This window comes from Sitophilus oryzae, unplaced genomic scaffold (assembly GCF_002938485.1).
Source record: "Sitophilus oryzae breed Bouriz unplaced genomic scaffold, Soryzae_2.0 scaffold_358_pilon_pilon, whole genome shotgun sequence".
In the NCBI taxonomy this organism is placed as follows: Eukaryota; Metazoa; Arthropoda; class Insecta; order Coleoptera; family Curculionidae; genus Sitophilus; species Sitophilus oryzae.
In genome coordinates this window covers 541640-660955 of record NW_022146927.1, presented here as the reverse complement: position 1 = coordinate 660955, position 119316 = coordinate 541640, and the positions used below count along the sequence as shown (strand labels likewise).

At 32.4% G+C, this 119316-nt stretch overlaps 2 protein-coding genes across 2 annotated transcripts; one reads left to right on the top strand and one right to left on the bottom strand.

Moving 5' to 3' along the window:
* Positions 1-5592: 5592 nt before the first annotated feature.
* LOC115884930 (beta-1,3-galactosyltransferase 5-like) lies at positions 5593-15020 on the bottom strand. Its single transcript, XM_030903651.1, has 4 exons — positions 14616-15020; positions 14025-14559; positions 9415-9566; positions 5593-7041 (listed from the first exon to the last, which is right to left on the bottom strand). Exons 1-4 carry the CDS (start codon positions 14713-14715, stop codon positions 6770-6772), a joined length of 1059 nt encoding a protein of 352 aa, XP_030759511.1. The 5' UTR covers positions 14716-15020; the 3' UTR covers positions 5593-6769.
* A 12817-nt stretch (positions 15021-27837) lies between these two features.
* Positions 27838-108576, top strand: LOC115884932 (homeobox protein invected-like). The gene is made up of 3 exons (XM_030903654.1): positions 27838-28758; positions 97995-98000; positions 107845-108576. Exons 1-3 carry the CDS (start codon positions 27906-27908, stop codon positions 108198-108200), a joined length of 1215 nt encoding a protein of 404 aa, XP_030759514.1. The 5' UTR covers positions 27838-27905; the 3' UTR covers positions 108201-108576.
* The last annotated feature ends 10740 nt before the right edge of the window (positions 108577-119316 follow it).

The window sequence follows — 119316 nt, the reverse complement described above, 5'->3', positions numbered from 1 at the left end:
CTGAAACTACCAAAATATATTTACTCATATCTTAGGATTATGTAAAATGATGGAAGAAAGGAAGCCAAAAATACAACAAACAAAATTCCTGAGTTTTTTTATTATTGCCGGACCCTGTATAATATGACGCACTATTGCCGGACCCTGTATAATATGTAATATAATACAGCGAATATCTGCTATTATTATCAACTTTAAAAATTTAGAAACACTTTAAATATAAAAAATGTTCATTTTTTAATTCCCCATCTTAAAAAAATAATAATATACAGGGTATAAAAAGTTTATCATTTTTAATGTTGCGGTGTTGCGTTGGCGACGCCATAAAAAATGCCCTGTATAAGATAATGTAAATTTTGAACCACAATGCGTCAATAATACCTGGTAGTAAGTACCTTGTTTTTGAATCTTTGGATAATACTAGTAGTCAGGAAAGGACAGTACCAAAAAAAGATATTAGTAAATAAAATCTAGAACGGCAACACCGCATAGTGCTTCAAATAAAAATAGTGTACTACATGCAGAATTTTATGCTGAATCCAATTCTTCAGAGAAAAATGGAGGCTTCAAATAAATTTTTAAGGTATTTTAATGAGAAAAAAAGACACAAAATAGTTTTGGCATTAAAGTACACCCTATATATTCCATTAATTTGAAAACAATACCTATTGTAATTCAAAAAGTTGAAATATTCCTGAACTATGACATTAAATCTACGTGAATATCCTTATTATCATATTAAATTATTTAATTTAATCATATTTAAATTAAAGTACAATCCACGTCATAAATATTCCATAATAAAAAAAATAACCTAGTTCTTAAAAAAATATTCGAATACGCCCCTGCCTTTAATAAGAACATTCTAATAGTACCCGCCTTAATTTTAAAGAAGCGGCAACGGCGTTATCGCAATAATCCTGCGGCACAAACCTGTCTAATGCGTTTGCCGCTCTCTATATTCTGTGAAACGAACTAGTCACCTGCTATCGACTTTCTACTACAAGAACCACCACAGTACCCGCGTATGTTAAGCCTGTGTTGGTGGTACCAATAAAAAAATGGTTTTAATTAAGTAATAAAAGGAATTCAATAAATTTTAATAAAACATTTTTTTATATTATAATTCATAATGAATTTACCCAGAAACAGTACTTCCCTTACAGCAAAAATATCTTTAAATAGTTGTATAATAACGATACCTAAAATTTGGGGAAATTTAACAAAGTCCGGCAACACTGCCCGATCGCTACACCGTTGCCAGTCTTCGTTATTTTCCCCCAAAACCGCCGTGTTCGATATTTTCAATATTTTCGTTCTTTTTTTCATTCTCAGGTATTCTAGTACGTCACTGGTACCACTGATTTTGAGTAATAGCAAAGGAATTCAGTAAAACACACTTTTCTTCAAATATTTTAATATACATAATAATCCATAATAAATTTACGCAGAAACAGTACTTTTCTTACAGCAAAAATATCTTTAAATAGTTATATAATAACGATACCTAAAATTTCGGGAAATCTAACCAAGTCCGGCAACAACGTTCGATGTGTGCAGTGTTGCCAGGCTTCGTTATTCTTCCCCAAAACGCAAAGGACAGCGTAGTTATTATCGTGCGATCTAGTCTATGAGTTAAGGCACTCTGAAACATCCTCAAATAGTATACAGTGGCGTACGTAAATTTCCAAAATATTATTATATACAATATTATTTTTTTATTTAAGAAAAAATACAACCACTTTTTTCGATATTTTTATTTTCGTTTTTTTCGTTCTCAGGTACGATCAGTACGCCACTGGTACCACTGATTTTGAGCAATAGCAACGAAAAAATTAGTAATTAACTACATCATCACAATCTTCGTATTTAAATCTATAATAAAAACGCACTGAACAAAAAAAGACTAAGAAAAGGACGTCATAGTAGCCAGTTTAAGACACACCTTTGTTGATAAACTCCTTTCCTAGACTTTTTGTTCGTTCAAATAACTTTTAAAATTGTGTTATATAGCTCTAATATATTATATTTATCTTAACTAAGTACTTAAAACCTAAAAAAGTCAACTTTTAAGTACAAATTTTTGTTCATACAATAATATATCAATTGTTTAATTTCTAACTACTTTTTTTGGCACGGATCATGCAATAATACGATTCGAGAAAAATATAAGCGGCAACATTGCAATTATTTAATTTATTCAGAAAAAGGTGTAACGCTAGAAAGAATGCTCTTCTAATTCAAAGGTAGGATTTTCCTAAGTAGTAGGAAAAAATCACAAAGTGGCAACGTTGAACAATTTTATTACCACCCCTAAAGTCTGATAAACATTTACTATAATCTAAAAAAAAATATGATATATTTAACAAATTTTAAATGTTGACTAAATAAAAATATCGTTATGGTAGGCAAAGAAATAACATTTTTGGAGTAAAATGGTATTTTTACACCTAATGTAATGTCATTTTTATTTAAGTTCCACTAAGTTGTAGGAAAAAAATCACAAACTGGCAACGCCGGAAATTTTTGATACTACCCCTAAAGTCTGATGAATATTTATTTTTATCTAAAAAAATCTTTTTAATACATTTTAAATGTTGAACAAATAAAAATCATGTCACAGTAGGCAAAGAAATAACATTTTTGAGTAAAATGGTATTTTTATACCTACTGTAATGTCATTTTTATTTAAGTACCACTAGAAGGCTCTAATTCAATGTTAAGATTTTCCTAAGTAGTAGGAAAAAATCACAAACTAGCAACGCCGGAAATTTTTGATACGTCCCCTAAAGTGTGATAAATATTTATTTTTATCTAAAAAATCTTTCTAACACATTTTAAATGCTGAACAAATAAAAATAAAGTCATAGTAGGCAAAGAAATAACAGTTTTGAGTAAAATGGTATTTTTATACCTACTGTAACGTCATTTTTATTTAAGTACCACTAGAAGGTTCTAATTCAATGTTAAGATTTTCCTAAGTTGTAGGAAAAAACCTAAAAAATCTGATAAATATTTATTTTAATCTAAAAAAAAATTTCTGATATTATTAACAAATTTTAAATGTCGACTTAATAAAAATAGTGTCTTAGTAGGCAAAGAAATAACATTTTTGGGTGAAATGGAATTTATACACCTACTATAATATTATTTTTACTTAATCTTACAGTAATAATTGTATACTCAATTGCAAACTTATTGCTGATAACCCAATAAATTAAAATATTTACATACCATTAAAAATTTACTAAAGTACAAATAATATTTTGAACTATACAGGGTGACCCAGTGTTGCGTAAAAGCTTGATTCAAGTTTCTTAATTCAGGTTAAAACTATTTTCGTACATATACAGGGTGATTACAATGTATTTTTACACTAAAGCTTTAGTTTCCCAAACAGGAAACTTAATATAAATGCTTTTTTAGCAATTTTGGATCACTCTGTATTCATTTTTGTGTCTCATAGTAACTTGTGCTTCAATAACATAATAAAATATAGGCCTAATCACAGTTATCTTATTATCAACCCCCCCCCCCAAAAAAAAAACTACTTTTACTACTAATACTATCAGTTTGATCATTATTAACTTTTGTTCTTTTCAATATTTAATTTATTAATATAAACAAATAAAACAATTTTAACATATTTAATTTTATTTGAAGTGTTTATGTTTTTGATAAAAAAAATTTTGTTGAGTATTAATTTCCTTGATCAATATAGCGAGAAAAAAACGCCGTCACAATGACCATTGTAATTAACTTAATAATAATTTAATTAAAATTAATAATTACCAAATTAGAAGAAAAAAAAGTAAGTAACCAAGTAAAACATATATCACAACTAAAAACAATACTTGAAGATATTGGACGTAATATTATACACCAGATCTGTATGATATATAGGGCGAGACAAATTTAAAATTTCTTCGATGTGCAAGTAAATAAAATGTGCCCCCACGTTATTTTATATATTATTTTAAAACTTTTATCTAAAATATCAATAATTTAACATACTTATCCAATAAATTTTATAATACAGATATAAAAAAATCTGTAAAAACAATAATGCATTGCTTTTGCTACATAACCTAAAATACTTCCAAATCGCAAATTTCTTCAAACATAACCTATGATTTTTTGCATTAAATTATTTTATATAAGTCCTTAGTCAGTCAGTCATTATTTTTTCCCTGTGAGTAGGAAAAAATCTTTACACAAAGAACACGTCATGAATGAAGAACACTCTACACCCCCCCTGTATGATTCTAAATTCTTACTTCATTAATTTGATCATGGTATAGTTTGTTCCAGTCTTTGAACAAAAAGATTCAGGAAGGAGACATCATGAATTTTTGACAGCTCTGTTTGACATTTCAATTGATACATTCAACAAATTCACACATAAGGGTGATGGATATCATATAAAAATTACATATATGATATCATATATAATTTATATATACAAGGTACGGCAATAGTGCGCGGTATAAATTTTGAAATACTTTAAATACAAAAAATGTCATCTTTTAATTACTCCATCTTACAAAGGAATAATATACAGGTTGTTGCATTAAAAAAAAACGAAGAAAAACTATTTTATATTGTAGAAAGTTTAGCATAGAATTTTGAACACCCTGTATGGTCTAAGATTACGATATTTATAGCAAAGTAAATATGAACTATAGTAAATACCTATTATAGTTTTGATTTCAGGATATTTCTTGTATTTTCAATAATTTTTTTAAAAAAGGCCGAAAAAAATATTTTTCTATTTATTAATTTCTCTTAAACTATCAAAACATATTTAATAATATTTTAGAATTACGTAAAGTGATCAGAAAGGAAGCCAAAAACGTAATAATATACAGGGTGTTCCATGTAAAAAAATCCCGATCCAGTCACACTTTTTTGAGCCACCCTGTAGAAGTTAAAATATTTTCCTGAAACACATCTTAGTATATACTTTAGGTCTGTACTTAAACAAAATTCCCAAGTTTTTTATTTTAGGAGCTACAGATGTCCGACGCACTATTGCCGGACCCTGTATATAATTTATATATGATCGTCATATATAAAAATATCAATTATATATGATATAGAGATACTTTGGTGTTTCCTAAATCTTTTTACTGAAATGTACCTATAAATGATGCGGTTCTGTCATCCTCTGGCAACACAACCTATATTTTTGATGGAAAAAATATCATTTAATTCGTTTTTCAAATATACAGGACGGTCCATTTTTCTGAAGGACTGATTCGCCCTGTATAATATTACAAAATCCCTAAAAAAACGGAGTTGTTTAGGGAATTATTGTAGTAATATAGAAAATAATATACTAAAAGCAAAAATCAATAAAACACTCCATAGGAGTATTTATAAAAATAAATACAATCGCAGTGTTATAGGTTTTGTATATACAGGGTGTCTCTGTATAGTAGTAACTTTCTTATTTTAAATATATTTTTTCCCATTTTTTTTCTTGTATATTTAAATTTTCTGTAAAATAAAGTTACTGATACGTGCAATAAATAATTTTGATTTACAGAAAAGACATACAATAACTATCTATTTCAAAAATAAATAATTTTCAAAAAATATTTTTCACTGTAAAAAATTGGTGGTAAAACTCTTACAAGGGACACCCTGTATACCCAGTGTTCGTTTTATAATAAAAACATATATAATATAAACAAAATAATTGAGCACAACATACGATTATAGATGAATATATCTAAGCATGTGAGAAAGTCTCTTTGATCCAAACTTAACTATAGTTGAGATATATACAGGGTGTTAAAATAAAGTAAATATTTTAGAGGACTGTTCCTTATATAATATTATGACGAAAAATTCATATAAACACGCTCGAAAATTTTCTGATAGAGAATGCTAAAATTATAGGAAGCCTTTAAAAATGAAGAAATACTCAAAAATGTATTACCTTACTTATGAAACCCCCCGTATAACTCACTAAGCTACACAGAAATAGCTGATTATAATTTATTTAGTTTAAAATCAAATTGCTAAATAAAAAACTTAATTTTTTTAATTTAATTTCACAGGGTAACTTAAAACTTTGTTATGTACCTTTGTAAAATCGGAAAAACAATTCTTTTGAACTACCCTGTACAAATAGTAATTGTAACTATTCAATATCTTTTTCACGCTCTAATCTATAGATACAGGGTGTCTATTAAATTAGTGCAAGTATTTTAATATCTAGCCCCGTGTTGCCACACGTACAAGAAAGTATACACTTCACTGAAAATACCGCAGGATTGAAAAAAAAGACGGCGTCAAAGACGGCTGGGAAATGACAATCGACGATATTTTTGGCGATGTCAATCTCTAGACGTCGTTTACTAAAAACTGACATAAAACTTTCTTAAGGCAGTACTCGGGCTTGACCTCGCCAAAATTATCATCGATTGTCATTTTCCAGCTGTCTTTGACGCTGTTTTTTTTTCGATCGTGTGGTGCTTAATGTTGAAAAAATAAAAAATTCAAAACACATTTTAACAATTTAAAAAAAAACTTATAGGCGTGTCTCGAGTAGAGGTAGAACTATTATTACTCAATTCTCGCACTTTATTAGGACATCCTGTATATACAGGACAAAATTTCATTAGCTGGATAACTGAAGTATATAATTTTACCATCATACAGACAGTAACAAAAAAATTCTATTCAAAAATTCTTCAAAACATTTTTTTTTCAAAAATCATTTTCCCTAACCTCAGACTTTCTGGGTACAAACCTGAGGGGTTCAATAACCACAAACCCGCCTTCTCCACGTCCTGTTACCAGCCACCACGTTCCTATTGAACCACTGGTGCACGTGGAACACCAGCTTTTCCTGCTGACACTTCCTGTCAACGTCAGCGTCCTTCATGGCGCGGTACAAACCTTTGATACTCGTAGGATCCTGATAATGAACCGTTATCAGGGATTTAAAAACGCAGTAGTCTGTGGGGTACATCCTGTATGTAAACAATCCGTTGTGGGTGAGATTCAACTTGATTTTCGAAGCGCATATGCCTAGAACGATAAGAAAAGCCTATATACAGGGTGATAGAGTTGCAAAAAGACTTCAGTATTAAGTCATTTCTAAAATCAAAATGATTTAAACCTTCTCAATCAATTTCAACATAAAGTTCAAATGATATAAGTCCTAAGTCTTTGACTTAAATCATTTTATTTCAAGTCAAGTCATTTTTGTAAAGACTTAAATCAATAATCAATATAACGTTATTTAAATTAGCGATCTATCGAATGAATTAGACTATCGAATGGTTAATGAATGAATGATTTCAACTATCGAATGGTTTTATTCGAATAAAATCATTCATTCATTTGTATAGTAAAGCATATGTGACAACCTCGCCGTGCGACTAAATGGTTATCGTTGAGCCACGACTATCGAATGCTTTTGATAAATGAAATTTAGTATTCGTTTGATTTTTTGTATGCGTCAGTGCATTATTAGTTCTTCCAAATTTTTATAACTTCACCGTATAAATACTGTGCTATTTTTGCGTTTACTAAAATAGTTAAAATACTAAAATAGTAGTTATTTTTTAATTTTATTTATTGACGATTGTGTGCATGTGCAGGTGGTCAAAATTTTTCCGAAAAGTTGTGTGGTTTTCCGTAGTCCGATCTTTCAATTATTTAATTTTATATGGTATATGGTCTATTTTTTAATGGGAAATTTTGAGAAGTAGCAATTTTTAAGAGAGATGAGATGAACTTAAATTAATTTTAAAAGTACATATTTGTATTTTAGATGTTTTAATAATATGAATTAGTTGAACTTAATAATCATATTAAAGTAATGTGGTTAAGTAAATGGTTATCGAACTCAAACTATGGGGTGAGAAAATTAAAATGAAAGTTTTACACGTGCCAATTTAAAAAAAAAGTTAACGATGTTTGTATTTTGTTTATGCTAATTCTCTTACATGTAGTTTTTGCGAAGAAATATTTCATTTATTTTTTAAAGTAAATGCCAGTAAAAGTAAATATAATTTTTAAATAGTAATATAAAGCACCTAATATAAATAATTTTGATTTCTAATTTTTTATTTATATTTTCCTTCCATTACACTGCATGCTTAGAAAATTAATAAATGTTTATATTTCATGATTTTAAAATTTGTTGTTAATATAACAAATTAGTTCTGTAATTATTATTATTTAATAAACCAACGTTGCCACACACAAACAATTTAGAGACTATATTATTTTTAAATAGGATCTAATATAAATAATTTTGACATCTAATTTGTTGTTTATATTTTGCTACTACTTAAAAAAAATATTTATATTAAATGATTTTAAATTTTGTTGTTAATAGGTATAACAAATTATTACTGTTATTATTATTCATTAAACCAGTCTTTGCTTCTTAAAAACATTAAAAATCATTTTCCTACATCCAAAATAACAAGTATTATTGCAGTGTAACAACAGAATATTAATAAAAAAAAATGCAGAATATATAGACATACTATCCCTAACTAACTAAAGCCAAACAATAATATTCTTTGCTAATATCAACTAATACCAAAATATGGCAACAGCGCCCTTCATAATATATTTTCTGTGTAAATACTAGCACCTCAATAAAAAAAATAATGTGTCCTTATCTATATCTGACTCCGCAAAAAATCAAAGATGCCGGCTTCTTTCATAGCATTGCCACCGACCGCTGTCGGGTTTCTCGGAAAGAAACCTACGTCGCCGGGCGAAAACTAAAATTCAGTTAATATTTTATTATAATCGATCCTGACGAATAAATGAATTTCATAAATGAATGAATTTTATAAATGAACGTTTTTGCTGCCGAATTACTAGAATACAATATTTCAAGGCAGATGACGGATCTATTCGATAATTTTTATTCGAATAGTTTTCAACGAATGTTTTCTTACTAACTATCGAATTATTCGAATGAATTGCAACTATCGAATGTTTCGATAGTGTTCATTCGATAGTTCCTACTACTAAATTTAAATCGTTTTTATGAAATAATCTGAAAAACAATTCTTTTGAACCACCCTGTACAAATAGTAATAGTAATTATTCAATATATTTTACGGTCTAATCTATAGATACAGGGTGTCTATTAAATTAGTGCAAGTGTTTGAATATTTAGTCCCGTGTTGTCACATGTACAAGAATGTATACACTTTACTGAAAATACTGTAGTATAGGAAAAAAAAACGGCGTAAATCGTAAATCATGATGATCTGCAAAATGAAGACTTTAACCCCTTGTAACCACGAAACAAAGCATAATTAGACCTATGTTGATATGAAAAATAAATCTTATTTTTACGTGAAGGATCTCCCCACGAGAGATGGCACGTGTTTCTTGAAATACCCTGTATAAAAATGCATACATTCATACCTGTTAAGTATACATCCTCTAAATGAAAAATTTCAGTATGTAGGGAAGTATTCAGCAGTTTTTCAGGAACATCATTCGACATACAGTAGCTAGTACCAGAGATATAGTTTGGGTAGGATTCACGTGAATACATATAACTAGGACCAGCATACCTAAAAAAATAAATTACACCGGTGCCATCATGCTTTTATTTATGTTGTGTTTTATTTATTCCTCTGCAATATTAAAAAATATTATACAGGGTCGCTTTTATATATGGAAACCTTTGAATAAGAAGACTAAGGAAGGAGCATAATGCTATCCATGTATTCATGCATGGTGGGCGGAAAAGCCACCATAAAAGCTCTCTAGGGTGGGGATCCTTGACAGTTCTGTTTGACGATTCATTTGACACATTTGAATTTGATTTGAAATTTTGTGGATTTGTCAGTCTTTACGGAGCTTATTTTATGTTATTTATTATTTATTCTACTACTGATAGTTGTATAAAGGTAGTAAATCTAGATGGAAATTGTGGCAGAACTTAAATTAACAGTGACACTATCGCGATTTATCGAAAAAGACTCTAAAATAGTTGGTTGTGTAGCGTGCGGTAGATCTCGGCAAAAATTGAGTGAAATAATGGAACAACTTTTCGCTAGTAAGTGACTATATAATATATGTACGTGTAGTAAACCGATCATTTATGAAATTCACTTAAATTAACTAAATTATATATTTTTCTTGCATTTTAGCTTTTATTTATTACTTGTCAAAGATTAGATGTCAAAGAATTTAGATACGTTAATTTGACTTACCAGCTTCAGTAGCGTATCGGATGTTTGTGTTAATAAATACTTATTATAACTTATCTATTTTTATTAGAATTATATATTTTTATAACAATTTTAATAACTACCAACATTTATTCACAACGTAAAATTATTGAGTCTACCCCACGTCTACTTTACATCATAGTTTTACCTTTTTTAAATAAAATTAGAACGACACTGATAAACCGAAATTTAAGTCGGCCATATTTGGGGCCCATCGCGGTGTACCTAAGATTTTTGATATGCTCCTTCCTTAGTCTTCTTATTCAAAGATGGAAACGGTCGATTATTAGGTAAAATCCTTAAAATATAGGAGGTACCGCAAAAAGTTAAATACAAAAGTTATAGAATTTTTAAATATCTATTAGCGAGTAATAAATTTAAGTATACAAGGTCGTTCATAAAGTCGTGGCACATCAAAGTTTCATTTTTTTAAATAGAACCCCCTGTATATTATTACATATTTCAATCCTCCCTTCAATTCTAAGCAAAAATCGAAATACACACAATGTACCTCAAAGCAACCGTTTCTGAGTTATTGACTTTTGAAAATATCACTTAAACAATTAGATTTAATTAATTTCGATGTGTTTGGTTTGATTTAATGATGCCATTCTGTCGAAACTGTGATATTGTTGTAATGGGTTGTTAAATTCCTATTAGCTACTAGTAAATTTAAGTATACAGGGTCGGTCATAAAGTTGTGTCTCATCAAACTTTATTTTTTTAAATGAAACCACCTGTATATTATTGCATATTTCAATTCTTCCTTTTTCCAAATTTTAAAAAATAATCGTAATACACAGTGTGGGTCACGGGTGGTTCAAATTTGACGCTTTTAAATGGAAACACCCTTTTCTATAGGAGATAGACAAAAACTAATATCGATGTCTGGAGCTCAATTTTTGTCAAAAACATTTTTGTCCAAACCAAACCGCAAATCGATATCTGTTACCGTTTCGGAGTTTTATTTTCTCAAATATTTAATTGTATCATATTCCACATAAACGAATCGATTCAAATTCTTCAAAGCTAAATACTTGAATATTACATGTTTATTATTTTAGTTTTTGGATGCACTTTCAAGATGGTATTATAAAGCTTATATAAAATATATAACTTAATATCTTTTTCCAAATTTTTCCGAACCGTTTTACATTATTCTTGACAAATAACAAAGATTCAACATCGGATTCTACAAACTAATTTGTCAAATAATTTATCTGTTTTTAAAAAAACAGATAAATTATTTGACAAATTGCTATCAGAAATATTTTGTTTAGAATATTGTTTATTTTTATTTATTCTGTTTATTTTATTGTTTTTTATTTTTTTAACAATAATAAATTTATTTTTTTACTCTTTTATAGTTTCCGTTTTATCGTTTTTATATTTCCTCTTTTCGTAGTTTTTAGTTTCTTTAATCTGCTGTATTCCTTGTTATTATTTTCTTGTTTTGTTTTTAAGTTTTTGTTTCTTATCAAAATTGAGTTTTGGATATTTTTATTCTAGGGTCGATGGAACATCATATCAAAATATATATTTTAAAAATACTTATATGGTTAATTGTACAGGGTGGGTCAAATTCGACGCTTTTAAATGGAAACACCCTTTTCTATAGGAGATAGACGAAAACTAATATCGGTATCTGGAGCTCAATTTTCATCAAAAACATGATGGTGAAAACCGTACATCAATATCTGTTACCGTTTCGGAGTTACGGGGTGTTTTTCAAAAAGACGCATTTTTAACAAATCGCTGTAACTTTTTTGCTATGAAAAATTTTGTATTTTTATGAAAACATTTCCAAAGCACCTTTTTATGTAGAACTTAATGGTTTAAGTATAATTTTTTTAAAATTAACAATTTAAGAATTATCAACAGAAAATTTGATTTTTTATATGAGACACCCTGTATATTTTTAATTTATTAAAAAGAATTTAAAATTACCTTTCCAAAAATATAACACACTTGATATTTTGCTCGATTCCTCTTCGAGATATAGAGTATATAAAAATTTGCCCGCTTTAAATAAGTAGGCTTTGAACGGCACCGGCTGTAATGCAAAAAAATTCTAGCTGTGAGTATCAATTAAAACGAAAATAATATTTGCTATGAGAGATGCAGAATTTTATAACAATTTAAATATATTTAACCCACATCAACACATTGAAACTATATCTAATAACAATAAAAATAAATAGCAAACCAAGACATGAGATTTTGCTACAGGTGTTCGACATATCGACAGTCTTCTGTTATGGACAGACGTGGCAGTATTTGAAAATTTCTCGCAGAATTCATAAACTCAGTGGGGGTGAAAGATACCCTCTTATAACTGCTAAGTATTTTTAATTCTTGTCTAGATTATACGGAAGAATAAGGAACCTTTATTCTTCTGCAAATATATCCATAGGATTAGATCCATGGGCACTTAAGGCCTCGACGGCCAACGGCTGAGATCTTAGCTATCCAATTATTCTTGAAATTGGCTGCAAAAATTTGCTGATAACTTCAACGTTCAAAGGCGGTGCGCCGTTTTGCTGGAAAAATATGTTTTCCAGTTCCATTAAGGGAATATCATCAATAAGCCTACTAGTTAAAAGTGGCGAACTTTTAAAAATTCTGTATTTCGAAGGCGATTATAACGAAAAATATCAAGTGTGCTATATTTTTGGAAAGGTAATTTTAAATTCTTTTCAGTTAATTAAAAATATAAAGGGGGTCCAAAATAAAAAACAATTTTTTCTGTTGATAACTCTTAAATTATTAATTTTAAAAAAATTATACTTAAACCATTAAATTCTACGTAAAAAGGTGCTTTGGAAATGTTTTCATAGAAATACCTACAAAATTTTCCATAGCAAAAAAGTTCAGCGATTTGTTAAAAATGCACATTTTTGAAAAACACCCGTAACTCCGAAACGGTAACAGATATTGACGTGCGGTTTTCACCATCATGTTTTTGATGAAAATTGAGCTCCAGACACCGATATTAGTTTTCGTCTATCTCCTATAGAAAAGGGTGTTTCCATTTAAAAGCGTCGAATTTGACCCACCCTGTACATAAATTGAAGAATTGAAATGTTAAACTAAAATTTTGTAATTTCCAGACTTGCTATACTCTCATTTTATACATCTATAAATGCTAACTTTAGAACTAATGTCAAATATTATTAAGTATTAGAGTTTCGGCAAAATGGCATCGTTAAATGAAACTGAACATATCAAAATTAATTAAATCAAATTGTTTAAGTGATATTTTCAAAAGTCAATAACTCGAAGGTATGAGGTACATTGTGTGTATTTCGATTTGCATAGAATTGAAGGAAGAACCGAACTATGCAATAATATACAGGCACTTCCATTTAAAAAAATAAAACTTTGATGTGCTACAACTTTATGACCGACCCTGTACACTTAAATTTATTACCCGCTAATAGGTATTTATAAACCCTATAACTTTTATATTTAACTTTTTGCCATACGTCCTATATTTTACCTATTAATCGACCGTTCCCATACATAAAAGTGACCCTGTATAAGGTGTATTGATAAATATAATAATAAATGCAGGAACTTTCTTGAAGTTTGAAAGTAGGAAATTGTTCTTTTTTTTAGTATTTTGAAATTAAAATAACAGGCGCATCTATCATTGTCAAGGATTTTGTCCTTGGACTGACTACAAAACCCACTTGAATTTATTTTGCACAAAAAACAAATCTAATCTAATCTCAAAAACATTATAATTACATCAAATTAAGTATTAATTTCTACTATAAAATAATCACTACTCACCACTTATTCTTAGAATCGGTTATAGGTTTCGCACCACATATCACAGACCCCATTAGTAGTTCAGTACTTTTATTTCTCTCCAGCAAATCCTCAATTAACTTGGGCAAATTCAAGTACATATCTTGATCAATCTTCAGCAAGAACCTAGCAGTGCTCTGGCACTTCATAGTGAACAGTTTCAGCATCATTGCCGACTTGAGAGTCAAATTATTGTAGCTATCGTGAAACCGTTCCTGAATAATATCGTTGTGCTTTTGAGATTCATTCTCTAGCTGGATTTGAATGCTTGTATTACTTGTTTCGCCTATTAGGAAATATAGGGATATATCCTGACCCATTACAGTCTTTTCTTTACCCCATGTTTCTCTTATGACTGATCTAGAGCTGAAACCCGAAGGATCTGATATGCACATTATAACCAAGAATTTTGGACTATCACAGAACTTTTCTGGTAGTATTCTAGACGTTATCCGGTCTATATAAATGTAATCTTGTAGTTTACGGCTTACATTATACTCCCAGCCTGATATCTCCACTAAAAACACGTAAAAATATTAATTTAAAAAAAATAAAGGGTGATTTTTGTGTTACCTTCACCTGAGTCCAGGAACATGAAAAAGAACAAAACTATGAGCCCGAAAGGGCATATCATTAGGAAATGTCTTAGAGAACGTATCGTTGGGGGCCTCATTGATGCAGTTTCCTAAATTGGGGCTTTGGATTAATTCCCGGTGCATAACAGACATAACCTCGAAACGGAAATGTATTTTTTCTCGCTGATTCTCCTAATAGTTTTAGTTTATTATTGAAGATATTATCTTAAACTGTTCATCGTGTTAGTTAGAAAGCTATTAAAGTGTTACGAATTCCTAGTAATTGTTTAAAATTAATATTTTACTAATAAATGGATATGGCCATCCATAGATAACAGAGCTAGATTTGTCAACAAAAAAAATGTGACATTCAATCTGACATTTTCTATTAGTGATGGTCAAAATTATAAAATCGATTTTTTTGTCTACTAATTCACAGTGAAATTTACTAATTTTTTACCATGAAATAAAAACCCGTATCTAAAAAAATTGAGAAAGAATCTCTTGAGACTTATCTAATCTTTATACTCTCATTTAAACAAAATTATGATTCATCCATTCGTCAGGAAATATGTATTAAACAAGACAAAAAGATAATAAATAAGTAGTTATCAATGATTGTCAATGAGGTTGTTGATATTATTAATACAAATAAGGAAATATGTGATTAACTGATAAGAACGAATATTAATCATTGATTTATTTATGTTATTTTTATAGAGATAAGACAAAAATAACTTTTAATGATTTATAACAGTCTTAAGTATGCGTCATGTAGCCAGTAAAGTACCCGATGATATACCAATCATTACGAAGTCAAAATAATAAATAAATAAAGCATAAATAAAGTACAAATATTTTTCTAAATTTAATTTGAATAACAACCCTATGCAACCAAACATACTAAGGTCGGTATGTCTAGTTGCATAACTCTATATCGATTTTTCGCGCCTCCAAAGCTTTATTACGTGTAAATTCGAAAATTATAGCTCATAAAAATAACGGATAACGCTTTTAGACGCCTAGTCCTGATCTAAAAGCGTAAGAAACGATAAAAATTCTTTCGCAGTTCGTGGGCAATTAAAAATAATGCGATATTTGAGTAAGGAAAGATCATAAAACAGAACAATGAGAAAGAATAATCGTAGGAAAAGAAAAAGAATGCTTCGAGGGTGTAATAAAAAAACGAAAGAGGCTTGCGTTAGAGTTAATTACATTGTAGGGGGCGTTACAGGAGCAATTAAGCATGCCTAATTAAAAGTTTCTTTTTTTAATTGAACATTCTTTAGAAAGGAGAGGGGTAGAATGTCGGAAAGGGCGAAGAATAATGGGGTGGGGGAAGCTCTTGATTAATTTGAGAATTAAATGAAAAAAAACACGGTCGGTGGAGAAAGAATTATTTAATTCTCAGTGTTTTATTTGGTTGATAAAAATTAATTTTGACTGACTTAGTGATCAGCACAGAAATTATATTACAGACATATTCTATCCGAATATGTTTTAGTTTGAGCTGAATTGTTAATAGTTCTGAGGGAGAGCCAGGGAGAGCCAGCGCTAGTTCCGCTTATTTTGTCTAACAGCTGAAAAAACAGGACTAGTATTTGTACCGTTGAAAAAAAATATTTAAAAAATTCTAAAGGAATCAAAACTATACTTGTCGTATACAGAATTTTATATTCTATCATCATATCATATATATATTATATTCATGTCTTAGTTAGATATATATATCTTAGTTAGACATATTATATCATATTCATGTCTTAGTTCGAGCTGAATTGTGAATAGTTCTGAGGGAGAGCCAGGGAGAGACATCGGTAGTTCCGCTTATTTTGTCTTAAAGCTGAAAAAATAGGACCAGGATTTAAACCGTTGAAAAAAATATAAATAAAATTCTAAAGGCATCAAAATTACACTTGTCGTATGCAGAATTTTAGATTCTATCAGAATATGTCTTAGTTTGAGCTGAAATGTTAATAGTGTTGAGGGAGAGTCCGGGAGAGACAGCGGTTGTTCCGCTTATTTTGTCTTAAAGCTGAAAAAACAGGACTAGTATTTGTACAGTTGAAAAAATATTTAAAAAATTCTAAAGGAATCAGTACTATACTTGTCGTATGCAGAATTTTATATTCTATCAGAATATGTCTTAGTTTGAGCTGAAATGTTAATAATGTTGAGGGAGAGCCAGGGAGAGACAGCGGTAGTCCCGCATACCTATTTGTTTTAAAGCTGAAAAAAATAGGACTAGTATTTGTACAGTTGAAAAAAAAAATTAAAAAAATTCTAAAGGAATCAGAATTATACTTGTCGTATGCAGAATTTTATATTCTATCAGAATATGTCTTATTTTGAGCTGAAATGTCAATAGTGTTGAGGGAGAGCCCGGGAGAGGAAGCGGTAGTCCCGCTCAATTTGTCTTAAAGCTGAAAAAACAGGACTAGTATTTGAGCCGTTGAGAAAAATATTAATAAAATTCTAATGGAATCCAAACTATACTTGTCGTATGCAGAATTTTATATTCTATCAGAATATGTCTTAGTTTGAGCTGAAATATTAATAGTGTTGAGGGAGAGTCCGGGAGAGACAGCGGTTGTTCCGCTTATTTTGTCTTAAAGCTGAAAAAACAGGACTAGTATTTGTACAGTTGAAAAAATATTTAAAAAATTCTAAAGGAATCAGTACTATACTTGTCGTATGCAGAATTTTATATTCTATCAGAATATGTCTTAGTTTGAGCTGAAATGTTAATAATGTTGAGGGAGAGCCAGGGAGAGACAGCGGTAATCCCGCATATTTGTTTTAAAGCTGAAAAAAATAGGACTAGTATTTGTACAGTTGAAAAAAAAATTAAAAAAATTCTAAAGGAATCAGAATTATACTTGTCGTATGCAGAATTTTATATTCTATCAGAATATGTCTTATTTTGAGCTGAAATGTCAATAGTGTTGAGGGAGAGCCCGGGAGAGGAAGCGGTAGTCCCGCTCAATTTGTCTTAAAGCTGAAAAAACAGGACTAGTATTTGAACCGTTGAAAAAAATATTAATAAAATTATAAAGGAATCAGAACTACACTTCTCGTATGCAGAATTTTATATTCTATCAGAATATGTCTCAGTTTGAGCTGAACTGTCAATAGTGTTGAGGTAGAACTAGGGAGAGACAGCGGTTGTTCCGCTTATTTTGTCTTAAAGCTGAAAAAATAGGACCAGTATTTGAACCGTTGAAAAAAATATTAATAAAATTGTAATGGAATCTAAACTATACTTGTCGTATGCAGAATTTTATATTCTATCATAATATGTCTTAGTTTGAGCTGAAATGTCAAATGTGTTGAGGGAGAGCCAGGGAGAGACAGCGGTTGTTCCGCTTATTTTGTCTCAAAGCTGGAAAAACAGGACCAGTATTTGAACCGTTGAAAAAAATATTAATAAATTTCTAAAGAAATCAATCCTATACTTGTCGTATGCGGAATTTTATATTCTATCAGAATATGTCTTAGTTTGAGCTGAAATGTCAATAGTGTTGAGGGAGGGCCAGGGAGAGACAGCGGTTGTTCCGCTTATTTTGTCTCAAAGCTGAAAAAACAGGACCAGTATTTGAACCGTTGAAAAAAATATTAATATAATTCTAAAGAAATCAACACCATACTTGTCGAATGCGGAATTTTATATTCTATCAGAATATGTCTTAGTTTGAGCTGAAATGTCAATAGTGTTGAGGGAGGGCCAGGGAGAGACAGCGGTTGTTCCGCTTATTTTGTCTCAAAGCTGAAAAAACAGGACCAGTATTTGAACCGTTGAAAAAAATATTAATAAAATTCTAAAGAAATCAATACTATACTTGTCGTATGCGGAATTTTATATTCTATCATAATATGTCTTAGTTTGAGCTGAAATGTCAAATGTGTTGAGGGAGAGCCAGGGAGAGTCAGCGGTTGTTCCGCTTATTTTGTCTCAAAGCTGAAAAAACAGGACCAGTATTTGAACCGTTGAAAAAAATATTAATAAATTTCTAAAGAAATCAAGCCTATACTTGTCGTATGCGGAATTTTATATTCTATCATAATATGTCTTAGTTTGAGCTGAAATGTCAAATGTGTTGAGGGAGAGCCAGGGAGAGACAGCGGTTGTTCCGCTTATTTTGTCTCAAAGCTGAAAAAACAGGACCAGTATTTGAACCGTTGAAAAAAATATTAATAAATTTCTAAAGAAATCAAGCCTATACTTGTCGTATGCGGAATTTTATATTCTATCATAATATGTCTTAGTTTGAGCTGAAATGTCAAATGTGTTGAGGGAGAGCCAGGGAGAGACAGCGGTTGTTCCGCTTATTTTGTCTCAAAGCTGAAAAAACAGGACCAGTATTTGAACCGTTGAAAAAAATATTAATATAATTCTAAAGAAATGAAAACTATACTTGTCGTATGCGGAATTTTATATTCTATCAGAATATGTCTTAGTTTGAGCTGAAATGTCAATAGTGTTGAGGGAGGGCCAGGGAGAGACAGCGGTTGTTCCGCTTATTTTGTCTCAAAGCTGAAAAAACAGGACCAGTATTTGAACCGTTGAAAAAATATTAATATAATTCTAAAGAAATCAAATACTTGTCGTATGCGGAATTTTATATTCTATCATAATATGTCTTAGTTTGAGCTGAAATGTCAAATGTGTTGAGGGAGAGCCAGGGAGAGACAGCGGTTGTTCCGCTTATTTTGTCTCAAAGCTGAAAAAACAGGACCAGTATTTGAACCGTTGAAAAAAATATTAATATAATTCTAAAGAAATGAAAACTATACTTGTCGTATGCGGAATTTTATATTCTATCAGAATATGTCTTAGTTTGAGCTGAAATGTCAATAGTGTTGAGGGAGGGCCAGGGAGAGACAGCGGTTGTTCCGCTTATTTTGTCTCAAAGCTGAAAAAACAGGACCAGTATTTGAACCGTTGAAAAAAATATTAATAAAATTCTAAAGAAATCAAAACTATACTTGTCGTATGCGGAATTTTATATTCTATCATAATATGTCTTAGTTTGAGCTGAAATGTCAAATGTGTTGAGGGAGAGCCAGGGAGAGACAGCGGTTGTTCCGCTTATTTTGTCTCAAAGCTGAAAAAACAGGACCAGTATTTGAACCGTTGAAAAAAATATTAATAAATTTCTAAAGAAATCAAGCCTATACTTGTCGTATGCGGAATTTTATATTCTATCAGAATATGTCTTAGTTTGAGCTGAAATGTCAATAGTGTTGAGGGAGGGCCAGGGAGAGACAGCGGTTGTTCCGCTTATTTTGTCTCAAAGCTGAAAAAACAGGACCAGTATTTGAACCGTTGAAAAAAATATTAATATAATTCTAAAGAAATCAACACCATAGTTGTCGAATGCGGAATTTTATATTCTATCAGAATATGTCTTAGTTTGAGCTGAAATGTCAATAGTGTTGAGGGAGGGGCAGGGAGAGACAGCGGTTGTTCCGCTTATTTTGTCTCAAAGCTGAAAAAACAGGACCAGTATTTGAACCGTTGAAAAAAATATTAATAAAATTCTAAAGAAATCAATACTATACTTGTCGTATGCGGAATTTTATATTCTATCAGAATATGTCTTAGTTTGAGCTGAAATGTCAATAGTGTTGAGGGAGAGCCAGGGAGAGACAGCGGTTGTTCCGCTTATCTTGTCTTAAAGCTGTAAAAACAGGACCTGTATTTGTACCGTCAAAAAAAGATTAATAACAATATATATTTATTAATAATCAATTTACATATTCCATAACGTAAAATACTTCTCATTCTATTGCTTTTAATCTCTATGACCGACTAAAACAAATAAAAATCGTCGATTTTGCGTCGCCCTATATAAAAGAGAAAACAGAATATTGTTTTTTTTTTGGTTATTTTTTCAGTAGCATCAGCTATATAGCGTTACCACCGCAGATAGCTTGGCGCCATCTATCATATCGACGCGAGTTAAGGGCGACAATTAGTCCACGCCTACCGGGATAAATCACGGCTGAAAACCAGGGATGTGCACGTAGTAAAATGGGTAATTTATTACGTAATTAATATTTTTTGCTATGTGTAGATAATAGCTGGTTAAGCGCGAAAATTAATTCACGATAACCAGGATAAATCAAAGTTAAGAAAAAGGGCTGGGTATGTAGTAAAATGGGTAATTTACTACGTAATAAGTATTTTTTGCTACATGTAAATAATAGCTGGGCTCTCGATAAAAGAAACATATTTTCTCTTTATCGTTTTTTCAAATAAGTCCAAAATAACCGAGTTATTCAAGATTGAAAATTTTAAAAAATTGATTTATTTTTAAAAAAATTGAGAGCCACCGATTTTTTTCTGTATTTGCATCCCTTTTAGTGCCGTAACCAAACACTGATAACATTTGTGGTAAATTTACATTATTTTTATACAGACAATCGAGAGTTTTTTACGGTACAAACAGAACTGTAAAGTTCTATGAAAAACTAGTGAGTATACCGTGTTATGTAAAAAACACTGTTACTTCCCAAGAATACTATAGAGATAAGGATAGTTCGATTCCTATCTTCCTGTACTGTCAGTTTTTTTACGTTTTCTACGGACCGAGTTGAAGTTCGCGCTAAAGATTTTAGACAGTGACAGTTATTTTTGCGTTTAACGGACGAGCGCACAGTGCGTTGGAAGATAAATTTAGCGGGACAAAACCGTTTGGTTAGAAATAAGCCAAAAATGTGTACTGATAAGAATAAATAGTAGACATTCCAATTGATATAAAAATGTTTTATTATTTTTTATTCTTTGTATTTCGATACGTACATTTTTATCAACCAAATTTGATCGTTTTCTGCTCAGCAAGGCAGAGGTCATACAAAAACAAAATATTTAAAAGTGCTTATACATTTTATTCCAAAGCCAAATTATGTTGAAGATTGTCAAAGGTATGTACTTTTCTACTGTAGGTATATTATTTGTTAAAATCCTTCGTGCCTTTATTCTGCAAATATCAAACTTTTACTTTTTTCAAATATTGATATATTGAATGATGTAGAGTTACTAATAGTTACCAACTTTTGAGTTACTAATAGTTGCCAACACAGGTAGTCAGTCACAAGGAGTTCAAGCTTAACAGGTGAATACCCAAAAGTTTAATTTCAATGGGATAGTATGAAAACGAAATAGAGACTCGTTAAAGGGTTAATTGAAGAGCATTCAAAAGAAGAATTGGGTTTTGCAAGTACTATAAGCCTGCAAGTACTATAAGCCTACAAGTACTATATTATTGGGTTTTGCAAGTACTATATGCTGCTGTAATTGTTGAAGCCTTAACTCCATCGAAAGGCACTGAGTTTAAAGAATTAATAGCTGCCCATACACCGGCCTTCGGACTTGGCCTTGAAGCCGAGGCTTTCACCCAAATTACCATAGCGGAAATATATCCGCGGACTTTGCCTTTAACGCAAACCTATGGTATTTTGGGTTAAAGGCCCGGACCCAAGGCCAAGTCCGTAGGCTAGGCCTTTCCGTGTATGGGCAGCTAATGAATGGCATCAATAGTCAGTTCGACAATTTTCCTCAAGACAAAACATCCAAATGATGTTCTAGTTAAATAAAGCATGACGATATGCTAAAGCCTTTTTTACTTTCTGATAATTTATAATAAAACTAAATGATTATATTATTATGATATGCTTAATGCAAGAAGTATGACGATTCATTTCTCTACCGGAAAAAAAAACAATGTTATAAACGTATAAAGACGATTACCTATCTTGAAATAGTAGGAAATTTGACTGGATCCATTTTAATTCTGATAACTCCATATATTAAGTTCTAAATCTCTCTTTTAATATAATCATTTCAATCCACACACATCCCTGTTCAAAAACCTTAAATCTCCGTCTCCCCTCCCACCACCCCTACATCGTACTAATCGCCTTAAACCGAAAGGATCCCTCAATCCCCCACCACATCATCAAAATCCCCTCTTTAAATACTCTACCCTCTAGCTCCGCCTATATTACTATAACCGAAGCCACCGACTCCGCCCACAAAGCTTTGAAAGGCCGCGTTCTGGGCGGAGCCGGCGACCAATAGGAGTGACGACGTGTGTGGTCCGCTGTTGCCCGTCTTTATTAACGCCGCGTTGCCGGCTCGTCCGCTTAATAAGGAAATAACGTCACGGTTTAAATGGATTTCTTTTTTATCAGCGCCTCCGTGGATAATTTATTCATTGAATTCTTTTTGTTTTTTGTTCTTTGGTTTTCAGAGTTAAGAAACGTATAAGTTTGTGTGATGAAATTATTCTAGCAGCGGTTTTTTTTGTTTGTTGTACGTGCTTTCTGTAATTTGTTCGGGTTTTGTCGGGGGTTTGATAAGTTTTTAGGCAAATAGAGAGTGGAAAGTGTTGTTTGAACGTTTTATAGGTCTGAATGGGTTTAAATTAGAGTTATGGGTTGGTTTTAAAGAGTAGAAATTATGAAAAATAATGTTTTAACAGGAAGAAAAGTCTTTTAAAATTTATAGTTTAACATTTGTGGGGCTAATGATTCAAAATCTCAATTTGCTTATACCTATCTTTTGTGTTCTTTTTACTGAAGAAAATTGTAGAGTTAGTTTCAACCATAAAAGTGTTCAATATCACAAAAAAAAACTTATTATATAGGGTGAGCTTTAAATAAGTGCAAATATTTTTAGGGGGAGTATATTTCGACCCCAGAAACACGTTTGTGAGGTTTCTTTTGCAAAAAAAATGAAACTTCGGAATTTTTTCAACACTTTTTTAGATATTTTTTTTTAATTTTTAGTAAAAAAACATAATATCGTTACCTATAACATGGCAACATAGGTCCATGATTAAACTTACAAGAATTCTTTCTTGTAACCCAGAAAAAAAACAGTAGTTCTTAAAATTTAAGAATTTTTTTTTAATTTTCAATGTAAAATATCTCAGTTATTTTGGACTTAAGTATTTAAAAAACGGTAAAAAGAAAATATGTTTATTTTATCGAAATCTATCAGCACTAAGTATAGATAAACCCAGTATAGATAAGTGGTAGATATATCCATATAGACAAAAGATGTTATCTTACTATAGTAAAAAAGAAGAATGAAATGATTGGGTAAACCCACAGTAAGATATGAAATATGACTAGAATACGACTGATGATACGAATAATATATCCATATACCTACATAGTTTTAATTTGATACAATATACACAGGGTGGTAATTCGGGATACTTCAGCAGCATATTCTGCAGATAAAAATAAGTAAAAAAGATACAAGGTGTAGAAATTTCACGTTTATTTTGTTTTTTTATAATATTTTTGGATGAAAATTTGTGCCTGGGTGTTTATTGACATGAGACATTAGATCTATGGGCTCCATTTCCATGTTTTTTAACTGTTTTAAAGAGTAGTAAATTTTTGTTCGTACCTTTACTACACTAGCGAAAGAAAAAATATACATTTCCGCCGTTTTTTACGCCCAAAAGGTCTCTTGGTGAAAATCAGTAGGAGTAACTTTTTTCAAGATATTTAGAATGGTTTGGAAAAAATAAACATGAAAACTGGATGGTTCAGTAGAGTGAAATAATAAATTTTGTAACGTTTTTGTGCCAAAGGTTCAACAGAAACTGTTTTACCATAATTTTTGTTCAAAAATTTATGGTTAATTTAAAAAAATTAAAAAGTTCCCAAATTTATATCTTTCAGTCAAATGAACTATTTAGTCAACATACAATCAGTCGGTAGTCCGATCAGTCGTATGTCGCATTTCATAGGTCGCACATCATAGTAGATACGTACGGATTTTGTTGCTTGGAATTTTGCATAATTTGCTTTTTAAGCGCATATCGTATAACAAATTAGTGATCGTTATTAACATGCATTTGTCATTTTTTATGGACAAATTTTAGGATATATGGATTCTTTAAAGGAGTTTCTGAAAAAAAGTGGAAATTAGTTTTATTTACTATATCTGAAGGTAAGACCTACCAAATGCACCTGTTTAGATAATGCATGCGTGACTATAGATAGAATAAGAATAATAAATAAGCAAATAGTTACAAAAATTTTAGATTTTCAAGTCGTCGTATTAAAAAATTCAAAATGTGACCAAAGCTTATAATTTTAATAATTTATTTGCTTTACTTTGATTAATCGTGATGTAACATTTTTTTGTAATTTGTAGAGTGATGAACCACCCCAAAAAATACCAAGGAGTGAAGAAGCAGAAATAACTACTATCGAGAAAATAATATCACTTTACTTACTACAGACCAGGAAAACCTACATTTATCAGAAAATAATATACCTCGTAATATGCCTGTATATGATGTAGTTCTCTTAGATCAAAATAAATTTTAGTTGGGTCAATAGTATTCGCTATTGGTTTAAGAAAAGTGTCTCTTTAATCAAGAAATGTCCCTTTTCAATCAAGAATTTTTGCATGAATCAAAGAAACTATTGTTCCTGTAGCAAGAACTTCTTTGCATATTCATTTTGGGTCAAGAGTGAAATACTTTGGACAGATAGATCCTTCTATTCTCTAAAGTAAATTTTTAAAGCTTATGAAAAGATAGTTAATGCTTTGGGCAAAGAAACGTCGTTCTTGGCCCTATTGAAAAGCGCCAATCTTTTGGGTCAAAGTCATATTCATTTCGACTGAGAGATCCTGTTTTTCAGTGCATGTTTAGTTCTTGTCAATGATGGCATGCATTGATTATTTCGATTTTAAACTTAAATTTTCAAGTTCTCTTAAAGGTCTGCGTATTCTGAATACACATGCCAAATTTGAACAATTTTGGATAAGACAATTTTAAGTAATTTAAGAAAGCTGCATCTATTTTTAAATATTAAACTGAACCGGTAGCAATACAAAACCATATGAGGCAAATATGATCAAAAATGTGACATCAGGTCTGCCATAATGGTAAATAAGCACACATGCCAAATATACATTAACGTGACTAGCAATTCATTCTGGGGGGGGTCTGGGGTTGAGCCCAGGGGGGCCTAGGTCTTTTGTTCTTTAAAAAATGAAGCATAATATTAAAAAACACATTTTTTGAATAAAACGTTTACATGAATTTCTCTATCAATAAATTTCAGACTTGGTTATCAAACCGTGTTCCTGTAGATTACTTAAATACCTACAAATTTTCTAAAAAAATAAAAACTAACACATTTTTTGAATACAACAAAATAATTTTAACTAAACAAAACTAGAAAACGTCATTTTTACTACATTACAATAAGCAAATAAAAATTAATACGTAGCCAAGAATCATAGTTCAAGATTTCTCTGGGGGGTGCCCAGCAGTATTTGGGGGGGGGCACCCCCGGGCGCCACTGTAGTTACGCCAATGGAAATATACCTTCTGTGTCTCTAAATATTTATTTAATTTCCTTTAATAATATTATCCCAGAATATTTCAAACGCTTTCGACAGATATCTATAGCTAGTTAAGTACTTCAGCAACTATCTTCACGTAGGTATATAGATATACGCTTCCACCAAGAGCGGTTCCTGGGAACTATTTTCCTTATAATCATTTCTTCGAACTGCTCGCTCTTCATTTCTCAGTCCGCCAAGACCGGGATAGCTCTAATTAAAATACTGAGTCGTTTTTTACCTCTTTGCGGTCGCATTCTAGCGCTACTTGTTTCCTTTGAAGTACTCCACCATCATTTTTCTCTAGAATTCGAACTGGGAACCTGTAGCATCATTATTAGAGTATCTAGATGAATGTGTCATTCTGTTCTACACTGTAAAATTTTTGATCATATTATTTATAGTCAGCAGTGGCGGATATAGGAATTTATTTTAGGGGGGTCCAAATAAAAGGTAACGTAGAATATGCTTTTTATAGAGCGCCATTTCATTTACATATTTTAGGGGGGCCTTGGCCATATGGCCCCCCTCTGTATCTGCCACTGATAGTCAGTGATGGGTAAGTATTCCGGTAGGTATATATTGAAATTTGAGTATTTAATTTATTATTAATTGGACTTTCTTCTTTCTTGTCACCGATTTTGTTAAAACTGCTGTTATTCACTAATTAAAAGGCGTAGAATAATAAAATATAGGCCATTGAAGTCTTACTGGAACAGTAATGGACGTAGGTGACGTTTTAACTATCGTCAAAAGTAGTTCAAAACCAGGGCCCAAAAAATTATTTTTTCCATAAAACCTAGATGCCTAAGCCTTTAAAGGTGTCTATATTCTGAATCTATTTAAAATTTTCTACAAATACTGAAAGTTTGATAATTTTATGGCTGTGATTACTATCTATCTAAGGCTTTGAATATGTATAAAAAATAGCCAAAAATAGTTTTTTTTGTCGGTCCTGAAAATTGGCAATTTTTGTCATGGCACCGATTTTGTTATAGCTGCTGTTATTTACTAATTAAAAGGCGTAGAATAAGAAAATATAGGCCCTTGTAGTCTTACGGGAACAGTAATGGATATAGGCGACGTTTTAAAAAACATCAAAAGTAGATCAAAACAAGGACCCAAAAAATTATGTTTTCCACAAAACTTAGATACCTAAGTCTTTAAAGGTGTATATATTCTGAATCTACATAAAATTTCCTACATATGCTGAAAGTTTGATATTTTTTTGGCTATGATGATTACTGTCTTTGAGATATAGTAATAAATTTTCATAAAAAAACATTTCGTTCCCTATTTTACTTCCTATAAAGGAATGCACTTCCTAAAATATATAAAATAGAAAAATATTCATTCATACCTATAGAAAAATATTTTATTCCCTATTTTACTTCCTATAAAGGGATGCATTTCCTAAAATCACTGTTATAAAAACTTAAAATTATTTAAAATAAGTCTACTACACTTTTGTAGCTTTATCTGAATTTTTACTAACCTAATTATTCAGATTTAAAAAACTTTATTTACTTATATATCGTAAACTATTTAAGAAACCTACACTCAAAACAGCAAATCAATACATCCAAACCTCTCAATCCCTCCCAACAACACTCTCCTAACACAATCACCAAAAACCAATCAATCCCAAAAAAATCCCCAAATTTCCTCCCTACACACCTCGATCCGACAACGCCGCTTCGTCCGCCGTGCATACCCGTTCGCTCCGCCCACCCGTCACACGTCACCCTCGCCACGCCCACATTCCGACCGCGCCCACTTGCTTGACTCCGCCCCGCAGCTCGTCACATACCAGCAGAAGTCTTCTGATGCTCTCGTGGTGTGTATCGATCGGTTTTTGAGCTTGCTAGTAACGAAAAACGCGTGTCGTGAGTAGAAAATGGTCCGATGGCTACCTTAGTGACCGGTTCTAGCCTACAGAGGGTTAATTTATTACCGTTAACCATGGCAGAAGACTGTAGTAGTTGTTCTAGTGATGATACAGTGCTCTCAGTCGGAAACGAAGCAGAAAACCAGCCCCCAGACGATTCAGAGTGCGTTAACGGAGGTAGTACTTTGAGTTTTAAGAATCTGGAAGATCATTTGAACGCTCTGAGTCAAGGACAGTCGTCTTCCAGGCTTAGTCCGTCGAACAGTAGTTCCAGATCGTGTTCGTCCCCGTTGTTCCGTGCAGAGAACTTGGTGAACTTCGGGTACCGTAGTGGCGAACAGTTAGGGTACCACGGAGGGTCTAGTTTGTGTTCTCCAACATCAGTACAAAGTGACGGGACGGACAGTCCAGGCAGCCCGTGTTCTAGATGGATCTCTTCTGCCAAAACACCTTCAAACACCTCTCCGGAATCATCCAGGCATCAAAACGAGGTTTTCTTCAGGCCAGGTACCGCCCAGGACCAGAAAACTGACCACCAAGCAACGTTAAAGTTCTCGATAGACAATATTTTGAAGGCTGACTTCGGTAGAAGTAGAATACTAGACCCTATAACGATAAGAAAGTCGAAACCTCCCCCTTGTAAGAAGCCTGTGGGTGATGGGGGCGGTTTCTCTGGAGAAGTACGAAGGCAGGGTACTTCAACTTGTGTGGATAACGAGAGAACGAGCGGGGGACCGGTAGATTTGAGTCCTAGGAGTGATAGGAGTGGTGATTCTTCGAAAAATGAGACTTCTGGGGGTAAGGGTGATCAACCAATGTTATGGCCAGCTTGGGTGTACTGTACCAGATATTCGGATCGTCCTAGTTCAGGTAGGTCTATAATATTTAATAGTCTTAGGTATATTAGAGATTATAAATTATGCGGATTCGGAGTTACATCAAATTTCATGGACCTACATCCAGGTTCCAGTTCTTCCAGATCTTTGTTCCAGATCTATATAATTCTAACCTTTAATTATTTTTTTTTCAGCTGATCTTAGTGTTCTATTTATTTGTTATAGAGATACCTTAAGGCCATATGAGGCAAAACATTATGAACCTTTGCATATAGTTTATATCAAATAAACTTTTAGTCACGTGATTAAGCTTGCCCGGCACAGCGTTGCCCACTTTTACATATTTTCTTTGAATCAAAATATTTTAGGAAACAAAAATAAATTAATTATAAATATATAAACAGTTATTATTTGCATCAACAAAACTCACCTATTTAACAACACTTAAGGGACATAAAGGACCATTACTACCGCTTTCCCGTTCAAAATATTCTAATAAATTTGCGACGATTTTTTACGGCTATTAAGCTACACTTCGCACTAAAAGAGGTTCTAAAAAGAACAATGCTCGACTGCAAAGTCTACTAGTAATTTTTTTAAGTTTAAAAGTTCACAACACTGTTTATTTTAACCAAAAACTCGTAGTATACAAAAATAAAGTGTTAAAACGAATGACAATGTCTGGAAATAAATCAATAAATGTGACAACTCGACATTTTTTACAGCAGAGCTACCACCTGAATCCCCAGCGCGAAATTTAAATTCCAGTTAGCCAGCCCGCCGCCGAGTATGTCCATGGTTGGCAACAATGAATTTAAAAATCGCGCCCTCGATTACGTAACTGAAAGTTTAATTGTTTCATGCTAGAAGAAAAATCATCGGCATTTTACAGATAATTTTTTAATAAATAAAATGGTATCTTTTTTTGACGGACCCTGTATAATCATAACATAATCCCATAAAAATTTTATTCCTCTGAAATCACTCTATACAGATTTTTACCGAATTATCTTGGAAAAAAATCGAATTAAAAAAAGCGACGTTGCCGATTTTTTCAAAATTTCCCGAAATCTCCCTATTTTTCTTAAAAAAATTAAAAAAAGCAAAACATAATTAAAAAAACCTCGTCAAAGCAGGCGTAGGCGATTTCACACAAGCACTATGTTATTAAATTCCTCTAATAATAGTATTGAATCGATTTAAATACGGTCTGTGAGTAACGATAATGATCTAGGCCTGTTAGTATGCAAATTGCCTTTAATAAATTCGCGTTAAGGTGTTGTTTAAACAAATAGTTACACGACCGTTAAATATTAATAATAATAGGCGGAATTTATTGGCTAGACATAATTTTTACCGTTTTTTTCCTATTGTTTTATTTTATCTGTGGGTTATTATGGTATGGTGGTTTGTTAGTCACTCAATAATAGGTGATTGTTTCAGAACTTTGAATAAAAAGATTTAGCAAGGAGCATAGTATCAATAAATTTTAGTGGAACACGATGGTGGATCAATATGGCGTAATAACAATTTCGAACATCTCCTTCAAATCCTTTAATTTAACAGCTGTTAGTAAGAAGTTTCAGCTACTTAGTGTACACACAATTTTTTTAATCCAATTTACATAAAACACACACTAAATTTCAAGTTTTTGAAGTATGTTTGACTCTTTTGAAGTACCCGAAGGCAGTCCCTAGGTGCACACTGCACAACCTTAGAAAAATAATAACATTATTTTTGGGCTATAAAATTTTAAAAGCTGCAAATTATTGGATCTTATTAAAAAAACTAAAAACACTATCTAGTAAAATTTATTATCTATGCTATAAGGTTCAAAATTTCCTATTTTCAATCAAGATATTTCCTTTTTTTTTAATCCACATTGTACAGTATGATCGAAAAAAAAACCCGCATTCACAATCGATGATAATTATGGCAAGGTCAATCTCTAGATGCCATTTACTAAAAATTGTAAAAATTAACGTAAAACTTTAAAATTATTAACACTAACTATAGAAAGAATAAATTACCATCTTTTTAAGGCCAACAGGCAGTAAGTACCATAAAAAAAGAAGAATACGGACAAATGACGTATAGAATAGAACAGAATAAGTGGGAGGGGGGTTAATCTCTGCGACCTTAGAGATCTATTGTGCCCCCCTTTCTTGAGTTATAACTCATCATACAGTCCCAGGATTTCCTACGGAGACCCGTGTCCCTCACAGTCGAGGAGCTACGACCCAGGCCGGGTAGACGAAACGGTAGCTTGTGTCGCCTGTTGGGTTTAGAGGTAGGAGGTAGGCTCCCGACCCTTGGAGGAGGTGGTAGCTTGTATGCCACTTGCGGAGGATGGTCTCACGCAAGTGTCAGCCACCTCTCCTGTAGTTCTCTTTGGGTTTGGCCCCTTGGAACTTTCATTGTTACTGTTCCCAGTGTCGCTAGAGGGTTTCCCCACAGCTTCACCGGTGATGTTTTTATTACTATTGTTACCAGATCTCATAGTATTCCCATGAGTCGCTAGGGACAGTCGGTCCACTTCTACAGAGCCCCGCATGTAGAAGTAAGGGGTAAAATACAATGGGGTGCCCCCCGATGCCCCAAGGTTGAGGCTGTCCGTAGCCCCGCCCGGTATCGTTATATGTCTTGGTGCAATTCCCTGGCCACGACACTACAGTCAGGGACAAGACGATGAGTGAGATGTTTCTTAGACCAAGCCAAGTGCTAGGGGGGATTCCCCCCAGCACCTGACCAGGAGCTTCCCCACCAACGACAAGGTCTTGCATCTCCTAGGGGAAGACAAATGACGTATAGGGCTTGACCTCACTAAAATTAACATCGATTGCCATTCCGCAGCCGTCTATGACGCCGTTTCTTTTTCCGACCGTACGGTATTAGGTACTTATCAATGTGTACCCACATTGTAGCTATTTTTTCTTCATTCATAAAATCAACCAAAGAATGAATAGTCAAATACAATCCAGTCATGATTATTAAGAAAAAACAAATGAGAAACATATTTTAAGGTGAGGAACATCCAACGTAATTTCGGGTGATACGCTCGTCAAAAACCGTTGACACGTGTCATATGTCAATGCAAATGACGTCTCGATCTCTTGAAGACCTCCCACGTGGGCGCGACACATATACAGGATCATATATACATATTGGATTACCCTCTGTGTTGGTACATGACTTGCAATAGATAAGGATATAGCTATTTCTTTAGGGAGTGTCTTGTGTCTATGAAGATGACATTCGACAACGCCTAAAATGTCACTTTAATTACCTTTGACACATACAGTGTGCTACAAATTCGAGGTACGAGCATTGGTATCTCGGTAACCGTAAAAGATACGGACATGGTTAAATTGGGACAAAGTTGCGCTTTGGGATGTTCACCAAGATGCCATCAAAAAAGATTTAAAAATTTCAAGGATTGCTGAGTTTTTTGGAAAAAACTGATTTTTTTGAAAATTAATTTTATTTTTTTTGTCGTTATTTTATAGAAAATCAAAAAACTAATTGCACTTTCTCATAGCCACTTTATTAGGGCTATCTGATAGTATTTTTAGATTTTCAAATTAGCTGACAATTTGTGAGATACAGAGACCAACTTAATTTTTTTAAATACGGACCTGCATTTTTTATTTCAGTTTTTGAAAGAACTCGCTTTCCAGAATACAATAATATGCCACACTTTATACTTTTTTTTGTTTTGGATACCTTAACAGCAACAAAACTATTTAATTATTATTTAAAATGATTTCAAGTCCGACTCTGGTTTCTATAGCATCTAATAATCCTAATTACTAATTCTTCCATAGCCCTAATAATGTGGCTATGAGAATGTGCAATTAGTTTTTTGATTTTCCAAAAAGTAACGACAGGAAAAAATAAATTTGATTTTCAAAAAAATCAGTTTTTTCCAAAAAACTCAGCAATCCTTGAAATTTTATTATAGGATCAAGTCATGATCTTGCTAAACATTTCTATTGGATTTCCTGCATCCAGTATATATCTGTTTGGAACTTGAAGACGATTTTCTTCTTCCACATGGTCCAAAATTTAACTCATCTAACATATTCAAAACTGTTTAATTAGACAAAACGGATTTACAAGGGATTCACTTTGTTTACAAAAAAAGTTGGGTTAAGAAACTATCCACAGATCACATAAACTATCCAAAATGACAATCTCCAAAATGAAAATCGCAATCTCCAAAATGAGGTTTGCTCGTGTATTCTGTCGATTCCGCTCTCAAGAGCCCAAGACCGTCTTGGCGTCTCGAGACGCAACTATAAATACGGGCCCTAGAATGCTTAGTTTCGGAGATACAGGGTGTAGAAGTTTCATATTTATTTCGATTTTTTCCAAATAATTTCTGAAATAACGTCAATATTTGGATGAAAATTGGTGTGTGGGAGTTTTTTGACATGAGAAATTTGATTTTGATGTCAATATGACTCCTATTTGTAGGGGGCGCCACCTACATGTGCTTAACTGTTTTGAAGAGTAATAACTTTTCGTCCGTTCCTATATAAAACTACTGAGTGAAAAAATATACATTTCCGTGACTTTTTACGTAAAAAATATCTCTTGGTAAAAACCATGGAGAACCATTACTCGTAGCGATTTTTACCAAGAGACCTTTTTTATTACGTAAAAAACATCGTGAATGTATATTTTTTTAATCGGTAGTTTTATACGGGTACGGACAAAAAGTTATTACGTTTCAAACAAGTTAAAAAATATAAAAAAGGAGTCATTTTGACATCAAAATCCTTTGGAAAAAATCGAAATAAAAATGAAATTTCTACACCCTGTATCTTCGCAACTAAGCATTTTGGAACATACATTTATACGAACTTTTTTTCTTATTTTCATCTGCAGAATATGCTGCCGAAGTTTCCTGAATACAGTTCGGTGCACCCTGTATACTAATTAAATACATTTTTATGAGCCTATAAACTACTATTAATATAAATATTAAATACTATACACTATATTAACAATAAAAACCATGTTATTACGTATATACTTTGCTAAGGAATTCCTTCATATATACGTCTCAGTTTTTTTTCTGCTTCATTCATACTCGCCAAGCCTGAGTCTACTTGGGTGGTCCCCACGTTGTTGGAGCAATGGGGGTCCCCGCAGGCTCCAAAGCTCACTCGATGCGAAATCTAGAAGAGGAGAGAGAGACAGAGACAGGCATAAAGTGGGGAAGAATAAGAGAAAGAGAGAGAGATAACTTATCAAGACGAAAAGGAGTAGAATTCGTGAAAGTATTTTTATTGGGCTTCATTAACACGAGAGATTATTATTGATTATTAGATTTTTATTATCGTGTATTTACATTAAAAAATGATAAAGAATATTTTTCTTAGGGACTCTAAAGTTTGTTCTTAAATAATTAAAAAAAAACAGTGTGTGCACTATGTGGGCATGTTTGAAATGAAACTTCTTACTGACAACTATTGAATTGAAGGATTTGAACGACATGTTTGAAAAAGTGACATATTAATACTGTTTTAATATAAATATTATTTTCAATTTATTTCTGTAATCTGTACAGGGTGGTTCAAATTCGACGCTTTTAAATGGAAACACCCTTTTCTATAGGAGATAGACGAAAACTAATATCAGTGTCTGGAGCTCAATTTTCATCAAAAACATGATGGTGAAAACCGCACATCGATATCTGTTACCCTTTCGGAGTTACGGGGTGTTTTTCAAAAATGTGCATTTTTAACAAATTGCTGTAACTTTTTTGCTATGAAAAATTTTGTATTTCTATGAAAACATTTCCAAAGCACCTTTTTACGTAGAATTTAATTGTTTAAGCATAATTTTTTTAAAATTAATAATTTAAGAGTTATCAACAGAAAAATTGATTTTTTATTTGGGACACCCTCTATATTTTTAATTAAATGAAAAGAATTTAAAATTACCTTTCCAAAAATATAGCACACTTGATATTTTGTTATAATCCCCTTCGAAATACAGAATTTTTTAAAGTTCGCCACTTTTAACTAGTAGGCTTTGGACCCCTTATTGATGATATGCCCTTAATGGAACTCGAAAACATTATATTTCCAGCAAGACGACGCAGCGCCTCTGAACGCTGAAGAGTTATCAGCAAATTTTTGCAGCCAATTTCAAGAATAATTGAATAGCTAACCAAGATCCCAGCCATTGGCCGTCGAGGCCGCTTAACTTAGCGCCCATGGATATAATCCTATGGATATATTTGCGGAAGAATAAAGGTTCCTTATTCTTCCATATATCTCATAGCATCATCGATCTAGACAAGAATTAAAAATACTTAGCAGTTATGAAGGGGTCTCTTTCACCCCCACCGAATTCCGCGAGAAATGTTCATAAACTGACCCGTCTGTCCATAACAGAAGACGGTCGATATCAAAGAATATACCTAGCTAGAAAAAGAATGGACTCTGCCATACTGAAAAATGGTTCTACAGAAGTGGCGCCATCTATTGAGTAGGGCTTGTTTTAAATGGATCGAAGCGCGGGCTTTTTAAATGAGCGTATTTATTAAATTTTACTCTAAAGTATATATAATTAAATTTGATTATTAAATATTATTTTTTACACAAATTCAACAATACTAATCACAAGTATCGTTGTGATGTGTAAAAAATAAGATTTAACAGTTTAATTTAACAATTATTAAATAAAATTAAAGCCAAACATGTGAAATATTATTCATTATTTAATGTTCTTATTTATAAGTCAAATATTTAAACATCGTTTATTATAATAAATCAAGACCAACGTAATTCGCCCAAAGTTTTGTAAATGGAGTAAATATAAATAGATACTTAAATGATGGCAAAAATAAAAGACTTACATTATATTTTTAGGGCCAGAAACAGCAAATATTATTTTCGTTTTAAATGATGCTCACAGCTAGATTTTTTTTGCATTACAGCCGGTGCTGTTCAAAGCCTACTTATTTAAAGAGGGCGAATTTTTATATACTCTATATCTCGAAGAGGAATTGAGCAAAATATCAAGTGTGTTATATTTTTTGAAAGCTAATTTTAAATTCATTTCAATAAATTAAAAATATACAGGGTGTCCCATATAAAAAATCAAATTTTCTGTTGATAACTCTTAAATTATTAATTTAAAAAAAATTATACCTAAACCATTAAATTCTACGTAAAAAGTTGCTTTGGAAATGTTTTCATAAAAAAACAAAATTTTCCATAGCAAAAAAGTTACAGCGATTTGTTAAAAATGCATATTTTTGAAAAACACCCCGTAACTCCGAAACGGTAACAGATATCGATATGCTGTTTTCACCATCATGTTTTTGACAAAAATTAAGCTCCAGACACCGATATTAGTTTTTGTCTATCTCCTATAAAAAAGGGTTTATTTAAAAGCGTCTTTTTTATTGTATTAGAATAACGCTTTTTACGTATAATTTGTAGTGGTAATTTTTTTTCACAACCGCGCGGTATCTGATTATCATTTTCTTTTTTCTGATGTTACACATATTTTTAGTTAGGATGTTTTTGAAGACATATTTATGTACAGAATATTTTTGACGTGTACAGAATATAATTATTTATTAATTTCTGTATTAACAACAATTCATAATAACACAGAATTAATTTTTTGCCTTTTGAAATTCAATTTCACAGTTATTTATTTAAAAGACTTTGGAGTTTTCGCTTCCTTACCATTTTTAAGTTGTCTTACATGTTTTTTTGGTAAAAAAAATCTGTCAAAAAGCATAACATTTCACAATTTGACAATCCTAATATTGTTCTTACTTAAATCAAGGAGAATCTTTGATTTTTCTCGGTCGTAAGTACTGAGAAATCTCTTAGAGTGTCTTAGACCGTTGGAGCATTCTCATTCTAGATTCTGAATTGAGTCTTCCAGGTTCTTGAGGTTTCCACTTGGCAAGCAGAACGGTTTTGGTTCAGTTAGTTGAGTGTTCGCTCCTTTTCTAGCTAGATCGTTTTTTTTTATTACCTTCTATCCCTTAGTGGACTGGTAGTGGAGTAGGAGGACTTTATTTTCTTTGTCTAATTTGATTATGATTTAATTTAAGTATTTTACTTACTTACTAACATTATTAATTATTGTTAGGGATCTGGCAACGTTGCATTCGTCGTCTAGTCGTGTAGGGAGCGGCACCCGGTTCGAATTTTTTATCTTTAAGGAAAAAATGACGCGAAATAATTAACTTGTTAGCATAAATTTTCATAATTTATTCTTGGAATATATTATACACGAATATTATGAATAATGAATTAGTTTGTTTAATATTAAATGTCTTTTATGTCTTTATTATTAACAACAATATGCTGATTTCTTTTGATATTTCCTTATTTGTATAATATAAAATCTTTTTTCTTTATGCATAATTAACTACAGTTCATACCAAAGAAACTTTTAGTCACGTGATTCAGTTTGACCGCCACAGCGTTGCCCACTTTAATATATTTTCTTTTAAGCAAAATATTTTGGGAAAAAAATAAGTTAATTATGAATATATAAACAGTTATTATTTACCTCAACAAAATTCACCTCCTTAACAGCACTTAAGGAATATAAAGGGCCATTTCTACCGTTTTCCCGTTCAAAACATTCTAGTAAGGTTGCGATGAGTTTTTTTACGGCTATTAAGCTATTTTTGTACACTTCGCACTAAAAGAGGTTCTAAAAAGAACAATGTTCGACTGCAAGGTCTGCTAGTAAACAATTTTAAGCTTAAAGTAAAGTAACACTATTTATTTAAACCAAAAACTCGTAATATAAAACTAATAAAGTGTCAAAACGAATGACAATGTCAGGAAATAAATAAATAAATGTGGCAACTTGACATTTTTTACAGCAGAGCTACCACCTGAATCTCTAGCGGGAAATTTAAATTACAGTTGGTCAGCTTGGCGCCGAATATGTATAAATTCATTGGGGTTGGCAAGAATGAATTTAAAAATCGCGCCCTCGATTACGTAACTAAAAGTTTCATTGATATCAAATATATGTAACTATCTAATACTAATTTGTACTTATTTAAGAGACATCCTGTAGATAAACTATAAAACACAATAACAAGGAAAATATTACGACGATTCTACAGGAATGTAGTGATTCTTCTACAAAAAATAACTCATTGTTTGTAATGGGATGAAATGTAATGGTTATACAGCCTTATTAGAGCATATTTTCTAGTAGCAGTTCTAGGAAATTAAGGCTGGACTCAGTCAGTTATCACGACCTATCATTCCAGCAACATAAATCATTGCTAATGAAACGGTTAGAACACGAATCGAGGCATTTTTAATCGGGCTAATTAAATAGGAAACGACTTAAACGTCTATTAAACAGACAGGAGATAGATTCTTATAGGATTTTATAGCACCTAGTTAGTAAATATGTTATTATAAATTAAAAAAATCAATTAAATATAAAGTTTTTGATTTTTCACGTATTAAAACTTCATATTTTACTTTTTACATCTATATCAGGTGTTTCTTTATTTTTTTTTGTAAAAACATGTAGATAAGAAAAGAAATACAAGAGTGTAATTATAGTTATTTTTTATACATAAACTGACCGAAAAGTCGACCGAAAAGATTAACTCAATTTCGGGAGGCGATAGATAATGTAATTTTATCGTCGTGTATAAAACAATATTTTTTTTTCCATGGCGAGTTACGTTTTAAAGAATATTCAAAAATTATTATTTCAAGGAATTTATTACCAGTAGAAAAAATGTTGTGCTGGGTTGGCGTTGGTTTCTAGGTAATTTGACAAATAAATAAAGCTGTCTAGCTCTTTAGTTGTCAGTTTTATGCCAGTATTTATTAATTCTCTTTCGTGTCGATTGCTGATTGAATTACAGCCAGAAATGTCTCAAAACGAAATAAGTAAATTACTAACAGATATTCAGGCTGAGGCGACAAACGCCATATCCAAACTCCTTCCATTTAAATCCCGAATAATTTATGAAAAGGAATACAAACATTTTCAAAAATGGAAGCAATTAAAAAACGTGCGAGAAGAAATAAAGTTTTTAACCTATCCTCGCTGTTAAACTATCATTTAATCTATCCTTGCTGTTAAAGTACAGGATGAGTCAACGATAGAGTAAAGTCCATTATCTCATTTGTTTCGAGATTTACAAAAAAATATTAAATATAAAAGTTATAGAGATGGCTAAGATACACATTTTAAAATTATTACACAGTATACAGGGTGCTTCAAAAAAGTGTGGCGAGTATAACATATGTTTTTTTAAATGCAACACCCTATTTTTTATTTTATTTTTAGATTCTGCGTAAAATTCCATAACTTTTTTATATATAATGTTATATACCTAAAATTAATAGTTTTTGTTATATTTAAATTTGTTTAAACAAATGTTAGATTGCAGTGGGTTAAAAAATTGTCAATGATGGCATTGATTCTGAAGTTGGACAACTAAAATTTGGTAGGAGAATTTTATAGAGATATAGAAAAAGACCTATGTAAAGATATTTTAGTTAGATGTTACAGGGTGTTCAAAATATATTTAGGAATTTCAACTATTTAAAATTAAGGAATTTCAATTTTTTAAATGGTACACCCTATATATTATCATTTTTTCTGATAGATTTTACCAAACTCTTCAACTTTTATTAAGAATGTCATATACCTATTTTTATTAGTTTGCGATTTATTCCAATTTTTTCTATTTTTACCCATATTTTTAATACAATTGCGCTATAACATCATAGTTACCATGACAAAAAGTAATAATTATCACAATTTCATGTCTGTTAGTTTAATTTGTTGTAATAAGTATAAATGGTAGAGATAATAGGTACAGATTTTCTTGAAATGAATTAGTCAATGTGATTGATATACACGGACAAGCTTAGAAAACCACATTTTTTGGTTCAGTACTATATATTATATAGTACTTTGCTAACTACTATAAGGATATAGATGTATATTATCTAGAAAACATCTTCAGTGTGTAATGGGACGGTTTCGCGACAGTAGTAATATTGGCTTTACCAAATGAATTATAAACCAGAATTACTACGAGAAAAAACTTTACTGTATGTCGAAGAAAATTCATATATTAGTAGTCTTCAGCAATTAGGTCATCTAGTATTACCCTAATCTGTGACTATTCGCACCGACGAAAAATCCCAAGTGTCATCTTTCATAATATAGAAATACACCAAGAAATTCACTACTGCGATTTAGTTTATTTGAGTAAAGTTAATTAATTTTAACTAATACCAGCAATTGTAACTAATTATGAAGCTATTTGTTAAAGGTAAGTAATAAATAGTTTTGTTTTGTTTTGGCAACTATGATTTTATAAGGTAATTGTATTAAAAATATAGGTAAAAATTGAAAAAAATGTGAATAAATCGCAAACTATTAAAAATAGGGATATGACATACTTAATAAAAATTGAAGAGTTTTGTCAAATCTATCAGAAAAAATGATAATATATAGGGTGTCCCATTTAAAAAATTTGAGATTTTTTAATTTTAACTAGTTGAAAGTAATAAATATATTTTGAACACCCTGTATCATTTAACTAAAATATCTTTACATATATCTTTTTTTTCATCTCTATAAAACTCTGCTACCAAATTTTGGTACTCCAACTTCAGAAACAACGGCACCACTGACAATTTTTTACCACACTGCAATTGAACATTTGTCTAAATAAATTGAATTATTACAAAAACTATTAATTTTAGGTATATAACATTATATATAAAAAAGTTATGGAATTTTGCGCAGAATCTAAAAATAAAATAAAAAATAGGGTGTTGTATTTAAAAAAACATATGTTATAGCCGCCAAACTTTTTTGAAGCACCTTGTATACTTTATAATAATTTTAGTATGTGTATCTTAACCATCCCTATAACTTTTATATTAAACATTTTTTGGTAAACCTTGAAACAAATGAGATAATGGACTTTACTCTATCGTTGACTCACCCTGTACTATTTTATCTACTATTTTTGATAGGTATAAGCACAGAATATCTAGCTACGCAACAGAAGCCTCGTTACATGTATAAAATTGTAGGTAGCAAAAGGAGACAGGCTTTAAAAGTCTGTCTCCAAATCAGATATTTTGATGTGCTAGTTTCGCTACTACATAATAGAGGGCAATAAATTTAAAAGAAAACAGTTTTCTACAAACAAAATTTAAAAGAATTTTGTGCAGTGTTGCCAGTGTGTAATTCATATCGTAATACTTACTGATAAAGCCTACCTTCAAATTTGCTACATCATTTAAACATATTAAAATAGATCAGAGCTGTTTTTTTCAGTTTCCATGTTAGTTGGTATTAAATCTTATGAGCTAAATTACAATCACTTCCTGACGTTTGATTGTATAATTGAATCCTGAATTTTCATTGTAATTCGGCGACAATATAATAAGTATTGTTCTACTATTATGATACCACTTCCTGACGTTCGATTGTGTTTATACCAAGTTCATATTGTATAATCGGGAAAAACGGCGTTAGCGATAGCTATGAAATTAATATCACTGTCATTTTATATGTACATTTATATGGGAAATGTCATCGATCGTCCTTTTCCAGCCAACTGGACACCGTTTTTTTCAGAAGCATATCAAGTGATACCATAATATATTACTATATTACGATACATGGCGTTCGATTGGGCTTAAACTTGGTATATTATATCTTCAGCACCATGGAGCATATAAAGTGGTACCTTCTATAGTACCATATTTGATGACATAGCAATATTAGGTACATGGTGGCAATAGGGCTTAAACTTGGTATACTACCTATTTTCGGTGACATTGTAATATGATGCATATCATCTCGTACCATATTATGTACATGGCGTTCGATTGGGCTTAAATTTGGGATACTACGTATCTTCGGTGATATTGTAATATTATGGTACCATGGAGCATAATAAGAGGTACCATAATATAGTACCATATTACGATACCATTTCCTGGCGTTCGATTGGACTTAATCTTGTTATACTACGTATCTTCGGTTACTTTGTAATATGATGGTACTATGATGCATATAAAGTGGTACCTTAATATAGTACCATATTTCAATACCATTTCCTGGCGTTCGATTGAGCTCATATTTGATATATACTTGCGTATTTTTGATGACATTGCATTATTATGGTACCATGAAGCATATCAACTGGTACCATAATATAGTACTATATTACGTACATGGCGTTCGATTGGGCTTAAACTTGGAATACTACGTATTTTCGGTGACATTGTAATATGATGGTACTATGATGCATATAAAGTGGTACCTTAATATAGTACCATATTACGATACCATTTCCGGCGTTCGATTGGGCTTAAACTTGGTATACTACGTATCTTCGGTTACATTGTAATATGATTGTACTATGATATATATAAAGTGGTACCTTAATATAGTACCATATTACGATACCATTTCATGGCGTTCGATTGTTCTTAAATTTGGTATATTACGGATCTTCTGTGACATTGCAATATTATGGTACCTTAAAGCATATCAAGTGGTACCATAATATAGTACACTATTATGATATAATTTCCTGGAGTTCGATTGGGCCCAAATTTGGTATACTTGCGTTTCTTTATAAAGATTTCTTTAATTAATAATTTTAATTTATTTTACGAATTTTAATTTATTGTTCGATGTCGTGACAGCAACTTTTATGCCGAACTAATATATTATTAATTGTACCTGTGTCACTTTTTAAAATCTACCTAGATCTATATAAATAACGTGGCAAACGGAAGAAATTTGTTATTATAGTATATTTTAGTGAGTTAACACTTTTTGTACTGCATTTCAATAAATTATTTCCATTATTATTAAACTTATATTTCATTACTAACGTTCCAGCATTAATAAATATCACTATCAATCGCCCTGTATATTATTAATTTTAAAAGTAATTAAAGGTATATTCTTAGTTAACATTATAAGGTATAGTGTATATTAAAAATGTATATGTTTTGTAATAATATACTTAAAACTATTTTAATATTATACACAATAAAATTATATTATTATACACAATAAAAAGAATGGGATGCCAATTCAAGTCTTTTTGAATCTGGCAACTGTGCATATTTAGCCGAGCTATAAGGCCGTCGACGAGCCCTCGATCCAAAACCGAAAGTTCAAAATTTCCAATTATATTGTGATTATGATATTGTCGCGCCATCTAGTATTCTATTTGTGCAATTTTAGCTCTTTCATTTCGAGTATTTTTCTGTTGCGTAGCTAGATATTCTGTGGTATAAGGCAATTTTAACAGTTGCTATGGAAAAATACAACCTAACTTAAAGAAAAATGCGGGCATCGGTGTAAAAGGATGAGACACAATAGGATAAACTAATTATAGGTTATTTTTATTTCTTTGTGCCACTTGATAAATCGGAGTGAGAAAATCCTTTACACTTTTCCAACGAATATACCGACGGACGTCTGGCGGTATTTTTAGAATTCTAGAGAGTTAAGCAGCCGATATAAATCGGCCATCATAACACTCGAGACGTGGTGTTTACGACTTGAGCATTGTTACAAATCGATTCGGGCAAACAATACAACTTGAACGGTGTCGTTTTGGAGAAGCAAAGAGTGATTTGAAGCGTTTGGAGTGTTCCTAAACCGCTAGAGTATCGCTAGAGTAAGAATTTTATCCAAATAACATTTCGTCCGTACCTGTAAAATACTACTGAGTGAAAAAAAAATATATTTCCGTGATCTAAGCGCCCTCTACAAATAAGAATCATATTGACATCAAAATCAAATTTCTCATGTCAAAAAACTGCCAGACACCAATTTTCATCCAAATATTGATGTTACTTCAGAAATTATTTGGAAGAAATCGACATAAAAATGAAAATTCTACACCCTGTATCTCCGAAACTAAGCATTTTTGGACAAACATTTATACGGACTTTTTTACTTATTTTTATTTTCAGAATATGCTGCCGAAGTTTCCGGAATACAGTTCGGACCACCCTATACAGGGTGTTTCAAAACAAATGCGAAAAACTTCAGGGAGTGATTCCTTGTTCAAAATAAAGGGTAGTTTGCTTCATAAACGTTGGGTCAAAAGTCAACCATTAGGGAGATATCGCGGTACAAAGATAGCGGAAAAATAATGTTCTTATTTTTTATCTTGAAAACGAAAAGAGATAGACTAATGAAATTTTACGGAAGCATTACTGTTATGAAAACAGACTTTCTGGTAATTTTTTCACTTTTTTAAAATGAGTGGAAGGGGTTGAAATAAACTACCCCTATCACTCTTGTTAATGAAATTTAAAGAAAAATCTTATCAAACACATGCAAAAAAAAACAATTTTGATAGTTTAGTTTATTTAGAAACTTTTTTATCTCTTATGTTTTTTTGATAAAACTTACCGATTTGAAATTAAAAAATAAAATGTAAAGCATTACATGTCAGGACTAAAAACATTTTTAGATAAAGAATCTAGTGGGCAGCTGTAATTTTTTTAGGAAAAAATCTAGTCGGCCGCTGTCACTTTTTAGGATGTTTCTAATATTGTTTTATTTGACATTACCCTACTGCAATACGTTATTATCTAGATTAGTATTAGTAGCTGCCCACTAGATTCTTTATCTAAAAATGTTTTTTGTCCTGACATGTAATGCTTTACATTTTATTTTTTAATTTCAAATCGGTAAGTTTTATCAAAAAAACATAAGAGATAAAAAAGTTTCTAAATAAACTAAACTATCAAAATTGTTTTTTTTTGCATGTGTTTGATAAGATTTTTCTTTAAATTTCATTAACAAGAGTGATAGGGGTAGTTTATTTCAACCCCTTCCACTCATTTTAAAAAAGTGAAAAAATTACCAGAAAGTCTGTTTTCATAACAGTAATGCTTCCGTAAAATTTTATTAGTCTATTTCTTTTCGTTTTCAAGATAAAAAATAAAAACATTATTTTTCCGCCATCTTTGTACCGCGATATCTCCCTAATGGTTGACTTTTGACCCAACGTTTATAAAGCAAACTACCCTTTATTTTGAACAAGGAATCACCCCCTGAAGTTTTTCACATTTGTTGTGAAACACCCTGTATATTGACAAGAGTTTTTATATAAAGCATGCTTATTTCTTATTTCGTTGATGCTTCTTTCGAAAGCCTTCTCGAACTCTATAAACGCTATGGCTAGTGGAAGTTCGTATTCTTTTGTTCTGCTAATAGTTTCTCTAGTGTATATACAGGGTGTCCCAGAAATAACTGCAAGTATTTTAAGGGGTGGTAGATCTCGTTAAAAGAAACATATTTTCTCTTTATCGTTTTTCGAATAAGTCCAAAATTACGGAGTTATTTTACTTTGAAAATTTCCAGAATTTTCGCTAAAATTTTGAGAACCACTGGATCTTTTCTGGATTTTCTTTCTTGTAAATTTAATCTAATACCTATGTTGCCATATTATCAAGAAATAATGTTTTTTAATTAAAAACTAAAAAAAAATCAAAAATTTTTTTTTCGCGAAAAAACCTCATAGGCGTGTTTCTGGGGTTGATTATTTGCATTTATTTCTGGGACACCCTGTATATATGACCAAAGTTTCTCTAGTGTATGTATGCGATCAATTGTGCTGATGCCTCTGCTAAAGCTTGCTTCTTCTCTTGGTTATGCAAAGTTGTCTAAAGCCGGATCCAGACCAAGCAGACAAAATAGCGACAAGACAGAAACCTTCATGTTTTACGGCAAAGTTGCAACAAATCCACTACATTTCTGCGACGCATTTTTGTCTCATATTTGTTTTATTTCCAAACTCGGAGACTTTTGACTGTCAAAGAGACTTTTGACTGTAAAGTTCAAAGAGTCTCTGTTTTGTCGTGTATTTTACGAAAAGTTGTCGGTGCAGTGTGGATGTGATGCGTTGCCAAAGTAAAAAACTGATGGAATCACACAAATTTAGTACTGTGGAGTGCTGGTACTACTAATATATGACATTAGTATATGGTGGATTGCTCCATCTTTATAAAAAAAATATGTCAGAAGAGAGAAAGTGGAACACGGAAAATGCCTGCAAACTAATAGAGCTTTATAGAGCGCATTTATTATAATGGGAGGGTAAAAACAAGGACTAGAAAAATTGTTACAAGAAAGCTGGTGCATTAGAGGAGATTTGTTTAGCATTAAATATAAACTCGGTTGATGATGTTAAGACGAAATTAAGAAATATTAATAGATATATAGTATACGAAAAGAAATAAAAACAAAAACATTATTTGGGGTTTCTTTTTGCAACATGGGATCGCGAATCAACGACAACACTGCTGGCTGCTAGTAATAGGTATATATTTATCTTCCTTCTGGTAGAAACAGTGGCGGATGCAGAGGGGGGGGGCCATGGGGCCCGGGCCCCTCCTAAAATGTATGAATTTGGTTAAAAATTAGGCTTTTGGATTAAAAATGGCTCCCTAAATAGCATATTCTACATTACTTTTTATTTGGGCCCCCCCCTAAAATAATTTCCAGTATCCGCCCCTGGGTAGAAAGGCCACATGATTAATAAAACCGATTCGCATATACTGAAATTTGTTGTACTTTTGTCCTCGCGGTTTAGACGCTTTGTCTAAAATTTGTCTTGTTTGGATTTCTTATTTTTGTCGCAGGTTTATCTTGTTTTTGTCCCAAAATCATGTTCACTTTCTGTCGCCTTCGTCTGGACCTGGCATAATATGTTTTAACTTTTGTTGTTTATTATTTTTGTTTTGCATATTTTATGCTACAGTAATAAATCAATTTTATACTATCTAAAACGTGGAAAAAATGACTTCCTCCTCCTCCGGCTTCCCAAATCAGTAAAATCGACGATTGCTGGTGCATAAATTCATGAAGAGGCCAGCAGAAAAATCGCTCTATAGCTAATGACTTCATATATAGGGATATGCACGGAACATATCGTGACTTATAATGGGAACAGGGGGTATAATTTGGGAGGTCGATAACGCTATTCCAGGTGCGTGTAGCGAACTACAGTTTGGAGGGGTCGATCCACTCAAGTCTGTGTAGGGATGGGTATATTTATAAGAAAATTATCGATATAATAATAATAATATAATAATAATACTTTATTTTGCATGAATATCATTTACAACAAATGTAATTTACATCTAAGAGAATCTCTAGAATACATCTAAGATTACAGAAAAGTGTTTTTCATCCAAAATGCCCGTACCATTTTTTTTCCACACAATTTATTGCAAAAAACAAAGTTCTGATTTAATCCGGTATAAACCCACCTAACCGAAACATGTAAGCCATTAAAATAATAAAAAATAATGCCAACAAATTGACCTACAAACTAATACTATAATCAAAAAAATCGGATCACAAATTAAAAAGTTATTAAAACATCAAACTTAATCAAAATTTTAGAGTGGCAGAATTTTGTGCTGGGGGAGTTTATATCGATACATTTAATACATTCCTAATTCCGAAGCTTGGGAGTTCCTATTTGTATCACTTAACGCTTATACGAAACGTGTTTTGAAAGCTATGAAAGGAAAATTTGAAAAATCATCGAAATTTAAACTACTTGGCTGCAGTTTTTAAATTATTTACTCTGAATTTGATTTATAATCATTTTTTAGGCCGTATAAAAAATACATGTCAGTATGTTAATATGATCGAAAAAAAAACGGCGTCAGCGATGGCTGTTATTTTATATGTAAAATTATATGGGGAATGTCATCGATGTTATGCCAACTAGACGTCGTTTTTTTTCGATCTTATGGTATATAAAAACAAGGTATTCTATAAATTGCCTAGTGATTTCAGGCAATGTATGAAATTTAAATGTTATTATACCGGGTGCGTTTCGAAAGTGGCTCACCCCAATAATTTTTTTATTTTTTCAGATAAAAAAACGAGATATGACATAAATTAGTATTGATTGACGTATCACACCCTCGGTATATTTCTACTTTATTCGATAGAAAATGACACTCTGAAAAGAATGACATTTCATATATGTCAACTTTTGACATTTTCGCTTAAAAAAAACGTATTTTAAATTTCAATCTTTTTTAAAAACACTAATTATTATCAAAGGAGCCTTGGAAAAATAGATTTGATTGTCTAATGTTTTTAGTGTCTTAAAAGGTTAAAAGATGCCCAAATCGTATTTTTAATCATATCTCAATTTTTTCAAATGGAACGAGGGTGGCTCATTAGCATATTTGGAAAAAGCATTTTTTTACGTATGATTTGGTACCACACACTTGGTATTTCGAGTCAAATTGTTGTTATGAACTGCATTTTACAATTTCAATTAAACCGTTTATGAAAATGTCAAAAGTGACCCACTTTTGAGACGCACCTGGTATATTTTACCTAGACTAATGTTCGGACCAAATTTGGTTGTAAAAAAAAACAAAAAATCACGAAAGAACAGGTTGAAACCAAGGTAATCAAGACTCATTTTTTTTCAAATTTCACTTGTTTGACTATCAAATGACGCTTTTTTGAGTGTTTTTTGGTAGTGTTACCGAGTGTTTGCACACCGAAACTACAAAAAAGGCCGAGATAAAGGCGACAAACACAAAACAAATTGCTTTTTGAAAGCCGTGGGCCAATTAGCGCCTTTAAAAGGCCCCACAAAAGATAAATAGCAACCGTTTCGGTACTTTCGGGTACCACCGAAGTTTACACACACCGGTACTACTCTCTATTTGATTTTTGGCGGCTTCCGTGTGCCAGTGTTGAAATAGTACGACCCAAACCGACGCGCCGGCATCGTAGTTTAACACCCAGTATCGGAGTAACACGTTTGATGACGGCCAGTAGCTTGATGGTTGTACCTGACGTCTCAATCGAACATCGCTACGGTTGCTATACAAGTTTTGGGAAATTCCGCACAAAATCCGGACTTCCTTGAAAAATAAATTATCAATATCTGGCAGTGACAGTTGTGTGTCATTTCAATTCAAAGGTAAATTGAATTTTCTGTCATCATTTGGATATCGTCTGACGATATTCTTCTCTAACTCACAACCTAAAGCTTCTAAGAATGGGAATTTGGAAAGGTATAAACAGGAATTACCATTTTAGAACAAGCAACATTTTTTATGAAGACAATCCGCGGACATACTGTAGATATAAATACGTTATTCATTGGCAGTGCCGTTTTTATGTAGGGACCCGACGCGCGACGGGCCTCGACCAGAGGATTAAGGGCCCCAGCTCCAAAAACGGACCGCCCCTTCCACCCCCCCCCTCCCCTTAGTCCGCCACTGAGTTAGTAGAAGAAGTTATCAAACTTTTATCTTTTCCACTAATCGTACTTCAAAATTTGCAAAAGAAATATCATTTTGGCCTTTGATTATCTTCCGCCAAGAGAAATTGTGGTTAGAAATCAAAATTTGATTGTTTTATAAGCTAAATATTAGGCTTTCTCTATGGATACAACCAAAGATTGAGTTTAAATATCTTTGGGTACAACTGACTAACGCAAGCCGTTGCTAGGATATTCTATTAATTTTAATTGTGTTTTTTTAAAGATTACGAATGATCGTAAATTAAAAAGTATAAAGTGTAATTGAAACCACTAATTTATCCCACTAATTGCGATGTTCTTAAATGGTGGAAAAACTAAGAGTTTGTTAACTTTTTCCACTAATTGAAAATTCCTACCACTAATTTTGACGTTCTGAAATTGATTACGCTAATTGAAACCACTAATTTATTCTACTAATTGCGAGGTCTGAATGAAGCTTAACTCCACACAAAAAAACTAACGAAAAAAAACCTAAAAACACTTACGACATACTGAACTATAACGGAACTAAGAGAAAACCTTGCTAAAAATAACAAACATAAATTAATAAGCGTCCATAACACAACTCAAAACAGTCAGCCAGTCTTCTTGGGTGGCCTCAACGACAATTAGAAGTCACACGGCCATGCCTCGGGCCTCGTATAGAAGAGGTAAGCGCGACCTAGAGTACACCAGGTGCGACAAAATTCAAACTCTTTCCGTTCGTTTTTTTTTGCGCCACCGCTAGTGCTTAAATATGACTCAAAACGCAGGCCGCGATAATCCGCTGTGTATCGCGGTGAAAAAACGTGAAAAATTCTAAAGATCCTCGCGATGTGAGCGCTCCACGTGGGTGGTCTTGCAATTAGGAATCGCTTAAATACATAATTCCCTGAAGAAGCTGATGCTCCAGGTCTTGTAAAATCGTCTGTATTAGTTTTCTTCGGGGCATTTTTATTCTAATATGTTTGTCTGATGGTAATTATCAAGAAACATATGTCGTTTTTTGCTAAAAGTGGTTTTTATTGAGTTTTATCTCTCATTTTCTTTATAGTATACGAAGCTGATGCACCAGGTCTTGTAAAATTGTTTCTATTACTTTTCTGCGTGGCATTTTTATTCTAATGTGTTTATCTGTTGTTAATTATCAAGAAACACTTGTCGTTTTTTGCTAAAAGTGGTTTTTATTGAGTTTTATCTCTAATTTTCTTTACAGTATACGAAGCTGATGCACCAGGTTTTGTAAAATTTTTTCTATTACTTTTCTTCGGGGCTTTTTGATTCTAATATGTTTATCTGATGTTAATTATCAAGAAACACGTGTCGTTTTTTGCTAAAAGTGGTTTTTATTGAGTTTTACCTCTAATTTTCTTTATAGTATACGAAGCTGATGCACCAGGTTTTGTAAAATTGTTTCTATTACTTTTTTTCGGGGCTTTTTGATTCTAATATGTTTATCTGATGTTAATTATCAAGAAACACGTGTCGTTTTTTGCTAAAAGTGGTTTTTATTGAGTTTTACCTCTAATTTTCTTTATAGTATACGAAGCTGATGCACCAGGTTTTGTAAAATTTTTTCTATTACTTTTCTTCGGGGCTTTTTGATTCTAATATGTTTATCTGATGTTAATTATCAAGAAACACGTATCGTTTTTTGCTAAAAGTGGTTTTTATTGAGTTTTACCTCTAATTTTCTTTATAGTATACGAAGCTGATGCACCAGGTTTTGTAAAGTTTTTTCTATTACTTTTCTTCGGGGCTTTTTGATTCTAATATGTTTATCTGATGTTAATTATCAAGAAACACGTGTCGTTTTTTGCTAAAAGTGGTTTTTATTGAGTTTTACCTCTAATTTTCTTTATAGTATACGAAGCTGATGCACCAGGTTTTGTAAAATTGTTTCTATTACTTTTCTGCGTAGCATTTTTATTCTAATTTGTTTATCTGATGTTAATTATCAAGAAACACGTGTAGTTTTTTGCTAAAAGTGGTTTTTATTGAGTTTTATCTCTAATTTTCTTTATAGTAGGTATACGAAGCTGATGCACCAGGTTTTGTAAAATTTTTTCTATTACTTTTCTTCGAGGCTTTTTGATTCTAATATGTTTATCTGATGTTAATTATCAAGAAACACGTGTTGTTTTTTGCTAAAAGCGGTTTTTATTGAGTTTTATCTCTAATTTTCCTTATAGTATACGAAGCTGATGCACCAAGTCTTGTAAAATTGTTTCTATTAGTTTTCTTCGGGCCATTTTTATTATAATATGCTTGTCTAATGTTAATTATCAAAGAGCACATGAATTATCTCTAATTTTGTTTGTAATATACACAAAAAATTGTAAATTGCTTAATTTAGCTACACTGGGATCTTTTGGACTCCCCTAATAAGCTCTGAACCAGAAAGGTACAAGTACTCTAATAGTAGTACTTGTGCTAGTTATCTACTACTCCTAGCTGTCGGTCTACTAGCTACTAAAACTCGAAATACCCCGCTGCGGGGTATTTTTATTCTTAAAAACTCATAAAAAATCCTTAACTCCGTCACTGTTTTAATAACCTATTAAGTCCCAAATTGAGACCAGGACGCATCTGATCAATTAAAAAGGTATTTCTCACCTGGACACACGAAAATATCGAGTTACTTTCTTAATTCGACCACAGAGGAATTTGTTTTAAACGACTTTGACATGTTTATGAACCTACAAGGTTCCCTAAAGAATCAAATTGACATGTGTTAATAATACAGCCCAAAAAAAATCTTTACATGCACAGGGTGTTGTAGTTTTCCTATTCCAAATTCCAAGTGAATGGTCTAGATGCAAGCAGTACCGAGGGCAAGAACAATTTTAGAAAAAAATAGGATTCGCATCTCTACTAATAGGTATATAAAATCCTTAAGTCACTGACTCACTGATTAATCACGATCCTGCTCAAACCACTCAACGTAAGAAGCTCAGTTTTGGCATACATGTTGATTCTAGGGTGTAGAGGTTCGATAAGAAGGGATTTTTCGAAATTCCACTTCCAAGGGGGTGAAACCACCCCTCAAATATTACAATATTTTTTATTTAAAAAACGGTCAAGTTTCCGAAAAAACGCTTAAACACGTCTATTTTATTTTGTTTTTTACATATTTTAAGATTTTTTTAAAATTTATACAGGGTGTTTCGAAAAACCTGGTCAATAATTAATCACAATCCTGCTTAAAGCGCTTGACGTAAAAAGCTGGTTTTTGGAAAACGGATTGACTTTAGGGTGTAGAGGTTCGATAAGAAGGGATTTTTCGAAACTCGAATTCTAAGGGGGTGAGACCACCCCTCAAGTATTAGAATATTTTCTATTTAAAAACCGGTGAGTTTTTCGGAAAAACTCTTAAACACGTATATTTTATTTTGTTGTTTCACATATTTTAAGGTTTTTTAAAAATTTATACAGGGTGTTTCATAAAATATGACCATTGAGTAATCACGATTCTACTTAAATTGCTTGACGTTTAAAGCTGATTTTTGGCAAACGGATTGACTGTGGGGTGTAGAGGTTCGATAAGGAGGGGTTTCTCGAATCTCAAATTCCAAGAGGGTGAAAACGCCCCTTGAATATTACAATATTTGTTATTTAAAAAATGGATAGTCTTTCGGGAAAACGCTTGGACACGCATAATTTATTTTGTTCTTTTACATATTTTGAAATTTCTTAAAAAATCATACAGGGTGTTCCAAAAAGTTGGGTAATTGATTAACCACGATTCTGCTTAAACTGCTTGACGTAAAAAGCTTATTTTTGGCAAACGGATTTTTCGAAAGTCAAATTCCAACGAGATGAAACTACCTCTCAAATATTACCAAGTTATGTAATAATATCGCCATATTGTTTTTTTTTGCTGACATAGGTAAATGTGAGAAAATTTTATCCAGTTTGTATGTTAATGGAAATTCTTGCTTTGCTTTATCATCATCATTACAAATGATTAATTCGACGCGAAAGAAGTCGCGGGTACACGCTAGTAAATACATAATTCCCTGAAGAAGCTGATGCTCCAGGTCTTGTAAAAAAATGTTTTACTGAGAGATTGTACTACGAGGCGGATTTTACTTCATGGGGAACGGCCACCAAACGATGGATACCTGTTAAATGCACGCAGTAAAGAATTATACAACCTAATGAAAGAAACATAAACAAGTATAATTAAATAAGAGTAATTAACAGGTCTATTCCAGGTAAATTCTGTAAATCTTGATCGAAATGTTTATCGCTAGATTCTATCTAGGCTAACGACTAAATAGGAATGTCCATACTATTTTTATTTATTTCTCTCTAATTGGGCCCAATTTATAGCTATAAAAGTTACCAATTCTGTAGCTATGGTACGCAGAAAACTTAAATCTATTAGATATGTTTTCCTTCTAATATACAATTGTAGATAGATTAATCAGAAAAAGTAAGAGAAATCCTGTCAAAGACATACATTGTAAAAAAAATGCCAAGTCTCCCATCGCAATTCTTCCTCTACAGGGTGGTCCGAACTGTATACCGGAAACTTCGGCAGCATATTCTGCATATAAAAATTAGTCAAAAAGTTCGTATAATGTATGTCCTAAAATGCTTAGTTTTGGAGATACAGGGTGTAGAAGTTTCATTTCTATTTCGTTTTTTTTTCAAATAATTTCTGAGGTAACGTCAATATTTGGATGAAAATTGGTGTCTTGGAGTTTTTTGGCATGGGAAATTTGATTTTGATGTCAATATGGTGCCCGGTGGCGTAGAGGTACAGGCTCTCGTCTACCAATCTCAAGGTAGTAGGTTCGATTCCCACACCCGGCATTTCATCAGCCGACTATTTTTAAAATAAAAATAGTTTGGGTACATAGGTCGACTCAGCCTTAAATGAGTACTTGGGATTCACAATCCTGAGGTAATAATAGACGGTTGAAGCGTAGTATTACACACCACATTACCTTCCTTGTATACCGAACGGCTCTAGTATGGCAAGCTGTACCTTGCTACTCCCAAGGCGTTAAACGCTATATACGGGAGCTATTATTATTATGTCAATATGACTCCTACTTGTAGAGGGCGTCACCTATATATTTTTTTACTGGTTTTAAGAGTAATAACTTTTCGTCCGTACCTGTATAAGACCACTGAGTAAAAAATGTACATTTACGACATTTTCCACGTAAAAAAGGTCTTTTGGTAAAAATCGCTACGAGTAATGGTTCTCGAGATATTTGGAATCGAAATTATCAATACCTGTCGTCATTGATAGTTATTAGCAAAATAAAACACTAAATCACCACAATACACCAAAACACTTTTACTTCTACACTGGACGCGCGTTTCGCTAACCATAGCATCATCAGCAGATGATTAAGACTAACTAAAAAGTACAATTTGAACGTTTATATACTCGCTCAGTGGGTACCGAGTGGGCGTGGCCAGATCTAGCCAACCGAGTCAGAGCCCACCGAGCCTAACAGTTAGATTTCCGCTACTAGAGTAATAGGAACAAAGAACTTGAAGGAATTGGACCGTTGTCTCTGTTCATACTATCTTTACATTTTACATTTATTAATTCTGATGCTTTCATATGCATCTAATCTAATTATCTAGTTATTAGACTGAAATGATTTTGTGTTAAATACTCAACAGAAACCATCATTTTTTTGGAAAAAAAATTATGATTAATTAAAAAAAAGTTCTCTAATTTTATTTATCATTTCAGTCAAATAACTATTTACTCAAAATGTTTATTTTTTTGTCAATATTGACATGTATTGACTAATTCCATTCTCAATATCTTGAGAACGGTTGCTAATAGCGATTTTTACAAGGGAACATTCTTTACGTAAAAAATCACGGAAATGTATATTTTTTCACTCAGTAGTTTTATACAGGTACGGACGAAAAGTTACTACTCTTCAAAACTGTTACAGGTTACAGCACATGTAGATGGCGCCCCCTACAAATAGGAGTCATATTGACATGAAAATTAAATTTCTCATGTCAAAAAACTCCCAGACACTAATTTTCATCTAAATATTGACGTTACTTCAGAAACGATTTGGAAAAAATCGAAATAAAAATAAAACTTCTACAGCCTGTATCTCTGAAACTAAGCATTTTAGGACATACATTTATACGAACTTTTTTACTTATTTTTATCTGCAGAATATGCTGCCTAAGGGTATGTTGGAGCTGCGATAAACGATAAAAGCAGTGAATTAGCTCTGCTCTTATCGTTGCTCAACTGCCAACCGTGTCTCGACGCGTTGCTCCAATATAAACACCTACATATAAATTAATATAATAATATTCTTTGCTTCGCTACGATCGCTGCTCTTATCGTTTATCGCCGCTCCTAACATAAACGCACCCGAAGTTTCCGGAATATAGTTCGGACCATCCTGTATCCTAATTAATAAACTGCAGCACTATGGGTTCAGGGGATCATCTCTCGAATGGTTTAAGTCGTATCTGAGCAACAGAAGTCAACTTGTGAGGGTGGATACCACGTTGTCTTCTAGCAAGCCAATAGAATGTGGAGTACCACAAGGCTCAGTACTAGGCCCTATTTTGTTTCTTCTTTTTATTAACGACATTGCTAACATAAACATCAGTGGCAAAATATGTCTTTTTGCGGACGACACTAGCTTCACTTGGAGCAACAAGGACATCGCGGCACTTCATAGGATTATATCAAATGACTTAATCACCATTAAATCTTGGTGCGATTCGAACCTCCTGAGTCTCAACATTTCTAAAACTAAGGCTTTGTCGTATAAAAACTCGTTGCAGCCTTTTGTACTTGACAACACCACCATTGACGTCGTAAAATCCGTAAAATTCTTAGGGCTTGTTGTGGACAATTCTCTGAAATGGGACATACATATCGAAGCTTTGTCGAAAAAATTGAGCTCTGCCTGTTTTGCATTAAGGTCTGTTTCTAAGGAGCTTAACTTGTCAGTGGCTAGAACTGTTTATTATGCACTTTTTGAGTCGCACCTCAGGTATGCCCTTCCATTCTGGGGTACGTGTTGTGCGGCTCAATTTGACCGCATTTTCAAGCTCCAGAAGAGAGCTGTTCGATATTCACTGGGACTAAACAGCAGAACTCATTGCCGGGGCTTTTTTAGAGAATTAAAAATATTGACTCTTCCTTCCTTATTTATATTTGAATCCGTTTGCCTAATACGTAAACATGTATCAGCTTCTCAAGAAAGGCCATCTCACACTTATCCACTCAGGAACGCGGAGCAAGATCTTTATCTACCTACCCCACGCTCAGAGTTAGTTAAAAGTTCAATATTATACAACTCGAAAAAAATGCACAATCACCTGCCATTTGAAATCAAATCCATAACATCATTTTTTTCATTTCGCAAAGCATTGAACTCTTATTTACTAGACAAGGCTTTCTACGCCGTTAATGAATTATATTTGAATTGAAAATCGAATTTGATCTTGAAAACACTGGTCTAATGTTTGCTATTGCTATATTTACTAATGACATCGAAATTAATTTATTTAGAGGTCATTGATATTTTGCTATAAACTGGCTAAATATTTTTGAATATTATTTTAATTTTTTTTGTTCTTTGACATTGTAAACATTTATATATGTTTATTTTAACAATAAGACTGACAATATTATTTGTATAATGTTTTGTATTATCTTTTGTTTGTTTGTTTGTGTACCTTGTTTTTTTTTACTATGTTTGTTAGTTTACCTTTGTCCACAAATTGAAAAATTTTTTGACAATAAAGGCATTTATTTTTATTTTATATTATTATCCCTTTGTGGGCTGACACTCAATGTAGGAGGACTTTATTTTCTTTGCCTAATTTGGTCAGCTCCATGCATCCCGTCCAGACATTCAAATTTTGTAATTTTTCTTTCATTATTCAGAAAAACCAAAATAAAGAAAATAAAGCATATTTTTCAGACAGATATATGAATTCGGAGGATATTTCACAAACTGGTCAACTTGATTGAGCAAGATAAAACATACATATCGCTTATTTTGACAGTTCTGATAAACATAACTTCTGAAATACGCAAGGAATACAATAGATTTCTAAATCTAAGTTAAATTTTTGCATGTTTTATATGTTTATACGACAAAAATATGTCAGAAATGCCTGCATCGATGTATGTAGGACAGAATAAAATGATTTACTTAACACATCTGTCATTTTGAGCGATTAATATCATATAAACCGCGATATATATGACGCACATTATAAATAAAACCGAAATTTTTGTTATAATAGTCAAAAATATACAGGGTGGTCCGAACTGTATTGATAAAAATAAGTAAAAAAGTTCGTATAAATGTATATCCTAAAATGGTTAATTTCGGAAATACAGGGTGTAGAAGTTTAATTTTTATTTCGATTTTTTCCAAATAATTTCTGAAGTAACGTCATTATTTTGATGAAAATAAGTGTCTAGAAGTTTTTCGGCATGATAAATTTGATTTTGATGTCAATATGACTCCTATTTGTAGGGGGCGCTACCTACATGTGTTTTAACTATTTTTAAGAGTAATAACTTTTCGTCCGTACCTGTATAAAACTACCGAGTAAAAAAATATACATTTACGACATTTTATACTGTTTTTTATGTAAAAAAGGTCTCTTGGTAAAAATCGCTACGAGTAATAGTTTTCAAGATATTTGGAATCGAAATTATCGATTACCTGTCATCATTGACATAAATTAAACATGCGGTGACTAAAATGTTTTTGTGCCAAAAATTTTATAGAAACTGTTTTATCATCATTTTTTGCAGAAAAAATTATCATTAATTAAAAAAAAAAATTCCAAATTTATTATTTTCAGTGAAATAACTAGATATCTACTCAACTTTTCGTCAATAATGACATGTATTGACTATTTCCATTGTAAATATCTTGAGAACGGTTGCTCGTAGCGATTTTTACAAAGAGATGTTTTTTGCGTGAAAAGTCATAAAGATGTATATTTTTTCCCCGGTAGTTTTATACAGGTACGGACAAAAAGTTATTTCATTTCAAAACAGTTAAAACACATGTAGGTGGCGCCCTCTACTAGTAGGAGTCATATTGACATCAAAATCAAATTTCTCATGTCAAAAAACTCCAAGACACCAATTTTCATCCAAATATTGACTTTACTTCAGAAGTTATTTAGAAAAAATCGAAATAAAAATGAAACTTCTACACCCTGTATCTCTGAAACTAAGCATTTTAGGGCATACATTTATACGAACTTTATTACTTATTTTAATCTGCCGAAGTTTTCGGAATACAGTTCGGACCACCCTGGATCCTTGGGTAATAAAAGTCCCCAGAAGCGTACAAGCTTAAACACAGCAACCTTATATAGTATGTTTGGAGAACAGTAATGAATGTAAGAAGCATCATCTAAATATCTCCAAACAGGGGACCAAATTTTTTGTTATAAAACTAAATTCTGAATGCACATAAAATGTTGAAATTTTCATAATTTTGTGACTAGGATACTACCTAATGTATATTTTTTAAATATCTAATTTTTATGTTCTTTGATAACTTCTGTCTGGTTGAACCAAGAAGAGGACATCAACAACGTTCCAACTGAATAAATCAATCAGTAGGTGATCAATTAAAAGGGATAGATCACTACATGCAGAACGTACGGCACACAAATGCAATAAATCAACTTGATTTATCGCTATTTATGGTCAGTAAGTCTCGATTTCGCAACGGGCGATGTTTTATTCATAAAAATGGATTTTTCTTGTGTGCCACCATGCTTCTTTGTTTTCTCGGTTCGATTTAAGAACGAACGAGTTATGCGTTGCTAATAATATGAACATTGTATAAATAGTAGAATTGTGTTGTGAAAATCGTTCTTCTTCTTTTACTTATTTAAGATCTAGTCGATCTGTTAATTTTAAGGTTGCCTCTGTAAGAGTTCTTGGGAGATGGACTGCCAACTATCTTTCCATCTTTTTGGAGGTCTTCCCGGCTGTCTCTTACCCATGGCACAAATTACCTATGATGCGAAAGAAGAATTAACAGATGCGAAAGAACACCGAATTACGCGTTCAGGTTTCTGTGACCTTCAGAAAGAGTTCATAGACAATCCGCATCAATGTATAGTTTGGGTTATTATTTGTTTGGGTGAAAATAATCTACACCAATATATTATCGAGGCATATAATCTCACAGTAATTTAATAGATTGCTCGTCATATTATATCAGTTCGTAGGAGATTAGGAAAAAAATGATATTTATAGTATAAAAAATTAATTTGTTTAACAAAATTTAATTAAAGATGTGACAAAATAGTTACTTTTCTATTGGTTCTATCGGACTTTTTTCGACTATATAAATCTTTATTTTTTGTAAACTTTAATGCATAAAATATTTTCAATCTAATAAATAATTTAATGATGTAAATAAGAGGAAATTTCTCACATGGGTGGTCAAATTCTATAGTTTTCATTTATCAAACAGCCTCTGAATGTTTTCTTCAGTGCAAAACTCATCAAAATTTAATATAAATAATTTTTCCAGCCTGTAAATAAAATGAACAAATTTTTCCACTTTCATGATCAAAGGCTTTTAAATGGGTAAATAATTTCGAGTTATCCAGAGATTCGGATTCTTTTGCAAATTTTAGACAAATATCACATTGATGTATTTGAAGACCCTTTTTAATGATGTAGTCAAACATAATTAAAGGCATTTTGAGTTGAAAACATTTCTCAGAGGCTGTTTGATATAATGAAAACTATAAAATTTGACCACCCATGTGAGAAATTTCCTCTTATTTACATCATTAAATGATTTATTAGATTGAAAATATTTGATGTATTAAAGTTTACAAATAAAGATTTATATAGTCGAAAAAAGTCCGATAGAACCAATAGAAAGGTAACTATTTTGTCACATTTTTAATTAAATTTTGTTAAACAAATTAATTTTTATACTATTAATATCTTTTTTTTCCTTATAAATAAACACATTTGTATCCCATTTTAAATAAGATATACAAATTACCAAAACTTAGAAATAACAGTTCAAAAGTTCAACAAAATCCTACACACCGTTTTTAAAAAAAGAAACATATAACCACGCACTATGTCATTCCAGCAAGCGAATACGAAACAGCATAGGTTTCCGGACTAAACGACTGGTGTATTTACACCACTCAATAGGCGTGTGGGGTTTGCCGAGCGGTTTCCGATGCAGTCGCTTTCTTTCGCATCTGTTATAGGTAATTTGTGCCCATGGGTTTCCCTTCAAAGGCTATGCGTGGTGAAAATAATATGCTAAAAAGAAAAAAAGAACAACGACGATCATTTTTTTATTACTCTGATCAAAGACTTAGAGGTTATTCTTGTTAATGAGACACACTGTATAAGTTCTATTATGCCCATTTTTCGGCCTGGGGTCCCCTACCTTTATTCCGTACCATCTAAAAACGTCAAAATAAAGCTTAAACCTCTCATAGTTCGAGGTATAAATGATTGCAGAAGTCAAAACAACAGAAAACGGTTACCATGGCCACTGGCCACGGTGCGACTGTGTATAGCGCGTCGCTTAGTGACTGAGGACGGTCCATCATTCACAACGTTTCGAATAATACACTGCTCGACGTAGAAAAGTAGGTTGTTTATTACACAGCGACCTGAGCTGCAACAAGTCAGTTTTAAAAAGACTTAAAGCCTCGCCTGAAGTCATATCTAAAATCAAAATGATTTAAGTCTTGAGTCTTGAGCCAAATCTATAAAATTCTTAAGTGACTGACTCACTGATAAATCACGATTCTGCTCAAACCACTCAACGTAAGAAGCTCAATTTTGGCATACAGGTTGATTCTAGGGTGTAGAGGTTCGATAAGAAGGGATTTTTCGAAATTCCAGTTCCAAGGGGGTGAAACCACCCCTCAAATATTACAATATTTTTTATTTCAAAAACGGTCAAGTTTCCGAAAAAACGCTTAAACACGTATATTTTATTTTGTTTTTTTACATATTTTAAGATTATTTAAAAATGTATACAGGGTGTTTCGAAAAATCTGGTCATTGGTTAATCACGATCCTGCTTAAAGCGCTTGACGTAAAAAGCTGATTTTTGGAAAACGGATTGATTTTAGGGTGTAGAGGTTCGATAAGAAGGGATTTTTCGAAATTCCAGTTCCAAGGGGGTGAAACCACCCCTAAATTATTACAATATTTTTTATTTAAAAAACGGTCAAGTTTCCGAAAAAACGCTTAAACACGTATATTTTATTTTGTTTTTTTTTACATATTTTAAGATTTTTAAGAATGTATACAGGGTGTTTCGAAAAATCTGGTCATTGATTAATCACAATCCTGCTTAAAGCGCTTGACGTAAAAAGCTGATTTTTGGAAAACGGATTGATTTTAGGGTGTAGAGGTTCGATAAGAAGGGATTTTTCGAAATTCCAGTTCCAAGGGGGTGAAACCACCCCTAAATTATTACAATATTTTTTATTTAAAAAACGGTCAAGTTTCCGAAAAAACGCTTAAACACGTATATTTTATTTTGTTTTTTTACATATTTTAAGATTTTTTAAAAATGTATACAGGGTGTTTCGAAAAATCAGGTCATGATTGATTAATCACGATCCTGCTTAAAGCGCTTGACGTAAAAAACTGATTTTTGGAAAATGGATTGACATTAGGGTGTATAGGTTAGATTAGAAGGGATTTTTCGAAACTCGAATTCTAAGGGGTTGAAACCACCCCTCAAACATTAGAATATTTTTTATTTTAAAACCGGTGAGTTTTTCGGAAAAACTCTTAAACACATATATTTTATTTTGTTGTTTTACATATTTTAAGATTTTTTATAAATTTATACAGGGTGTTTCATAAAATATGACCATTGAGTAATCACGATTCTGCTTAAACTGCTTTAAAGCTGATTTTTGGTAAACGGATTGACTGTGGGGTGTAGAGGTTCGATAAGGAGTGATTTCTTGAATCTCAAATTTCAAGAGGGTGAAAACGCCCCTCAAATATTACAATATTTGTTATTTAAAAAACGGTTAGTCTTTCGGGAAAACGCTTGGACAAGCATAATTTATTTGGTTTTTTTACATATTTTGAAATTTTTTAAAAAATCATACAGGGTGTTCCAAAATGTTGGGTAATTTCTTAACCATGATTCTGCTTAAATTGCTTGACGTTAAAAGCTTATTTTTGGCAAACGGATTTTTCGAAAGTCAAATTCCAACGAAATGAAACTACCCCTCAAATATTACCAGGTTATATAATAATATCGCCATATTGTTTTTTTCTCATGCTGACATAAATGTGAGAAAATTTTATCCAGTTTGTATGTTAGTGGAAATTCTTGCTTTGCTTTATCATCACCATTACAAATGATTAATTCGACGCGAACGAAGTCGCGGGTACACGCTAGTATTATTACATTACTATTTAAAATGCAATCTAATATTTTTTGGATTTCGGTGGATTTCTTTAGATTTTTTTGGATTTCTGTGTATTTCTGTGGATTTCCTTGGATTTCTTTAGATTTCTTTGGATTTCTGTGTATTTCTGTGGATTTCTATGGATTTCTTTAGATTTCTTTGGATTCCTGTGGATTTCCTTGGATTTATTTATCAAAAGTGGATTTCTGGTGTACACATTTTGGTCAGGTGTTTACCCCTCGCTCCTGTATTTATCAGAGAGGGAAAGTTTAAGAATTACCACCCATAATACGTTCTACATTTTTCTCTTTTTACAAGTGACAGTGGATTTTTTCATCTGCAAATATACTGTACTCTGTACTTGTATTTTTTGTTCCATAAAATTTTCTGTGGGACCTACGGTTCAGCCAGAAAATCGAATTCAGCACCCCCAAAAACATAATAAATAGAAGAAATCAGAACTACCGCAAAACATTCCTCCAAAAGGTTTTTGAGTACAAGGTGACTAGATTATTTGTCAATGCCCTGAGACTGTTTGACTAGTTAAAAATAACAAGAAAAAAGACAAAGTATCTCAACAACCTCTTCGGAGAGACCCACTTTATGACTATTGGCAATACTTCAGGACTATTGGCAATTAGGACTATGTCCTCAGCGAATCTGAGATGGTTGATAGTCTCCCTTATTTTTATTGGCTGTATCTTTTTCATATCATATTAAGACAAGCATCGAAATATCTCTGTCGGGCAGTGTAGGTGTTCCTCGACGGACCCCACACGGCGATCAGTGGTGACAAAAGTGACATGTGAGCAAGCCATTAAATGGCTTCATAGTCCGCCGAGTGTGACCCCCTCCGGGAGGGTGGTGCGCTCGCCGACAGGGTGGACAATCGACAGATTTATCCCCGGCATTGTTCACCGAAGCCACCGTGTAATGGATCAGGCTAAATAAATGAACGAGCTTTGTAGTGGGTAGATAGATAAATACCTAGAGGAAAGATGTATATTTATTAGACCCTTTCACGAGATTATAAAAAAATAACGCTTTATTGTACAAAGAGTCAAAACAGCTTCATCGACAAAGCATTCACAAAACAAAAAAGCACAAAAACAAATATACAAATAACAAAAAATGTCATACAATACAAATCAATTGCAGAACACAGGCGTTATATATCATAAAATCAAGAGTTATAAAATATAAAATACTAGACCTTTAACCAGTGTGTGAGATGATCAAAATTTTAAAATTCAAAATTGTTTATGATTAAACATCAACAATAGGACCTTTAATATCACCTTTAGGATAACTAATACATTGTTCTGCCTGCATCCAAGAAGACTGTACACATGGAGATCACCACAGGACGGAACGGAAAATGTTGTACGCAATCAGATTGATTTTATTTTGATAAATGCAAAATATCATTCGTTTGTGACAAGAGTGGCAACTTACCCTGGAGCAGATGTACCATCAGACCATGTTCCAGTAGTCATGAATTTGAAACTCAAACTTCAGACAATACGGAGAAAAATTGAAATAAATACCTTAGACCTAAATAAACTAGCTCAGGAAGAAATTAAAATCGAACTACAACGAGAACTGAATAAAAATGTCAAGAGCATAATAAACTCATCTCAATCACCCACAGAACTCTGGAAAGAAGCGGAAAAGAGTCTTCTAAGTACAACAACAGAAAAACTCGGTCATAAAAGAAAGGTGGGCAAAAAGAGATGGATGACAGAAGAAATCGTAGGGCTAATGGAGGAACGGCGCAAATATAAAAACAGAAACAACGAAGAATACAGAAGGCTACATTCACTCATAGACAAGAGATAAGAAAAGCTAAAAGAAAATGGATACAGAGTACAGAGAGAACGCGAGGAAATTGAAGCTCTACAACACATGACTCTCTAGGATAACATATATATATATATATATATATATATATATATATATATATATATATATATATATATATATATATATATATATATATAATATATATATATATATATATATATATATATATATATATATATATATATATATATATATATATATATATATATATATATATATATATATATATATATATATATATATATATATATATATATATATATATATATATATAAGGTTCAAGAGTTCAAGGTACATACGGTTCGGTTTTCAATTTTTAATTAAATTTAGTATATATAACGTCAACAAATTTGGTTCATTTATCATTCATTTTATTCATCCCTTAATTTTTTATCTTTCTAATATTTTTTTTATAACAAGTCTTGTTAGATTCCAAGAATATCTTGGGGGTTTTCTGGCTTATCCTGTACAAAGCCAGTGGCGCTTAAAAAACCCACCCCATCTCTTCGGCAGAGCTAGGGCCTATTTGCACGCACACTCCACAGTTTAATAAGACCTTGTTTTTTTATTTATTTTTTTTTCGGTTCTCTATAAATTTTTAATTTCATAATTTTTTCATATATTTCATCATTTTATCACTAAAAATTTTAACATCGGGTCTCTATAAATGATTGCGATCAAAAACAAACCATAAATAACGAAATAAAAAGTAAAAAATCATCGTCATTAGGCAACCCATAATTTCGTAACAAATAGCTGCTATTAACCTCGCTGGGGACCTAATTCAATCAACGTCATCCATTGACATAGTACCGTCGTACCATCATCATCAGGCTTTCTATTGTTTCCTCTCCTTTTCTTTCGGATCTTGAAGCTCTGCTTTTAGGGGAGGTGCGCTGCGAAATAGGACAGTGACCTAAAGAGGTCTCAGAAGCTTCACAGATATCGCAAAAGTTTGAATCGCCAAATACCGACCCCAGACTAAGACTGTTTTTTTTTATGAGGTGGTGGTAAAAAACCTTTGATATTGAGACGAACCTTAGGGCTCTAACTCACTGACGACCAGGTCGCAAATGCATTGCGTTTATAGCTGCGGCCAGATGAACGACCAGTTTCAACAGAGTTGTCAGATCTAACGATTTTTTACGTTTTACCAATTAGAAAATATTGTTTCAGAAATGTTAAAATATCCGAATTAACTAAAAAGCGAAGTTGCTGTTCATGAGCTTATTAAATGTTCTAATATTAAATAATGCATTTAAAATATTCTTGGATTTTTCGTTAATAAATACTGGTGTGGTAAATGGAGTAAGTAAAATATCCAACCCCGACTATACGATAACGTCTTTATTTCCATGTTTTTCAAATCAGTCGTTTCATAACAGAATATTCTACATACTTCTTCTATGTAATTTAATATGTGTAGAGTGAGACATGTAACTCGTGAGATTTTCAGCATTATATCAATAAAGGACAAACACTGTATTGTTCCTAAAGGTGCGTCCAGACTTGAGCATTTTAGCCCGAACGAACCGAGCGCGCACGAACAAGCAGAACAAATAGACCGAACAAAAAGCATTGTGTATGGGCGACCGACAAAAAGGAAGATATTCTGTTTCTTTTTTCTACTGATATGGACTTCTACTGACGGCCCTTATCGACTTTAGAAGTAAACATATTAGGGCCGTCGTAAAAAAAGGCCGTCAGTCACTGGCTCTAAATATAAGCAGGTAGAAAGTTTAGCTGCCAGTTATTTCAATGTTTACAATATAAATTCCTCTTTTTTATTGTTACTGAGAATCTACAACAGTAAATACTTATTTTATATGAATGTTTAAGTTACTTTTACTCTTAATTGTTTTTTAAAATAATTTACCTAGTAGAAATATAGTCTAATGGACCCTGTTTGAAAAACGTTAAATTAAATGTAATATTTAAAATACAGTTGTCCTCCTTGTACATGACTACAATACAACTAAAAAAACTAATTTAATAAAAAAAACAAGTGGTTGTAGAAAAACTTTAATTATGATTTTTTTTTATTTTTTAACATCGAAACTCGAAGATATAATAACAGGTATCATACCAACCATAAATAGAGTATGCACATATAAAAATGTTTTGAATTTTTACTAGAATCGACCCTTGATAAAAAAAGGGACTAGATTTAAGTTTCCCTTTGATCCAGTCTGTATACTATTTCTTTGGATTTTCTGCACGTGTGTAAAAACTACACTAAAACACTATATCTAATAGAAAATAAAATATTGTGCCTTGAATTTGAGGGATTTCATCTGAAAAATTATTAATTTGGAAGAAAACCGGCAACAAGCGGCAGAAAATAATAATATTTTAGTGCAGTTTTTCTGTAAAGTAACGTCATTATTTGGATGAAAATTAGTGTTTGGGAGTTTTTGACATGAAAAATTTGATTTTGACTGTTTCGAACAGTAATAACTTCTCGTCCGTACCTGTATAAAACCTACTGAGTGAAAAAATACACATTTCCGTAATTTTTACGTAAAAATTGTCTTTTATAAAAATCGCTACGTGCAACCGTTCTCAAAATATGTGGAATGGAAATAGTCAATACTTGTTATTAGTGACAAAAAATAAACATGTTGATTAGGTAGTTATATGACTGAAATGATAAATTTGGGACCATTTTATTTTTTAAAAATAATCATAAAATTTTCTTCGAAAAAATGGCGATAAAACATCAGTTTCTGCTGAACTTTTGGCACAAAAACATTTCAAATTTATGATTTCAGTCTTATAACTATTTAGTCAACGCATGTTTAATTTATGTCAATGATGACAGGTGGTGATAATTTCGATTCCAAATATCTCTAGAACAATTATTACTCGTAGCGATTTTTACCAAGAGTCCTTTTTTTACGTAGAAAACGTCGTAAATATATATTTTTTTACTCAGTAGTTTTATACAGGTACGGACGTAAAATTATTACTCTTCAAATCAGTTAAAAATATGTAGGTGGCCCCCTCTACAAGTTGGAGTCATATTGAAATCAAAATTAAATTTCTCATGTCAAAAAACTCCCAGACACCAATTTTCATCCATATATTGACGTTACTTCACAAATTATTTGGAAAAAATCGAAATAAAAATGAAACTTCTACACCCTGTATCTCCGAAACTAAGTATTTTAGGACATACATTTATACGAATTTTTTTACTTATTTTTATCTGTAGAATATGCTGCCAAAGTTTCCCGAACACAGTTCGGACCACCCTGTATATCACGCCTCTTCTAATTCTTTTTATTGCTCAAGGTAAAAAGAAATATTTTAAGTTACCCTGTATTTTTTTTTGGGCTACCTATATCTTAAATTTAATTTACCCACTGATCATATCAGGTCATGCAAGGTCTACAGGCAATATTTTACCCGAATTAACACTCAACGAGACCTCGAAACGGCACAAATTTTATCTCCAACATGGCACGCGTTCCCCTACAAACCCAGCTCCCCTAAAACGGTCCGCATTAGCACCGCTTTCCCCTGATTTCCAGTCCACACCCCTCGACAAGCTTTAGTGTTTATTTTATCTTAGGGAAATAGACTGATCCAGTCATGGTGTTGGCGGAGAAGTAGATTCTACAGGTCCTTAAATAATTCCTGTGTTCCTTCGGAAAAGATTTTACCAATGGTGACTCGTGAGGGGGGAAATATAAGAAAAAAAAACTTTACCTGCAAGAGATAAATATATCGATATGTAGGTATGTCGCAAGCGTATCGAATAACTCGGCATTTTGCAAATGGACTAGGCATATTATAAAACGTCTGCGTTTTTAACAAAAGAAGGATATTTTACAAAGAGCTTATCTGTTTTCAGTCGTTTTGCAAAATACCTAATAAAGATAAGTTAGATTGCACAAAACATTTTACGCGGGAGTGGTATAACTAACATAAATTTATCTAAAGACATTTCCTGAAAAAATAAAATATTGCGACTTTTTCCGACTTTACTGATAAAATGAGAAAAATATTCTTGGTTTCCTTTAATTTGCAAATCAGTCATATACTAATGCGAGGAGTAAACCGCGATGGCATTGTTGTGTGCAAAGCGATCGCATTAGTGCCGTTAGCAGTATAGCACAATTTGGCATTAGTAGCGGCTTTAGTGGTATGGGCATTGGTCGGGGATCAGTCGTAGCATTAGTAGTAGTAGTTGCGATATTACTACTGGCACTGACCGTGGAAACACTGGAACAGTGATTTTTCTTTCTTTTTTTAGAATCGACGAATTATCCTTTATTTTGTTTATATTATTTCCTCTTTAATTGAAAATAGCAATAATTTATATAAGGTCTACATAAAAAAAATTCGATCGATTATCGATGTCAAATACCCCACTGTGCGCCACTGCGTTTTAGGGGAAGGTGGTCCTCCAGAGGAAATTAATATCGGTTGTAAAGTGGCCGAGGGCAGATAAGAGCGAGTAGGGGAGACCGGGGACTGGAGTAATCGAGCGGAAAAGATGTCAGAACTCAATAAATTGAAAATAAAAGATATTTATAGGGATTTGGAGGGTAGTGTCCGTAGTGTAAACGGATAAAGGAACGGAATTTCTTTAAGGGATGACAAAGGGGGATGAAAACAATTCTTTTCGCTTGTAATCCTGTGTGAAATTGGACAAATAACTCGGGGCAAGAGTTTTTGAACTGAAACTTCTTTACGCGCGCTGGCGCTGGGAGTTAAAATTCAAGGCCGTGACACACGAGCTAGCGAGATGAAAAGTGGCAAATTTAAAAATATTTGACTACATCTTCGTGGCAGCGAATCGATCAATCTCATACAATCTTTACTGGAAATGGCCGCCCATTCAGTTTTTAGCACTTCCCATAATTCATTTTTATTTGAAATAGAATGGCTTCGAATTTTGCTATCCAAATGGTCCCATAAATTTTCTATGGGGTTAAGATCCGGAGACTGTGAGGGCCAATCCATTAGTGGAACATTATGTTCATTTAACCAATTTTGAACAAACTGAGATTTGTGCTTGGGATCATTGTCTTGCTGGAACAACCATCTGAGTGGCATTTCTTCATCAGCATGAGGCAGCATATTATTATCCAATATGTCTTTGTACAAAAAACGGTCCATTATCCAACCTGAGCGAGAGGACCAACACCTGAGCGAGAAAAACACCCCCACACCATTATACTCCCACCCCCATGTTTTACTGTGAGCATCTGGTACTTATGGCTGTACCGTGTACCTTTTGGTCTTCGGATATAACGTCTCCCGTCACCACCAAACAGTTGAAACTTGCTTTCGTCGCTAAACAGTACATTCCATTTCTGATAAGACCAGGTGAGATGATCTTGAGCAAATTTAAAGCGGGCCATCCTATTTTTCTTTGATATTAGTGGTTTCTTCACCGCGACTCTTCCAAAAAGTCCCATGTCATCCAACCTTCTTCTCACCATGCGTGCAGACACCGATATTCCCCTTTCACCCATTTCTCGAGAAATGTCTGTGGATGTTTTTCTTGGATCTCCCATTGATATTCTCTTCGTTACTTTCATTGTCCTGTTGCACAACTTTCTTGGTCTTCCTGACTTAAAAGCTGTTGAAACGTTCCCTGTTTTATTAAATTTACGAATTATTTTCGAAACGGTGCCTTTTAAAATGTTTAAATTTTTACTTATTTGAATTTGTTTATAACCACTCTTGTATAATTCAACTATTTTATTTTTTAAATCCGTAGAGAAATATTTAGACTTGGGCATGATGTTTAATTTATCTGAAGCAAATCAAAACCGTTTATCAGCTTAAACTAAATAATTTTAATGTATTTATTTATGGTTTCCATACTTTTGGCCACAAAGAAATCTATTGTTCTCCTACAAAAACTGCTAAACAGATTTTTTTCGCTGTGTAATTTTTGGAATACTTTTATTTGCTGATAAGCTGTTCATTTATATTCCTGAGAGTTTAAGCATAGCAATATTTTCTGTGATATTTTAAAAAGTAAAAAGTTTCCATACTTTTGGCCACCACTGTATATTTTCATTGATAGGTTTGTAGCTTCTGAATAACGGTCTAGGTAAAGCGTCTAGCTCATTTGCTAGCTCAGATTTAGAATTATTAGAGTTAAGCAACTCACATTTTCCTTGGAGGACATTGTCAAAGTTATTTCAAACCAATATAATCAACGAGAATATTCGTATAATTTAACAAAATTACTGGAAATTACTATAAAAAATGAACAAAACATGTAAACAAAAACAGACCACACGAATTGTTGGTTAGGTTCAAAATTTCTTCTTTTCTTATATAAATTCTAAGGGGCGTTAATATTATTAGGCATTTGCATAAAAGTGTGTATTTTGGGTGGTATTCCACAAAATTTGCGGGCTATTGAGGAGACTATTGAGATTACAGAAATGAATTGAAAATAATATTTATATTAAAACAGCATTATATGTCACTTATTCAAACAGGTCCTTCAAATCCTTCAATTTAATAGCTGTTTTAGTTCTTAGTCTAGAAACACGTTTTACTTCAATCTGATTTTCTTAAAAAGACTTAAAAACTTTGTCTAACTGTTCCTGGCCACCGTACAAACCAGATCTATAACCATCAATGTTAAACGCAAGGCGTTCCTATCTATCATCCTGATTCTGAGTCATTCATGTCCCGTCTCACTCGTACCGGGGTACTTCCAGGCAATGTCAGACAAGAACGGACGCAACCTGATACGCACGGTATGCCAGGGTTGGGTTGATTTAAGTTAAAACCAACACAGTACACTGAAAAAATTATAAGTAATTTTACAAAAAAAAATATAGATTTATTATAGTATCGTATGATCGAAAAAAAAACGGCGTCAGTTGGCTTGGAAATGACGATCGATGACGTTCCCAATATAATTTTACATATAAAATGACAGCAATCTTCATTTCATAGCCATCGCTGACGCCGTTTTTTTTTTCGATCATACGGTAATTTTAACAAAAAAAACTTTTAAAAATCATATATTTTTGCGTATTTTTACATAAAAATGTAATTTCGTAAAACGATTTATTCATATTTAACGATTATTACTAAAAATATTAAAAAAAAACACCAAACGATATTAAAAAAAAACAATTTATAAAATTCACAAAGCGTTAGTAAATATTAATAAATTTAATAAAAGACGTGTTTATAATTATTATTATAATATTTATTATAAAGGTTAATAAAAAGTCACAAAACAGAACTTATATATGTAAGATACTCATTGCCATCTCTTCTTGTCTAGAAGAACCTTACTGGAATTCTGAGCCTAACCAAAATAGGAACAAAATTGCTATTAGATACAAAATAAAAAAAAACATGCCAGAAAAAGGTATCTAATCAAAACAGTCAACTTACCAACTTAGAGACTATGAGGATGTATAGAGTCCTCTATTCCGGTCCTCTATTAAATTTGTCCTCCGAAACACAGTCTTCTTCTTCTTCTTTTAGAAGGCGTATCGCCTGTTTAGTTCCGGTTTCCTCCTCGTCTAAGCAACTCTTGCGAGGTTGACTGCCAACTGTCTTGCCAACGTTTAGGTGGTCGTCCAGTAGGTCTTCTGCCATGGGGTACGTTGTTGCGAATTATTATGGCCATTCTGTCGGGGCCCATTCTATTGACACGCTGGTTCCATTCTCTTCTTTTCTGCCTTATCCATCTGACAACGTCGTTTGTTTGGCACTTTTCTCTTATGTCTACATTTCTCTGTCTGTCCCTCAATGTGTATCCAGTTATCATTCTTAAGGTCTTCATTGCAGTAGTTCGTAGGATTCTTTTTATTACTGATGTTTCAGCTCTGGTTTCCGCACCATATGTCATCACTGATCGTATGCAGGTTTTGTATATTCTTGACTTACATTCTGTACTCAAATGTTTGTTTTTCCAATCTAGATGGAATTTAAGATGTCCTGATATTGCGGCAGCTTTATTGGCTTGTTTCCTTACTTCTTCTTCCAGGAATCCTGAGCTTGTAATTTTGCATCCGAGGTATTCGAATTACATTATCTGATCAATAGTTTTGTTTTTTATTACCAATTTGCACCGTAGAATAGGCTCCTTTGTAATGGTCATGCATTTGGTCTTATTTGTGGAAATTTGCATGTTAAGTTTTTCTGCCTGTCTGTTAAAAGCTTGTAGCATTCTTTGGAGGTCGTCCTCTGACTCTGCAATAAGTACTGCGTCATCGGCATAGCATAATATGTTAACTTTATGCATTCCAATTCGATATCCTAGTCCAGTATTCTTGACGGTTTTTATTACTTGATCCATGATTGTGTTGAATAACAGAGGGCTGAGGCAAATTTTTGAACTCTCGCCTTGGCGAATACCAGTTGTATTTCGAAGATGCTGCGTTAAGGTAAAGTTTGTTCTTATTTGGGTTGTTGTGTTTGTGTTTAAGTCCTTGATAAGTTCTGTGAGTTTTTTTCGAGACATTACTGCTTTCCAAGATGGTGATGATGTCTTTTAGTTGGACTCTATCAAAGGCCTTTGTTAAATCTATAAAACATAGATAGGCTGGAGAGTTATATTCTAAGGATTTTTCAACTAGTTGCCTGAGTATGAATAGTGCATCGGTAGTTGATCGGTTTCTTCGGAATCCTTGTTGTTCCTCGCTTATTGGCACTATTGAGGAGATTTTGTCCGCAATGATCTTAGTTAGAAGTTTTAGCGAGGTGCTCAGTAAAAAAAACAAGAAACACAGTCTGAAATAATAAATAATACTTGAGATATGTTTATATAGAGAGATCATGGAACAATTAAAATGCAAATAATTGTAATAAATGGAGAATGTGTTTTCTAAAAGGGCTGGGCTTTATGTTTACAGAAACTACATATAAACATAATTAATATAATATACTTAGCCTTAAATTATAAAAACACTGATCACCCACGCTCTGAGACTTTTTCCTGAACTGTTATTCGTCCTTCCTCCTAACTACCTTTTCAATCGAATACTTAATGCGCATCAGTTTTACAAGAAGTCACGTGACGTGGCGTCAATTTTAATAAATTTATTATGGTAAATTTACTTTGTGAATTATTTGTGATACGATTTGTGAATTTATTTATTTTGTGAATACAAGACTATATTTCTGATTTAAATCTAATTCTTAAACTCATAAAACTCATTGTGAAAATAATATTGTTTTGTAATAATCATTTAATATTAATAACCTGGTTTTGCAAAATTACATTTTTTTGTGAAACTATGTAAAAATATTAAATTTTACAAGTTTCTTATTAAAAATACTACAAGGTGACCCATCGAAAACGTTCCGCAAGGCATAACAGCCAGGGTATTTTTTTTTTCAAAAAATCCAAAAACACGTCAATTTTGTTTGTGAGGGGGACAACTTTTGGCCCAAAAATGATTGCAAAATCTTCAACCCTTTAAGCGGGGGTGTCATCCCCCAACTTTTTTCAAATGGGAAGGGGGGTCAAGTGGCGCCGCAATGAAAAGGGCTTTCTATTCTCTATATTTCCCCGCTTCGTTTTTAAAAATCGGTCGAGTCATTTTGAAAATATGAAGGATTGAAATTTGAAAAGTACTTTTTGCAAAAAAACGCATAAATTGAATTAATTAAAAAAAACTTAACTTATTAATGAAGCAAATGCTGAAAATGTTGCCCGTTAACCTCCATACAGTAATACAAATTATTTTCAAACCGTTCTCGAACATTCTGAAGAACTTGCGGGGTCACTTCGCGACAAACATCAATAATTCGTCTTCGCAGGTTTTCTAATGAGGCGGGTGGAGTGCTATATACTTTACTTTTTATGTCTCCTCATAGAAAAAAGTCTAAAGGAGTCAAGTCGGGTGACCGGGGAGGCTACTCAATTGCACCCCTTCGTCCTATCCACCGACCGGGAAAGTTATTGTTCAAAAATTACGCACATTTTGAGAGCAATGTGGAGGTGCACCGTCTTGTTGAAATATTAGTTCCGCTTCAACGTATCCAGGATTGTTCTCTATGATGTCAGTTAGGGCTGGGTCGATGGCATTTTCCAGTAAATCCAAGTACATATCATCTGTTGGATTTCCAGGAAGAACAAAAGGACCCACAATAGAATTTCCAGAAATACCAACCCACATGTTCAATTTCTGAGGGTTTTGTGTTTGCACCTCGTGAAAAACCCTGGGGTTGTCCTCAGCCCAGTACCGACAGTTGTGCCGATTAACTACACCGTTCAAAAAGAAAGTAAACTCATCCGAAAAACACACATTAAATAGGAAATTATTATCATTGGCCACTCGTTCACTCATAGTTTCACAAAATTGCAAGCGACGATCAAAATCGTTTTCGTTGAGTTCTTGTACCAACTGAATTTTGTACGGATGGAAGTTGTGGTTTTTTAATATCCTTTGGACACTTGTACGATTCACGCCGGTCTCATTGACTAATTTTCTTGTACTCAGCGTACTATCCATGACAACTTGGCCCAATATGAATACCTCCATAGCTTCATTTACTACAGGATTTTCCCTCTGCCTCTTTTTATTCATAACGAAACCAGTTTTTTGCTACTAACTCGCGCACAATTTTGCCATAAACCTGTTTGTCAGGATGGTGTTGATTGAATATCTGCGCAACCCGATTGCCACATTCATTATTTTTAAAATTTAGTTCGATTATTTCCACTTTTTCTGCAAGTGAGTACGCCATAATTGTTAAAAAGTTTAACGATATTGAGAAGAACTTCAACGCACAAATCACAGAACAGCTATCTAGCAACTACCCCACCTGATCGTTCAACCTTGTGGAAAGTGAAAAAATGCGTAAACATCTAGAAATAATAAGAAAAAATTGCAAATTGGTCGAAGGAATTTATCCTTATCATTTACTCTGATAAATGTTTAAATAAACTTTTCAAATTTCAATCCTTCATATTTTCACAATGACTCGACCGATTTTCAAAAACGAAGCGGGAAAGTATAGAGAATAGAAAGCCCTTTTCATTGCGGTACCACTTGATCCCTCTTTCCATTTGAAAAAAATTGAGGGATGACACCCCCGCTTAGAGGGTTGAAGATATTGCAATCATTTTTGGGGCAAAAGTTGTCCCCCTCACAAACAAAATTGACGTGTTTTTGAATTTTCTGAAAAAAGAATTACCCTGGCCGTTATGCTTTGCGGAACGTTTTCGATGGGCCACCCTGTATAATATATCAATATTTTTTTTTGTAAAATTACTTACATTTTTTTCAGTGCATTATTCTTGACACAGATTCCTGGGTTACATTTGATTTGTAGATTATAGAATGTAGAATGCATTGGATGAGGGTTAATCACTGCCAAATTTACAGATATTATACAGGGTGTCCCAGAAATAAGCGCAAGTTTTTAAGGGCTGGTAGATCTCCATAAAAGAAACATATTTTCTCTTTATCGTTTTTCAAATAAGTCCAAAATAACGGAGATATTTTACTCTGAATATTTCCAAAGAAAATGATTTTTTTGCTAAAATTTAGAGAACCACAGGATCTTTTTTGGATTTTCTTTCTTGTAAATTTAATCTACTACCTATGTTGCCATATTATCAAGAAATTGTTTTTTAACTAAAAAAACTTTCCAAAAATTTTTTCAAAAAATTGTTGCCTGTTTCTGGGGTTGAACTTATACTACCAGTTAAAATACTTGCACTTATTTCTGGGACGCCCTGTATATTGTGTGTCCGCCTTTCTTGAGTTTATAACTCATCATACAGTCTCAGGGCTTTGACCTTATAAAACAAAAACAAAATATTTATTACAATAATTACTTATTAATTGCGGAATTGTGGATACAACCCTGTGGACGATATGGTCGACCACACACGCTGCCGACTCGAGATGAGATGTCTTCATCAAACGAGCTTAAGCCATGACGTCACCGTGTAACGTTACGTGAAATTCAGATGAATAGCTTAGAGAGAGATGGGTGTTTTAGAGTTCAAGCCTACTAGAAGTTGTCTGTGTGTAAGAGAAAGAGAAAAAAACTCTTAGAAAAAAAAAAGATACTTTGTTTAAGTTTATCCGAGTTTGTCTTCATTTAAGTATTGACCAGTGATGAGCGAGTTAAAGATTTTAGGGGTCGTCATTTTCTTGACAACTTCTTGATCTTGTCTTGATTTCAAGACAAGATCAAGACAAGAAATGATTTTTGGTTTTCAAGACAAGACAAGAAATTACTTCTCAAGATCAAGATTTCTTGGCAAGAAATCAAGACAATCTTGAAATTTCTTGAAAATATAAAATAAAAAAGAAATACTCATTTACTTAGGTATTTGTATATTATACCGGGTGTTGCATCGTCGAGCGGGACATAGGAAATCCCATGTAAATTTTAATGGGGTCAATTATTGGCTTCCCTAATTATTTTAGAAAATAATTCTATTTAGGTTTATTGAATAGCACTAAAACCCACATTCAAAAGAATAACTTTAGATATTTTTGATTAGCCCGTTTACGAGTTATCGCCGATTTCTTTTTAAATATTTCTCCTTTCTTATGGCCCTGTATTTACTTATGAGCACCAGTCAAGGTAAAAGACAACTGTCAAATGAATGTCATTTCAGAAATTTATCTATTTAGTGCTTTATTATTATTATTAAAAACCATGAATTACACTACCGAAGAAAAAGTATTGATGATTAAATGATATTATCAAGGAAATAGTTATCAAAAGGTGTCGGACATGTTTGCTGCTCTGTATCCGAATAGACCGATACCTGGAAAATCTACAATTGCAAGGAATATCCAGAGATTTGAGACCAAAGGTACTCTAATAAATAACTGCAGATGTGAAGCAAGGCAGGAACAAAGAGAAGATGCAAGAAATGATACCGACTTGGAAGTTTTATTGTGCGTGGAAGGGAACGATGGAAAGATCAGCACAAGGAAACTTGAGGATGAAATAAGAATAGATCACACTACAGCGTTTCGAATTTTGAAACGATATAAATACTATTCCTTCAAATATGAAAAGCACCAAGAGCTACGAGATGGAGACGAAATACGGCGGCAGGCGTTTTGTTTTGATATGATGGAAAGAGCAAACACAGATAGGGAATTTTTAAAAAACATATATTTCACTGACGAATGCACGTTTACTTTAAATAATGAACCCAGTGTTCAAAATTATTATATACAACGATAAAAAATACCCAAATCAAGACGAGTTAAAAAATGCTATTTCTGCGGAATGCAATAAAATTTCAGTTTACCAACTAGCGAATGTAAGAAGAGAATTTTATGATCGCCTGGGTTATTGTCTAGCAGTCGATGGAGGAATATTTTAACATCTTCTTAAATCCTAAAGTTCTAACAATTTAATAGTTTAATAGTTTTACGCATAAACATCACATTAACCAATCTCACCGCGACTTTTAAACAGGGGGTTTCCCTTTAATAAACGAATTTTAAACGGGGGTTCCCCTTTTGTCAAGATATCAAGAAATTTCAAGATTTCTTGAGTCAAGACAAGAAATCAACTCTCAAGAAATGGTCGAGACAAGATTTTTTTTAATTCTTGAAAATATTTCAAAACAAGACAAGAAATTGCTTGTCAAGACAAGATTTCTTGTCTTGCCGATCCCCTTGGTACAGTGTATATTATTTTTGTTTGAAAATAAAATTGATAAATAAAAATGACGAAAATAATACATATGTATATTGTAGAGATCTGATGAGATTCAGATGGAGTCTTCCAGTCTTCCAGAGTCCTTGAGTTCCACTTTAAGTTGAAAAACTTATATTTTTTTTCGTCGTTTTCCACGAAATCCGCTTGGACTTGGCAACGGTGCTCGCGGTAGTACCGCGAGCCGGGGCATCGCGTGCGCCTCTCCTCGGACCACACACGCTGAAAGTTGTTAAATAAAACATAAAGCACGTTAGCGGCAGCAGCGACTGGGACGGTTTGTCCTTTTATTTTCGTCCGGCCTCGCGGTCGGTCGCCGGCTGCCGTTATACCCCGTTTTTGCCGTCGTCCCGTCCTCGGAAAAGACCGCCGCGGTAGTTACCGGCACAGACGATGCTCTTTTTCATTTCCGCCATCGAAAAATTCGCGTTTTATTGGAAATTTTATTTTTCAGAAGATTTAGGGAAATGCGAAATTTGGCAACACCGCATTTTTTCTGCGGGACAGTTAAAAAAAATCTAAATTTGGCAACGCCACAATTTTTTTCCTGGATATTTAAGTAAATAATCGATATGACAAATTATTAATAAGAAAAATTTTAGTGTGGTTCTTTAGGGTAGATTTCAAGCACTACGTTGTTACCTTGTCTGTCCCCGGAAAAGACTGCCGCGGTAGTTACTGGCACAGACGAAGTTCTCTTTTATTTCCGCTATCAAAAAAACCACGTATTTTATTAGAAATTTGATTTTTCAGAAGATGAAATTTGGCAAGACCGCATTATTTTTTTTCTGCGGGACAATTTAAGAAAAAAATCGAATTTTGAGAATGCCACAATTTTTTTCCCTGGATATTTAAGTAAATAATCGATATGACAACAATGTATTTATTTATTAATAGGGAAATGTTTAATGTGGTTCTTTGGGATAAATCTCAAACATTTTGTTATTACCTTGTCTGTCCTCGGAAAAGACTGCCGCGTAGTTACTGGCACAGACGATGTTCTTTTTCATTTCGGCCATCGAAAAATTCGCGTTTTATTAGAAATTTGATTCTTCAGAAGATTTAGGGAAAAGTTAAATTTGGCAAGACCGCATTATTTTTTTTCTGTGGGAGAATTTAAGAAAAAAATCGAAATTTGTCAACGCTACAATTTTTTTCCTGGATATTTAAGTAAATAATCGATATGACAACAATGTATTTATTGATTAATAGGAAAATTTTTAGTGTGGTTCTTTGAGATAGATCTCAAACACTTTGTTATTACCTTGTCTGTCCTCGGAAAAGACTGCCGAGTTTGGCAACAACGCACTATTTTTTCTGGGGAAGAATTTATGAAAAAAATCAAAATTTGACAAAGCCACAATTTTTTTTCTTGGGGTTTTCAGAAGATTTCGGGAAAAGTAAAATTTTGCAACAACGCATTAAGTATTTTTTTTTCGGGAGAAATGAAAAAAAAAATGAAATCTGGCAAAATCACATTTTTTTTCTGGGCGTTTAAGTAAGAAATCGATATGGCAATAATGCCTTGTAGGGTTCCTTGGGATAGATTTCATGCGTACCATTAAAAAATTCAGAGAAATAAGTAAATCTAGAGGAGTTTCAAAATACCTATTTGTTGAATTAGAGCCGTTACGGTTTTGTTTAAACTTTACCATGTTGTCTGATGATGCTAATCAGCTACGAAAATTAATTTTAATTATATTACTAGTATTACTAATAAACACTCTGTATTTATTTTTTAGCACACACTAATACGTTTTTAGAATTATTTTGAACTAAACTGATATAGTAAATCTTAATAATTATTGCAATTTTTACGAAGTATTTTTAATTACGTTAAGTATAATACTTTTTGTCTATGTGGCAACATCGGACGTTGAATAAGCTGATATCGGCTGTTCATAAAATTATAAGAATTGCATTTTGAGAACCACCGGTAAGGCACTCACTTAAAAGACACAAATGTTATAAACTACCGTAATTTTTTCAAGCCGTTTGATTTATATCAGCTGTTAGAACTCTAAGTAATCCCTTTCTGTCACTGTCAAACGCCGACACGTCATCGTCATTAAGATTTCCATTGTTTAAAGAAGGCCGTGGACGCGATAGGGGAACCCGGCGCCACGCAGGACAATGGGACCATTAAAATCGGGGATGTAGTCATTTTTATAAGGAACCGGATTTCAAGATCCTGTAAAAAATATTACAGGTGTCAAATTATTATCTATTTCTTTTTTTTAATGATATTCCTAATGGCCCACTGCAAATCAGTGATATACTGGACATCATAGTATGGAAATTAAATTGGGAAATAGCATATTTAAATCTATAGGGCCTGGCAACAGTGCGTCGAAAATCTGTAACTCCTAGAATAAAAAACTTAGGATTTTAGGATGTATTTCAGGAAAATATTTTAATTTCTATAGGGTAACTCAAAAAAGTGTGAGTGGATCGGGATATTTTTTTTTAAATGGAACACCCTGTGTATTATTGCATTTTTGGCTTCCCTTCAGATCACTTTACATAATCCTAATACAGGGTGAGTTTCCTACGATGTTCTCTATGGGTATCTCGGAAACTACTGGAGATAGAGAGTCGGTTAAATGGGGAAAGAATTGCAGTTTTGTGGGGTCATAAATATGCGCCTTTCGGATTTTTGAAAAAGTTCATGGCTTACTAGATATTTGGAAAAAAACACATTTCGGCTATTTTAAAAATTGTCACTAATTCCATTATAAGCTATTTTAGACAAAAAGTTTTCGGATAAAAGTTGTAGATAATCACATTCTTAATGAGATTGTGTCCTCCGTTTTTTTCTAAAGCCTGTCATTTTTGACAAATGACACAAACATATGTTTTTTAAATGGAAACCATAGTTGGCCATGACTTCATAAAAAGCGCCATTTCTTAAGCTTTTCAGGGATATAAGCTATAATAATATATGTTTTCTTCGAAAAATTACTGAGTTATAGCTAATTCTTATCATTTTTAAACAATTTTACTTAGTTAGCCATGGAAACAAGTTTAATCGTCTTTGCTCTCATAAATGTGAAGCTGTCACATCCAAACTTTGTAAATTAAAATAAACAAAAATTGTAAATATGAATTTTTCAAATGAAGAAAAGCGTGTAGGATTATTGGTTCAACTTTTCTTGACCATACATTTTCGAGGATACGTTGACCGGTGAATGTTACGTTTTTTAGAGAACGGTTTTCAAGACATGTTAGGAAAGTTAAATTTAGTTAAAGACAATTCTTATCTTTCTTGACTAATTTCACATAGATTGCATAGTATTTTTATTCTGTTATGATTTATAACTTATAAAAAGTCAGAATATATTACTAAACGGTTCTTTACAATTTTCATTACACAAACTACTCGTAAAGTTTAAAAAAACAATATCACTACATACACTTTAAGTTATTTTAGAAAATGTTCAAAAAATCCGCCATTGATTTGAGTTGCATCTTTTTAAAACTGAATTACTACCTATTCTCACAGAAGGACTTAATTAAACTTTTCTCGTACCGCCACTTCGAGTGCCTCTCTTAATTCATTAGTTATTTTGTAAACCATATTGTTAACCATACCGCATAAAAAATTCTAAAATGGATAGGTCAGTTGATCGAGGAGGCCCATTCAATTAGTCCACCTCTTCCTATCCTTGCGTTTGCATAATTATGATATAAATAATTTTTAACATTTCTTTCATTATGAGGGAGTGGGGGGTAGTGTGTCATAATGAAAGTCATGTTGGATTGATGCGCGAGTATCTACGCGCTTTTTTTCATTTGAAAAATTCATATTTACAATTTTTGTTTATTTTAATTTACAAAGTTTGGATGTGACAGCTTCACATTTCTGAGAGCAACTGCGATTGAACTTGTTTCCATGGCTAACTAAGTGAAATTGTTTAAAAATGATAAGAATTGGCTATAACTCAGTAATTTTTCGAAGAGAAGATATTATAGCTTATATCACTAAAAAGCTTAAAAAACGGCGCTTTTTATGAAGTCATGGCCAACTATGGTTTCCATTAAAAAAAACATAAGTTTGTATCATATGTCAAAAATGACAGGCGTTAGAAAAAAGCGGAGGACACGATCTCTTGAAGGATGTGATTATCTACAACTTTTATCTGAAAACTTTTTGTCTAAAATAGCTTATAATGGAATTAGGGACAGGTTTTAAAATAGCCGAAATTTGTTTTTTTCGAAATATCTAGTAAGCCATGAACCTTTTCCAAAATCTGAAAGGCGCATATTTATGACCCCATAAAACTGCAATTCTTTCCCCATTTAACCGACTCTCTATCTCCAGTAGTTTCCGAGATACCCATAGAGAACATCGTAGGAAACTCACCCTGTATATGAGTAAATATATTTTAATAGTTTCAGAGATAATAAATAAATAAAAAATATATATTTTTACAGTTTTTAAAAAAAAATATTAAAAATACAAGAACTGTCCTGAAAACAAAACTATATTAGGTAACTACTTTAGATGGTCTATATTTACTTTGCTATAAATATGGTAATAGTAAATTATACAGGATGTTCAAAATTCTACGCCAAACTTTCTAAAATATGAAGTATTTTTTTTGTTTTTTTTAAATAGAACAACTTGTATATTATATTTTCAATAGATGGAGATTAAAAAATGAACTATTTTTATATTTAGAGTATTTCAAAATTTTTAACGGTTTCGCAGATGTTCCCGGTTTTTTATTTCATATGGCATTTTCCGCAGGAAATTTTTATGAAAGCCACCTAATGATTTTACCGTTGAAAAAGCCATTTGAAATAATATTGCGTGTATAGATATCCAAACCAAACCATAAAAATTTTTGAAATACTGTAAATGCAAAAAAATGTTCATATTTTAACCACTTTTAACTCACCATGTGATAAAAAAATAATATACAATTTGTTCCATTAAAAAAAAAACAAAGAAAAATATTTTATATTTTAGTAAGTTTGGCGTAGAAATTTGAACACCCTGTATGATTTAAGATTACGATACTTATAGCCAAGTAAATATAGACCATCTAAAGTAAATACCTAAAATAGTTTTTTGATTTCAGAACAGTTCTTGTATTTGTAATATTTTTTTAGGAAGGTTGTAAAATATATATTATTTATTTATTTATTAATATCACTCAAATTATCGAAATATATTTACTCATATCTTAGGATTATGTAAAGTGATCTGAAATGAAGCCAAAAATACAATAATATACAGGGTGTTCCATTTAACAAAAAATCATCCGAATCCCCTCACACTTTTTTGAGCCACCCTATAGAAGTTAAAATATTTTCCTGACATACATCCTAGTACACACTTTAGGTCTGCACTTAAACAAAGTTCACAAGTTTGACGCATTATTGCCGGACCCTATGGAAATATATTAAAATATTTAGAAAATACTTGAATCAAAATGTAAACAAACTTATAGAGAACAAATGACAATAACTGTCAAATAGATTGGTTTCAATCATTCCAGATCATTCGCCCAATTTTTTTATTAGAAATTATATTTTTCAGAAGATTTAGGGAAAAGTACAATTTGGCAACAACGCATTTTTCTTCTGTGGGACAATTTAAGAAAAAATCAAAATTTGATATCGCCACAAGTAAATAATCGATATGAGAACATTGCATTTATTGATTAATAAGAAAATTTTTCATTCCGTTATTACCTTGTTTATCCTCGGAAAAGACGGCCACGGTAGTTACTGGCACATACGATGTTCCCTTTCATTTCCGCCATCGAAAAATTCGAGTTTTATTAGAAATTTGATTTTTCAGAAAATTTAGGGAAAAGTGAAATTTCGCAACACCGCATTATTTTTTTTTCGGGAGAAATAAAAAAATTGTCTATACCATAAAATTGACAATAAAAATATTCTAACTTCACTTCCATGTCATCTCGCGACATAATAAAAATAAAACGTAACAAAACGTCGTTTAAACTGGCTCGGTGATCTTCCACCGGCCCTCATCTGTCATTACTGCCAACTAATTAAGCCGCGTAACGGTAGACCACCCTGTATGCGCGACAGAGACGGACAGCTCCAAACTTAATATCTTGATTAGTGGCCCATCAGATGGGCTGGATCGTCAGAGAGCAGAGAAAAAAACTAAACTCTTTGAGTCGCGCTGACTAAATGTCTAATGAATATCCCTTCTAGAGCTCAACCCTAATAAGAATCAATGTGATATTTACTAGCACTGTTTATATTTGTCATCGTGAAATTTTTATATTTTTCTTGACATTTCCCGGGAAATTTTAAAAAACTTTTTAGTGCCACTTGCTTATTCACCTGAAATTTCTTTACGGTGTATCTAAACCTTGCAGTGTTGCCACCTCCTACATTATCCATATTCAACATTCGTATTCAAGTTTAAATTTTTACACTACAATTACGAGTTTTAATATTTTAATCTTATCAGTGTCCATTACTAATAATTCTAGTAATAACACACATATTAATTATTTTTACGCATACAACATTTTTACAGTTATTTTCAACTTCTTATACTGAAAAAATAAATATTATCATCGCCATATTATGAAGTAGTTTCGATTAAAAAAAAACAGTGTTTTAAGTATACAACGTGGTGTACGATTGTCGATGTGTTTTGTAAATCAGTAGTTCAGTGGATCACATATTATTATAACTTAATGAGGATACTTTGTTAGAAATGGGGACTGTGTTATTATGTGAAGATTGTGAAGAATGTGAAGATTATCTCCACAGAAAAAAAACTAAATGCTTAACTTTTCTCTAAAGAACCGGTGAGATGCAAACTGGTAGTAGAAAACAAAATGTTCTATTTGTTTCTGCATATACTTCTTTTAAACACACAATCTGGCAACACAGGACGTCGAATAAGCTGAAAAGCCTTTAATAGTCAGCGGTTCTCAAAATGTTGCCATTATTTTTTCAAATTTTCAAAGTTAAATAACTCGTTTACTTTCAATTTATTTTAAAAATGGCAAAGAGAAAATATGTTTCTTTTGACCAGATCTACCACCCTTTAAAATACTTGCACTTATTTCTGGGACATCCTGTATAGATATTTAAACGTTTCGGTTGTTAGATATCCTAAGACTACGTCTACTGAGAATAAATTTGATCGTGATTTTTATTCGCGTCGAGCTATGGACGGCGTAATTAAATTAGTCAGTTTCAGCGAGGTTATGAAATACCATCAAAGCGGTTTTGGAAATAGGCAGAGAGCGTGGGGGGTCCCGCATTATTAATAATAATTAACGTGAAATTTTCGACTTCACTCAAAGCATTAGCCAAGAAGAAGCTCAAGATGTTTTTGTTCGTTTTATTTTATTTCGGAAATCTCAATAACACAATAAACATTTTTCTTTTGCATTTTTTCCAACTTTTTTAAATTTCTTTAGTAACATCTCTGGCTTTTTCTCTTTTTGAAGATGAAGGTTTGTTAATTTTCTAAAGGATTTTTACGTAATTACCAATTTCCAAATTTTCCTATAATTACTATCATGCAGTGGCGTAGCAAGGCGGGGGGCGGAGGGGGCGGTCCGCCCCGGGCGTCGACTCTCCAAGTACAAGATATTATTAAATAACTTGGTAATATTTGAGGAGTAGTGTCATCTCGTTGGAATTTGACTTTCGAAAAATCCGTTTGCCAAAAATAAGCTTTTTACGTCAAGCAGTTTAAGCAGAATCGTGGTTAAGAAATTACCCAACTTTTTGGAACACCCTGTATGATTTTTTAAAAAAATTCAAAATATGTATGAAAACCAAATAAATTATGCTTGTCCAAGCGTTTTCCCGAAGGACTAACCGTTTTTTAAATAACACATATTGCAATATTTGAGGGGCGTTTTCACCCTCTTGGAATTTGAGATTCGAGAAACCTCTCCTTATAGAACCTCTACACCCCACAGTCAATCCGTTTGCCAAAAATCAGCTTTAAACGTCAAGCAGTTTAAGCAGAATCGTGATTATTCAATGGTCATATTTTATGAAACACCCTGTATAAATTTATAAAAAATCTTAAAATAGGTAAAGCAACAAAATAAAATATACGTGCTTAAGAGTTTTTCCGAAAAACTCACCGGTTTTTAAATAAAAAATATTTTAATATTTGAGGGATAGTTTCGCCCCCTTAGAATTCGAGTTTCGAAAAATCCCTTCTTATCGAACCTCTACACCCTAAAGTTGATCTGTTTTCCAAAAATCAGCTTCTTACGTCAAGCGCTTTAAGCAGGATCGTGATTAACCAATGACCAGATTTTTCGAAACACCCTGTATACATTTTTAAAAAATCTTAAAATATGTAAAAAAACAAAATAAAATATACGTGTTTAAGCGTTTTTTCGGACTCTTGTTTTTTAAATAAAAAATATTGTAAAAATTGAGGGGTGGTTTCACCCTCTTGGAACTGGAATTTCGAAAAGTCCCTTCTTATCGAACCTCTACACCCTAGAATCAACCTGCATGCCAAAATTGAGCTTCTTACGTTGAGTGGTTTGAGCAGGATCGTGACTAATCAGTATGTCAGTCACTTAAGGATTTTATATATTAGTATAGATATCATTTTTCAGCACTTACAGATTCATACATAAGATGGTTTAGTACGTTGATCCCACTTCTGATGTCGTTATACCCCGTTTTTGCCGTCGTCCCGTCCTCGGAGAAGACCGTCGGGGTAGTTACTGGCACAGATGATGTTCTCTTTCATTTCCGCCATCGAAAAATAGGCGTTTTATTGGAAATTTGATTTTTTTAGAAGGTTTAGGGAAACGTGAAATTTGACAACACCGCATTATTTTTTTTCTCTGGAACAATTTAAGAAAAAAATCAAAATTTGACAACGCCACAACTTTTTTTTCCTGGATATTTAGTAAATAATCGATGGATACCATGTAGTAGTAGATCAAAAATACGTAGAAATACGTTTTTTTTTTATAATTTATGACAAATTAAAAAAAAATATTTTCTATTAAAGAGCGCTGTAAATATTCTGATTGATTCAGAAAATAATTTCACGTGTAACAAATGACTGGTGTAAGTGTCAAAAAACGAAAAAGAAATAAAATAGAAAGCAGTTATAATAAATTTCCGGTACAAAACATTTTTAGCAGGAAACTAATCCATCAAAAAATAATGTTATAACGACAAATACTACAAAAAAGTAATTTGTACAATGCCTTGTTAGTTTTTTATTTATTCTCGTATTAATAAACAAAACAGCCCATTTTTCTTGGGGTTGAAAAATGATACAATCGTCTCAGATAATATCAAAACAAATAAAAGAAAAATTATCATTTACTATGTAAGTTGTTTAATACATTTTCATGAAGTAGCAAGCCAGAAAATAATAATAATAAACAATCTTAATGAATAATACTTGAATAAGTTAACTTTTTCTCTACAATTAGCTTTTAAATTATATGTGTTTATGTTAAATATATTTAGTGTTAGGAAAAAAAACACTGCAAACGATGAAAATGAACATTTTATGTCATTTTTATGGACTAACTACACATGCATAACGGGAAATAGATGTGTTTCTTTCAATACTTATGTCTCTTGGGTGGTCCCAATCTGCCAAGTGCGCTTGTATTAGTGCGTTACTGCTTCGCCAAAACGGCTCTTTATTATTATTATTATTATTACTAGCCAGGCGCCAGAGCGATGTTGCCGTTGTGAAACCAATATTCCTGATTTTTAGGGATTTTCTTTTTTAGACAAAAAAATTCTAAATAAAAGCACGTGTTAAAACAGTGCTGAAATAAAACCAAAATGGGGGTTGTAAGGGTAGTTTTTTCCCGTTAATCTCATCCCGTGGCCCTCTAGATCGTTCCGGGAATGTTAAACGGTGTGACGGCGAATGTCCGTGTAAAGGGAGCCTAAAAAATTTAATTAGAAAATATATAAAGTCCGCGCGGGGTGAAAGATCGGTTACAAATTAAAGGGGGAGGGGTTGGGAAGAATTCAGGGGTGGGGGTGGCAAATAGGGGTGTGTTAAATTTAATTCCCTAAATACGAGGAATTATAGAGCTAAATAAATGGTTTAATTCCTAACGACGTATGTACAGGGTGTTAAATGGAGGCGAAGTTGCGCAATTTGATGCTCACTAAAATGCCGTATTGCATTTTGAAAAATTCCGAGTACTTCCGAATATATTCGAAAAAAAAACGGAATTTTTAATTTTGTTTTCTATTGTTTCCTGGCTTTATTTGTTGAGATAACTTAAAATAAAAAACACATTTTTATGGCCATTTTTTCTGCTCTATAACTCTGTGTGATATACAGGGTGTACGTAGCTCAATAATATTTTGTTGTGTTCTTTGTTGATGTCCTATAGAGGGTGACCCATTATAGTGCGAGGAAGTCCAATATCGTCGTTGTTGACAAAGATATGAAAAAAAGTTTTATACAGATGTTGCATGGTTTAAAATGGCGCATATCCTAAAATATTTTGTTGTATACAGGGTGTCCCAAAAAAAGATCTGATAAAGTTTTAAGTTTTTTTAAATTACACCCCCCCATAGTACAATATTTTTATTTTCAGCATTATGCGTTATTGCCATTATATTTCTGATTTAGTAAACTAATTTTGTTGAAAGTGTGGTATGTAATATGTTAACCTAACCTAACATATTGAATTCAAAAAATGTTCATTATATTATTCTGCATCTAACGTATGTTTGCATTAAAAAGCACCTAGTAGTCTTATGTTTACACCTGTTTTGTAGGTATATCTTGCGTACTTTCGTTGTACAAATTCGCATCGATTGAAAGCATCGATTTCAAAGGCTACCATGACGCTGTTTTTTTTCTCGATCGTATGGTAATTTCTTAGATTTGTGTTATTGTTAACGTTTTTCCTTTAAATCTTGAAAGGTGTGTATTGTTCCATTTACAGAAAAAAAAGATCTCCATTATGGCAAATAAGTGTGATAATTAGAGGAATAAAAAGGCTGCTAATTGTGCGCTTTAGAGGAAATTATTCATCTAAGTGTGATACAAGGATCTGAACTAATTTACGGATTGTTACTAAATGGTAGATAATGTTGCTAAAAATAATGTTTTTAAAATATATGATTCCTTTAATTTTTTTGGAAACGTCTTCTTTAACTGGTAATTGATTATTCATTTTGACACAACGTTACGTCATGTTGGTTAATAGATTTGTAAATTTTAATAGAGATGTAATGAGCAATATTATTTTTCGTATTTTTGAGTTTATCATGGCTCAAATATAGAATCAATTTTCAACAAGGCACACTTTTGATCCCCCTGTATATTCGTTGTGAATAGAGCAAAGGATTTTAAAGCAAGAAGGGTTCTGGTGTTTTCCCATTTTCCCCACAGAATCTGTATACGCCGTTGTTTCTTAGAGACAGTGCCTGTTAAAAACTCGTTGCAATCCGAAGATTGTTCTTTCTTAAATCAAGAAAAATGGTATTTTATCATCGACCGAAAAGATTTTTTTTTTATAGCGAGTTACGTTTTAAAAAATATTTAGAAATTATTATTTTAAGGAATTTATTACGAGTAGAAGAAATATTATGCTGGGTTGGCGTTGGTTTCTATGTAATTTGACAAATAAATAAAGCTGTCTCTTTAGTTATCAGTTTTGAGTCAATATTTTTTAATTCTCTTTCGTGTCGATTGCTGATCGAATTGGAGCCAGAAATGGCTCAAAACGAAATAAGTAAATTACCAACAGATATTCAGGCTGAGGCGACAAACGCCATATCCAAACTACTTCCATTTAAATCCCGAATAACTTATGAAAAGGAACACAAACATTTTCAAAAATGGAAGCAATTAAAAAACGTGCGAGAAGAAATAAAGTTTTTAACCTATCTTAGCTCTTAAAGTATCATTTAGTCTACCCTTGCGGTTAAAGTACTATTTTATCTACTATTTTTGATAGATATAAGGCAATTTTACCAGTTGCCATGGAAAAACATTATTTTGTGGTTGAACAAGCTTTTTAACCATAATTTTTAATCATATAGATGTAAAATTAAAACAGAAACCACGTTAAAAGCTGAAACCAATAAATTTTGTCCTACTTTCATCCAAACAGGAACTACCTAACTCTTTTTTAATCCATTAACAGATTCCTACAGCTCATTAAATTCACATAACGATGAAATATTTAACGTCCGATAACATCTAGCGTTGCCACCTAAAAAACCGGACGATGTAAACTTGGCAACACCGCTACCGGAACATCGGCAACATCAAAACGCCGGCTTTAACGAAAAAGCTCTCATTAAAATCAACGTTTACCTAATAAAAAAACGGTCGTATTTACATAATACACCCTTTAGGAGAGAGCGAGACAAAAAAACTGATGTACAGGGTGGTCAAGATTTGGGTTAAGAAGTAGATTTTTGAAAATTGATAGAAAAAATATTTTTAAAAAAATTATGCGTTTTCTTTCATGAGCTTTTCTGTAACTGAAAAACCCGATACGTGCGTTCTATTTGTGCGCTGCTTCCTCCAACTGATTCTGCATGCTTATCCCCTTTAAGTTTCCATGGAAAATCTCCTTGTACCTTTTGAGTTGTCCACCCGGTTTCCTCTTACCGTCTACAAGCTCACTGTAAAGAAGAGATTTTGGTAGGCGGTTTTCTTGCATCCTGCGTACGTGACCAGTCCATCTTAAGCGGAATTTAGTAATCATGACTTCAGCGCTCTTGCAGCAAGCTTTTGAGACACGGTGATACCATTTGGTTCTTAATAGTTGTGTAATGTGTCTCTGTTGCAACTCTCTGTGTTCATGTGCCGGCGGTACGGCACCCAGGTTTCGCTTCCATATAACATGGTAGGAATTATTATTGGTCGGTACACTGCAAGTTTCGTTTTTGTGCTCAAGTCATGATTGTAGAAACCCCTGTCTTTTAATTTCCAGAATGCTCTTGAGGCGCTGCTAATTCTGGGCTGAATTTCAGAGTAGATATTGGCCTTTTCCGAAATCCAACTGCCGAGGTAATTGAATTCCGCTATTCCAATAGTTCTTCTTCGATTTTTATAGCATTGTTATGGTTTTCCGGAAGAGTGCACATGATTTTAGTTTTATCGATGTTGAGCTTAAGGTCCAAAGCCTCGTATGCCCAGGTATATGTGTCCAGTATTTCTTGTAATTGCTGTAACGTTTTTGCAACTAGAACGCAGTCATCAGCGTACTGGTGTTCTGTGATGAATTTTATATGTATTTTTGCCCTGTAAGTGCTTGGGTTGATAAATAGAACAACTAAGATGTACCTACCATACGATCGAAAAAAAAAGCGTCATAGACGGCGATGATAATTTTGGCCAGGCCAAATATTTTTTTTATATTGAGTAAACATGATTTTTAAATGGTGTAGTTTAAAAAAATATGGAAATAGATTTGTGTTTCTGGAAACGTTGTATCCTGTTTTAATCTTTCTATAATTACTGTTAGTTTTTGACGAAGTTTTATGTTAATTTTTAGTAAATGACATCTAGAGATCCAGCTGTCTTTGACGCCGTTTTTTTTTCGAGTAAATAATTAAATTTGTCTTGTTACACCCTGTATAACATATGTATTTCCGTTACGAATGTCAGAGAGAGAGAGAGAGAGAAAAAAAACTATAATATATGTATGTCAAGAAAAAGAAACAGTAAAAAATATTAGATTTTTCATCAAGCAAGAGCAAAAGAGATAAACATATACGAATAAAGTGACCGAGAAAGAGACAGATATACAGTGACCACACACCTTGGCCACCAATTAAGCGTATTAATTTGGACCGAATTGGACCACCGCATTTCGTTTTCTATCTCTGTCGCGCTCAAATACACCGCGATGTGGGTGGGAGCGAGATGGAAAATGATGAAAGTGAAAAAGTAAACAGTTCTGGTACGGTCGAATTTGGGGAATGTTAATTAAAACAAAGGAGGAAGTTTTTCGAAGAGGGCTGTGGTGCGGTGTTGCCGGCTTGGGCAGGATGTAGTTGAGACTAAATACTTCCGATGTTAAGGTTTGTTGAATTGTAGGAATAGAAAGTTGAAAAAAAAACAGTACGCGGGTTTATACTGTTGTAAAAATATTAATAAAAGTCTGTATGAATCAAAACTATGCTTGTCGTATGCAGAATTTTATATTCTATCAGAATATGTCTTAGTTGGAGGTGAAATGTTGAAAGTATTGAGGGAGAGCCCGGGAGAGACAGCGGTTGTTCCACTTATTTTGTCTTAAAGCTGAAAAAACAGGAACAGTATTTGAACCGTTGAAAAAAATACTAGTAAAATTTTAAAGAAATCAAAACTATGCTTGTCGTATGCAGAATTTTATATTCTATCAGAATATGTTTTAGTTTGAGCTGAAACGTTAATAGTGTTGAGGGAGAGCCAGGGAGAGACAGCGGTTGTTCCGCTTATTTTGTCTTCAAGCTGAAAAAAGAGGACCAGTATTTGAACCGTTGAAAAAAATGTTAATAAAACTCTAAAAGAATTAAAACTATGCTTGTCGTATGTAGAATTTTATATTCTATCAGAATATGTCTTAGTTTGAGCTGAAATGTCAATAGTGTTGAGGGAGAGCCAGGGAGAGTCAGCGGTTGTTCAGCTTATTTTGTCTTAAAGCGGAAAAAAGAGGACCAGTATTTGAACCCTTGAAAAAAATATTAATAAAATTCTAAAGGAATCAAAATTATGCTTGTCGTATGCAGAATTTTATATTCTATCAGAAGATGTCGTATTTTTAACTGAAATGTCAATAGTGTTGAGGGAGAGCCCGGGAGAAAACATTTTTACATTTTTTTAATTTCTGACTAATAGATTTTTCCCTCTCCAATGCAAGAAGGGCATCAAACCATTTGAAAAAGGGGCCAAACTAGGGCCTTTATCGCTCAAAAACCACGTGCGCCAACTTAATAACAACCCAATCGTGTGGAAAAATAGCCGTTTTTAAGATTAGCAGTGGAAATGAAAATCCTACTGTGAAAATTCGATCCAATTTTACAGAAAATAAAATCTAAAAGCTTATCGGCTGGATGTATTAAGTTTTACCGTGGTAATAGTCTGGAAAATCGGTGAAAAAGGGGGTCTCGGTATAGAGGAAAATCATGGAAAAACGTTGCGGGTAGATAAGGATAAGAATGAACGGTTTTAATGAAATTATTTAGAGAATTTATATAAATATTTTTTTTAATAAAAATATATTTTTTTTCATTTTGAAAACGAAAAAATTGACCAGATAGATATTGATAAATTGACCACATAGGTCGTCTTTAAGAAATAGGTGGGTATTTTGAACGAACAAATAAAGCTATAAACTTATTGTGATAACCTAATATAACCTTTCAGACGTTTTTTTGAAAAAATAATAATAAAAATCTGCTTTTTGGGAAGCGTCATCGTAAACTACAGGGCGATGTCTCTTTTAATGGCAACATAATCCTCTGTAAGTATCTGCTTCTCATTGTGAGCGAGGTGTGGCATTTTCGTAAATCTGAAGATATTGCTTTAAAATGTCAAAGTAAATTTGAGCATTATTTCTTTTTTACTGCCAGATAATGCAAAATACAGGAAACAAATCGTATTATTGCAATCAGAGTGCCACAAATGTACCAATATTGCTTAACTTATATACAATGAATGTTAACAATTATTTTTTTATTTGCTCAACAAATCGTAACATATGTAAAACTGGATACTGAGTTCAGTTTTTTCAGTAAGAAATAAATTATATTATCTTTTATTGTTAAAATATCTGTTTAATTGAATATGAATACAGTTGGGGGTTGGATATGAATTTGGGTTATATACATAAAGATATGCGTGTGCCAGCCAGCCAGGGTGGAGCAACTGCCCCACGTAGCACCCCCGTGACTACGCCCATGATATTGAGTTCTATATTTGTTCCGCTTATATTGTCTTAAAGCTGAAAAAAGAGGACCAGTATTTGAACCGTTGAAAAAAAATATTAATAAAATTCTAAAGGAATCAAAGCTATGCTTGTCGTGTGCAGAATTTTATATTCTATCAGAATATATCTTAGTTTGAGCTGAAATATCAATAGGGTTGAGGGAGAACCCGGGAGAGACAGCGGTTGTTCCGCTAACATTGTCTTAAAGCTGAAAAAATAGGATCAGTATTTGAACCCTTGAAAAAAATATTAATACAATTCTAAAGGAATCAAAATTATACTTGTTGTATGCAGAATTTTATATTCTATCAGAATATGTCTTAGTTTGAGCCGAAACGTTAATACTGTTGAGGGAGAACCAGGGAGAGACAGCGGTAGTTACGCTTACTTTGTCATAAAGCTGAAAAAACAGGACCAGTATTTGAACCGTTGAACAAAATATTAATAAAAGTCTAAGGGAATCAAAACTGTGCTTGTCGTATTCAGAATTTTATATTCTGTCAGAATATGTCTTAGTTTGAGGTGAAATCTTGAAAGTGTTGAGGGAGAGCCTGGGAGAGACAGCGGTTGTTCCACTTATTTTGTCTTAAAGCTGAAAAAACAGGACCAGTATCTGAACCCTTGAAAAAAATACTAGTAAAATTTTAAAGAAATCAAAACTATGCTTGTCGTATGCAGAATTTTATATTCTATCAGAATATGTTTTAGTTTGAGCTGAAACGTTAATAGCGTTGAGGGAGAGCCGGGGAGAGACAGCGGTTGTTCCGCTTATTTTGTCTTCAAGCTGAAAAAAGAGGACAAGTATTTGAACCGTTGAAAAAAATGTTAATAAAATCCTAAAAGTAATAAAACTATGCTTGTCGTATGTAGACTTTTATATTCTATCAGAGTACGTCTTAGTTTGAGCTGAAATGTCAATAGTGTTGAGGGAGAGCCCGGGAGAGACAGCGGTTGTTCCGCTTATTTTGTCTTAAAGCTGAAAAAAGAGGACTAGTTTTCGAACCCTTGAAAAAAATGTTAATAAAATCGTAAAAGAAATAAAACTATACTTGTCGTATGTAGAATTTTATATTCTATCAGACCATGTCTTAGTTTGAGCTGAAATGTCAATAGTGCTGAAGGAGAGCCCGGGAGAGACAGCGGTTGTTCCGCTTATTTTGTCTTAAAGCTGAAAAAAGAGGACTAGTTTTCGAACCGTTGAAAAAAATATTAAAAAAATTCTACAGGAATCAAATCTATACTTGTCGTATGCAGAATTTTATATTCTATCAGAATATATCTTACCTTGAGCTGAAATATCAATAGTGTTGAGGGAGAGCCCGGGAGAGGCAGCGGTTGTTCCGCTAATATTGTCTTAAAGCTGAAAAAATAGGATCAGTATTTGAACCCTTGAAAAAAATATTAATAGAATTCTAAAGGAATCAAAATTATACTTGTTGTATGCAGAATTTTATATTCTATCAGAATATGTCTTAGTTTGAGCCGAAACGTTAATACTGTTGAGGGAGAACCAGGGAGAGACAGCGGTAGTTCCGCTTACTTTGTCATAAAGCTGAAAAAAGTATTTGAACCGTTGAACAAAATATTAATAAAATTCTAAGGGAATCAAAACTGTGCTTGTCGTATTCAGAATTTTATATTCTATCAGAATATGTCTTAGTTTGAGGTGAAATGTTGAAAGTGTTGAGGGAGAGCCCGGGAGAGACAGCGGTTGTTCCACTTATTTTGTCTTAAAGCTGAAAAAACAGGACCAGTATTTGAACCGTTGAAAAAAATACTAGTAAAATTTTAAAGAAATCAAAACTATGCTTGTCGTATGTAGAATTTTATATTCTATCAGAATATGTTGTAGTTTGAGCTGAAACGTTAATAGCGTTGAGGGAGAGCCGGGGAGAGACAGCGGTTGTTCCGCTTATTTTGTCTTCAAGCTGAAAAAAGAGGACAAGTATTTGAACCGTTGAAAAAAATGTTAATAAAATCCTAAAAGTAATAAAACTATGCTTGTCGTATGTAGAATTTTATATTCTATCAGAGTACGTCTTAGTTTGAGCTGAAATGTCAATAGTGTTGAGGGAGAGCCCGGGAGAGACAGCGGTTGTTCCGCTTATTTTGTCTTAAAGCTGAAAAAAGAGGACTAGTTTTCGAACCGTTGAAAAAAATGTTAATAAAATCCTAAAAGAAATAAAGCTATGCTTGTCGTATGTAGAATTTTATATTCTATCAGAGCATGTCTTAGTTTGAGCTGAAATGTCAATAGTGTTGAGGGAGAGCCCGGGAGAGACAGCGGTTGTTCCGCTTATTTTGTCTTAAAGCTGAAAAAAGAGGACTAGTCTTCGAACCGTTGAAAAAAATATTAAAAAAATTCTACAGGAATCAAATCTATACTTGTCGTATGCAGAATTTTATATTATATCAGAATATATCTTACTTTGAGCTGAAATATCAATAGTGTTGAGGGAGAGCCCGGGAGAGGCAGCGGTTGTTCCGCTAATATTGTCTTAAAGCTGAAAAAATAGGATCAGTATTTGAACCCTTGAAAAAAATATTAATAAAATTCTAAAGGAATCAAAATTATACTTGTTGTATGCAGAATTTTATATTCTATCAGAATATGTCTTAGTTTGAGCCGAAACGTTAATACTGTTGAGGGAGAACCAGGGAGAGGCAGCGGTAGTTCCGCTTACTTTGTCATAAAGCTGAAAAAACAGGACCAGTATTTGAACCGTTGAACAAAATATTAATAAAATCCTAAGGAAATCAAAACTGTGCCTGTCGTATGCAGAATTTTATATTCCATCAGAATATGTCTTAGTTTGAGGTGAAATGTTGAAAGTGTTGAGGGAGAGCCTGGGAGAGACAGCGGTTGTTCCACTTATTTTGTCTTAAAGCTGAAAAAACAAGACCAGTATTTGAACCGTTGAAAAAAATACTAGTAAAATTTTAAAGAAATCAAAACTATGCTTGTCGTATGCAGAATTTTATATTCTATCAGAATATGTTTTAGTTTGAGCTGAAACGTTAATAGTGTTGAGGGAGAGCCGGGGAGAGACAGCGGTTGTTCCGCTTATTTTGTCTTAAAGCTGAAAAAAGAGGACTAGTCTTCGAACCGTTGAAAAAAATATTAAAAAAATTCTACAGGAATCAAATCTATACTTGTCGTATGCAGAATTTTATATTCTATCAGAGTATCTCTTAGTTTGAGTTGAAATGTTAATAGTGTCGAGGGAGAGCCCGGGAGAGACAGCAGTTGTACCGCTTATTTTGTTTTAAAACTGAAAAAACAGGACCAGTATTTGAACCCTTGAAAAAAGTGATATGATATTGAGTTCTAGCTCAACACAAATAATAATTTTATTCAATAATTTAGTTTTAGTATTCGTTTTATTGAATAATATACCATAAATCTAAGTCTTAATAACATCAAATCAAATAAAAGTAGCGTTTTTAAATATTAATTTTGTTTTCCTGGCACTTGTAACCTATAATTCTGTTACAATCTAACTGTTTTCCAATCAAATCGTGTTGGGAAAACACCAAATCGGTATTCAATTAAGTTCAATTATTTCTGGAAAAAGGAATCACGGAAAATATAATTTTATTTCCCTATATTTTATTATATTTTGGTTAAAACACCTAGAGTTTTGAATAATTGAAAATACTCAATTTTTGAGGCTATTATTTTCTAAACAATTCTGTTTCTATAAGTTACAATCAACTCTTTTCTGATTATATAGGGTGATCCCCTTTAAACTAGTATAGTGTATTCATACGTCCGAATTTTTAAGTAAGAAATTGAAAGGTAATTTGAGTTAGATGCTACAGAGTGTTCAAAATAAATTTACGAACTTCGACTATTTATAACAATTGAAAAAAATATTAATTTTTTAAACGTTTCACCCTGTATATTATATTTTTTTCTGGTAAATTATACAAAACTCTTCAACTTTTGTGAAGTATATCCATATAGGTACCTATTTTTAATAGAATTTTAAAATGTTTACCCTTCTTTTTGATTTATTTCATTCTTTTTTTTATAATTTTTCAGTTTGTTTTTGCTTTGATTGTTATACTAATTTTTTGTATTTCTTTTTGTTCTAGGAAGAAGTAAGTTGCCGTCAGTTTGAGCTGTAATATGTAAGAAAAAATATTATGTTATAAGAATTTTTGTTTTAATTTTCATTTGGTTTTGCATGGTGTTTGTGTTTATTTTTTAAATATTTTTTTGTGGTGATTTTTATTGATTTTATTCAGATGTTTTTCAATAAAATAAGTAGTTAACAATAATGTCTTATAGAGGATTGTAGAATTAGTGATGTTAAAACCGTTGTTTAAAAATTTTCCTAAATTATGTCAGTTGACGTAATTTTTTTTTACTTTTTCACTTTATCTTCTTGAAAATTTACAAGGTTCTGTGGGGAAAATGGGGAAACACCAGAACACCTCAACACTGAGTGCGTCGAGATGACAACTATTGGTTCCATAAACTTCGGTACGACTGATATCGGAGATGGAGAACTAACCTCTGTAAAATCGTCTCAGATACTGGCTTTTGTCAAAGCCCTGAGATTGTACGATGAGCTATAACTCAAGAAAGGAGTAACAGTAAGGTCGCGGCATATGTATATATTACACTATATCGCTAGTCAGGAATAGAAATTGAAGCCAAATTTTTGAGATGGAGCTATTCAAAATCCAAATAAGTCGGTCTTTTTCGTTCAACCGCTTTGAACTACGCAAGCGTGAGAAGTGCTTCTCGATTAGTTGATTTATTTTGTACTAACCAACAGAATTAGTTTTCTAAGTTTCTATCTACCACATAAATCAATTTAGCGTCTGACTATTCGCGCCTTTACTTATAAATTTAAATTTAATCTCTGACATATTTAAACAAAAACAAGAAACGGATAGATACGATGAATATCTAAAATAACATGTTGAAATAATGCCATTACCAATAAAAAATTTATATAAAATAGTGCGCGGGCAGGCGACAGCGTTCAGCGATGAAGTAGACGAATCAGATCGTTTTATTTGGCGCGTGCGCATGAAAATCCTGTTGAACGAAAAGGATAGACTTATGCAAGATTGATATTCCTATTTCTTTTATTTGGCTTCACTTTCCACTCATTGTGTAAATGCGGTACTAGCAATATATTCTCCTATACAATCTACAGTTTCAATCATTGTTGGTCGCTCCGTATATCCTTACTATATGTAAATTCGAACGTAAAATACACACCTTGGTTAGAAAAACTCGCTTTTCTCTATATGGCATTGTTGCCAGATCGCCTTGCCCGGCTAATTACGTCGAAATAAGGCTAAAAAACGGTTCTAATTGAGCGGTAACCGGACAGCCATCATCAGTTTTCACAGAAACGAACAGCGGTCTTGCCATATACGTTCACGCAAGTTGCTTTGCTACAAAGAGATGGAAATAAGCAAGAAATAAAAAAAATAAAGGGAATTAATTCCCCTTTTACTTATTATTCGCTTTAACTAAGGAGATTCTACAAAAATGGCCACTGTTAGTGCGAGGTTGTCGCGTCTAACAATAAATCCCTAAATCTACTGATTTATTAATATAGGATGAAATAATATAATACAGGGTGGGCGCCTCCGATATGAAGTGCAAGCTCCAAGGAGAACGACAGTTTATATTGAAGTGAAATTTCGGGAGCACATGTAGGTTAATTTAAGGCATTTAAAAAAAAAATATATACAGTTCTACAGGGTGTCTCCAAAAAAAGTTACACATCAATTTTTCTTATGGCGAAAAATCCTATACAGGGTATTTAAAAAAGCATGTGCCATCTCCCGTGGGGAGATTCCTTCACGTAAAAATAAGATTTACTTTTGATATCAACATAGATCCGATTCTGCTTTGTTTCGTAGCTACAGGGTGTTAAAATCTTAATAATCTTTCGATCTGTTATCGTTTTCTTCCAAGTACTTTTAGTGATTTGAATGAAATTTTGAGGATAAAAGTTACTGTAAGTGCTACATATTTTAATGCTAAAAAAGTGTCGATAAATTTATCAGGGACGTGCAAATGGGTTATCACTAGAATATTTTTCAAAAAAAAAACATGTACGCCACTGACTATTTTCTTTTGATATCAAAATTGTGTAGGCCGTTTAATGCCCATTAAAAGTTATCTGTTGATATTTTGTCGAATTTGGCCTCCTTGATGAGATAAACGCAATTTTATTAATCACAATTAATAAAATAAAAATAAAAACAAAATTAATAAATTATATATTATACCTAATTTATTATTAAATATTATTACTGTTAGTTATTATTACTTTTAGTCCAACCCACAGCAATTCCAGATAAAAAATTAATGGTATTTAAAATAATTACAAAAAAAATAATTTTAAAAAGTTTTAACATCCTGTAATAATTCTAAAACTATACAATATCCATACCAATTTTTACAGTGGCGGCTTAAGGGGGGGGGCGGAAGGGGCGGTCCGCCCCGGGCCCCGTCTTTTAGGGGGCCTCCGAATCTTAATAAGTAATTTTTTATTCAGTAATTATAAAGCAGTAGTTAGAAAGCAGTAGTTATAAAGCAGTAGTTATAAAGCAGTTTGTAGGTGGAGTATGCAAACCATACGTATACGCCAACTATAAACAGTATAAACGGAAGCAGATATTTACTTAATTATCAATTATCAGGCCCCAGTAATGGTCAATGGCATTTTCTATTTAGGAAATTAAATCAAGGGGTAATTTTCTTAGTTTAAAATATCGAATAATTATTATTTTTCATATATTTTGAGACTGAATTTATTTATTTTAGCTTTTAAGTTATTTTTCGATGGTTTTATTATTTATTTTTACTGAATAAACATTTTAAATTACAACCAATGCACCAATGCAACCATGATGATGAGCAGTGAAGTCTTTAGTATAAAGGGGGCCACGGGCCTGAGATAGCGAAGGGGCCCCTCGGATCTTGGAGGACTTACAAAGTTATATTTTGTCGCGATATTTTGTCGCGGTATTTACCTGGAAGCATTTTTAAGAAAAAAATATTTAAAATTTTTGGACGAAAAAAACTACTTGTCAAAAAAATTTGTACAGCCTATAAGTCAAATTTAGTGATTATCACAACCCCTGTGACATAAAGAAAAGACATGTGGCTATCTATTTCAAAAATTAAATTGTTCAAATGTCATATAATAATGGCTGTAGCTGTCATGGAATTGAGCGATTAAAAAATTACCATAATTTTTTTTTTCAAATGGAAACCCACTTTTTTTATTTCACTAGTGCAAAGGTTTTCTAATTCGTTACGTTTTAACTAGACATGTTCCTATACCAAAAATAAATCGTTTTTAAGTTATTTAAGATTTAGTTTGAAAACGTATATTTTTCTAGATTTTATCTAGCTTCATTTGACATTAAGTGTCAAACAGTCAGACAATTTATTTCCATCTGTCAGAAAATTAATTAGGTATTTGAATTTCCTACATTATAACTACTGCTGCTTAAAAGTTTAATAAGTGTATTTATATAAATATATCTCGTTATTTTCGTTCTTTAGTGATATCTAATAGTTGATATTTTAATAATATACCGTACGATCGAAAAAAAAACAGCGCAAAGTTAGCTTGGAAATGATCGATAATATACTGTCATAGGCTACTGGTTAAAATCAAGAAAAATATACGCTTTAAAGCTAAATCTTAAATAACTTAAAAACGATTTATTTTAGGTACAGGAACATTTAAATATAGTCAAAAAGTAACAAATTTTAATAACGAAAGTAACAAAAGCCTCTTCACTAGTGAAATAAAAAAAGTGGATTATTATTTGAAAAAAAAAATGATTTATGATAATTTTTTAATCGCTCAATTCCATGACAGCTGCGGCCATTATTATATGACATTCGGACAATTTAATTTTTGACATAGATAGCCCCATGTCCTCTTTATGGTACAGTGGCTGTGGCAATCACTAAATTTGACGTTTAGGCTATAGATATACATATTTTTGACAGGCAGTTTTTTTCCTCCAAAAATTATAATTTTTTTTTTTCTCAAAAACGATTAACGTTAGGTATAGAGTGTTTAATATCAAAATTCATAAAATTTTACAGAGAATTTAAGTATGTAATAAAAATGGGGACACCCATTTAAAATAAGAAAGTTGCTGTCAACTTCCGGTACTTCCGAAAGTGCCGCTTTATTGAAAATATTTTTAATCGATAGACCTCATTGTGAAACAATGATATGCACAAAATCTCGTATCTGGATATTCTAGTTCTCTAGAAACTTCTAACGCAGGCTCATCTTGGGACACGCTGTATATACGTCATTCAATTTTTACAAAATGTACATTAGAACTATATCATTATCTAAACAGACCGGGTCGACAGGCTTAGTCCGCCATTGAATTTTTATATGAACTTTTTTCATATTCTTTGATGAGGAATCAATGAGTACTTATTTAAAACTTTTGCAAGTTAATGATATTAAATTTTTTTAAAGGTTACTGTTAGAGTTGGATAAAGGACAAATTAATAAAATTGCGTTTATCTCATCAAGGAGGCCGAAATCAACAAATTATCAAGAGAGAACTTTTACCCTCAAAATTTCATTCGAAACGCTAAAAGTACTTGAAAGAAAATTATAATAAATCGAAAGATTATTAACACCGTGTAGCTACGAAACAAAGCAGAATCGGACCTATGTTGATATGAAAAATAAATCTTGTTTTTACGTGACGAATCTCTCCACGAGAGATGGCACATGTTTTTTGAAGCACTCTGTATATCCAGTAAAGTAAACCTTTAAAACGAATTTCGCATTCGAGCAAGCGTTTTTTTTTAAAATAAATTACCATCCTCAGTAAAGGGAACAAGTCTTATCTCTGACCTCCTTACTTCGTATTACCATAAACTTAGCTGGAGTGTACTCTTCCATTTACTCTTTTTTTTGCCAAGTCATTCCAATTTTCGCCCTTTTAATCTTAGCCCGTGCTTTTTAAACCTCCAGGCGTATTATTTACTAGAACTGTCATTAATCACCCTGGAAAGAGTGGTAGTTTAAGTTTTACAGGAGATATCGTTCAAAAAGTCGAAGAATATTTAGTCAGAATCAAGCTATTACAGCAAAATAAAACACTAATTCACCACAATACAACAAAACACTTTACTTGTAAAGCCCTTTCTACGCATAAAGTTTTGTTGTCAGTCTTAACTGTTCAGGCAAAACGTATCGAATAAAACATTTTGTGTCCAGGTTTCTCATGCATAGGTCATGAGTGGTAGTACACACTGGTCGAATGGTTTCTTCTTTAGATAAAGTGGTATAGTTCACACAGTCATTGGGGATCAAAAAAGGGGCCTGCTTGGAAAAAAGTCCGGAAGTTTTGCAACTTTGCAGGTTTATAGGTTTTGGGGTCCCTTGTGACGACTTTTTCTGTCATCACTCAAACAGAAAGAAAAAGGTATCCGTTGCTCAGGGTTAGAGGAGAGCTGGGTTCGTAGGTAAGGCTTGTGACCTGTGGTGACTTAATAATGTTGTTAAATAATAAAATAAAAGTAATAATGTATAGGCTGCAAAGATTCTAAAATTGATGTTAAGTATTCAAATAGTAATGGTCAAAGACAGTAAAAAGGGCGCCACTTACTTTGGGTATGAAAAGGTAAAGTAAGAAACCAGTAAGAAAATTTGATCATGAAATAGCTAAAATAAAATAATCAACAGCAATAAGGGTCTATTATGTTCATCAAGAATAAAAGTCAGATATAACTATCCTACGTTGAACATTTATTTAAAAACGAACACAATTATCAATCAGTTTAAACCCAGTTTCAATTATCCCAATGAAATCGTTAGTTGCTTTAAGTAAACTCAAATTTAGTTAAAGTTCTCTTCAGTATACTATACTACGTAATATATAAACAGGTGAAATTTATGTAAGTACCAATACGATGATGTTTCGAAACAAATCGTGTACAATAACCTTCAAAAATGAATCCGTGTTAGCGATTCTCACATAAAAGATCATACTGAAGTAAAACGTACCGTTAAGGACAAAGCATGACTTATAATGTTAACTAAAAGGTAAATTTTGACTATAATATATGGAATAAATGACAACAATTCACAGAGATATTCAAAATATTATCTCAAAGTAAAAAAAATTTAGGGAATACCTTGTGTGTTGAACTTAGAACTTATCTGTATTTTTTTTTTAATTTATGACGTAGTGAACAGATAGGCAGGCAGTCTCCAGACTAACGGAAGTGGATGTAGACTCTTCGATAGTAGCAGGAGTCTTCGATATCAGTAGAATAAATGTAGAGTCATAAATACTGTCTCAAAAGTGGTTACTCATATGCCAATTACTTATACGTCAATTTCTTATACGCCAGTTCTCTATATAAAAAACTCTCAGAACAGTCACCGAATACCAAAAAAAATAACTTACGGTCTGAAAATCAGCTGTACACATTCCAAAATATAGCCAAACTATATGCTGATCCAAACCAGTAATGCACAATCAAACATTATCAAAATAAATAAAAACAGGAATAACTGAAATAAAATTTAGTTAGACATGGCGATACAAAATGGTAGATACACTTACTGTGATCTTATTCCAGGAAAAGGCCAAAAAAACACGAACTAGGCTCTGAACAGTATATTCTACAGGATTTCAAATCTCCACTTTTGGATACCCGTGCCTTTACTGTTAGGAAAAGTGTTTCAGAAAGCCCTTTTTCTCTGAGATTCGTCGGACGCTGAACCACGCGTCTTTTTCTGATCTCAATCTCTCGGAAAAAACTCCTTCCTCCTTTTCGCAAAACGGAAGTCTTCGAATTGACAGGTCATATGACCAAAGGCAATTAAGTGAACTCTATCGTCTATACTCAATGAAATTTGTTTTTATGGAAAGGAACCGCTACCTGTACTGAATGAAGTTTAACATCTAGCGAATAGATGGCGCCAGCAATATTAAAATTTGGAATTTTTATAAAAAGAAAAATAAAACGCTACACCCTAACTAAAATCCATAAAATGCACATTTCCAGACTTGGCCAGCCCAAAATCGGTATTTTGTAAATATCTCGAAAACTATGCGTTTTTCGCAAAAATTTGAAGAGAGCAAAATTAAAGAGAATAGAATTTCCTATAAAAAAAGTTCTATGAGAATTTTCGCGAAAATCAACCGTTTAGGCACAAAATCCCTGGAAATTTTACAATTTTGCGTAAAGTATGATATATGTATGTACGTATAGTCGATTTTCCGAAATCAAATGTCGATTAGGGTTCACTAAAACTAGTTTTAGTTTAGTTTCTTTAATTTTGTCATAAAACAGTGGCGTATCATTAATTCGTTAAATATAATAATAATTAATTTATGAATAATTAATTGTCGTAATTTTTATCTGCAGAATATGCTGCCAAATTTCCGGAATACAGTTCGGACCACCCTGTATACTCCATAAGCTAACTTAATTCTTCTGCTGATTTGTGGTAGTAAAGATCCTGAGCTGTGTATTTGTTGTCTCAAGCTTTTATGGAAAGCTGAAAGAAATATCATTCATGACCGATTATTTTTTATTTGACCACCCGGTATACGAGAAGGGAAATTGACTCGTCAACTGGGACCACCGTGGTCGATTATGGGTCGGCATTTGGCGACCAAAAACCCCATAAACCACGCCACGCTACGTTTATGGCCCTGTATATGTGTATATGGTTAATATGACCACAAAAGTTGATGGGCCAACTTGCAAATGACGAGATTTCTTTTACTGCTGGCGATAAATCGGTGTCATGATAGGCCGCGTTCCTTTACGAGCCTGCGGAATTTTTAGTACCAGTATCGCAAAGCCGAAAGTTACCAGATTTCGGAATGTATGCACATGTTTGCCATTTTTTCTGCACCAAAGAAAAATTAATTGTGACACATTTACATTTTTAGCCGACCATACCAACGGGTATGGTAGCCAAATCTCTCAAAATGAGTTACTTCGGTCATAAATGACCTAAATACAAAATATTTTCATGGTGTCCGTCTGTCCGTCTGTCCGTCTGTCCGTCTGTCCGTCTGTCCGTCTGTCCGTCTGTCCGTCTGTTCGTCTGTCCGTCTGTCCGTCTGTCCATATGTCCGTCTGTCCGTCTGTCCGTCTGTAACACGATAACTCAAAAACCGCTAAACCAATTTTAACCAAATTTGGCACAAAAATACTGTGGCACCCGAGAATCTGGCCATTAGTTTTTGGTGGGGGTGGGGGGATGGTAAGGGAGTATGGGAGGGGGTTAAAAATTTTAAAAAATCGTAACTTCAAAATTATAGTAGCTAGCGAAACGCGGTTTTCAATTTAAGATTAGGAACAATATTTGCAATAATATTTGTAATAACATCAAAATCAGTCAAAGTCGCAGTTTTTGAGATATTCCGTGTTTCCGTAGTCCGTTTTTGAGAAAATCCGTGTGGAGAACTCCAAACTCCCATCGGACGCGACCCCAGGTGGCCGATAGAGAACCACGGACCAAAATTGGACTTTTTATTAACATATTTTAGTATGGGCGGCTATACGTGCCTCCCGGCGCCAATTTATTTTTGTAAAAAAATTTTGCTTGCACGTCCTGTGGTTCTTTAAGTTATGCTGGTTACATAAAATATTAAGGAATATTGGTATCTAATTATGATATTCATCTCCTAAGCTTCTTCTAACCCTCTTACCCCACTCTCTCCTCATTCTACCATCAAAATTCCTGGAAAATTAGCCCGGAAAGGCGCCATTTACTCCAAAATTTCCACCGTAATTATACTGAAGATGTGAGAGCTGACAGTTATATTGAAAACTGTTCCTTCGTGCCTTTCTTTGGAGCAGCCTCCCAACTGACAACTTCGGAGAGCAATTAAGGAAAGACAGACTAAGAAGTGGGAGACGTTGTTATAATTACGGCGGAAAATGTCAAGTTTTCCTGAAGAAGAGGTGGGGGGGAAACCGCTAAAGACATCTTACATTTCCCTGGGGGATCGAGAGGGATAATTGAGGGTGTTTGAGGTGTCTAATTCTGTCTTGATCTGTCGTTTTTGAGTCTTTTAATGGTCGCAGTACTAATTTCAGGAATATCATGTCAAGAAAGTTGTTGAAATTGTATTAAAAAAGGTTATTAGTGTATGATTATATCATAGATATGTGTTATTCACTTCATTCGACACGGAGTACTATACAGGGTGGTCCGAACTGCATTCCGGAAACTTTGATTCTAGGGTGTAGAGGTTCGATAAGAAGGGATTTTTCGAAATTCCAGTTCCAAGAGGGTGAAACCACCCCTCAAATATTACAATATTTTTTATTTAGAAAACGGTCAAGTTTTTTACATATTTTGAGATTTTTTAAAAATGTATACAGGGTGTTTCGAAAAATCTGGTCATTGATTAATCACGATCCTGCTTAAAGTGCTTGACGTAAAAAGCTTATTTTTGGAAAACAGATTGACTTTAGGGTGTAGAGGTTCGATAAGGAAGGGATTTTTCGAAACTCGAATTCTAAGGGGGTGAAACTATCCCTCAAATATTAGAATATTTTATATTTAAAATTGAGTTTTTCGGAAAAACTCTTAAACACGTATATTTTATTTTGTTGTTATACATGTTTTAAGATTTTTTAAAAATTTATACAGGATGTTTCATAAAATATGACCATTGAATAATCACGATTCTGCTTAAAAACTGCTTGACGTGTAAAGCTGATTTTTGACAAACGGATTGACTGTGGGGTGGAGAGGTTCGATAAGGAGGTTGTTTTTTCTCATGCTGACATAAATGTGAAACAATTTTATCCAGTTTGTATGTTAATGGAAATTATTGCTTTGCTTTATCATCACCATTACAAATGATTAATTCGACGCGAACGAAGTCGCGGATATACGCTAGTCTCTAGTATTTCAACCTTTTTTTTTCTCTTTTCCAGGTCCCAGAACAAGGCGCATGAAAAAACCCGGCACCAAAGGAACAGTACCCGAAGAAAAACGACCTAGAACCGCCTTTTCCGGAGCCCAACTTGCCAGGCTCAAGCACGAGTTCGCAGAGAACCGCTACTTGACAGAACGAAGACGGCAACAGCTCAGTTCAGAACTTGGCTTGAACGAGGCCCAAATTAAAATATGGTTCCAGAATAAGAGAGCCAAGATCAAGAAGGCTTCGGGGCAGAAAAACCCTTTGGCATTGCAGTTGATGGCGCAGGGGTTGTATAATCATAGTACCATACCTTTAACCAAAGAGGAGGAGGAACTGGAGAAGTTACAGACGCAGGGGAAGGTCGCGTAAAGATGGACAACAGTGAGGTTGAGGTTTTTTGGAATTTGGACTGTTTTTTATGAACGAAATCGTTTGAAAATGTGAAATTTTTTATTAGAGTCAAAATATAATTCATGTTCATGTTAAAATCAACTACCAGTTTTTAAATTTACAATTTTTTAGAGCCAAAAGGGCTGCAGGATTTGATTGAACCTTTGAATAGAAAGATTAAGGAAGAATATAAGGACATATACAGGGTGTTTCAAAAAACATGTGCCATCTCTGGTGGGGAGGTTCCTCGCGTAAAAATAAGATTTATTTTTCATATCAACATAGGTCCGATTCTGCTTCGTTTCGAAACTACAGGATGTTAACATCTTAATAATCTTTCGATTTATTATAATTTTCTTCCAAGTACTTTTAGTGATTTGAATGAAATTTTGAGGGTAAAAGTTACTATAAGTGCTACATATTTTAATGCTAAAAAAGTGTCGATGAATTAATCAGGGACGTGCAAATGGGTTATCACTGAAATATTTTTCAAAAAAAAAAAACATCTGCGCCACTGATTATTCTTCTTTTGATATCAAAATTGTGTATGCCGTTTAATGCCAATTAAAAGTTATCTTTTGATATTTTGTCGAATTCGGCTTCCTTGATGAGATAAACGCAATTTTATTAATCACAATTAATAAAATATGAATAAATATAAAATTAATAAATTATATATTTTACCTTATTTATTATTAAGTATTATTACTATTAGTCCACATACAACAATTTTAAATAAAAAATAATGGTATTTAAGAAAATTACAAAAAATTTAATTTTAAAAAGTTTTAACATCCTGTAACTCTAAAACTATGCATTTCCGTACCCATGCTTAGAGGAACTTTTTTATATATTTTTTGATGAGGAATCAGTGAGTACTTATTTAAAACTTTCGCAAGTTAATGATATTAATTTTTTTTAAAGGCTGCTATTAAACTTTTGGATCAAGGCAAATTAATAAAATTGCGTTTATCTCATCAAGGAGGCCGAAATCGACAAAGTATCAAGAGATAAGTTTTAATCGGCATTAAACTGCTCACATTATTTCGCTAACGGGAGAAAAAAAAGTCAGTGGCGTACATTCTTTTTTTAGAAAAATATTCCAGTGATAACTCATATGCACGTCCCTGGTGAAGATGTCGACACTTTTTTAGCTTAAAATAGGTCGCATTCATAGTAACTTTTACCCTCAAAATTTCATTCAAAACGCTAAAAGCACTTGGAAGAAAATTATAATAAATCGAAAAAATATTACGACTTTAACACCCTGTAGCTACGAAACAACGCAAAATCGGACCTACATACATATGTCGATATGAAAAATAATCTTATTTGTACCCAACGGGAGATGGCACATTTTTTTTAAACACACTGTATAAAAAAGGACTATTTCTTACTTTCAAACTTCAAGAAACTTTTTTGCATCTACTCCGGTTTTAGTATCATACCTATACGAGATGGTAGGTATACAAACTTTATTGGTGGATAATACAACTGTCTGCATCTATACTTACTTTTTTCTCGATTTTTCGAGTTTTAAGTCAAGTTCAAACGCATCTGTGCCCGTGCGTCGTTCCGTCACTCCAATCATATTGTCAAACAGAACGAGGAAAATGCATGTTTTTAAATAATGGTTTTAAAAAATAGTTCATATAATTACAAATTGAACAAGAAAAAAATCGTTGATATCGGTTAAGAAATGCCTCTAATATAAAATAATTAAATACTGTTAATTTAAATGGCCGAGTAAACGCTCTCTACCGCGCCTTGCCGCTGTCACGTCACCCGCCGTTCTTCTGGTTGAGTGGAGCCAGACCCGTGTTTATTTTACACAGTTTGCGTTTAAACGCTGTTGAATCCGAGTCAAAATTTTTGTTATTTGTGTTAATTAATACATAATTAGTAATTAGTGATATTTATAAATAGTAATGGATGAGCGAAAACAGAAAAAAATGGTCCAAGGCCATGAGAAGAGATTAAAAAAAAAAACGTTAAATTATCCTCTATTTTTACGATTTATTGTTGTGAAGATCATTTTGATGTAAGTTCATATATTTATGTATATTGTCTTACATAGGTATATGAAATTTGAATGTACAGGGTTATTCATTATATTTTGACACCCACATACAGCCTTAACTGCAAGTTTTAGAAGAAAACATTAAATAAAAAAGTTGCATGGTTTTTCATATACTCTCTTTTAAAATTAATTCTAGTTATACAGAGTGTCTCAAAAAAGGTGGTCCAGAAAATTGTAGGTATTTTTCACTTTACAACAGTCAATATTTCGTAAACATTTGAAGATAGGTATAGGATATCATACATGAAATATATCTAGAATATCTAGAAATTTCCGAAGAATCCAAAAATATATAGGATGTTTTACTTAAAAAAGTAACTTAATTTTGGCGTTTCCTTATGGAACACCTTGTATAATATTTTCATTACTGATAAACAATTTATTTCCTATAATTTCGTAAAAAAAAATCTTTAAAAATAACAAGGGTAACGGGGTGTCAATATATAAAAAAAACTTTCTTTTTCACGCTATGCTCTGGAGTTATTTTTCACGTACTAAACAAATATTTTTGTCTCTTTTCACTTCTACATAACCTACAGCATTATCTCCATACAGTCTCATATAAGTCTCCCTACCTGATCTGAAAAATAAGTTTATAACATTAATTTATAATTATATAAAAGTTCGTAACAGTAGGTACCTACTTATACTTAAATATGCATCAGTACTACAAAGAATAAATGTTACATACCTCTCTGTTTTTCTCCTCGTAATTCAGCACCAATAAATTGGGAATTTGTATTTATAAAAGCAGCCAACATAAAAGCATCGACTTTTGGCAAGTTATCTGATTGTGCTTTTACAAACCCGGAATCTGCCATTACTTAAAAAATTCTCAGAACACACAACACATACAAATAATAACTGCACAAAAAAGCATAAAAAGCTCCTTTAATCAACGCTAAAAGCAACAAAAATGTCTTAGTACGCCACCTAAATACGTACATAAACGGAACACGTCTGGCTGCTGCTGGCCATCGCCCGTCGACGAGAACGGCGGGTGACGTCAGACCAATAGAATATCGTTTCAATTCGCGAGGCGTCGTTTGTGCTATCCATAGTATTTTAATGGCCAGTTTTATAAAATTGTGGTACTGCTTTCAAGAAAATTTTTTTTTTTGCATTTACACATATTTATTCTAATAAATTGAACAATTTCTGGCGAAAAATAAAATATATGCATCTTCCTCACTGTCATGATTGATAATTGTTCATGATGTCAATTCTGTCTGTAATGCATGAATACATACATGAATAACATTATACTCCCTCCTTAATCTTTTGATTCAAAGTTATTGGTACCCCTATAGACCCCTCTGATGTGCATTCAAGCAATAACTTGTGTAAAAAATGTTAAATATATTATATAAATAAACGAAAGAAAAAAAAACAGTTTTCAGCTTTAACAATAAGGTGTAAATAAATGTAAATAATAAATGTTTAAATGTACTAGAACGATTTTTTATGTATAATAGATATAAACAAATATATAATTAGTTGATAATATTATATAAAAATGTTGCGTTACGTTTCAGTAGCGTCGCCAGTGTCAATATAACCGTTATGTACAGTGAGCTGTAAAATTTATTGTATAACTAGGAAAGTAAGTGTATAAAATTATATATTAGTTAAAAACATTACTTTTTCTGTTCAGATTTTATCAAACTGATACTCTAAAAATTATTGGGTTGCTTCTTTTAATCGCCCTGTATGTTAAAATGGCGATTGTCAAAGATCGTTACAATTAATAATTTGTCATGTCAGTGAAGTAATATTTTATTTTAAATTAATTTAAATATAAATAAAATATCAAAATTAATTTTTTATATCTGTTTGTATACAATTTTTTTTGTAATAGAAAATTTAAATTAAATTTAAAAAATTCTGAAAATAGGAAAACTGTAACATTATTCATCTTGTAGTGATAAAAATATTTGAATGTGTTACTTATACCAGTGTCGTGCGCAGGGGGGTGGTGCCAGAGGCGTAGATACTAGAATTAATGCATATATATTTTTATTTCTCTTAATGAAAAAATATATAGTGATTTTGATTCAGTTCGTAAGATTATATTTATTTCTTTACTATAATTATTAAATGGCACTGTGTAAAATATTTAATTTGTATGTGATTATAATATTACACTAAAGAGACGAACATTTGACTTATTTTATTTTTATGTTTTTTTTTTCTACGGGTATATTAACAAAAAAATAGTTCCCCTACGCACGGCACTGTTTAATATTAAAATTAAAGAAACCTGTACATAATTTGAAAAGCCAGAAAAAATGTATTTATTAAAAGTGTTTTATGAAAACCTATTGATTTTTTATTTATTCCCCTTTATCTATACAGGGTGTCCCTTAAGTAAGCCTTTAATTATTATAATTATTATAAGCCTTTAATTAATTATAATTGACCGAGTTATTTAATTTAAAAAAAAATAATAATAATTATATTTTAAATACAGAGATAATTTCAAAAGCATTTTTCTCATCAAGGAGATCGATATAGACAAAATATCTAGATACAGCTTTTAATCGCCATTAAACGGCCTACATAATTATTCTACTAACAGGAGAAAAGAAAGAAATAGATAGACAGAAAAATATTCCAGTGATAACTCATATGCACGTCCCTGGCGAATCTGTCGACAGTTTTTAGCATTTATAGTAATTTTTACCATCAAAATTTCATTTGAACCACTATATAATAAACCTAAAAAAATTAAGTCTTTAACACCCTGTAAGTACGAAACAAAGCAGAATCGGACCTATGTTGATATAAAAAAAAAATTATTTTTACGTGAGAAAAGAGTGATGATAAATATTTTTTGAAATATCCTGTATTACAACTGAAAATACTTACACTTATTTAAGATTCACCCTGTATGGTTAATCCTTAAATAATTTTTTTATTCACTATACTTTTTTTTAAAAAAGTTTTGCAATTCATTTATTTTGAATTCAAAAAACAAAAAAAAATATCTACCTTTGTATGTAAAAAATTAAAAAAATCAAAATTGGCGAAGAAAAACGTTTTGTTAACGAAAAGTGAGCTGCAAAAAGAAGGAAAACCTTGGAAGAAGATTCTATGTATTATTTATAGTCTCTTGAGTTGTATGTTTGCGTGGGGTCCAAGTTCTAGGGTGATATATGGCCCAAAATCTACTCAGGCTAATAAACTGATCACACCACATTTGTTAAGAGGTCACAGATTCTGAAATACCTTCCTATACCCATATCTAAAATATCTTGTTTGAACTTTGCTATTCTAAATACTAATTTTTAGTAACGATCCAAATCAAAATACTTGATAATATTTCCAGCAACTCCCAAATAAAACCTTTAAATTGTAGATTTTTTTAAATTGTTATTAATTGTTTCGATTTTTAATTGACGTGGTATTCTCAAGCATTTTTAAATGCACTATACAGTTTCAGAAATTATTTGAAATAAAATGAAATTTTACACCCCGTATCTCTGAAACTAAGCATTTTAGGACATGAACCTATTTTACTTATTTTTATCTGCAGAATATGACGTTGAATTTTTCCGGTTACAATTTGCCCTTTATTACTTCGACTAATACAGGGTGTCCCAGAAATTAGGGCAAGTATTTTAACTGGTAGTATAGTTCGACCACAGAAACACAAAAATGTTAAAAATTTTATATTTTTCTTGACATTTTCCGGAAAATATTGAAAAACTTTTGAGTGCCGCTTGTTTCCGGAAATTTGTTTATAGTCCACAGAATGCAATGTTGCCACCTCCTACGTTATCAACATTCTGTATGTTTACAAGTTTTAAGTCCATATTTTTAAATTTCTATAAAAACATACTTAAATTAATTTTATTCACTGTAGATTTTTTAATCATTGTAGATGATTAAGTATAGTGCCCGGATATAGTGGCCGGCCGTAGCGCAAGCAGTTAGTGTGAAATCTGCGGTGCGAGAGATGGGAAGGTACTGGCACAGTTTAAAGAATATAAAATATATCAGTTGACCCACTCTAAGGAATTCTATTGTTATTTTGACTTCAAAGGCGGCCCGTGACCCTTCGAGGTGACAAAAAATTTGTTCGTTTACCGGGTGCAGCGGAAGTGCTATTTTATCAGCCAGAACGCTGGCCGTATACAGCAAGTAGAAAAATAAAAATACAGTACTAGATTTATTGATTAACAGTTTTAGGCGTCTTTAATAATTGATCAATATTTATTTACTTTCTTATTATTATTTAATAACATATCTCATTGTTTACAAATATAAATATGTATAATAGCATATGAATGTATACGGCTTCTCGAAGAATTTGCAAAACTATCTTCATATGATAGAATAATATATCTAATATTTTAATATTAAATTATAGCATGTTTTGCTTTATAGATGTTTGCATTTTACTTTAATTACCTACCCGGAAAGCCCAAATTTTATCGTAAGGTAATAAAAGTACCTTTGCATACAACTTGTGTTAACATTGCCAATTTTTTTGCAATTTTTTCTAAATTTTATGATTGTCATGAACAGTAATTATGACTGTTAGTAGTTAATTGTGTAATAAATTTTACTGTTCGATAAAATTTAGTAAAAACTGAAAAAAAATTGACAATGGCAAGACAAGTTGTATCCAAGTACTTTTTATTACCTTTTAATAAAAAGGTAGATAATTCAAGTTAAATGCAAATAGCTAAAAAGCAAAACATGCTATAACTTAAGAAATATGCAAATATAATTTATTACAGTATTTACTACTAATTGAAGAGCACACGGGAAAAATAATGAAAGTACCAAAAAGGGGGCTACACCTTTTGGTACCTAAATAAACGGGAATATCGATAATGGCCACATAGAAACAGGCATTTAAAAATGGGAAAAACGATATAAACTCGGATATAAAAGTCCATGCGTAATTTCAATTAAAAAAAAAACGATTTCCTGAACATTTATCATTTGTGGATACTCATCGTTTTTCCCATGTGCTCCTCAATTGATATATTTACTGTTACATAAAATTTAGTAAAAACTCTAAAAAACTTGTCAATAGCAGAAGAAGTTGTATGCACGTATTTTTATAACCTGACGATAAAATTTGGACTTTCCAGGTAGGTAGTTAAAGTTAAATACCAACATCTAAAAAGTAAAACATGCTATTTAAAAAAATGCAAATATCTTAAATATCTTTAATCTGACAAAACAAAAAGAATTGGCAAATGTAAGGTAAGCCTGTAAAAATACTTTTATTATTTATAGGGAAATATCAATTATTTTGATGTTCATTCTTCACTAAAAAATAATCCTAAATAATTCAGATGGCATCTAACCTTCCGTCCCGTTTTTCTAATGTTAGGTAGTAAGTTTTTACTTCTAATCTGAATTTTTCAAGTCATTTTAAAATCTTTCTAGTCGATGTGTCAACACTGGGCGTTGAACAAGCTGATATTCTGGTAATTGCTTGGTATTTGCGGCGGATTATCGATTGCTGCCGGCGGCTCTCAAAATTTTGCCAGTATTTTTTAAAATTTTCAGAGAGTCAGAGAATAACCGAGTTATTTAACTCGGTTATTATCAGTTTGCTTTAAAAATGGTAAAGAGAACTTTTTTTGGCCAGATCTACCACCTCTTAAAATACTTGCACTTATTTCTGGAACACCCTGTATAGAATTATTAAATATTATAAATGCTAGGTTGGATCTATACTTAATGGATGCCATTTTTCAATTTAAGCATCGGTAGATAATTGATTTATATCCCCAGAACAGTATTACGTCTAATTGATTTAGATTGGGCAGGCATCTGGTAATAATTACAGCAAATCAGTTGATGAGAATTTATGCCTCACGAAAATCCGCCCTGATTAATCTAATCGACTATCCAATAATTTGATAGAAAACCATAATAGATTTATAGAATTATAAAATCTGATGTAGAGATGAGGAATACCGTGAATTTTTCATATCATCAGTGATTTAATCATTTACACTTTCAATCTGTTCCATGGCTTTAGCGAATGCAGGCTATCGTGAATTGTGATGTAGATATAGATTTTATGGGAAGAGCATTCGTTTTGACATTTTAGTTTTGTATTACGTGTTTTTGATTTAAATGAATTGTGTTACTTAAAAACTTTTACTGGCAAACCTTGCAGTCGAACATTGTTCTTTTTAGAACGTCTTTTAGTGCGAAGTATACAAGACAGTTTAATAGCCGTTGCAAAAAACCCATCGCAACAATATTAGAATATTTTGAACGGGAATGCGCTAGTAATGGTCCTTTATGTCCTTTAAGTGCTGCTTAGGAGGTTAGTTTTTTTTATGTAAATAATAACTGTTTATATATTCATAATTCATTTATTTTTGTTTCCTAAATTATTTTGATTGAAAGAAAATATGTAAAAGTGGGCAACACTGTGCCGGTCAAGCTTAATCACTCGACTAAAAGTTTATTTGGTATGATCTATATAAAGAAGCATCTATATCAACCACATAATCCACCCCTAATAAATTCTAATAGAGTACTTCAATCCATACAACCCCCCTTATCCCACCCTAATACCCCGCACCTTCTCCTCCTTACTTTCGAGCTCCCCCTCCCACCTCCCAGATCCAAAGATCGATGTGAGACCGTGAGCCACCTCGCCTCCATAAATCAATTACCGAAAACGATAAGTAATTGAAAATGGGGGGGTTGGGAGGGGGGTCGGATTGAACGAAGGGGAGAAAAGTAAGGGGGAGGGGATAAGAGTTGGAAGGGGACTTGAACCGCGCCCTTCAGTTTATTTTTGTGAAGATAATAATAGGTTGGATGGACGAGAAATCTGATCATCGAAGGGCAGAAGTATGTTACCAGGGTCAGTCACAAAGAATTGTCTTAGCTGGTGCTGTAAAATGCTTGAGAATTTATTTTTAGGAACGTTTCCTAAAAGTAATCCAGAATTTTGTAGATTGAAGGAGTATAACTCATCGTACAGTCTCAGGAATTTTAGAAAAGCCAGTATCTGAGACGCTTTTTGATGTAAAAAACCATTTTTGATGTAAAAAATTATACAGCATGTCCCAAATTTGAGATATGACTTCGCTGACATTTTTTTAAATGGCAACTCTATTTTTTTATGAATATTTTGTCAAGAGTACATTAAGCCACATTATAAGTGTTGAATTTCATATTTTAAAACAAAAAATTGAGATAAATATTGAGCAGTTGAAAAATCCAATAAAGCAGGGTTGCCTTAAGCTAATTCTTACCAAAGTTACTAGAAATTTTCAAAACATGATTTAATTTCATTTAGGTTATTTTCAGTTAGATAAAAAATTAATAATTTTTTTGGCATTTATTTAAGAAAAACTAGTAGAGTTGAATTAAAAATTTTTAGAATTAAATAATGATAAAGTTTGATTAGATACATATCCTAAATAACAAGGGCTAAAAATTTATGTGGAACTTAATATAATCTTTAAGAAAAGTTATAAAAAAATTGAGGTTGCCGTTTAAAAAAATTTTTGAAGACGTCGTACCTCAAATTTGGACAACCTGTATAATTCTTTCTTGCATCAAAAAATGCGCAATTTAAAATACTAATCGACGTGTGCGAGCATATTTTGATTAAACATACAAAAAGATATATAATAATTGAAATTTTATATTCTTCTCTATAAGAAAGGGTTAATCATATACTATTCAATTATGAACAATATTTTTAATGTGAACGAATCAAAGTGAACAACAGATTCAAAAAATAGTTTTTTCTGTAAAAATAAATAGTTTTTTATAATATTTATTAGTTTGGCTGTGTTTTAAACAGTTATTTGGTTATTCAAATTAAAAAAAATACAATATATTAGATATGAATTTTTTTAATAATGATTTACATTAAAAAAATTAAAATTTGGTATTTTCGTGTCACCAATCATATAACGTTTTTAGGTAGAATGATTACATGGATGTGTTAATATAAAAACATTGAAACATATACAATGAAAAAAATATATTAAAAGAAAAAACTACAACATTGTACTTAGATTTTTGTAAACATATAACACACAATAATTGTTGTAATACTTAAGTTATTGTTCTTCCTTAATTCAGTTTACAATAGTGCTTAGTAGCAGTAAATTGTGTCAAAAATATAGTTAGTAGTGCCACAATTTGTAATAATGATTTTTCTTTGAATTTCAACTAGTACGATCTGAATAATCTCTGACACAAATTGTGGGAATTACCACCACGCTTGTTCGCTATTTTTGTATAAAATCAAGCAGAAATAAAAGCAACAACGTGATGCCTATAGTCTATCCAACGACAAGATTCTTGACAGTGATAGATGTGTCAGTCGTTTTAATTTCAAAGTAGTTTATTTTATTTTACACAGAAATAAGTTGGTACAACTGGAACGCATAGCAGGAATTAAATATATTTAAAATTTGACTGATAAGTGATTACTTCAAAATATTGTGAAAAAAACTGTATAAAACTGAAAAAATGTAATCGAGTTATTTTATTAAAAAAAACGGTATGTGTTATTACAAAACAAACAAGAACAAAACACCACTTACCAAAAAAAATATAAAAAAAGAACTGTTTCTTACTTTCAAGCTTCAAGAAATTTCCCGCATTTACTATTATATTTATTAATATAACTTATGTACAAATACAAATTTGTAATACATATTCCACAGGAATAAATAAAACAAACCGTTTTATTAATAATAACACTTACCAAATTTTATACCTTAAAGGTTGATTAATTAACTTTAATCTTAATTTTTTTAAACCAGTACCGTTTAACATTATTTTTCTGCAGTACTAAAATCCATCATTTACCTATCGTGTGATGTCGATATTTTACAGGTACTCCAGTATGTTTAGTACGATCCTTGTAGCATATACGAGATGCATTTATCTACGACGAGATGGTATACAAACTTTATTGATGGTAACTTTATTGGTGTATAAGACTTTCTGCTTTCTGCCTGGGCAGCAAGTATTAACTATAAACCATGCTCTACTTGGTCTACA

Coding starts and splice junctions, on each gene's coding strand:
- LOC115884932 (XM_030903654.1), top strand. CDS start 27,906: ATGGCTACCTTAGTGACCGGTTCTAGCCTACAGAGGGTTAATTTATTA.
- LOC115884930 (XM_030903651.1), bottom strand. CDS start 14,715: ATGAGGCCCCCAACGATACGTTCTCTAAGACATTTCCTAATGATATGC. Junction 9,567..14,024: donor ACCGATTCTAAGAATAAGTG/GTGAGTAGTGAT, acceptor TTATTTTTTTAG/GTATGCTGGTCCTAGTTATA. Junction 7,042..9,414: donor AGAGGATGTATACTTAACAG/GTATGAATGTAT, acceptor TTATCGTTCTAG/GCATATGCGCTTCGAAAATC.